General features: G+C 46.3%; 4 protein-coding genes, 2 non-coding genes and 1 pseudogene across 8 annotated transcripts; 6 read left to right on the forward strand and 1 right to left on the reverse strand.

The window, feature by feature from the left end:
• Positions 1-20003: 20003 nt before the first annotated feature.
• On the forward strand, positions 20004-29133 carry LOC144097940 (disintegrin and metalloproteinase domain-containing protein 10-like). Its single transcript, XM_077630535.1, has 4 exons — positions 20004-20050; positions 25476-25594; positions 26845-27068; positions 29101-29133. The coding sequence occupies exons 1-4, from the start codon at positions 20004-20006 to the stop codon at positions 29131-29133; spliced, it is 423 nt and encodes a 140-aa protein (XP_077486661.1).
• A 5549-nt stretch (positions 29134-34682) lies between these two features.
• Positions 34683-56803, forward strand: LOC144097342 (disintegrin and metalloproteinase domain-containing protein 10-like; annotated as a pseudogene). The gene is made up of 10 exons (XR_013306984.1): positions 34683-34888; positions 39801-39953; positions 42477-42668; positions 46146-46327; positions 46937-47114; positions 48907-49066; positions 50183-50281; positions 51608-51798; positions 55243-55448; positions 55976-56803. The product of XR_013306984.1 is annotated as a disintegrin and metalloproteinase domain-containing protein 10-like (transcript).
• Positions 56804-67439: 10636 nt separating this feature from the next.
• On the forward strand, positions 67440-67521 carry TRNAS-AGA (transfer RNA serine (anticodon AGA)). Its single transcript has one exon. It is a non-coding gene; the product is annotated as a tRNA-Ser (tRNA).
• Positions 67522-68589: 1068 nt separating this feature from the next.
• TRNAS-AGA (transfer RNA serine (anticodon AGA)) lies at positions 68590-68671 on the forward strand. Its single transcript has one exon. It is a non-coding gene; the product is annotated as a tRNA-Ser (tRNA).
• A 10374-nt stretch (positions 68672-79045) lies between these two features.
• Positions 79046-98952, reverse strand: LOC144097343 (uncharacterized). 2 transcript variants are annotated; one of them, XM_077630086.1, is made up of 9 exons: positions 98747-98874; positions 97820-97992; positions 96363-96466; positions 93757-93959; positions 92775-92943; positions 87187-87462; positions 86630-86774; positions 85643-85915; positions 79046-79400 (listed from the first exon to the last, which is right to left on the reverse strand). In XM_077630086.1, the coding sequence occupies exons 2-9, from the start codon at positions 97974-97976 to the stop codon at positions 79273-79275; spliced, it is 1455 nt and encodes a 484-aa protein (XP_077486212.1). In that variant the 5' UTR covers positions 97977-97992; positions 98747-98874; the 3' UTR covers positions 79046-79272. The 2 variants fall into 2 exon arrangements, with proteins under 2 accessions (XP_077486212.1, XP_077486211.1); XM_077630085.1 differs by having other exon boundaries at positions 79047-79400; positions 97820-98021; positions 98747-98952.
• A 6278-nt stretch (positions 98953-105230) lies between these two features.
• On the forward strand, positions 105231-114807 carry LOC144097941 (uncharacterized). The gene is made up of 4 exons (XM_077630536.1): positions 105231-105261; positions 110161-110354; positions 113799-113905; positions 114468-114807. Exons 1-4 carry the CDS (start codon positions 105231-105233, stop codon positions 114742-114744), a joined length of 609 nt encoding a protein of 202 aa, XP_077486662.1. The 3' UTR covers positions 114745-114807.
• A 441-nt stretch (positions 114808-115248) lies between these two features.
• Positions 115249-121136, forward strand: LOC144097942 (serpin B3-like). The gene is made up of 4 exons (XM_077630537.1): positions 115249-115269; positions 117185-117370; positions 118610-118828; positions 120931-121136. Exons 1-4 carry the CDS (start codon positions 115249-115251, stop codon positions 121117-121119), a joined length of 615 nt encoding a protein of 204 aa, XP_077486663.1. The 3' UTR covers positions 121120-121136.
• The last annotated feature ends 1467 nt before the right edge of the window (positions 121137-122603 follow it).

The raw sequence follows: 122603 nt of genomic DNA on the forward strand, positions 1-122603 counted from the left end.
GCCTTTGCCCAACAAATATCTGTGTCACAAACAGGAGACCACTGTAGCACCACTTCTGCGATTTAAAAACAGTTAAGAAAATACAGGCGCAGTAAGGCGAAAAGATCTTTTTTTTTTTTTCAAGGCTCAGACACCAACGTTACCGGTTAAGAAGTTTTTAGAGGGGCGGAGTTATTTGCTACCACAGGGATCGTGTAGTTTATTTGTAAGAAGCCCGAAACTATAGATTGTTTTTTCTGTATTTTTTGAAGAGAGTATATTTTCGAATCTATTACAACGAACAATAAAAAAATACTTCCCATTTGAATCACGCGGCCTTCGCTACATATGACCAGACAGGGAAGATGGTGTACCATTTGATTTAATTATGCTGATGGGCTTCCAATGTTAATGGCGCTCCAGGATAGCAGGTTACGACTCACATCGCGATTCGAGGTCTGCTCGAAATTTATTTCGTGTAAGGATTCATTCGTTAGTCGCAATGAAAAGAAATCCGCCGGAAACATCCCAGTGGCCCTGAAGATTAAAACCCTTGTTAGGTCTGCACGAATTTGAATAAGACGGAGACAACCGGTGTCTGGCTCATAACAAAGTGTTCAGATGTAGTAAGTGTATATATACATTGTGATCTGCGTGCTCTTCTGGTTTCTCTTACATGTTATGTAGTCCTTGTTGTTTTGTGTAACCTCCTGCTCAGCCGAAGCCTGGTATTGAAGAAAAAAAAAGCTCGTCTTGGCTATCAGGTTCCGCACTTGCTTCTCACGAAAAACTCCTGGCTTCGAAACCAACGCGCAGAACATTTTTGCCTGTTTGATTTTCTTTTACGCACAAGGTCCACGCAAACATAGCTATACTCGCTCGCCGCGGCCGGTAATGCTAGCGCGATAAAAACTAGCGCAGACCGAGCGCTCCTGAGGCGACTGTGTGCGGCTCGTTGTCTTCGCGGCTATGTGTGCAGGTTGCGCGGAACTTTATATGTTCTAATAAAGGTTAGGTCAAGTTGCAACCTTGTAGTTACCAGATTTTCGCTCGTATTAGATAGCTCTGTCTGAATTGAATTGTGCTACCATGATGCACAGATCTCGTTCCTGAGAAACAGATTGAGAGGCTGCACGAAGAGATTGTCACAAAATAAAGGAAGCACGCTAAAATGTTCTCTCCGTGGCCTTCCAGGATTGTGTTATTTGCTGTGCACTGACTGTTACCACGTCTTCGATAAAAATGCCCGTAGACGCTGGTATCGGCAGCGGAGGCATTTTCGCGTCGTTTTCAAACTAAAAAAAAATGAAATCGTGAAACTTTATCAGCGTAAAAAAGCTGATATATAATTCTCTTTTTTACTCTCACCTCTCTTACTGCTTTTTGGTATGGGGATCTACCACAGTAACAAACTTAACAAAGGTGTACGTCCTACAAAAAAAGATAATTAGGCTTATTTTTGATGTCCCCTACAATTCTCATACACATGCTCTGTTCATTAAAGCAGATATAATGCCTGTCTGGAAATTGTTTAGCTATAGACTAATTGTTGCCTTTAAGTACGAATTAAAAGAAAATCGAAATTTCTTTCGCAACCTAGCCAAGCTAGAAATAAAGCCTACATCCTACACTATACGTCAGTCTGAATACTGGAAGGTGGTCACTCCCCGCGCTAACTATTCTATGGGTACACTATCGTACATTTTGCCTAAACTTCTTAATGATCTGAATAAATGTGGAATTGATTTAGGTTGCACTACAGTTCGTGAACTGCGCCACGTGATATGTGATGTTTTTTGAAAAATTCTAATATTGATTTCCTTGTGACACATTAAATCGAATCAATTTTGCGTTTTTGCATGTTTGTATTCCTGTATGTTTCATGTATGCTCCTGTACTGCCTTGTAGAGGGGACCGTGGGCTCTAGTCAAGCTGTTCAACAGCTTTTACCCACGGCCCCTCCATCGTTTTGATGGAAATAAAGCTATTATTATTATTATTATTATTATTATTATTATATTAGAAAGGTCGGCCAGTTTTACGAATTCCGGTTTTTGGCTCAGTAATTCCACAATTATAAAGCTTGTAGAAACTATTTCCCTGTCCCCATTTTGGACACCAGTGTCTTAAGCACCGCAAAAGACGACAGAGTAAGCAGCTGATATGATGATGATGGAATTTTATGGCGCAAGGGCATCTATGGCCAAAAAGCGCCATAGCACAAGGTATTTTCAAATTCTCAAGGTGGGGTCTAAGACCCATTTCCCAAGCATTTCACCCTAAATAAGCCGAGCACCCGACCAGGGGAACGCTTGTACCCATTGTATCACCGGTGGGTACTCGGCGGCACTGGGCACTGAACCCCGCACCTCCCCATGCGAGGCGGATGGTCAACCACTTGGCCACCGCTGCGGTGAAGCAGCTAATATACTTGTGCACAAAGTTGATTTTGAAAGCATATTTCCACAGCTGGCTGCGTTAACAGCCTGACAATCGCAAGGAACATAATCGGGAGTGAATACCTTCTCTGACTGGCCTGCCAAAAACGTTGTACACACAACGTTGTTCCACACGAGATAAGCAATCATGAAGGTTTCAGGCAACTCCACTTAAAAGACTAACGAACTTGACCGTGTTCTCACCGCTGCCGTGGCATAAGTGGTTTGGTCGTCCGCTTCGGCTGCGGGAGGTGGGACGTTCGAAACACACCGACGGATACCCACGGGATGGGTACAGGCGCTCCCCGACCTGGCGACCGGTTTGTCCAGGGGATGCTGTCCTGGGGGAGGCTCCGTAGACTCTGCTACTCTGTTGAGCGGCATGCTCTGTTTCGAACACCCCCTTGAAAAGGCGGCACGATATATGTTTTTGTGTTGCCCTCGTGTTTGTCCCAGCGCCGTTTTAAGTGGTATACGTTTACCGATATCAAGGGCGATGCCCATGCCAGAAATGGAGGGCAGAACAGAATGGGTCTTGGTTAATGAGGAGCTGGACGATCCGTCAGCCTAGCGGAGCCGGTTTTTGTTGTCATTTTTTATCTAAAGCTTTAAAGAAACAGTGCGGAACGCTGGATTTACTTTTTGTGTACAGCTAAAATCCATTACGTGCCTCTTTTTGGTTACGCTCCGAACATAGCATCCACAAATTTTTGCGCAACGGCTCCACTTTACGACATTTGCCCAGAAAATGACAGCATCGTAGCCCTTGTGAAATAAAGAGCGTTGTAGCCTTACGTCGGGATACGAGCAAACAAACCAGTAGCGGAAAACCGCAGTTTGCTTGCAAAATCACCCGATGGTGGCGTCACATGCGGTGCAAATTTTACCCTTTTCAGGTTGATGTGGAACCTAGCAAGATATTTATTTGTGAGAATAAAGCAACGCACTGATCCCTTGGTGACGAAATTCTGCTGCGCTGATGGGGCACTATATCGCCTCAGCGCATCGACTGTGTTTGCGTCCTCCTGATGTGCACTGTTTCCGTCTGCCACCGCCGATTCCTCGGAGCAGAGGGCACGCACAGATGTCCGATGGGTGGCTTGTGCGCAGATGATGTTCCTGAATGGGCAGTTTTAGGCTTGACTAATTCACGTCAATGCTGCTAAAAGCACCTTGCTTGTGCCGTTGGCATTGCCAATATAGCTTATTCGCTTTCAGACATATGATGCCAGTAGAAACTGCGGGCAGATGACAGAAATCGTATAATGCCGTCAAAATATCGGCACCGCAAGATAAGGCGAAAAAAGAGTGATTGTAAAGCAATAGGAATGATCTATAACCTGTAGCTACAGTATACAGAGAGCGCGCAGATACCTCCTTTATTATGTGCACGTAGTCGGCTAGCGCCATGAAGGTTTGCAACGAGTACAACTGTGCAGACAAAGTGGCAGGTACCACCCGACATATAAATTAGCTCTGTCTCCTACACACGCTTTAGATGTTCGCAGCTTCAGATTACAGCCATCGTACTTTGTAGAGCCCGTTGCGGCCGTGCTACAGCTAAACACAATTGATGCAGACGAATGCTTAGTTCTGGTAGTGGTTTTTAAGTATAACGCACCAATATTAGGCGCAGAGAGTTATCCCGGAACCCTCAAATGCGGCTTACCCAAAAGGATTTTTGGGCGCCTGATGTGGTAAATACGCTAACTACGTTATCTATGAGGGTATGACACGAGCGTCTGACAGACACACAATAGGTAGCAGCGGCATCGCTTTACTAAGTTGCTGTGCAATTCTTGCGGCTGTGGAGCAAGATTCCAATTTCAAGCTTCTGAGATTGTTTAAAGCGAATCAACATCAAGCGAAAGACGTTTCAAGGAAATCTGCACATTTGAAGCAGCAGAGCTGCTGCTGTGAAATGGTCTGAACTGAAACAATAAAAGTGGCAGTTTGGATTCACGCCTCCAAACAGACTGCGCTCAAAATGGGAGTGGGTCACACTCTGCGCCTTGTACTCTCGTTATCAACCAAAACAAATTAAAACTTATGCCGTCAACGTGATCATGTGATCGCCACTTCGCGAAGGATGATGTTGATAATTTTGGATTTTTATGCCGCAAGGGCATCTGAGGCCAAAGAGCGCCATGGCACAAAGTTTTTTCCGATTACTCAAGGTGGTATCAATGACCCATTTTAGCAAGCATTTCACCCTTTATAAGCCGAGCACCAGGCCAGGGGAGAAGCTTGTACCCATTGTATCACCGGTGGGTATACGGCGGCACTGGGGATGGAACCCCGCACCCCCCGTTGCGAGGCGGATGCTCAACCTGTTGGCCACCACTAAAGATACTTTTCTAATGAAACAGTTTTTTATCATTTGATCTTACCCCCACTTCTCTCTGCGCATGCGCGTCGTTGTTATAGCTATAGCTACAACGGAGAAACAACTAGGCGTGTCGTCCGCTTCGGCCAGTGCCTCGGCCCAAAGCTGTTTGTCGTGCTAGCGCCCGCTGAAAGTACTAGTCACGCGCTTCAGCAATTGCGCCGAATCTGCGGGCTCCTATAGGTGTGTAGCGGTGCATGTTTTCACCGTTGCCAACCGTTCGACCAACCGTGGTTGGCGACATGTGAACTGCATCTCGAGAAGAAATGACTTCATGGAAGTGTTCAATATTAACAAGAAAGGCAACCTGTAGGCATATATGCACCATCTCGCTCGGCGTATGTGAACTTTGAACGGCTACTTACCTCCATTAACATCATCTCCTAAAATGACCAATGGAATAGTGTAAAAGCTTCATCCTTGCGAATTATCACAGATGCATACATCTTGGCGTTGTGCTTGCGCCATCAAGTCTTCGCTGTCCCTTCCCAGTGGTTGAAACTTTGGACGCACTCGATGTGGTCCAAAGTGGTGCGTATCGTGCGACAAGTCCCCATGTATGGCCTTGGGAATCCAGGGAATCTGCAGGGTCAAGTAGAAGCCAACAAGAGAGAGGACGCAGTCTATTCTGATCGGGGTGTGCGAAGCCGTGCCTGTTCCTTCTCGAGGGAGCAGTCGAAGTTTCGGTGATAACACTCAGGGTCTCCGCCTAACGCGATGAAGAGGGGTGCTGAAGAGAGGTTTTTCAACCTGACTTGTGCTAGGCCTGTCTGAAGGATTATGGAGCTTTGGCCGATAATTCCCAAACGACCTCCACCAATCGTCAAGGACTCAAAGGAGAGCAGACTCAGCGTAGAAGGGGACCACAGTACGGCCAAGTTTAATTATAAAAAAAATGAGAGGTCATGCTCTGAAAGATCGATGTTATAATGCGCTAACAAGCAGTTGACCACGCTTAGAACTGCTTGGCTATTTTTAAAACTGCCGCAATAACTTTTTGTTGGCCACTGCAAACACCTCCTTTCATTAATTCTTACGTTTTGTTGAACCAATGCCACCACGGTCGCTTACCTCTTGGTCCCACCGCATAATTGTTCTTGATGTGCTGCTTTTATTCCCAACAGTGGCGCGTTTAGACAGTCATAAAGACACGCCAAGGCATTACCCATTTTGCTTCATTCATTTTGAGCGCGGAGCCGATGCGGCTAGGCTACGCGCTGAGGTTTTGTATGCGAACGCATGGCAGCTTTCCAAGATGTCAATTGAGGCGGAGATTCTATTCGTTATCCACCTTCTGTTCACTTGCCCCAGCTAGGAGGACAACATGGAAAGTTCCTCCGCCACAACTACTGCGTTACCGCGCGCACTATGTTCACCACTATATATCAAGTAACATGGTAGTCGTCGTGTCCAGGAACGAAGCAGGAAATAGGAAAAGAGCCCACCTCTCAATGTTGGCAGAGCTACGTCTTCTAAAGTGTTTTTTTTTTGTCAGTAAACTTTGGTATGCGATAAGCATTGTGTAGTTCACGTGTAAACGCTCAAAGACTACATAGGATTTTAGCTGTGCGTATGTGTGCTTCTAAATGAGACGAGATTGCGATGGACCGATTTGTTGAAGCGCGTAAAAGACATAGGTAAGTGACAAGGGCAACACTTTTTTTTACGGCAATTGGTTGCTTGGTTTTTGGTCGCAAATTTTCTTCCAAGTGATGACTCGGCCATGTGCTACCAGATTTTGTTGTGTCCACCAATAATGTTTCAGTTTGCATCTATGGCTATCACAAAGTATTAATATGTAGGCTCTTGCTTTATGGGCAGATCTCCAACGACTGTTTGTGTCAAGTGTAGAGGAAAGAACTGTACCAAGATTTCTGGGATGATCTTTTTCTGGAACCCTTGTACACTGCCTGGTACAGTGGAAGCCAAGCCTGTTGCGTTTTAAAAAGAGTCAAGTAAACATAGGGGCCGCCAGGAGCAAGGAAATTTTTTTTTCACGCTATACACATGAACGTTTTCAGAGGGAAGGGGTTTGTTTCTACTACAGGGTTCGCATAGTTTAATTTGTAAGTACTCAGAAATTATTGACAATATTTTTTTTGAATATTTTTATTAAGGGTATATTTTTGGGTTTATCAGAACGAACATAAAAAAAGGAATTCCCATTGACTCACGCGGAATTCGCTACTTCTGCCCAAACAGTGAAGATGGCATACCATTTTATTTAATTATGCTCATGTGCTTCCATTGTACATGGCGCACCAGTATAGCAGGTTGCGACTTATATCCGGATTAGAGGCCTGTTTAAAATTTATTTTGTGAAACTACGCATTGGTCTGTAGCAATGCTAAAACAAGCGGCGGAATCATTCCAGTGGCCTGAAGAGTGAAGCCCTCGTTACGTCTACACGAATTTTAATAAGAGGAAGGCAACCTGTGTCTGAGTCATCAAAAAGTGGGCAGATAAAGTTAGTGGACATATACAATGTGTTCTTCGTGCGGTTCTGGTTTTCTTTGTTGTTACGTAGTCTATGTTCGTGTTGCGAAATATCGTGATGTGCCGAATTCCGGCAGTGAACAAAAAACAGCAGCTCGTCCTGGTTATCAGGTTCCTCACTCGCTTCTCACGAAAACCTCCTGGCTTCGAAACCCACCCACACAACTTTTTCTCTCTTCTCATATTTGTTACACGGAAGGTCCACACAAAGATGGCTAAACTCGCTCCAAGCGACAGGTAATCCAAGGGCCGAAATAACTAGCCAAGCCCGAGTGCACCTGATGTGGCTGTCTCCGATTCGTTGTCTTCGCGGCTCAGTGTGCAGGTTGCGCGGGTCAAGCTCGGGGCATTGCATTTACATGTTCTCGGACCCGGCCCCACACCGGTGGCACCGATGCCGCTAATCAAGTCCCAACAGTTGTCCAGCGGTTAAGCAGTGCCGGTTAAGCAGTGCGACACTGCTCTGCGATGGCAGCTGCTGCTACATGCGGGGCTTGTGGAACCCAATTTACTCTTCCCGATCAACCTCTCACGGCTAATCATTAACTGAACTGCCACCTGCCACGGTGAGCATTTCGCTCAAAATCCGTAGGGTAGGCTAAATTGAGGTCAAAAAGTCACGTAACCAGGTGAGCCACGAGCAACCAAAACGGGTAGAATCCAACCAAACAGCCTTTGAAGATCGAAGAGAAACCGGAAAAAACTGACAAATCGGAAATTATGGGTGCTTGTGCTAGCACAGTAAAATCCGCAGAGAAGGTGGCCGATACGCTATCTTGGTCACGTCACCTTGTGACGTAATCACAACCTGTCCACCTAGAGGGACCGCACAGGCAAAGGTTAAGCGGCTGAGTGGAAGGTCTAGTGCTAACGCACAAAACAAACATTGACTCACGCAGCTAAAATAGATTTCACAGGAAGCATGGCCTTTTATTCTGCCATAATTTTTTAGAACCGGTGCGTAGGTGATTTTCTCAGAAATTATGATTTGCGACTAATACTCTACAAGCTCCTATGCGTCCTATATGATCCTATCTAGGGACATACCATTGCAGTTGTGCAACCGACCGATAGGAATCTGTTTTCTCCATATTGTCGTCTGACATGACTTAATAAAGTTGTTTGCTCAGTGGGCTTATATTTATTGTGATAGTGATTAAGAATGTTTACATGATTGCTCGTGCGTAAAGTAATCAAATTATTCTCATTTCCTATCCTCCCGCTAAAACTCGCAGCTGAGATCATAGTCGCGCCAGTAGCGGAGAGCATGCACCTCGAGCTTCACGCCGGCAGTAGGACAGCCAGAGTCAAAGCACTCCTGCGCCGATAAGGCTCTACAAAAAACGTCCTATATGTCGACGCGGCAAGATACCCGTCTAACTGAGAGGCTATGGGACTAGCAGGTACAAACACCACTGGCTCAGTAGAGATTACGGGTTCCGTTCGGGGCCTAAACTCGAGCACGACGGCTGCGAAGACCTCCAAAACTGTACCACTTACTTCCCTATATCCCATGGCGACACGTGACGAACATCACGCCATGCCGACAGAGACAATATTTACAGAATATTCAGAGCCTGTCCACCTTCGCGAAGAGCACTTTATCTTTGCAGCCTGCAATCAACCCCGATATCTTCTCCACCATTCATATCATTTGGACCTCTGGCCACGCCTCTCTTCTCGGCAACGAGAGCGCGCTCGCCCGAGCGCCAACCTTCCGGGCGCTGTCGACGGAAGAGGAGGAGTAAGCAGACGCTGAGGGCGCCATCGTTGTTCCGCACACTTACACCTACATCAGAGAATATTACCTTAGACAAAGGAGATATACGCCTCCACCGAACCGAACTCTGACCAAGGCCAAAGTTGTCTGTGGCATGGCGGCAACTCTAGACCCACACGTATCCTAACCTGTATCACAAACACATGTTCTTCCCCACCCTCTACCCGGACAAATGCCGGAGCTGCCAAGAGCACCGACCTACACTCTACCACTCCGTTGGCCCTGCATAAAATCACCCGGCGGCGTCTCACCCGTTGCCTTCCCCACCCCTTCCCCTTGGAAAGATGCCCTGTCAATCACGGAGCCGACCGACCAGCGCGGCTGATCGAGCGTGCCGTTAAGATAAGGGTGGCCAACGGGACCACTGACTGAGAGCCCTTCTTGAGAACTCTCTGGACGGCGGCAAGCCGCAAGACAAGCGGCAGCTGCTGTAGGTGGCCTGCAGGATCGCGGTGGCATATGGCGCCCTGGACTGAGGGCGCCAATCAGGAAGACAAGCACACTATGCTGTTGTGGTTACCCTCACACCATGGCACATGCCCACATAGGGGGATTGGCCTAGAAATGGGGGGCACAGAGAGTTTTTCAGATAATACTTATCTTGGATGAAAGTAAAATGATTGCTGAGGAAGGAAGAACTACACCAAAAGGAATAGTGAAATGAAACGGGAAATGCATAACGCCCGCAGGAGCTCGGCAATGAGGCTTTGAGCTGAGTGGGTAATTGATAATGATAATTGTAAGAATAAAAATAATATTTAAAAAAATGTTACCAATTAGTCGATTTGATTCTATTAAAAAAATTTGGTCGGTGGTAAAAACAGACTTCTGGCTGTACCCAAGCATGGCGGCTCCAAACGACAATATGACTGGGCTGATCAAACAAAGGACAAGCTGTTGTAATGGCTTCTCTAAAAGCCGCCTAAGATCAAGGCCTACTATATTGTTGTTGTTGTTGTTGTTGACCTCATACAATGGCACATACCCACAAGGGGGATTGGCCATAGCCAGGCGGTGACTATTTAAATGACCAGTTGCATGTGGCAAGCATGGGATGACCTACCAAAATTTGGATCGCACAGTTTCCGTAGCCGAGGTGGTTGCAGGAGGTTAGGGGGGTCCTACAAACTAAAATTTAGGCAAAGAAGGGGTAGGGATTACTATAAGTGGTTGTAAAAACCGAAATACAGAAGCTAATAATGGGATGGGCCGGACGAAAGTTCATGATGGTAGACGTTTTGATTCTAGGAGATAATTTTGAACGGCAGAGCAAACATTCCCATTGGTATGGCCAAGCATAGACGCGCCAAGAGACAGAACAACCGCAGAAGACAGGCGCAAACTGAGATTCTGTTTTGGAACTTCTAATAGTCGCCTCCTAATCGATGAGTAGCGACGGCAAAAAAGAAGAAAGTGCTCTATTGTTTCCGGCTCCGCACAATACGGACACAATGGGGAGATCGCCAGACCAGGCCTGTATAGGTAAAAATTTTGTTGCGGCACCCGGCAACGAAGCCTCGTGAAGGAAACTTCAAGATTGCGCGATCGCCAGACTGAGCTTCTCCATGGGAACAGTAAGTGCTGGAAGTCGTCCAAGGAAGTAAACGCTGATGCGCCCAATTCGTTCATTACAGTGCACCATCGAAAGCGTGCCGCCGTGATGTACGCAGTTGTTGGAAGCGGGTCAACAATCGGTCCACTCAGGGCTGCCTTCGCTAAAGCATCAGCTGATTCATTTAATAGAAGACCCCTGTGCCCAGGAATCCAAAGAAGTCGAATTGATGTGATGTGTGGAGGGATCAGGAATTTTAGTATCCGAAAGAGCTGCAATTCAGTGGACGCCGAGAGGGAAGTGCATAAAGATAACGATTCCGTAATTATTATTACTGCTGATAAAGAAATTGGTACCTTGCGCAGAGCGAGAACCACTGCTAGAAACTCAGCCAGGTAGATAGGAGTGAAATCTTGGAGACGGAGAGAAAACGACCAGTCAAAGGACTGGGAGTAAATACCTACACCTGCCTTTTCTGCACACACCGAGCCATCAGTCGCAATTGCAACATGTGAGCTGAAGGTCGACAAATAATCCTGCAACATACCATTTAACTATGAGAGAGGCAGTAATTTTGCATTACATGGATAAATGTCATCGTAGATGATAGACACATTTGCAGGGATGGACCGCACCGGAACAATTTCAGGTATTCGCACGTTGAGTGGGCCCAGCAAAGATTCAACGAAACAGATTTGGGGAGTTTGAAGGCGATACCATCCGACACCCAAGAACTATACCTAAATCTTCTTCTTCTTCTTCTCCTCAAGTAATATGGCACATACCCACGTGGGGGGATTGGCCAAGGTATAGGGTAGAATGCCAATGAAGCATTTGCGCGGGGAAGGAAACGTCAGAAGACTGAATCAAGATAAAAAAAAAATTGTGAAAAATAAAATGAATTCAAGAGGTATGAGTCATCCGGAATAGAATCAATCTAGCCTTTTTTGGACATGCGAAAGAATCATCCCCTGGAACCGTGATCTTGTATACTTACACCTCAACATCTTTTTCCACTTTCGTTTGCTCGCAACCCTGCACAACGTTTTTGTGCGACTAGTAATCTGCTTTAAAGACCACCTAATAAACTGCGTGATACAACCGATTTCCTTGTTAACTTGTTGTTGTTGTTGCCTGGAAACTGTGTGGTTTTGATGATGATGATGATGTCCTCAGGTGGTTAACGTGTTGTTAACCTCAAGGACTTCTTTTTTTCTTCTTGGGCCTTGATCTTTATCGTCGTTTACACTACATTTTTACATTGTTTTCCAACTGATTGTAAACTATGCCGAAACTTCAACTTTTACAATCAAGCCCGTAAGCTTCACGCAAGAAAGCTCTGGTGATCAAAATATGATGAACAAAATGACGGGCGCCTTCAGCAACTACGTTATGCAAGCGTTGCCAAGAAATTGTAGCGCGTGGTCGAAAATCTGTCTTTGTAATCAAGCACGTGCTGCCAAGCAGAATGGCAGAAGAAGACGTGAATCTTTCCAGAGGTTAGGGTCGTACGATGAAACTGCTGCTTAGGCGGAAACCAAAAAACCGAGCTGCCTCCCTTGTCGCCATCGTGGTTTTTCTCAGCCAAGAGATACGGGCGGGTAAGTGCCGAAAGCCACATATTGGGAGGATACGCTTGAACTCGGATGACTGTAACGGAGAACGCATCGATCCACAGCGGCTTTTACAGGATAAGCATGTCTGCGGCGTCGTGTCTTCTGCACGCATGCAAACAGAAAAAAAAACACCTCCGCTTCAATAAACATAGCCTATGTTTCCTGCTCTGAGAACGGGGAAACCTAAGGTCTGAAGGTTCCGTTTGCTATTAAGGAAGCACGTTATGAAAGCGCGCTCAGTTACCAGAAACGATAGGATTAATAACTGAGACCTGAGATGGCAGCTTCTCCAAGCAATAAACCAATTTAATATTGCTGTTTCTGGCAAACAAGAGGGTTGAAAACCCTGAAAACTTTCACAATGTGCACTTTTTTATGGCCTTCATATTTTTTCTTTCGGTGTTAATTTCAAATCATAATTTTGTTATAAGAGTTTTGATTGCTAATGATATGAATCGAGGACTTAGGCAGTTATTTAGTAAAAAAACAAGGCTCTTGTCAATGCTACAGATCGCTTACCTAACGTTATGGAAGCTAGGCACAAAGCGCGAACTCGGGTTGGTGTTTTAGTATTTCAGGCAACCTTGCTTGTAATTATTCACTCGTTACTGCGTGAGCGATGCGTGCAATGTCTTAACAAGGACAACTAGTTTGCGACGACATTATGAAATGCCTGAGTTTAGTGCTAGAAGCTGCGATGTGACAGTAGCTGTGTGGATAGTCGCTGCCTTTTGATATTTTGAGCAGCTGTGCTCTTAAGTGACAGCTGCACAGACCCTCCCCGCCCTCCGTATCCTCGGTGGGCTGGAACGGTATCGTATTTTTCAGTGCTTAAAGCACAATGACACATGAAGGCGGAGTTAAGGGCGTTTCCAAATTATCCTTTCATTGTCACTGAGGAGCTCTTGTTTACCGATGGCGTTGCGCAGCGCGTGTGCTGAACCGGTTCGTGCGCCACTACGAGCCGCTGTCGTACGAACCCGTGTCTACGCACATTCCTGGACGCTGGAGGCGCTCGGCCACCATGGACCGCCACCACAGCAGCGCACCAGGCACCGTCCAGGTCGCCTTCAGGTCTCACGGAAGGCGAGTGCGCTCTTTTGTTTTCTTGCATCCCTTAGGACCATCACGAATTCTCAAATGTCGGATGAGTTGGCATCGCAGATCATGACGCGATAGCGCTAATACGACCTTTCAGTGGTCTGGAGTGCTCTTTGCATATCACTACGCAGATACGGACGCTGTCGGACAAGACACACAAGGCCTCCCTTTAACCAAGTCTAACGAACGTTCTTCGGTGGCCTGGCTGTAGCGTGTCAGACTCGGGATCGGAGGGCGTGGTTACGATTCCCATCTAACCCAATTTTCTTCTAAGTGCAATTGATTTGCTTCACATACATATCATAATGGCGTTTGACTCATGTAGATACCGTATATTCACAACTTATACGATGCCTCATTCAATTTACAAACCCATCACGCCGCGTGTGACGTCACTACCTTTTCAACCAATACGCATTTTCTCGTACGGGTGACGGACGGCGCTGGTGGGTTTTCGGCTGAACGAGTCTTAAGGCAATAAATTAAAAAAAATGATAGTGTAACTCGTGGTGGACTGCACTGGTAAGCATGAAAGGCATTGCACGAATGCTGTAGCGCGTTCTAAGGCGGCTTATAGATGACGGCATCCACTCGGATACACGTCACGACTTTTTGCTGCTCAACGTGCCCCCCCCCCCCCCCCCCCCTCCTTCCCTCGTTTTCCCTCCTTTTTTCTTCGAGCTGGGCATGGCCCATAGTCCTCTTGGCTGCTGTGAAGGCTAGAAAGCGCTTTTTGCTTCCTTCGCAGCCTTTCGTACTTTATCTGCGACACCTTTAAGCCGCTTCTCTTTCTAGTGATGGGCAGCGCGTTCAAGGTCTCCCGTTGCTTTCGCTATCTAAAGCCCCACAGAGCTGTCCAGTCTTTCAGCCACCTAGGCATATACTGACGGTGCATAACGAACGCATGAACATTAGCTGACACAGCGAATTCCACCCCGTAGAGTTATAGAGGCAACCAGTCAAGAAAAGCGCCCGGGAGCTGCCGCAGCGGCCGTGTGATCTAATACTTCGAGAAACGAAGCTGCCTTGTTTGCGCCGCCAATATGGAACTCTGCTAAAAACTTTCTGGGAAATCTCGGATATTTGGGCTATATGAATACAAATTTAGAAACCCGAAGCACTGATGTAATGGAAATATCGCAGTTCACCCCGAAATGTAAACTGCAATCATTGGCTCAGTATTAGGTGCTCGCCTCTTCGGTTTAATCCAAAGAACATCGATAAATGTACGCCGAATTCATTTTTTGACATCTTGTTTTAAGTAAAAAAGGTCAGTATTTGTGGCATGTATGTCACATCGAACTAGCGATTAAGTGCAAGTTACAGTGGGCTTTTACTAGGCAAATTACACCGCAAGTTAGACTAGGCAAGTTACACCGACTTGGGGCCATCACTTCTTTCAAGTACGCTTTTCCGCCGCATGTTACGAGATTGAAAACTTTTGCAGCCGTAACAAGCAACCAACAATCCGAAACTATGCATGAAGGTGTCGTGTTCTGGCTTCCGCATGCCTCAGTCAGCGGAGCACAGGGTCTCCGGCCCTCTCGTTTAGCCCCCAATGCAACAAGAATGTGACAATAAAATTTTTGAAACTAATCTTCCACTTACGTTTTTGTCTTTTGCGACATTCCTTGCTTTTTGTTACGGCTGTGACTTTTTTTTGCGAAGACAACTTTTAAGACAGCCATTTATGCGGTATATATTACTGCATGTGCGGCTAGTTTAAAAACAAAACGGTAAATGTAAACTATAGGTCACTTCTGACCGCACAGGGACATCATATGTTTCACCAATAAAAAAATGGATAATTCCTGTATAAAAAATAATATTCGCCGCAAAAAACCAAAAGCGGCTTTTTGTGCACCGAAAAAGTCCGCCTAATTTTCGAAAAATCAAATTCGAAAATTCGAACCCTTACTCAAAATCTACCATGTATACTAAAAAAAATAAAAGCACCATGCCGTTTTTAGTCCAAAGGAGCTGAGGACTCATTAGGCGGAAATGAAACCTGTGCTCACTGTCTTACAAATGTATCCGTACTACGGTAATTCGCTTTGTTATGTGGATTTGTTATATCGCGTTGCATAATGAAGATTATGCTAAGAATGAAACTTATAAGGGTTGCTCTCTTTTTTCTGTAAATTTTATAGTGGGAATTTTTATACTCTGTCCCCACTGTCTATGCGTTGTTTCGTTCTCTTCACTGTAGTGAAGAACCGATTGTATTTTGTCGCTGTTGTGTTTTTAGTGCAATGAAGAAACGACAACTTTTTTTTTCACTTTTCTGTGTGAAGAAGCGAGGGTAATCCATCTTTTTTGTTGGGTTTGTGTGAAGGTTTTAACATAATTTCTTAATATCTACTACTTTCATGTTATGGATCCTTGGGCCTTTGTCAAGCTGTGTGCCCAGCTTTTAGCACAGAGGGACCGCCTAGGTTTCCCTGGTGAATAGAAAAAGTGATTTATTGAGTGTATGCAAGATGTGCGCCGCTTATCTTGACAAAGACAGAAAAGACAACCTGAACGGTTAAGCGATTGATTCATTGATTGATTGACTAACTGACTGATTGACTGGTTGATTGATTGATTGATTTTCTACTGCACACAGCTCGGACCGAAACTTTTCCAATGATATCGGAAAGTTCGGCTTCATGTTCGGCTCAATGTCCACCTTCAGGTTCGCCGCGGATTTGGTTCTTAATTTCCCGTGAAAGATTTTCATGCTTAATTTGACACAATGTATGCAACACGCATGCTTGAAACGACCGCATTCGCGGATTCGTTGTGATATATTGGTAAACACATTTACTTATTAGGGCACAGCAGTTGTATAAAAATTATGTACGCAATGCAAAACGTATTTCAAAGAGACTCCTACTATGGCACCCACCGATTGTGATGACAGAGCTGTCGCAGACTTTTCACACGTGGCTTAGTTATGGCTAGCAAGCTCAAAAAAATTGTTTATTCGAGAAAATTGCAGGCGTTTTCTCATTATTCTCGTTGCATAAATACTGCTAGTAAACAATAGACCACTGTACTGGCTCAATCTTATTTATAACCCCAGGCCCGGCCCACCCCGTAGGCTCGATTGGGTAGAAGATTCTGGTGTTACATCGTGCCTTTGCCTAGCCTCGGCTTTTAACTGTGTGGCTTACGCTCGGCTTCGGCTTCAAGCCTCTGGCAATGCAAGCGACAGGCTCGGGCATACACGGGTCTGTGTCGGGCTCTGGATCGCTCAATGTCGGTTCAAGAGCCCGACACGGGCCATTGTATTCACGGGCCTGAGGCCTGCGTTGCCAGCTGCTTGAAGAAGAAGCCGAGCGCAATCCACATACCTACAACTCTATAATCCGACCAGAGTGAAACAGGGCCAATCGTCGCAGCGAACAACTAGGTAGCCAGTGTGTTTTTTTTTTAATTTGGTTTATGCTACTTGTCTTGCTCCATCGTGGAAAAAAAAACACCGTAGTCTATGGCTTTCCTGGCATGCCCCCAAAAAATTTCTGGGAAATACTCTCGGCGTCAACACTAGTGAAGAAGTTTCTTCAACAAAGCTTAACTAGGGGGAGCTTTGAGTCGATATATTTAAACTCACTTCAGATTTAGTTACGTGCCGAGAATATAGTTTTAAACAGCGTGGATTGCACGCACTTACCCTCTTGCCTCAATGAACGGAAGCTATTAACTTCCGCTTTCTGGTGGTTTAAAAGCGGAAGCGAAAAACCACGTTCGGAAACACTGAGCACAGATCCAAGCTGTTCGTCTAACACTGCTAAAAGTATGGGCGAATTGCACTGCAGAAAAAAGTTTTAGGATACTATTTAGGACTTCTTGAAGCCCCGCCTGGAAAGTAAGTCGTCGCATGCTTCCCCTGCCGCAGCATGTTTCATATAACATTTCCGTGCCGTCGGCGGCCTTTGCCTTCATATACTTTGGTTAATGCTGTCAAAAACTGTAATTCGCCTGTCATGCATGGCGTGATATTCGCACGCTTCCATCAGGTTTGTCAATAGTTCCATCTAAAGTGCTTGCCTTACAGCTGGCATAGCGCATACGCAAGCTGGTATAAGATTGTACGCGTGGTGCGCAAAGCCAAAGGGTGCGGGATCGAGTGCTGAGTTTTGATACAGGCGAGGTGCACAGGTGCATGTGTGCTGCGCGATGTCATTGCACTTCATAGAACCCCATGTAGTCGAAATTAATACATAGCTGCCGTCCACTCCGGCGTCAATAATAGCCCAATTTGCATATTTGGCAGGTTAACAAGAGTACTTGTGGCATTTGAGGAGTACATTAACAAAAACAAAAATGAGCGTATGAATCAAAGCAAGAACAAGCCTTTAGTGCTGCTTCACTCAAATATACATGATGCGCCAGAAATCCTTCGAAACCACGGCGCGTTGCTCGTGAATGAGAATTGCCGCCAGGAAGCTTAATTGCTGCTGGTCAGTTTTTAATGCGACATTTGAAGCATCATCGTGAAGAAAATCAGTGCTCAGAAGCAAAATTTCTTTTCTGGCTGGAAGGAAGTGACGTCACCGAAGATGGCCATTCGCATTGGCTAGACGGGAGTGACATCACCAAAAAAGAGCATTTTCATTGGCTGGAGTGAATTGACGTCTCGAAACTAGGAGGTACATCACCAGATCTGAAGTGGCGTCTTTTCCGGCAAAGGAATCGACAGCATTCAATACTATCGCATTGGCAGCACATAACGGAACTAGATGTCACTGTGAATTTTTTTCCTTTCTGGCCCGTCGAAGATCGCGCAGGCTGTTCGCTTTAGAGCGTCATTTTTTCGTCGCAGTGTATTGAAAAATAGGCTTAGAATGTTTGCAGTCATGCCTGCAATATACGTTCTCCTGCAAAACTGCAGCAACCCTTGCCTTAATATCACGCATATCTGAGATGCGTCGCAAAGTTCGCTCGTTTCTCATTTACCAGATTTCGCGGAAAGAGAAAGCTTCTCAGTGCTACTCTCGCAGTTTCGCTGAAGTTCCTCACGCTGGAAACCTCCCACCTAAAACGACATGACGTCGTTTTTAAGCCTTTTTGGCGTGCGATGTGCTTGATAACCGCCGCCATATGTTTTCCTTGTGCACTATGCGGATGCAGGCAAAATATCTTGAAAAACACTTTTTATTTCGTAAGGCACCTTCTTGGTCATGAACAACCGCAGAGTGTATGCTAGTACAGAATACGAAAATATGGAACTTCGTTTATCAGTAGACGTATTTGAAAACACCAAGCCATGTATACGGTCAGACAAATGTTCCCAGGCCACAGGGTCTGCTTTCGAGCAGTATAGGCTGGCTCTTACGACACCAGCGACGCTAAAAAATATCTGCAGACGGCAACAGAGGTATTGTTATAACCTTTTACAAAATTGATAGCTTTATCGGAATTTGAAGTTCCAGGATATAACAAAGAAAATCAGAGCGCTGGGCGTGGGAACTTTTGAAAAACCTTGTACGTATCTTTAACGTTTAGACGCAGACGTCAAGAAACGTTTTCAAAAAGCTTTTGTCGTTTTACAGAGCACATAAGAAGGCGGTGGTTTATTACCAGCTCGTTTGTACTTTTAGGAATAGCACGGAAAAGTTCGCAACATCAATTCGAAGCTGACATATTTTTAAAACTGCACGATAAACGCCTCTTGTGATTCCGAACATGCCCCAACCAACACCTAAGTGCTCATGCAGCTTGGAGTTTCTCTGAACTGAACAATTTCTTTTGTAGTCCAATGTCCTGCCACGTGCACTACCTTTCCTCGGAGATAGATTCATGGAACTTATAGACCGCCTATACAAGTCTGCATAGCATGCATTTCTCACACAGCATGAAAAGCGAACCACTCACCTTATAGACGACGGCTCCACCGATACCAAGGCCAGCCTCCGGCGTCCGCGAGCGCTCTTTATGTTCGCAAACACGGCTCGTCGATATGCATACGCAACAACCAACAACCAATCAACAACCAATCGTGCCCACTTTTTTCGCACACACCAGAACAGCTGTCAGGTATTAGGATGCGCAGCGTCGCTTAATATTAGTACGGGGTTAGTTCAGCAGCAGGGACGATAGGCCGCACGCAGAAGACGCACCGAAAACCAGGTAACTCAAGCACTAGCTGATGCGTCCTCCTTGCCGCGAACTTCCCAGCGACAGAACAACGTCCTCTGTGATTGGCGATTGTGTATCGTAAATCTGCCCCCCCCCCCCTCCCCACCGCGGTGGAAGGCACAGTCCCTGGGCGGCCTATGGGGTGGTTGCGAGGGGTAGCGTTTAAGACGGGCGACATGCACAAGCTGGGTGGAGGGGGACACGGAAGGAGAGTTGGGGAGCAGTGGCGTGAGTTCTTAGGTCGCATTGCTCAGTTGCATCAAGACGCGGTAAGGACCAACGCAACGAGGAAATGGCTTCTCACACTTCCCACACAGCGTGCAGGAAGCCAGAGGAGCACAAGGGAGCCGGGAGGGTAGTGGACGTGACGATGATAAAGGTCGTAACGACCTTTCTGAGCGGTCTGAGAAGCGTGGAGGCGATTCCTAGCGATTTGACGGGCGCAGTGAGCGCGGGAAGTAGCGTCAATAGTGTAACTGCTTGTAGAAGGGTCAGAAGGCAGTAAGCGGTCAAAGGGTATCAACGGGTCATGGCCAAAGAGCAGGTAGAAGGGAGAGTACCTGGTGGTATCATGGCGTGAGGAATTGTAGGGGAGCGTTACGAAGTGTAAACTGACGTCCCAGTCACGATGGCGGTCGGAGACATACATGGACAGCTTGTCCGTCAGGGTGTGGTTAAGGCGCTCAGTAAGGTCATTTTCTGGGGGGAAGGTAGGCCGTCCTGAACTTGTGATGGTTGGAGCAGGAGTGGAGAAGGTTGTGGACCACTTTAGAAAGAAATCAGTGGCCTAAATTTGTAAGCAGATGACGAGGAGCGCCATGAAGCAGGACGACGTAACCGAGGATAAAGTCGGCGACATCGGAGGCACAGCTGGTCGGGATAGAGCGCGTTATAGCGTACCGGGTAGTGTAATCGTTCGCAACGGCAATCGACTTGTTCCCGGAGGTTGATGTGGGAAAAGGGCCGAGCAGTCCGAGACCAACACAGAAAAATGGGTTAGTCGGAATGTCGATGGGCTGAAGCTGGCCACTAGGCCGGAGCAGGGGCGTTTTCCGGCGTTGACATGGATCGCAGGCAGCAACGTAACCGCGGACAGAGCGGTAAAGACCAGGCCAGAAGAACCGCCGGCGACCGCTGTCGTACGTGCGGGACACGCCGAGGTTCCCTGCAATAAGAGGGTCATGAAGCTGGGCAAGAACTGTGGAGCGTAGATGCGTCGGGACACCGAGCAAGAGGTTGGCGCCATTAGCGTGCATATTGCGACGCTACAGAGTATCGTGATGCAGCACGAACAGGCTCAGAGCAGGATCGGAAGCGGTTGATTATGGGGCGCCGAGATGGATCACTGCGCTGCTCGTCGCCAATGTGTAAAAAGTCCGAGACGGACCAAACCCAATCGTGGTTATTATGGTTGTGGGAATCAGGAGGGTCGGTAGCATGGCAGGACAAAAAATTAGCGTCTTGGTGATACTGGCGGGACTTGTAGAAAAAAAAACAAATGTGTATTCCTGCAAGCGCACGTCCCATCGACCCAGTCGGCCTGTGTGGTCTTTAGGCGAGGAGATCCAAGACAGGGCATGGTGGTCCGTAACTTGAGTAGATGAAGCGGACAAAAGACAGCACACAGACAAAGAATAACACGAGACAGTGGTCACTAACTACGCAGAAATGCCCCCACACAAATGAAGGCAGAAATTTTGTTAACGCCCCAAAAAGTGCAAAGCACTCCCGGTCAGTAATGGAATATTACGTTCAAAGGGAGATAGCAGGCGGCTGGCTTAGGCAATTACACGATAGTGGTCGTGCTGGCGCTGCGCAAGGTTGTCGCCAATACCATGACCACTGGCGTTAGTGCGAAGTATCGTAGGCGCAGAGGGGTTGAAATGGGCCAGGAAAGGTGGAGCAGTGAGGGCAGCAACAAGTGCGGTGAAGGCGCGAGGCTGGTCAAGGCCCTAGGTGAAAGGCACATCTCCTTCAGGAGGGAGGTAAGGGGACAGGCCGTGTCGGCGAAGTTCGGGATAAACCGGCGGAAATACGAGCAGAGCCCGAGGAAACTGTACACATCGCTTGAGAAACGGGGAGTGGGGAACTCGAGAACGGCACGAACTTTGTCAGGGTCAGGCTTGACACCAGAAGCATCGACCAAGTGGCCGAAGACCTTAATTTGGCGCTGATCGAAGCTGCTCTTCTTGAACTTGGAGACCGGCGTGGCGGAAAACGGCAAGGGTAGTAGAGAGACAGTGTAGGTGGCTTTCGAAAGTTGGGAAGAAAACGACAACGACATCTACGAAGCACAAGTACGCCGTCCATTTGAACCAGGAACGAGTCCATCATACTCTCGAAGGTGGCAGGAGAGTTGCAGAGGCCGAATGGCATGACTTTGGATTGGCACAGGCTATCGGGGGTTAAAAAAGCCAGTCTTCTCACGATCCCGTTCGTCAACAGCAATTTGCCAGTAGCCTGAACAGACATCAATAAAATTAAAAAAAATATGTGGCATCGTGTAGGCAGTCGAGAACGTCATTAATTCTCTGAAGCGGATAGACGTCTTTCACTGTTACTTCATTAAGATGGCGATAGTCGACTCAGAAGCGCCAACCGCCATCTCTCTTTTTGACCAACACCACAGGGGACACCCACGGGTTGCTCGAAGGCTGGATAATGTTATTCGCCAGCATCTTGTCCACCTCCGTCTGGATAAAATGGCTCTCAGGAAGGGAGACGCGATGGGGCCTTCAGTGTATGGGGCTGGCATCGCTTACATTTATGCGATCGGTCAGGACAGTAGTTTAGCCGCTAGGTCGATTTCAATAATCAAAGACGTCACTGTAGGAAACTAACAGGATGGAGAGCGCGCTGGCGTGGTCAGGTGCGAAATCAGCCGTGATCACTGCAGAAATGAGGTCTGGACGTGAAGCGGACGAGCTGGGTTCATGGAGACCAGAATGAGGCTCAACTGTGAGAGCAGAAAAAATGCATTCGGCCAAACAAAATAGTTCAGCGAGTGCGATTCCACAGGGTAAAACTTGAGTAGAGAGGATGTAGTTTAGAACCAGAAAGCAGGTGCGGTTACCGGTGACGGTGAGGCCGCTGTGGGGAAGGATGGCGTTTCGCTAAAGAATAACGTCCTTGATTGGGTAGGTGACGTAGGCACCATCAGGAACGGGGGGAACCTGGGATATCGGTACATAGACTGCAGCATCGCGCGGCAGGCGAGTAAATTCAGCGGCACGTAAGCGGGGCGGCTTGGAATCGGCGCATTCAGAGCAGAGCGGGAGGTCCAAACGAAGAAGGCCAGTGGAGCAATCAATTAGCGCCGCGTAGGTTGTTAAAAAGCCGATGCCCAGGATCACATCGTGGGGGCAGTGGTCGAGCACAGTGAACAGGACGGCAATAGTACGGCCGGCGATGCAAACACGCGCAGTACACATTCAAACGACGGCAGCAGCACTGCAGTCAGGGACACGAACAGCTGAGGAAGCGGCGGGTGTCACGACCTTCTTCAGACGATGGCGAAGAAGGAGCTCAAGACAGAATTTTGAGCGCCACAATCAATCAGAGCGGTGACTGGTGCACCTTCCACGCAGACATCGAGAAGGTTGCACAGAACCCCGCACCTCCATCAAATATTACGGGGTTAGTTCAGCACCAGGAACGAAAGGCCGCACACAGAAGACTCACCGAAAACCAGGTCACTCAAGCACTAGCTGCAGCGTCCTCGTTGTCGTCATGCAACTACTCAGCGACAGAGCAACGTCTTCTGCGCTTCGCGACTGTGTACCGTAACAATATGAGGTTTGTTGTGAAGTCGACAACCAACACAGACGAAAAATCTAGTGAAAATGGCGAACTTGGTGATCTAAGTTGGCTTGCATGGAAGAACAATAGCGGTCACAGGCGGAGTCGAAGAAACTAAACACCAGCACCAAATGAAAAATGAATTCAATAACAGGAATACAGGCATAGTCTAAAAAAGCAGATTAAACTTAGCTGGGGAAAACAAAAAAATGACAAGACCTATTCATGCCTATGTGAAACACCTGGACATGTCCTTACACATATCGTAATGTAAGGAAGTCTGTGCATGATTGCGCAAAAGGCAATAAAGCAAAGTTCAGAACTTGCAGCACGCCTTAGCCATATATCGCGTCAGCAGATCACGGGGACTAAAAATTACTGCCGCGATGGTAAAATTTCGAAGCCTCCTTACAATGCAAGGACAAGAATTATATTCACGAGTGTTCCGTGCAGACATGAGCACCACATTTTGCCGTGTTTTACCCACCGCTCCACATAACCCGGAATTCTAATTTTGACTCCCTCGATAGAAAAAGGAATCCGGTAATGAAAGACTGCTGCGCAGTTTTGCCCCTGCGCAAACGGTGATAGTCGTGTTACCAAAAGTACTTATATCCAGATGAAAGATGCAGTGCTCGAGTCAAGAATTGATGGTTCTCACTGTTGTCTTCCGAGACTTCGTCACCGCTGCCAGCGATGTGATCTTTTGATTCAACCAAGCTGTTGCTCTTCGGCACTTGCTGAAGCTTTTTCTCCAAAAGCACCGTATCTCCTGCGATTGCCTACAAGGCATTGATCATCCATTGTCAACACACTGCTATGCACACCATCCTGTCACTGTGAGAACGGGATGTCTGTCAACCATGATCTGATACCAAGTAACTCTGGGTAAAAGCATTTTTTTTAGGGGTAACCATTTATTAACCTGTTTTTTTTCATGTAATGAAAGACTTCAATATAACAAACAACCTGTCTGCAGATCACCCATTGGTCTTAGATGCTAGTCTTAACTCTTCTATGCGACCGACAGAAACACATTAAAAGAAAGATTTTTCTACATATCAGAAGAGTGGATCCTTACCTTATAAATGACCATAAAAGTATCTCACAATTTTTTATTTCGAAATTTTTGTCCGAAATTGCTAGACATTGCATGTTGGCTCCACATGTGCCGATGACAGTAATTGGGGACCCTGTATTCAACGCTGCACATTTCCATAAAGCCGCTCTCCCCCTCCGCTTCCCCCCCCCCCCCCCCCTACCGAAATCCGCATGATACATGCACCTCCACATTCTGATCGCGTTTTTCAGTTTTGTGTATGGGTAATATACGAAAAAATACAGTACGACTCGTCGCTTCTATTGTCTTGATTTTATGATTTCTCTGCGCTTTTTCGGTAATTAAGAGCGGAATGTTTGTTCAAGCAAGACTTTTGTTTGAGCGAGTTGGCTGTATCGAGACATGATATGCATAAAAGTTAACTGGCACAAGATAATGACAACTCATACAAAACGGTTTCGGAGAACGACACTCTTTAACCACACAAGCAAATGGAGTGAGGGGCGACTGGAGGATAAGATACACCTGCCAAAGAAACCACGCAAGCAGAGATTAAACTATGTCGCCGCGGTGGTTAGGCTGCTAACCCGAAAGACCCGGGTTCCATTCCGCGGCGGTCGCATTTCGACGGTGGCGAAATGCTAGAGGTCTGTGTACTGTGCGCTGTCCGGGCATGTTGAAGAACTTCTTGTCGTCTAAATTATCTGCAGCCCTCATAGTGTTAGCCGTTTTGGGACATTAAACTCCTTAAACTAAAACCAAGCAAAGCCAAACCAAACCATAGAACAAAATGTGGACATCGACCTCTTCTGAAACCTAATCTCGTCTTCTAACATGTTAAGAAGTGCCGTTTTCCCACACAGTAAACTCAGTCGGTAGTGGGCTGCTGTATTGCCTTTGTTTTTTCGCGCCAGTTCACTTATGCACATTATGCCTAGCATGTTTGCGTTCTTTCCAAATCATTTCTGAAATAGCTCTTGTTGAGTACTGCTTTCGTCCAGTCCGCGTGCGTTATTCTTTCTCAAGAAACGTTGCTGACGACTTTTTTTTACACCATGCAGCAGAGCTCGCCTAGAATTCGTGATTTTGTGCCTCATTCTTTTTTTTTAACTTTTATGGCAACTTCCTCATTGCGGCGCCCAGGGAATTCCGGCTGCAGTTGGTGCAGGACCGATCCGCTTTCTCCGAGGATTTCTCCATGGTGACGAGCCGAGGGCGCGTCCAGGCCACCCTCGACCACATCTACTCGGGCCACGTGGCAGGTGTGTTCTACAGGCATCGAGATTTAGATAGTGCGCATTGCAGCAGGGATGCAGCAACCATTTCTAAGCAGCCCTTACTAGACCCGGAGTCCAATCATGAGTGGAAATTTTGTAAGTCTTCATCCAATTAGGCAAGGAAATTTCTTGCAAACTGTGCATTGCTCTCCTCTAAGCGTGAAAATGGGAAATGAGAAATGACTAGCAATGATAACACCTCAGATACCGATGATACAAAAGCAACATAGCCTATGAGACGTCACGAAACAGAAAGGAAACAATGTATATTACAGAGCACTAGCGAAATGAAACTGCTGCGCATAAATGACAGAGAAAATTGCCAACTGCTGGTCAGTTCATGCGCAAAAAGTACAACTGATGTTATGTTAGAACAACTACGGGTACTAAATGAAAGACAACATTGCCGGAGGAGAGCGCCTGAGAGCAGCACATGTTCATGGGCTTAATATTTTTGAAGCGAAAACGTCGTTCCGTGGGGGGCAGGGCTGGAATAATTGTAGCTAATTACGAGAGAAGAAAATTGATTCGACCTAATCCGCCGATATAGACATGTTTCTACCGCTCTTATCAGGCACGCCAAGCACGTGCTATGTTAGGTACTGTAGAACTAACTGCCGCAGTTGCTTCGTTGTAGCAGTGCGCGCAGTTCGACTTTGCTCGAATCTTGGAGCATTGGTCAAAGTTAAAGGCGGTAAATTAGGTAAAGTAGAAAATAAGTTGCAAAACTGTATGAATGCATTTCGCATAACGTATCTTCAGTAGCCTTTATTCTCGCTTCAAACATATGGCAAACCACTGGCTGTGTATATTATGCATGTTTTGGGCAGCATAAGCATAGGAAATACTATGAGGGACTATGACAGGCGGAAAGATTTTTTTCCACATTTGTTTTGCAGATAAATATGTTGTAAGCAAACAGCAGGTCATGTGAGCTGGTCTTCCATGAAGAGGGCAGTGCGCGACCGCAGCAGTTGCTCTAATACTTGAGGCTACTTTACCAATTCACGGAAAGAAGTTGGGTGGTGCACAGCGCAAGGAAATATAAACATCTCGTGGCAGCCTGATCCAAGCATATGTTCCAGAATTTCCTTTTATTCAGAGAGTATGACAGATGGTAATATTCTGGAGGCAGTGCTTTTAGTAGTATACCAATGTACTTGTATAATAGCTTACTTTTATACACACTTTGCCTATTTGGGCCGGCAGTGTGAAGGCCACCGTCGTCCATGCAGGATCTCCGGGCAGCCGCGTGGTGGGTGCCGTGCTGGACGGCGTGTTCACCGGCCGCATTTCGCTGTCCCCTGACGGCGATCGAGACTTTTACGTGGAGCGCGCCGCCAGCTACCTGTTGGCGCCCTTCCACTCGGTCATCTACGCAGCGCAAGACGTGAGCTTCGACGGCGCTGGATGCGGCCTCGAACAGATGCGCCGACGACGCGTGCGGACACCGGACACAGTATGGTCTACCCTTCCCTTCCGCATTGCTCTCGGTTACCGTGGTGAACACTCGTTATTTGTGCGACTCTCGTGTACCCCCAAATCGAGAAGAGACGCTTTTGGAGGATGCATAGAAGAACAGCTACCTTCTATAGGCAGAAATACGGCTACAGCTGACGCCTTCTTTTAACTGACTGTGTCCATTCACCGCACTTCCAGATAAAAATCCCTCGCAAATGGCGCGCAACTGTGAGGGAACTCACGTACGCGAGAAATTTTTGTATTTTGCTTTATATACGAGCATCGAGCGCATGTGGTCATTGTACATAGGTGTAAATCGACTACCCGGTACCTCGTCTTGCCCTTCCTCCTGTCTTTTCTCTCTTTCCTACCTCTAAACATTCGCCTTTTTGTGTCCGCCGGCCACCTGTTAACTCTCTGAAGCTGTCTGTCATTTTATATTTATTTTTAATATTTGATTTAAAATCAGTACGAATACTAATTCGCAACGAAGGAAACATATGAGCTTGATTTAGCGACACAAATTTTGGGGCCGCTGTTGCTGTTGCTCGCCTAGCAATCTCTGGACGTGCAAGAAAACCGGCTTGCTGGCTAGAAACAAAAGAATTCGTGACAAATTACTTCTCGCATTATCTCCATCCATCCTTCGCGCTGTACTTTGCCGCCATAAGCGACAACCCGTCATGCAGCGATAATGTCATGAGTGGCTGCCGCCCCTATTCAGCTTGAAACTCAATCCCAAGTCACTGCCCGTAGACTTTGCCGTACGCCGGTACATGACGCTAAATGCGCGTACCAACATGTGCTTTTGAGTGCTGGCTACTAAACTAACTCATTCTCACCCACGCAAACTGCTGAATTTAGACAAGCATAACACTTCGTATCCTTCCATTCACTAGGATGGATTTTGTTCTGAAACAGAAATACTTGATGAAACATCAAGGGATCGGCTCCAAATAGTACAAAGTTGGAGGTTTCACTTCTGTAGCACAGTGCCTTCTTGACATAACCACTTCGGCCACTATTGCTGGATATGCCGATAATTTGATTGATAATTTAAACGTCGCACTATAATTAAGCGCAACAGATAAAATAGAGACTATCTTCATTTTCGGGTGAACGATGAAACGATGAATTGTGCTTAGTAGGCATATGAACTTGGTCGTATTGCCGTAGTCACCACTAAAAGAAACAGTGACAGATTTTGCCTGGGCGCAAAGGTTTCAGTTCCACCCCAGAATACAGCTCAGCTTTAACTTGTGACTAGAAACCAAGACATTCCTTGTTCTTGAACCTTCCTTGGCGGAGTTCTTTGTTCATCTAGTTTAACACTTTTGGATATCTTGTTAACGGTTATAATCCTTTTCAACATTGTATTTTTATAAACTGTGTCGGCAGCAGAATCGGTATTCTGTTCGTCAGCCGTCTTTCCTGCTGCGAGGCCTCAGCTGTCTAGTAAACAACTGCATAAAAAGTACCGGCAGGACATATGGCTTGTCAGATCGTGTCCATGCCCCTGGACGATCTGCTCTGGAGGCGGAAAAGCTCGATATGAAAGAATGTTTTGTTTGCAAGAACAGCGTTTTCTGTTGCGGAATACGTTAGGGATGAGAGGAATAAACACTTTGGTCTCTCTCGAGGTTATTGGATTTAAATCTGTGTAGGTTAAGGCGTTCTCTGTCAAGGATATGATACAGGTGACCGGAAAAAAAGTGGTTCGATAGTTCTTTTGTCTCCATCATTCCATACACATTGCCTTAGAGTCATTGGTTGATTTATGGTCTCATTTAAGCAGTTAATATTCCGGCTGACTGCATTCCACGGCGATGTGTGAAAATCGGTACTCCTACTAAAGGTGGAAGAGTCTTGTGGGTGGCGTTTCGAATATTTATAGCTAGAATTTCATTCTGCACCGTATAGGGCGAGGCACAAACTGCTTTGAACAGCCTTTCATAGGAGTGGGTGGGGCGGTGGACGCGTTCTTCTTTGGAATCTCCAGTATTTGAGAATGTTAGTGGCTTTGCCGGTAGTGCGTCGTGGAGGTGTCACCGCCCGTCGCCTGATGGCTGGCCTGTAAGTTCTCAGACGAGCGCTTGTGTACGCTCGGTGTAAGGAAAATACGGGTGGCCTGGAGCCCAGGCAATGCGTACCATGGGGAGTTAACTGGGATCACAGAGATTCTGCAGTGTATGATGTGCATGGGGATTGGGCAGTCAGGACGCTTAAGCCCGGCAGGAGGTCATTGACTCGGCGACGACGTGTATTGTGCTCGCATCATCTTGTGGGCATGATGCGGCTTTTAGTATGGAAAGGGCGATGGCTTCCTCTTCCGCCGACCGGCTCGACGTCAAGCGATGGATGCGGCTGCTTGTGTGTGACCAACCGTGTTCGTCACCATCGTGCACATGGCCGGTTTTTCGGAGTATCTGGCAAGCATCAGTACACTTGTAAAGCTTGGGCGGGTCGCTTCCGAGGGAGCGCGTCAGCGCTTGCACTCTGGCCCATCTTCTGCCTCCCTGATGATCGGGGTGCATGTTGCCTGGAATTGTTGCCACCTGTATCTTCGCATGGACCGTGGCTGTCACAGGCACTCGGTCGGGTGGCGGAGGGTAGTGGAATGCAGGACAGACAAGGCGGTTGAGGAGGGCTCCGCCTCTGTGCGTTTTTCGCAGGCAGACAAGCTGGCCGGCGCGCTATGCTTTGTTTAGTTATTCGACTGAATTGTGAATGGCTAGCTGGAGTGGGCGCAGCATTTAGACATGTGCGCTAACTCATGTCGCCGTTTTGGTCAGCTTTTCGAAGAGAGCGTTTAAGCGTTGCATTTCATTACGGCTGAATGGGTTGAAGTTGAAGTTTATTTGTGACCCGAAAAGGACCGTGGTGGTGGCCTAGTGGTTGAGCATCCGCCTCGCACACTGGAGGTGCGGCGCTCGATCCCCAGTGCCGCCGGGTGCCCACCAGCGATACAATGGGTACAAGCTTCCCCTGACCTGGTGCTCGGCTTCATCAGGGTGACATGCTTGGGAAGTGGGTGTTTACCCCACCTTGAGCAAACGAAAATACCTTGTGCCATGGCCCACATTGGCGGCGGATTGCCTTGCGCTATAAAAAATTCACTATAATCATCGTGATTCCAAAAGAAGCTACCAGAATATAATTGGCGTGTGGTACGTGTGGCGATGTTTCAGCTTGCAGGAGGGTTTCTGGCTTGTAAGGTGTTTTGCCAGGCTTCGTCGCTCCTCCCAGAGGTGGAGCAGGTGCTTGCCTATGTGTGGTGCTTTTGCCGTTGCTAAAACGGTGCCGGACGTCTCCTTGTAGCTTATAGAACCATTCTGACAGACAGAGCCCACCACACTAGAGTTATGCTTGGCTCCGGATAAATTTTGACCAAGGACGGTTCCTTAACTTGTGCAAAACAGGAGAACTTACTTATTTGTGTCATAGGCAGTTAGCCGTACTACTGTCGGCCTTCCTTTTGACGTCGGCTGATGTGGAAGCGGCGGGTTGACTGTCGCCTTGCTCCCGGTCCCGTCTGCGGCAGAATAAGTCCCAGTTTATGAGCCAGATCTTTTGTTCGGGCGATCTGGCCCCGTCAAGCTTGAGATCGAAAGCGCAAGTGTAAAGCCCGCGAGAGCCCGTAGTTTCGCATTGCCCATGCGGCTAGTGTGCGAGGGCATGCTTCAGAAGCTGAGTACGCTATTAGGTGCCAAGTCGACGCCAAACTCTGGGCTATGCGAGAGACGGACGCAAGAGCGTACAGTCGGACGCTATTGTCACGCACATTCTCAGTTTTTTTCCACATGCAGTTTTATGTGCCCTAATAGATTCGAAGATTTTTGTTTAGATATAGCGGTGCTGTCAGGGTTGTTGGCTTACAGCGGGCAACTCGTGGTCGAAATTAATCCTGAGCCCTCCACTGCAGCAGAGATTCTAGCCCTTGTGCAGTCTTCAGATGTTAAACCCAGAAGAGTATGGTTCGGGCTAGTGGGTAGGTAGTGCAGGGGGATCGAAATGTTTGTTTTTACACTGAAAAACTCATAACTCTTCATGTGGTGCCCTCTGGCACTTGGTTTGTACTTTTTTAAATAATGGGAGCAAAAATAAAGCCTTTGGTGAGGGTTTAGCGGTTGTCTCTTCTTCCTTATTTTCGCGTTATGAAACCGCACGGTAAACCTTAAGTACGATGTCTTACCGCACCGTACCGCCACCACCGCTACACAAACACCACAATTCGCGGTATCACGCGGAGGCCGCAGAAACCGTACGTAAGCTGCATGCGCACCGTTGCTTGGACTGATGCATTGAAGGACGCAGCGGACCCTCTCCCAAGCAGCACGCCGATAATGGCCCGGAACTTGTAGAATACCGGGGAAAATTGGCTCAGTTAAACTCAGAAACAGAATGGAAGATTCTGTCCTGCGGATGGCGGTTCGGCCGCCGTCGACACCGGTGACGCAAAACTGAGGGTCTTAGGAACGAAGAGTGCACGCTCTAAAGAAGTTCCTAATCAAGGACCCGAGTACATACGCATAACGCGACCGGTTAGCACACACTTGCCAAACCACTCGGCCGCGCTCGGCGCTCGCACTGCGCATATGGCTCTCACCGCTATATCGACCAAACTCAAAGGTGCATTTTCTGCTCTTTTCTTTCTTTTTGGGCACTGCGGCCTGAGCAAAATCTAGTTTGCACGGATTATGAAGTAGAGTATTACAACACTTGGCTCTGGCGACATCACACGTAGAGGCCAAGTAGTGCCATGATCGAAATCGACGAGCCATCAATTGCATGGTGGAAGAATATTAGCCAAGGTATACGGGGATGTATGCACTTTCGGCGGCCAGTCGCAACAGACAGGACAATGTTGAACAACATACGCCTGTATACACACATTTCTTATAAGCGATCGTTACTGGTGGGACAATATTGACCAACGAATCCCACGATGTGTGCTGCACTTGCTACACATCGCAACCGGCAGGGCAATATTGGGAAGCGAAGCCCAAATTTGTATACATAATTGATTCTGGATTATGGATTTTTATGAACGACTCATCAGGCAGGCCTACAAGGCAGCCCTAGGTCTACCAGTCAACACTTCCACTGAGAAGTTACTGCAACTCGGCCTACACAACACGCTAGACGAATTGACTGAGGCCCATCGTAGAATGCAAGAGCTCAGGCTCACTAGAACCAATGCGGGCAGAGCAATCCTAGAAAGGCTCAGAATAAACGCGGAACCGCTCAACGCGGATACTCGAAAAATCTCGTCCAACCTCCGAAGAACAATCATGGTAAAACCATTACCGAAAAATATGCACCCCGTCCATCACGAAGGAAGACGCAAGGCCAGAGCAAAAGCCCTAGCTAAGAAACTTGAGGGCCGACAGAACGTAGTCTACGTAGACGCGGCAGCTTACCCAACACCCGAGAAAGCATTCACGATAGCCGCGGTGACCGAGGAAGGCCAACTCATAGCAAACGCGACAGTACGCACCAACTCTTCAGAAAAAGCCGAAGATGCGGCAATCGCGCTGGCGTTTACAAATCCGCGAGCAGAAGTGATTGTCAGCGATTCAAAAGCAGCCATTGGCAATTTCGCCAAGGGCAAAATATCTCCCATCTTCTTGGGAATTCTCAGGAATTACCCGAAAGACAGGACAGACGTAGAATTGGTTTAGGTACCGGCTCACTCGTCAAACCCGTGGAACGAGCCGGCCCACGATAAAGCTGGAGGATCTATCGGCCGAGCTGTGGACGCTAACTCGGACGTCGAAATGACGAGAGACGGCCTTAATACCTGCCATGAGATTACTCAGCATTGCAGGCTAGAAAGGCTATCCTTCCCTGCTCCGCATAAAAGCCTAAACAGAGAACAGGAGGTACTGTTGAGAGAACTTCAAACAAAAACTCTCCCAAATCCAGCTGTTCTAAGCAATGTGTACCCGGATAGGTTTAAGCCGGAGTGCAGCAAATGCGGCGGCAAAGCCACCGTAGACCACATCTTCTGGGACTGTCCGAGAGATCCCCCGCCAATATCGCTCAAGAGGCTCGTGCTCCCGGGCCCGTGGGAGACCTTGTTGCTCAACTCCGACCTGGAAACCCAAGTACAGGTGGTGACGAGAGCCGAAGAGGTCGCCGCCAGTCTCCACGGACGGCCACCTAACAAGATCTATAAACCGATTTATAACTCAAGCCGATAATAAACGTTTTCTAATCCAAAATGGCACAAGAGCATCTATGGCCGTAGAGCGCCATGGCACTAGGCATTTTTCGATTACTTAAGGGGAGGCCAAAGACCCATTTCCCAAGCATTTCACCTTAAATTAGCCGAGCACCAGACCACGGGAAATCTTGTACCCATTGTATCACCGGTGAGCACCCGGCGGCACTGGGAATCGAACCCCGCACATCCCGCATGCAAGGTGGATGCCAAGACCACTCGGCCGCCACTGCGGTACGTATACATAGTTGAGAAGCCATCCCAACTTCCTGGGCAATATTGAACAACTCATACCAAGATATGTGTGATGTTCACTGGCCATAAAAATAGGCATGACAACATCAACCAACTTATGCCGTTATGTATGCCACTCTGTCTAGCCATCGCAGCTGTTCGGACAACATACGCCATGCAGCGCCAAGTTGTACGCGATGTTGGCAGACCGTTGCTTCTGGTTGGCCGTCGTTGATCGTTGTTCACCAGGGTATGCCATTGTTGGCGAATAAAGAGAATAGCCGGGCCATTAATGCATAAGTTCTCGAAACGTATCGCCATTATTGGTCACGCATTGGCAAGAAGGGGCCACCGTATGACCACGGATCACCAACGCGTTTACAATATTGGGCCGATCTGCCTGGGCTTCATGAAAGAACTGCTGCTGCAGGAGCATTGGTCGATCTTATAAAAATCCCAGCCACTGACCTTCATGATGAATACATCGCCAATGAGAATCTTGGGGAATTATGTCCTTGCGTTACACTTTCTTACACTGTCGGACTCCAGGAGCACGAGTGCCAGCATGGCACGAATGCAGCTGCCACTGTCCAGCTTTGCGTGTATGTGTGTCTCGCGTGTCGCCGCTAAAGCAAAAAGGCATTTCAAAAAATAGCATTATCACTCTTTATTTCCAAATATTATCCTTAAACTCTGTGTGCCTCCGTAGCCCAGAGCCGCTTTGCTGGTCACGTGGAGTGTTGTCGCTCTTAATGCAGGTGTCTGTCTCGAAGCGGTTCTGCAAAGTTCCGTGACCACACGGCTGCAGCTGTTAGCGTCTTGGAAGGTTTTGTACCGATTTTCAGTAAGAATACAATAGGCTCGGGCTCCATGCGTGTTTGTGCGCAATTTGATTCCCTTTCTCCATCTCTTTCGGTTACAAAGGGTGGCAACGCTTGCCAATTGGTGGAAGTTCAGGTCTGGAAATAAACAGTGGGTAATTTAACTCCAAGTTTCTGAACCTCCGGAGAGAAGGCCTCGGACAAACTCCACTGTCGTGGGCTCCGGTTAAATTTCGTCTGAGCGGTATTATTTAAAGTGTCACAAAGAAAATAAGTTACTTATTTGCGCTTAAGCATCCCCTACCGAAACTCATCCAGCCCTGGAAGCGCACGCGCCAGCGGCGCTCCCTGATGGATGCCGAGGCGCTGGAGGCAGGCATTACCAACGCGAGCGACGCTGCGCATTGGAGTGCGTCACCCTCTCCCGGCGAGCTGCCACATCGTCGTGCCGGTGCCGGAGACCCAGGAGAAGATGTGCAGCCGAAGAACGTGCAGCGAGTGTGCAATATGGAAATCGATATCGACCACACTTTCTACGAGGTGAGGGATTCCAAAATGCCGCTCAGGTCTTGTTATACAAAGCTGTTGGAAAGAATGTCCAAGGCAAAATAAGGTTAAAACATAATCGACCCAGTAAAACTAGCATTGATTGGCTAACGGTTAATTGTCATAAAGCACTATGACTGTCACGCGTTGCAGAAGTAGAGGCGAGATGGTAAAGTCATTGTATGATCAAAGTAACAACCAATTTTCTCAAAAAAGGTACATTTTGCGGTTATTTCTTTACTAAAGATAAGTCACTCTTGGATCTGATACGATAAGAGGAAAACTATATAAAAACAATACGATGGATGCCTGTCACGAACATAATGGAGAAAAAACTTGACTGCTCAAAAATCTTTCAGCGCGCAGTCTCTTATTTCGCCATGTAATTCGCCCGCTACATCTGCGGCCACTTGCATCCTGCGCATCTTTTTTACCCCAAGCTCTCTTTTTCCATGTCTATACACTAGCTGGCTACCAAAAAGCTAGTTTGTTTTTTTCGCGAAGAACGCATGACAGTTCCATCATCGAACTACGACAAAAAGTACCAGCCTGGACACGTGATCAGCTACAAACACAGTGTCAGCATCACTGTGCCAGGATGTGTTTGTCCTTGTCTTTAATTCGGAACAGGCATTGCTGGCTGCCTTCTCACCTTGAAACGGTTCGGTATCGTCTCTATGATTCAGCGTAGTGCGACTATCTGAACGAAAGGTATAATGCCGTTTGACGAAGGGCACCACGAACTTGGTGTGTTCAAAAAGGGATTACCGGGGACAAAACAGAGGGCGCTATGGGCTTCCACTGCATTGTGCGAGCGAGAAACTGCAATTCTCTCTGCACTGTGCGTCGCGAGTATAATTTTAACGCGATATCATTAAGGAGCCCATGTCGAAGAAAAGCCGGTGTGGCTTCATCGCAACCTGCGAACCGGATTCTGAGCAAACTGGGCATTTTGGAAGGTGGCGGTTAAATTAATTATTGCTCGCGCTATTCTCATAAGGCCCACCGCTAGCAGCACCAGGGATGAGCCACGGCCGTGGCGCATCCCATAACCGCAGCACCACTGCGCCAGGAGTGGTATTAGGGCTTCAAGTGATCTGCGAATGTTAAGCAGAGAAAGACCCGTTCTGCATACTGTCAATAACCCATTAGCTCTCACGTCATACCATTAAAGCGAAGCTTAAGTGTCCCCTCCAATTTTTTTTCGGTAAGTTTCTTAGCTATTACTGCCGCCTGCCAGCTGAAGCCCGCGGGAATCAGCGACTAGAGAAAAGGTTAAAACAAACTCGTAATGAAATATGAAACAAATTGCTGCCCCCAGTTGCTGTCTTTTCAGCTTCTGTATTTTCACGGCTGGGTCCTGAAGGAATAACTACCCGCCTTGACTATACATCTTAAAATTTTTCGTTCATCCTTGCTTTTGTGCTGAGCACGAAATTTAGTGGACATATTGATATCATTGGTGTCAAAAAAATACCTGCTACTAAACATGAAGAAGCTAAGTTGAACCAATGAAGCTGTTTTATAAAAAAAATTTAAGCTGCCTTTGACACTATCGCGAATGGGCTCTAAATATGAGTCGTAGGAGGCACCACCCAAGATAATACCAGGTGTTTCGGAGAATACGTCAAGGTTTTTTTTCAGAAATAGGCTTTTTATGGAGAAAATATGGCTATTGAGGCATAGTTTTACCAGTGCTGACGGACAGTAGAAAACCGGTCGATCGTTTTATATAGTAAGCTGGTTAACTAATTTTTAATAAGCAACTTTTTAACTATTAGGTTTGGGCGCCTAGTTGCAATGAGACATTTGTGGCCGGCCGTTAGTTATAGCTATATCAGTTTTTATAATTGAGAAAAAGCGATTATCCTTGGCTCTGCAGCTCGACAAAATATGCCTTTTTTGACTAGTTACGTGCACTCGAGAGGTTGCTTTGGCTGCATGCTTTTCAAAAGCACATGTATTTTACCACGATGTAGCCATATTTTGTCCAGCCACTGCATCCAGTATAATCGCGTTTCGAAATTCTAAAAGCTGATATGGCTATTACTAGAGATCGGCTGCAAAGACCCGATTCCAACTAGGCGCCTAAATCTAGTAGTTAAAAAGTTAGTTATAAAAAAATAAGGTAACCAGTTTACTAAAATGACTCACTCGTTTTCTCGTGTCCACCAATACTGGTAATGCTTGGCCGCAAAAGCCATGTTTTACCCCAAATTAAATGCCTATTTTTGAAAACATTTTCCTGAAAAAGCTGGTAATTTATGAGGCGCTGTCAGAACGGACTGCATACATTATTGGACACGTCCGCTGTATTCGCACCGCGCAAAAGTGGAGGCGAACAGATGCATGATCCAAATTGTAGGCGAAAATACAATACAAAGCTCTGCACGCCTCCTGCTAAGCCTGTTCCGCGCTTACAAAGGGCGCTTGTGCAGTCATCAACGTTTGTGCGCTGAACGCTGCTGCAACGCGCCGCGAAGAACGATTCCGAGACTAAAGTTCATATGAACGTCGCTGCCTTCAAGCTAGAGCGCAGCTTAAGTACAATAATGTCAAAATACTGCCACAAACTGAGTCGGCTCTTTGCCGCCCGCAATCTGGTATCAGCGCAATTGCGCATCGCTTGCGTGCAGTTGTCTCGCCCGGTCGTTCTGAGTGATCCACGCTTGAGGCAGACGCCCCAGAAGAACGAGCCGTATATACCAGGTGCTTTAGAGGAACGTGCCACCAATTTTGTTTTTCTAAATAGGGTTTATCAGGTAAGGAACGTCTTTCAGCGGTAAAGTAATACCGGTGTTGGCTGATGTCAAAAACAGGTGACTTATTTTATAATAATAATAATAATAATAATAATTGATTTTTGAGGAAAGGAAATGGCGCAGTATCTGTCTCATATGTCGTTGGACACCTGAACCGCGCCGTAAGGGAAGAGATAAGGGAGGGAGTGAAAGAAGAAAGGAATAAGGAGGTGCCGTAGTGGAGGGCTCCGGAATAATTTCGACCACCTGGGGATCTTTAACGTGCACTGACATCGCACAGCACACGGGCGCCTTAGCGTTTTTCCTCCATAAAAACGCAGCCGCCGCGGTCGGGTTCGAACCCGGGAACTCCGGATCAGTAGTCGGAGTTCCCGGGTTCGAACCCGACCGCGGCGGCTGCGTTTTTATGGAGGAAAAACGCTAAGGCGCCCGTGTGCTGTGCGATGACTTATTTTAAGTATTACCGATAGGCGCCTGACTGCGATGAGCGACCTGTTCTTGCCCATTAGTAATAGCCATAAGAGTTCTCTGAATTTTGAAAACGCGATCACCCTCGGCGCTGTGACCCAGCTAATTTGGGCTATTTCTCGCACCATTCGAACGGCGCGCCTGCAGGAGGGCGCATTGTGATGTCAGTGAAGCGCGTTTCTCCAAGACGCACGTCCCACGCGACGATCTCTGCCACACGCTTGCTTTGGTGCCCTCCTCTCATCGCCACATCGCTGCTCCAGACTCGTAGGGGCGGAGAATGTCACGTGGAGCTTGGGTCAAGGAGCGTCGCGATTTGATGGATGTCTTTTTGTGCTTCGAGCCAGCTCACGGTTTTCGAGTGGTGGGAGAAATGGCTCGAATTAATCGAGCCAAAGCGGCGAGAGTAATCGCGTATTCGAACATTTAAAAACTCATATGGCTAATACTAACACCCGTTTACAAGTCGCTAATTGCACTCAGGTGCCTATCAGTCAAATACCGTCTAAAAACAGGCGAATAATGTTAACTACTGAAGCGTTTCACTAAATTTTGTTTTTTGACGTCCGCCAACAATGGTATTAGTATGCCCCAGAAAGCTGCTTCGTACTTGACAAGCCCTTTAAAACTTAGGGGCCTGCTTCTCATAAACACCTGGTGTATAAAAATCTCTGGGTATCAACCAGCTGAACGCGTAGCACCTGTTCTGAGCGCTCGAAAGTGGCCAGTCGAAGACGCCAGTCGTGATTCGTCATATAAGGTGCAATAACTGCGATCTTGCACATAGTGACCCGTTCCGCTAAGCGCTATGTGGCGAATGCTGGTTGGCTGAAGTTTCGTTCCTATATAAAGACTTTTTATAGTTCGTATATTAGCGACTTTCTGAGGTTTTGCTTGTACCCAAGAAGAAGGTGAGATAGTTTCTCGGTTTGTGTGTGTGAGGGTATGAACATCCAGATCTATAATTTGTTTCGAGACCACTGTTCTCCATCCCGAAGTGAGGTGTACCGAGTAGGGTCCACTTGCTGCGGCACCCTTGTAAGTAGCGGGCAAGTTGCCAGATTTCTTTCACGCAGGGAAGTAATTATATGGCGCCCCAACTTTGTCGCCCCCTACCTTCGCCAACATGGCATCTCACGTCGGAGCTGTTTCGCGGCCATGCTAACCAAACAAGTAAAGGAACTTTCTTCTATGCTCTCTTTGAACTCGTGTTTAGACAAAAAAAATTCACACGCGGCAAAACATCGTCCCAAATTTTGCGTTTCAAGCCAACGTTTCCGAATAGACATCGGCTAAAGTCTTTCTTGCACGCCAGTAATGGCTTCTGAACCGACGACAGCGTCTGTATGTTCGGACGCCCTGTTTGTTTTGAGATGTGAATGCTGTGCTCACCAAGTTTACTTCAACAGTGCGCCCTGTGCGAAAGTAATTTTATGCAAGAGTTTACTTGCTTTCTTAAGCGGCAGGAGTAAGGGAGGGAGCTTTGTTACGGCGGGGCGAATAAAATAAGCACGGCAAAGAAAAGGAAGCCAAAAAGACGACATTGCGATATAGTGGAAAATATTAACTCGAAATGTGAGGATTATTTGGATAAAATTATTGCAGTAGAGACGCAAACAGCTGGGCGAAACATATAATCGTGTCCATCGCGAACATTACTGTCTACGCCACTGCAGATGGTGGCGTCAGACATGGGCGGCGAGATGACGAAAGTGCAGGCGGCCATCACGAGCATGGTGGCCACACATGTCGCCTCCGTCTCGGACATCTTCGGTGGCACAAACTTCAACGGCATCACTGACATCTCGTTCATCGTGCAGCGTCTTCAGGTACAGACGCAGAAACTGACGCAGCTTGAGAAACCAAGGGCCTTGAGTATGCAGCAACTACTATAAAACATTGGATCCTTTAGTGCCTCGCAATTTCGGCTATGCTGAATAAAATAGTTTAAATAGCGTACGCGTTATGCCCTCTTCTTGATGGTGCACACATATCTTCTGCCAAACAAGATAAATTGTTTGTGAGGTGCGCTGTAGGCGAAGGCCGGTTTTAAATGGCCAATAGTGGCTTTTTTAGCGCGATAACGTTAAGGAGCTCGTGTCGCAGAATTCCAGGTGTCGCCTTCGGTGTCTTTTGCGTCGGTGTCGTAGACCGCAAGAAAAATATCCACGAAAAAATTGCCTGTGGTTTAGCTCTGGTTAAACCTGGATTGACGCGATAGCAACAGCTGTCCGAGCGGAACTCGCTCAGTCGAATTGCAAAGTCAGTCTTTCGCCGCTCCGTGGATGATGATGATGATGATAAGGTGCTCAGGCTGAATGGCCGCTCCGTTTCGCTGGGCGTTCCTGCATCTTCCTCCCTGGACGGGGATTCACTATCTCCCCTCTCCCCTTTCCATTCCCCCCACTCGATTTCGCCGGCGCGCCGCGCCGCCGGCAGCTGCTCCGCACCACGTGACCAGCCACGTGAGAAGCCACAGGCTCGAAATGCTAGCCTAATGTAGGCGTGCGGTGCGCACACCAGCCTCGTGTTCAGACGTCACTCCGCGCATGGTCACAACTGACGAGGCGGGCGGCGTCTGCTCCGCCGTCGGCGCAGTGGCCAGGCGCGCGGAGCGCGCATCAGCTGTGGGCTATGACGTCACTTCGCCCATGCGCACAGCTGGCGGAGCGGTGGTGCCACAGCTCAGCTCGCAGCCACGCTGACATCGCGAAGTGGCTGGCGCAGTGTAGCTCTCGCTACAAAATCCCCAGAGAAGCAACCTAGGAGCCCGGTGTGCCACCTAGGTCACGTACCCTTGTGGCTTCATCAGAACTTGCCAACCGGATAATGAGGAAACTGCACACCGCGGAAGGTGGCGGGGGTTACTCGGGAAGAGCAGCCTGGGTCACACAAGTGCCACTGGTGGCAGCACCTGTCATCACCTGCAGTACCTGCTGTGAATGCAGGGATCTATGAATGCTAAGTAGGCAATGACCAATTCTGCATATATGGGCATTAACCCCTTAAGGCTATCGCCCAATACTCTTAAGACAGACCTTAATTGTCTCCTCGAATTTTTTCGATAGGCATTACCTTGTTTCACCACGGCCTCGCAGCAGTTCTCAGACGCATCACCCTAGAAGCTCGACACAGTTTTTCTTCCCGTGCGGTTCTTTTTTTTTGCTCGTGCTTGAACGTTCTTCATTGCGATTCTAGTGGCATTTCTGAATAATCGTGTGGCACTGTCAAAAGCGGAAATGGAAATTAGCGGCGCGTGTCCCACAGGGCCACATTTCACGGGAACGAGAAAACCAATAGCAATAACTCTATGAAAGAAGCCGCAAACTGAAATTGTCTATGTCCGTGCTGCGAAAGTAATTGTGCACAATATAAATAAATAGAAAAATATGATAGAGCTAACGACAGAGTTCCTAACACGAGTAGGTTTCTTGACTAAAAAGAAAAATGATTTTTGTTCACATTTTTGGTCGCTGAAAGGAACTGGCAATTTTTCCGCCGCTTTTTTTCGCAATTTAAATCCGACAGCTTGGTCCTCCTTCACTTTGATGAAGATTTTCATCCGCGAAAGCTGGTTTCCTTGCAGACCGGCAAAATTAAATTAAATACTTAGTGTGAGCATAATTTTTCTCGGCACTGAAATCAAAACTCATTGCGTTAATGGTGACGCGGAGTGGCGTGTATTTGCTTCTTGCCATTTCCCTAGCTTGTTTTTTTACTGTTATCGCATTAAAAGCATCATCTGGAACAATATGCGTCGTCGGAAGATTAATTCTCTAATTAGCTACAGTGAAGTGACATCACCAGATTGAAACATTCGCACTAGCTGATTGGAGGCAGAGAAGTGACGTCACCACACACGACATGGCGTCACTGGACAGGAAGTGACGCCACTTAAGGGTAAGGCATCAACAGGCGCTAATACTGTCGTACTGCCGACACATAATAAGATTTTCTGTCCTTGTAAATTTTCGATTTTGCCTTCCTGGTGGTAAGAAAGTGCCTTGTGGAGAGGTATACCAAGTCACCCTGACATTCGGGCACACAATGGCTGCTAATGTTTTATATGCAACCCCAGATGTCCCTTGACGCCATTATAGCGTAATCGCTTAAAAAGTCAGCGGTGGCAATCCCTGGTTTCTATTTTTATATCCATTAATCTGCCCATATACGCCGGCTTCTTCAATATCTTTTTTTTTAATTTCAACCTTTCACTTGCCAGAGCCGGTCAAAGAATGGTAGGAGTGCAATGATGCGAAAGATCTTTTGAACCGTTTTGTACCGCCACACATGTTTTCACCAAAGCGTGGCGTGGCCGCATGCACTGATGTCCCTCGCGCTCCTCTTGACAGATCAACGACTCGAGCTCGTGCGAGGGGGCGAAGCGCCATTCGAACCCATACTGCAGCGACACGCTGGATGCTTCACACACGCTAGTCGAGCACTCCAAGCGCAACCATGACAACTTCTGCGTCTCGTACTTGTGGACGAATCGGCTTTTCCCGGTGGCATACTGGGCCTTGCGTACGTCGCCGAGCTCAATGGTACGTGACGTCACCACACGAGCGGCTTATGACTGTAGAAGACGAGAGGGATGAAAGTTTCAAAGTTTGAAAGTTTGAAAGTTTATTCGGCCATATTACAATATGACCCCGGAAAGAGGCAAAATGAGGCAGACAGAGCGTGCCTCCTGACGAGGCCTACACCCCGGCTTACACATCTGGACACTGGTGACTAGACGGCAAATCATGTTTACAAAAAAACAATCATTTTCAAGAAAAGAACAGCACACCTAAGGGTATCAAACCTGATCACGAGACAAGAGAGAAAAACATTACTATAATGTTAAAAAAACAAAAACATGACATCGTTACGCCCGAACTGTCTAATCATAAATGCAACACAGATAATAACTAAAAAAACGAAAATAATTAGAAAATTTGATAACAGGCGCTGGAGTATAAATATACAGACAACAAAAAAAGAATCAGTACCAACAAGACTCAAGTAATCGCAAAATTACAAAACAGGAAAGAGCAACTTCAATTTTTTTCTTAAAGGCAATAGAGCTCGTAGCTTCTTGAGCCATTGTCACTAAAGGTGGGAGCGCATTACATAAGGCTGCAATTTGGTTAGTTTCACTTTGTGTTCCATAATTCGTTCTGGATCTTGTAGCAGATAGGGAAACCACGCGCAATTCATATTTAATGTTTCTAGAAAAGTACATATTCTGGAAAGAAGTGAAATCCTCCTTAATTTTATAAAACATGTGAATCGCTAAGCTAAAGTTGTAACAGTCAAGGAAACTGCGTGCATGAAAAGTTTTGAAGAGGTTTGTTTCATTCGTTGGATTTATACATAAGACACGTAAGGCTCTTTTCTGGAGGGCAAATAATTTATGTGAATCAGTTTTATTGCAGGTACCCCATACTAGATTGCAATCTACTAGATGAGAGTGCACCAAAGCAAAATATATTTGTTTTCTAACCTGCATTGGTAAAAGGTGTCTTAATCGGTAAATCACACATAACGATCTCGCCATTTTCAATCGCTTATAAGTGGCAGCTGTGCCTCGTGTAACCTCATGAGCACGCACTTAGTATAAATGTATAAGAATTCAGTGCCTGCTTAACTGCGTGCCTCGCGATAAAGCACATTTCCAGGATCTGACTATACGTATGCAGGTTAGTGTGACATTAAACATGTACTAAAAGGAAGCGAATGATGGTGTGCCCAATAATCGCGGGGTCACGTTTTCTTTCTACCATTTGTGGCCTGAATGATGGAACCTTATATTTCATGTTCAAGCACGGCGCAGGTATGCAGGTAATTTTCTTATAGACTTAAGACAAATTTTTCCTCATATTTTGTTGACTAAAGTAGACGTTTAGTTCAGGTGTACATTGACAACGAATCTACAAAATGTGTTCAAGAGCACTAAATTTGTGCTGTAAAATTACGGTTGCACTATTCAGTGTATCACAATTTGGTACCACTGATGTGAAAACAACATTCATATCTGTGTATTTGTAATAGAGAGAGAGAAAGGATGAGAAGGAAGGGTAGGGGGGGGGGGGCTTTTAACAAGGAGGAGGTGTCAGTCTTATTCGAAAAGTATACATTCGTCTAGAATATTGCGTTCCTTGCAGTCGAGTGCTCATGCGTGCTGTCATGAAATCTGCACGATTAATCATGTTCCTTCCGTAGATAAACCGGTCTTTCGCTCTCTTCGCCTGTTACACAACAGTCACAAGCTTATATCCACGCTTCTAAAATTGACTAACCTGTCTGATTTTAGAGTGCAGAGCACGTGGAAACCCTACTGTCGCTTCGTTTGTTGGCGGCAGGAGAGCATTACGCGCGATAAGTGAGGGGCATATATATATATATATATATATATATATATATATATATATATATATATATATATATATATATATATATATATATATATATATATATATATATATATATATTCTTAATCAGCCAAATCCACCTAAAGAGCAACCCCATTGCTCAGGAGCAGGTTATGCTTTTCATGTAAGTTACAGCAACTCATCACCGCCGTGTACTGAAAAACTATGCAAGTAATTTGAACAACTGCTGCAAACATTGGATTTAGATAGTTTTGTTGTCATTCTCTGGCGCTGGCTTAATTTTATTTGAAAACTTTCACTCTAGAGTATTCTTTCAAGTTCTGTTTCCGAAAATATGGCATAAAATAATTACACACATTTTAGCAGAAATAGACAATGAACATTCATTGTGTGCAATCGGAGGAACTGCGGTGCTTCATCAACACAGGCAAGCAAATGTGAACAGAAAGCAAATGTCACAAGCGCAGGGGTGACCGCATTTTTTTCTTACGTTCCCCGTTCAGCAACAGAAAAGCCAACTGGTTATAATGCATGAGGTATAAAATTCGATATACTCCTCTAAACTGTCCTCAATTTAATATTTTTAGCAAAATTGTACAAGGAGACAGGACACAAAACGACTCAATAATTACTACTCCAGTAATGTTCTGTCTGTGTTAAAATTGGGCGAGTAATATGGAATTTGAGAGGCGAATACCAAGGAGCTGAGCTATAAGGTTCAACGCTGCAGAGATGCATCCTTGCTTCCTCGACCACTTAGCTTATGATCCCTTCTTCACTGTCGTCTTCTGAGTTCGTATCTTTCGCTGATGTCTTCATACGCGACGCAGTGAATCATAATGTAGCTCTGAAAGGAAACAAATTAAACCACGCAGTAACAATTCTGAGCATTTAGGCTCAAGCTGATAAAAAAATGGTTCAGCTGTGGATATGTCGTTTTTATTTGTAAATATGTTTGTTCTGGGTCATTTTTTACTTGAAATTGGATTTACGTGTAGGCTCTCAAAGCGTTGCGGGCCCGCGTGCGTTATTAGTGTTTTTTCCGAAGGAAATATTTTTGTGTTTGCTTGCTATTACATTTTAATTCGACTTACTTTATGGTTCTGGATTTGGCTCATTAAAAAAAAAAAACTCCTCAGGTAAAGATATGTTATGGTTTTCGTGTTATGCACGCATCAACAAGAAATATAAGTCTGCTGCACAAAATTTTTGCTGGTAGCATTTTGACTTCGAGCACCGAGTACTACGCTCGAAAAGAGTACCTAACTGCCTTATCCGTAATAGCGGCAATAAGGAATTCTGGGTATATCAACTCTGTATGCGATAAGAAGAAAATGAAAATTCATATGCCCTTCGTGTATTTTTTTATTGGTTTCCATATTCTTTCCACCCAGATTTCACATGATGTCCATACGATCTGAAATTAATCACAGAGTGTCCGGTCGGAATTATTTTGGATGCATTGCCAGCGCAGTCCATAGATACTCCGTATGGTCTGTATGTGTTCTGTATCGGCCATAGAGAAAACATGCAGTTATGGGAATAGTCACCGAAACGTTTCGGAAGCGCAGGCAACAGGGCTGCGCCGTTTGGCGCTCGACGCACATTTAGCACCCCCCCCCCCCCCCCCCTTTTCGGTTCCAGGCCACGCGGGCGGAATCTGCGAGAAGTTTCAGTCGGACGTGGGCCTTCAGGTGTCCGAGTACGCGGGCCCTGTCAGCCTCAACACTGGAGTCGTCACCTTCAATAACAAGAACTCGCGCGTGCCCCTACCCGTATCCGAGGTGACCTTTGCCCACGAGCTGGGACACAACTTTGGGTCCCAGGTACGTAGCCGCAGTGTAACTCTCTGATTATGCTTGTAGTGTCGTGTGTTAACATTTTTTCTTGTTACGTGGTGGTTTGGGTGATTCAAATTGTGCACACTCTCTCTCGACCACACTAACTCTTATAATTCAACAAATAGCGGTAGCACTGATGCTAACACTTCATGTCACCGTGAAATATAACTTACCGTTACCTTTATGGTGGCACCGGTTTAAATGTTGATATTGTGAACTGCGTTTTACTATCTGTGGTGGCTCAGAGCTGCGGCGTTCTGCGGTTAAGCCCAAGGTCGCGAGATCGAATCCAGGCCATGTCGGCAGCATTTACATTTAGGCAAAATGCAAAAACAGCCGAGTGCTGTGCCACGTCCGTGCACGTTAAGGGACTCCAGGTAGGCGAAATATTACAGAGCGCTCCAGAACGGCATCTCCCAAAGCCCACGTACAGCTAAGGGATGTTAAATCTTGCACACCATGTGCCAGTTAGCTAAAAAAAGCTTTCACATTGTTGTTCATACTTACTACTAAACTAACTGTTAAATGCGACGCACTCTAATTTTGGTGCTACATTTCTGTTTTCTTGACGTCATTATCTTCTCCCTCTCCCAGCACGACCCTCCCGAGTGCGTGCCGGCTGACAGCGCAGGCAACTTCTTAATGTTCGCCAGCGCTTCGCACGGCACGATGCCCAACAACCGCCGTTTTTCCATCTGCAGCGTCCGCGCAATTTCAGCCATCCTAGCGCAAATGTTTACCAACCAGGGAAGCCGCGTCAACTGCTTGCAGGGTGAGCTCTCCGTTTCATAATCCGTCGGTCGGCGTAAGCCTTACCACGTAGCAAACAAGCTTGTGATAACGTCGGGAACCTACTAACCGTAAAAGGAAACAAAAGATCAAGATTACCCGCGGTACAATAGTGCAGTGGGGAGTCCTTCCTTCGGACTCACCTACTTTATGTGTAATGAGAGAATTGAGCAAATAGGTGTACAATGCTGAATATTTTTGTTCCTTCATTATTATTTGTATTCTTCTCTAGTACAGCCTGCATCATGTCACTGTGCTGTCGCTCGTGACGCCGCAGAGTTCGGATAACGCAGGGTGGCGCCTGCCAGTGACATCATACGCCACGTCAGCGCACTCTGACTACTCAGCTTAGCAATGTCCGCCTGCTTCTGTTATCGTACCCTATGCTCCAAGCCATCTTTCGTGTTGCAACAGCGCCGTCCACATCTTGTGAAGCGTGCCGTTCACTTCACCTGCATTATGTTTCTTATATCCTTCGTTTTTCTCACTGCGGCTTGCGAGCTCTCCTTGAGCGGCGGGTACCGCAAGTGCGTTGTACAAGACGCTGTAAACAAACTTGTGAATGACGTGTTTATTTCGAGATGACTGCATCTGGTGAAATCCTCGGGAACAAGTACTCCACTCCACTTCTAGGCAGCGTTTGGCTAAGGACACACACGGTGGTGCAAATAAATCCGGACTATGCAATTACTACCTGCCTCAAAGCCCATCGCACATTGCTGCCTCGCCAGACAAAAATCCGTGGATCAAATACAGGGTATTAAAGAAAGATTTAGGTGGTCTGCTCTTTTGCAAAGTTTGTTATTTTTTTTATCAAAAAAGAAAAGCTGCAGTTCCAGGAGCAGCCTCGAAATCACCCGCAGAAACAGTTTTGAGCGTGCTCCCCCCGCCCCCAAAATTTTAGCCAGTTGCTCGAGGACTCCGCGCATTTTCTAGTCGCACACATCTGCCACCGCCACTCGGGCTTCGATGCCCTGCTTCGGTGTGCCATTTGTTGCCAAGGCCGGATATTGTGTCCCTGCTTCTATCGTATTCGGCTCTTCGGAACAGGAGTGAGCAAATACACCAGCTTTGCTGTCTGCAAGTGACTTCGTTGGTAAATAGAAACCGCTCTAGTTCATGCACCGACACTACCGTTCGATGAGCCCCGATCTCTCTCATACACTGAGGCAAGCGGAGAGCCCAATTTTTTCCTAAATAGAGTTATATAGCTTCTATAAATTGCTTGCGCAGCAACTACAGATACCGAAGTTAGTACAGAATTCAGAAGCCACAATAGCAGGGATTAAAGGTGGCTCGCGCGCTGTCAAGCTCCAATATAGGCAGGTTTTTTCTCCAGTCACCTCTTGTCGCTCTTACGGTGAAGTCCTGGAAATAAACATCGAATTATTATTATTGTCAGAGTATACATTCCTTTCAGTCTCTCTCTCTTGCTCATCACCAGTTGATTAAGAAAATAAGAATGTCAAGGTATTTCATCAACAATTCTGATCCTGTGTCATTTAGACTGCTGCACCACTAAATGCATGCTCACACTCCCGCATTGCGAACGAGGTGATGCAAAGCCCTTTAAGGAATACTGTTCAAGGCACTAGACAGCAGTAGACCACTTGGCAAAAACTCACCATTAGTTATATGAATTTCCTTGTCGGTGTCATGCGCAATGCTTCTTCAAATTAGGCAGTCAAGATTGCTGATGTGATAAGGACGTGATACTCGCCTGGGTTCCTGCGCGAGTTTCTGGAACCGTTGCGCATCACTCCGTGTCTGTGCAGAGATGCGCGGTCCCTTCTGCGGCAACTCGATCCGAGAGGAGAACGAGGAATGCGACTGCGGCTACGACTGGCACGAGTGCCGCGACACCTGCTGCTATCCACGTGAACACGGCAAGCTCAACCGCAAAGGGTGCACTCTGCGACCGAACGCCAAGTGCAGGTGCATCCACACGAAGAAAGCTTGAGGCCACCACGGGGCTACCACGTGCAAACTGTTTCTTAATGCATATATGGGTCTAGGACTGGTGCACCAGATATTCGCGATCCTAATTGTCCGTCGCCTATCCCACTTCATGCAATACTTTCTCCATCATTCTTGATGATTATATGAAAATCTTAAAATCGCAAGTTTAACAAACGCAAATGCCGCGCGAGGCCGCGCATCCTTTCTATAGTGTTTTCACTGCGCAGTAGGAATTTCATCAGTTCTTATGCTGTTGCGCTATGCGTGACCAATATTTAGTGGTGCCTCAGTAACTGACATCTTTGTTGTGAGGCGCTCCGGAGTGTTCTGTGTGGCGTCATGAAAGGATAGGCACATGATACAAATAGTATCCGTAGGATTCAACCAGTGTAGGCTCGGGAAATCACAGTTCCTTGATGACGGGATCACCACCACTGTAAGAAGTAATGGCAAATGTGATTGAATACATGATTGTAGATCACGCGGAAGATATATTACCTTATAAATATTCCTTTTTCTGCAATTAAACCTATTACACCGGGTTTGAAGCGCGCCGCGAGTATTGTTGCCCATGTGGTATAGATGAAGATTATGGGTTTTTATGGCGCAAGGGCACCTATGGCCAAAGAGCGCCATGTCAAAGGTATTTTAGACTTCTCAAGGTGGGGTCAAAGACCCATTTCCCAAGCATTTCACCATAAATTGGCCGAGCACCAGACCAGGGGAAAGCTTGTACCCATTGTATCACCGGTGGGTACCCGGCGGCACTGGGGATCAAGCCACGCACCTCCCGCATGCGAAGCGGATGCTCAACCACTTGGCCACCGCTGCGGTCCCATGTGGTATATCTAGGATTTCTGTAAACATTTATGGGTGCATAACTGTGGCAGATAAAGGGCAAAGCGGCAGCGTTAGGATTACTGGAAAACCTTGTTCGGTCCCATAAACTCACTCAAGACGTACTGTTGTGAACAGAACACGCTCATTACTCGCGTTTTGTCAGCCCTGGAGCTCTTCTTTTGCGTTTGTAGCAATATTTGCTGCTGAGAATTGGCGCGTTTTCCATTTTGACGGTTTCGCGCTGTTTCACAGCCCTTCCAACAGCGCCTGTTGCACCGAGACCTGCCAGTTCCACAATACATCCCGGATCTGCCGGCCGGACGACGACTGCCGGTTTGAAGCGTATTGCACGTATCCTTGCAACAGCGAAACTGTGTACTACTTCTGTCTAACTTTTCGGTCTGTAATGGAGGGACAACGGGGGAAAACTAATGCCACAAGATAAGTTTACACCCTCTCTAATGAGCTGATAACTTTAGCTGCCGACACAAGGATGACGGAAAGCGGACAAACAATGCTTCCACGCTCTTCGGAGCTATAAAGTTGAGTGTTTCGGCTAGGCGCAGTCACTTAAGCCTACTTGTACGTCACATAAAGAACATGAGCTTTTCTCGGGCCCCAGCTTCTTCCGGGTTTGAACGTTCCCACGAACTACAGCTGTGGAGTCCTGTTGGCCGTTGTGTGTCACCGTCATGACAGTATAAACTAGGAACACGCTGTTCATTGCGCGTTGCAAGTCGAAGCTGCGCGCTGTAAGCGGCTTCGGAATACGTTCGATGTACTTCTCAACGCGCCGCGTCTGAGCTGACTAGTGGCTCCTTGTGACTTGTGACTCGTTTAAAGCTGCTCAAGCGCCGATCACTTTTTTTCCTGGGCTCACGTGTCCAAGATCGAGCGTGCCATTACCCGTGCGCCCCTCAGTACGGAACACCTTGTTGTTAAGAATTGTAAAGCCTAAAAGGGTAGCTGAGGGAAAAGATGAGGCATGCATGATGAACTTTAACACACTTGTGCCCCTTAGTACGAAGTGGAAACATGCTGCTGTGTACGCGATAGAGGACAGATAGAGTTTTTGAATGCTTGGATTTGGGTTATTTTGTATGGCAGAGTGGCAACAATGAAGAATTATCAGAAAATCTTTATAGGTGTTTGCAAAGAACTTAATACAGTGTTCGTTACCGTTTCATTTTCTTGTAAACTATTCTCGCCCTTCTTTTTCAAGTGATTAGAAAACGTTTTGTTTTCATAACTGCTGGAATCAGCTGTGGCGTGGCTCTAGGTCTGCTAATAGTGCCTCGCCATTCGCAAAAAGCGCTGCTCTTTCATTCAATCATTTGAGACCGTTCACAAGGAAATGGAGGCTGCCGAGACCACAGCCGCTATTCCGCAGCTTCAGTGAACCCCGGCTCCCTTTACGTACTGCCGGAACGATGGAATGCGAACCTTTTCAGAAACATCAATACGTTGTTACCCTATACAAGGCGGATTTAAATATTATTTCTCACAGGAGACACCAGCTCCGATGGTGTCAAGGTTTCAAATATTAATTTCAGTATTTAAACGGTGTTTAAGACCTCGATATCTTCTTCACTGTAAAACTAGGGAAATACGTTGGGCGGGTTCTTGCGCGACTCGTGTGCTTGTCCTTGACGTGATGGCCGTGGCGCCGCCGTTAAGCGGACTGAACGGCGTGTGCCCCGCGTCGGCCGTAAAGCAGGACGGCGTGCTCTGCAACCGCGGCAGCCAGGCGTGCGAGGCCGGGGAGTGCGTGCTCTCGGTTTGCCGCCTGTACGACCTCGTCGAGTGCCACCTCACGGGGACTTACCGCACGGCCGACGAGATGTGCCTCATCGCCTGCAAGGAAGACGGTGCGCCACTCTCCTCTCCTCTGCTCTCTCTACTGCAGCTCTGGCACAAAAGCAGTCCACATCGAAGTGGCGGGTATAGCAAAGACGGTGCGATGTCAGCTGAAACGTAGGATATAATTTGGAGGGAATATCACCGCTCGTTAACTATATTTGCCAAGGGGCACTGGCGCCGTAATACTTAGGGCGAGGAAGATGAGATAACACGACGGACCGTTTGTCGGTCGTCTTGGCTCCTGAAGCTGCACTTCACCATCGCCAGTACGAAGTCCGCATTGTATGCGGCGATGGTGGACTGGAAAATTACTTTTTGTTGCGTGACGCATAACTGCAGCGCAAGAACCATGTTTATAATGGGAAAACGCACATTATCTTAATAAAGCTTTAGTCACAACTCGTTTCCTCCAGGAAGGTATGCGGACTATAATTCCTGCGTTGTGCAGAGAAGCCAGACACAAATGGACACGTAATATGGCCAAACTAAGCACACCGTAAAGCACCTTCATTTGTGAGGGACAAATCTTTATTTCGATTTATACGCTGCAATACAAGCGTCGCTGAGGCAGTTCTTGCTGTTTTTTTAGAAGACACGGAATGTGCCTTGGCACGCACACTAACCCTTGATGTCTTCTGCGGGCCTCATGTGTCTCTCGGATATTACTTTTTCTTCCGCTATCGTGCATACCACTCGTACTGCGTATTTCTGCCCTTCTCCGAACTTAAGTAACCTATTTGATAAGTTCAGTTGTGCTACTTTTTGTTTGGTAGAACGGCTAAGGATACTGCGAGATTGAAGAAGAACTTCGTAATGAGATTAGAAGATTACGAAATAATTTGAAAGAGAACTGAAGACGCTACTTTAATTTAGCGAACGCAGATTGGGGTATGAAATCTGGCAGGTAAAAAGGAGATAACGGAGATGACAAAGAACATTGAGTATGCATACAAAGACATGGGGGAATTAAATACAAAATCCTGAGTTTAAAATAACAGAACACTCAAAGCTAACAAGCGCAGAAAAGGATCACAGTTCCAGATGTACTGCTTTGGAACAAAGATCTCAGGACCTTGAGATGCGACTTGTTCAAACTCAGCAACATCCTCAAAACATGAATATTGAAATTCAAGGTGGTCCAGAAAACCAGGAAGAAAATGTCACTCCTACCCTGTCAAAACTTGGGGATGCATCTAAGGAATCCTTCGCGTTCCTCAGATCCCTGACTGGAGGGTAAAGGTCGGAGAACGATGTCCAATCAAGTGAGTAGTTCTAGACACTGGTGGTACCTCCCTCGCCAGGAGGCGGTGCTGATGCTCTGTCGCAGCTTGGTCAATGGAATGGGGAAAGACAGTCCTCCAACACTGTCGCGTCGAAGTCACCACTGCGGTGAGGTACGCGCCTTCGTGAGAAAAGAATGGCACTAAGATTCCCAGCCGGTGGGAAGGAGAAAAGCCAGACCGAACATTGTCGTGTCGACTTCACCATTCTGACGGGTTCGGTGCCACTCTGGAAAAGGAATGTAGAGCCGTCTCCCAGCAGGTGAATGAACGACCTTGTCTCCCCCGCCTGTTGTCCGAAGCGTGGAACCTCTGTCGAGGTTGCAGCCATCTTTCAATTAACATCCCCCGCGTGACCTGTCAATAGCACCACTCAGTCCGGCAACTCGATAGCAGATTCGACCATTTCACGATTCCGCTGTCACCACCGCTTCTGCCGCGAACGCCAGTCCTCGCCGCAGCGTTTCATCCCGATGACTCATCCGCCTTCACGGTGGTCTTCTAGGAATTCTTCCCAGGCCCGAATTCAGCGATCTCAACATTGTTCTTATAAATGTTTAAACTACCACTCCTCTCCCCGCTAATGACCGCGCTGCAAGGGTCTATATCACTTTGGACTAGCAGGACATCTTTCATAATAATGCCTATTCTTTCAATAAAAAGCCACTTGTTTAGGGGCTATTCATTTCAACTGCGTAATTCAGGAAGCTCGTCCTGAACACGACAACATATCAAATTATTTTTCAGACTCCTGGTGCATTTTTGTTCTTATTTAGATGACAGAAGCTCTCTGAAACTTTTCGCAAATGTTTCCCTGTTTAGCCCTACTCGGCAAACCCCGCGTACATTAGAAAACGTTTTTTTGCGACATTTTAAAGAAACGAATTATATCTTCGGCCTAAGTGCAATTAGAGATAAGGGTGTGCTCACTGTACTCCTACTTAGCTTCTCAAGTTCTCTGTAACAATGAGGGCGCTCATAGGTACCTTCTATTTGGGTTGATTTGTCTGAACGAGATTTCTTCTCCCAACGGCCACGTCACGCTCAAGTTTCTCGCGCTTTACGATTTCATTATTTGCAGTACTTGTTATTACAATACAATGCATTGTATTGCAATTGTGGGAGCAATAGGAGCAGATTTCTGCTCCTATCGCCCAAATACCACTCAAGTTCCTTCTGCTTTACCGTGAGAATATTTGCGATATTTGTAATTACAACACAGTACAATACATTGTTTTTATGAGAGCGATGGGAGCGGATTTCTGCTCCCACCAGCCACATACTGCTCAAGTTTGTCATGTTTAGCAAAAACTTACTTGCAATATTTGTGATTTGGATCCAAATAAGCGTTATGTCGTGTATGTATTTCATTCCTTACGAGTCATGAAATGTTGCTGCACATTTCTGCGCTTCTAGAGGCCCGATGCAGAGAGCAGGGAGAAAAGCCCTGAAGGAAGAACTATTACGCCAACAGGGGCAAGTGCCTTTTGTGCATTTCTGCCAACGCTGAGCCGTGAGAAGTGGTTTTGGAATCACGCTCACAATCCATACTTTGGTTCAGGTCTGAGAAGAATATCTAACGCGTTAAACGTTTCAAATGTTTACAAGCAAAAACCCAGTATATTCCTGATCAGAAAACAGGCATATTGTCTACGTCTTCAGAGAATGAGGGAAGTACCAGCAGGCCCGGCACACAGAAAAATTTCGCACTTCAATCTAAGAGTTGCTTTATTATATGTTCGAGTAAAACAGTTCAGAACCCAGCGAAAGAAGACTTCACCATCGGCCCCCATGACTGTCCAGAATTACCCGCGCAATATCAAAAATCTGTGTTCAAAGGGGCTATACTATGTTAAAAGCTAAGTTAAGGGCTATGTTAAAAGGGCTCCATCAGATAACATAATTAAAACGCACGCGAACATCTGAGAAAAGCATAATTATTTTTATCGCAACGAAGAATATTCCGTAGAACTGATGAAAGGCGTGTTGCACTGATGGCTGCACTGAATGCAGAAAACTTAATTTAAACTATAAAAACAGTGGAAGGCATGCACAAGTCTTTTCTACTGTACAGACCAATCAGTTGAATCCATGGCTAGAGTTCCTCGCGCTTTATTGCTGTCTGTGCGTTGTGCCATGTAGGCCACAAACTTTGTGTTTCTCGGTGTGCAGCTCCGGGCAGCCAGTGCATGGAAGCCTGCCACTTCGAGCGCATGAAGGACTTCTGCAACAAGAAGATGGAGCCCGGGGCGCCGTGCGACGACATGCGTGGATACTGCGACGCTTTCCAGCGCTGCCGCCTGGTCGATGCCGAGGGACCGCTGGCCCGCCTACACTGGCTCGTCTTCGGCGGAAGGGGACTGCGAAACGCGCTCGTGGTGAGCATCGCCTTAACTGTAGTTGAGCGGTCGGTGTGCGCACGCGGTACTTAAGATCTGCCATTGTACGGCCACCTTCTTCACTAGCCCTTCATTACCAATATAATATTTGCTAAAAACACTGTAGCCATGATGTTCCATATTAACAGTCTCTATAGGATCCAACCTTTAAAAAGTGTTGTGTGGTGCTCTGAAAGCATAATAAGAGTTCTCGCTCTGGTTATGTGTATACTTAATCGCTCTTTTTACTTCCTCGTCAATTTTTTTTTACTGTTCCTTAGGTCTGGGTACCAAAGTGCAGTCCTCATTTGCATGAGGTTCCCACCATCGGCCTTTTTATTATCGCTAATTACAATGCATCTGTGGTGTAGAGGGCACAGAAAATCTCACTGACGTTAAGAGCCGCATAACCATGCTTTTGCTGTGTAGTAGATGGAGGAGGAGTTTATGATGTTCATGGTAGGCCCCCAGTGTAGTCGGAGGCGGGCAAAGCCGGGCACCTAACTATATGCATTCGCAATGTGCAGCGCTACTGGTACGTGACCCTGACTGCGGTGGCCGCGTGGAGCGCTGTGACGGCGCTATTCATCCGCCTGTGCGCCGTCCACACGCCCAGCAGCAACCCTCACATGCGGCCGCCGCACAGGATCGCCGACACCGTCTGCTCGTCCAGGCGGCTGCTGCGCATATGACGCCGCCGCGCACCTGCCAACTCTGCACTGGACCCCGGTTGTGGCACACAGAAGTCCGGTTAAAGCTGCAGGGTGTAACGCAAGGACAGCGTAGAGGAGCCAGTGGGATTTTCAGACTTGGTGTAGAATGCACCAACACAATCAATATTCCCTCCGTTTTTTACCAAGAAACAATATATTTAATGCGTAAAGTAAATCTGTAAAAGGTATTTTAGATACAAAATAGCTAGAGTGGGGGCTAACTGGGGCTCATACACTCAGCCTAATCATACATTAGTATAACTGCTGAAAGTACCTGTCGATATTAGTTATGTAGGGGTAGTATAGTTAAAATGCTTGATAGTTTTTCGGGCGGAACAACTTCCATGATTTAAAGGCGCAACTCTCTCTTGCGTACCAGCCGCTGATTTTCAGCCATGACTGTTCCCGCTTCACTGCACGTGGTTCAACGCTTGCTCAAGCCAGTAACGGAAATTTGCAGTGCACGCTGCCTACCTTCAGCCTTGTCTGGATCCTTCATTACATATGAAACTGATTTGACAGCTAAACACCACCCCTTTCATACTACTATCTGTACCGCTATGGGTTGTTCATCAACCCGTCATTTGCGCAGTAAAGCCGTCTATTCCTTCCTAGAAATGCATGAAGACATCTCATTTCAATCCATACTGGGAACTCGCGTCCGGCATTGCTCGACGTTCTTCAGGATTCAAGCACGCTCTAGTAAGGACAGACTGTTAGAGAAGAAAATCAAATAAGTAGAGAAAAAATTTGGCAAGCATAAAGAAACATATCCTATTTTTCCCTCCGCGTAAATAAAGAGATGCGATAAACCAAAAAGATCTATCGTCCATAATACTAGTCCTAAATGTGTGTGCTTACACAGGAGAAAAAAGTAATGTCGACAGCTGTGATTCCTACGAATATCAATGCGTTGGCATTGGAAGGTTCTGCGCAGGCGGAAATGTCGGCCGCAGAAACACGCCACGCATGACTCTGCTTGAACCTAGTTAAACGTCACCCCAACCTGCCCAGCTTGGGAAGTGGCTGTTAAATTAAAAATTGGTGGCGAAGGGTTTCTAGCGAACAGCGACCTGGGTCTGTAAAGCAACCTGGCGGGTAAAGAATGCATCGCGTAACCGCTGCACCATTGCACCAGGAGTGGTATGAGGACTCCCCCCGAGATCTTTGTACTTAAAGATGGGATTGAACAGTTTCGCCGATATGGACATTAAGCGATGAACGCTATCGCGTCATACCTGAACACGGAGTTACAACTGAATCAACAGTAAAAGGAAATGCATTCAAACAATATCCGCAGAGGATCGCGGAAGACATTTTTCCTGTGGATTTTGAACATGAACCTTTTAGGGGAGCTCAGAGGACAAAATATTCGTGCCACAATAACGGAACTCCACATCGCTAAGAAAACATCACGCAAGGGGCATAACTGTTATGCGAAATTGGAGAAATAATAAAACATGAGGCAAGCCTGCGTAATAACAGTTACCACGTATATCCTGCATTCGCAAGGAATAATAACAATGTATTATGCAACTAATTAGAAAAGTGGAGTCATTGAATCCTAATCTCTGTATTTTTTGGCAAAATTGCTGCTAGCCTTAGTTCAAGGTGATTAAGTACATCGTTTGTGAATATATAACCTGGGCCCTTGTCTCTATTATTGGTTCGAATGGTATTCAGTTTCTCGAAAACTGATGTCGCGTTGGTGAACTGTTCTTTGAATTTCATTGTTGATAAAATGTTTTGCGCTTCTGTCTCCTGTGGTTTGCAGATGTATACATTTTTTAAACTTTAGATTCGTGCTGTTATCATTCACCAGTTCTGGTATTTGTTTTGTGCGCTGCTTCCATGCAATGTAGTCGTTTTCTGGGCGCTCGTCAAGCTCTTTGAATAGCGTTCACCTCAGATGACAGTCCAGTCACTGGAAAATAAAATTTCAATTTATTTGGTATGAAGTTAGGCGCCACATTCAAATGTTTTCATTAGGATTTATGGGCATCAATAATGTTAACATAATGGCCAATGACATGTCTCTTGTAGTTTTGCAGGAACAAGGAAATTATAACCTCTGGAATTGGTTCTTCGTATTCTCCTCCATCGTTAAATGCGTTTTCAAGTTCACCTGACACGCGGTAGTCATGTGAAAATTTCGAATATGTTTAGATTCTCGTACATTGTCATTTATGTTTCTGGGACTGCCTAAATAAAATCAGATGCAATGGAAACAATTTAAAACTGAATTTGATTAGAATTCTCGCCGCGAGATCACGAAAGTGTCTATGGTAATGCTTGCTCTTTAGATTGGAAGGGTTCTTGAACCCTGTAGAAAATGATAGTAAGCGCTCCCTTGGCGCCGCCAACTTGCTCATTGCTCTTTTGGGCGCATCTTGCGCAAACACAATGAAAGCAGGACCATGAGCTCTCTGCACTTGTTCCCAGGAGTGCGAGGAGCAGGTGATTTGAATGCGCGCGTAACCAAAGGAAGGGTCCGAGCCACTCTATGGAGTTTCCCGCTGGAGCTCGCTGAAAAGGCATGGAACACCTTTTCTCTCTCTCTGGTTCTTATCCCCACATGACACTCGGTTCTGCGACGTCGTACATTGAAGAGAGGGTGCGTGGGAGCTTCGTACCTGATCCATTTGCAGTTCTGTGAGCAGGTGCAGTCAGTTGTTTTCCGCAGCGCTATATCTAACATGGCGCAGCCCTTCAAACTCTCTTTGCAAGCTACCGTATATCAAGTTCAAAAGAACCGACTGTGTGGCGAGTTGGTGCATGACTCGAAGACACAAGGCGCATGAGTAGCAGTGTTCGTTTTTTATTCGTTCTGTCTACTCTTGGGCCTTGTATATTCGAGTCTACCGTATATCAAAGCCAGAAATGACTAACTGTCGCAGGGGATACTTCATTCGGGAGTAAATACCTTTCGGCTACCATGTCCTCACAAAGAGTACAAATTACTTCCTTACCGATTAAATGCAAATGGAAGGAGGACAGTTAGTCATACCACATAACGCCTCTTCGTGGTTACTAAGAAACACTATCCTACTGATGGCAAAATATATAAGGAATAGCATTCCACTCGAAGAGCTTCCTATAGGATTTCAGTGCTGATTTGCAAAAAAAAAGCGATATTTAACAATTTCTGTAAATTCTTTTCGAAGAACGAGCGTAAATTCTAGCTCTTTAGGTCCTGAATTCTTTAAAACAATCCTAGATTTTTTTTTTGGAGGGTGGGGGTTTTGATTACTCAGCTTATTTGCCACGCGTGCAACAGTAAAAGCACAAAGAAAGCTGGCGGGCAACATAAAAGGTCCATGCATTCATATGAAGACACCGGGCCCAGTTGTTTTAGGAGGCATGGGTTCAGTAGATCTTTTTTTTAATCCATGCCTCTCGGCTCACATACATCATTGCGAAATAAAACCGACACCTTTATGAATCGGAGCATAACTTCAGCTTAGGGGAGCAATACGTGCGTATGAAAAAGTTGAAGCATTTTTTTTTCCATTCGAGGAAGAATTTGTACATCCTTGATTCCGAATGATCTTCTTGTTCTGGTGTAGCCCTGTAAGTTGTAACGTTAATGATTCTTTGCCGCTAATAGCCAGGAGCCGATTTGCTCGCACCGCAAACTCTCTTCCGTTGACGGCTGAGGAAAAATTAATCATCTAGTTTTCAAATCTAAATGTTTCAATGAGTAAAAATTACCTCCTTTTAAGAGCTCGATCTTTTCTGTGGCTCCAGCAGAAAACATGGTCTTTTGCCAATAAATCTATGATCAAAGGCTAATTTATTTCTAGTGAAGAAGCGCGTTGAACTCGCGATATTTCCTATCTTAGCTATTCCTACTAGTAAATCTGCACGTCCTGCAAATTCTACTTCCAAACCTCCGCACTAGGAGAGTGCTTTTTGTAACCGAACAAGTCCGAAGTCCAATTTGCCGTTTTAGATAATCAACTTGAAAATATCATGAATAGGTATTTGGTAGGTTTACTTACCGTCCTCTTGATTTTAATCCACAGCGTAATGCGCGAAAGATCGAAGCGATAATCCGGTGATAATATTTGAACCTCTTAGCATACCTATTTGACTTGGGACCTTCGGGACTCTCATCAATAAAAGGCTTTAAAATATTGTTAGCTTTTCGTGATATGGAACTCTAGGGCTAAAACGACGAATAGTATTTAGTGCTCCTAGGCAAGGTATACGTACTATGTCATATATTTTCCAGCTTTTTCCCGCCCAAACTACAATCAGTAAACATGTAATGAGTACCTCGCTCGATTAGGAAAGAGCAGCCCTGATCCGGTTCTGGCGAATGTATTATGCAGCAGGCAACGGCGTCCGCCGATTCTTCTTGATAAAATTTCATGTACCAAAATTGTCGCTCCTTTTTTTGCATAACTGGCATCCTCTCAATAATGCACTGGACACAATCTGCGTGAGTAGTTTCTGTGTATTTTTCCTTTAATTCACTATGGTGAAATTCATGCATGAAATTTCAGAGCGCTTATTACATTTATAGAACATTAAATAAGTGACTGATGGCACCTTGTACGAGCCACGATTTTTGATTACGCAGTCCTATTCTCATCTCATTGAGGCCGGCCACCATCAGTAATATGCGTAACGATATAACAAGCCGCGTGCCGAATCTCATTATTTTATGCGTTGTGGATTGCCGCATGCGATATAAATTATGAATTATGTATCTGGGAAGAGGTTTATGGAATCAAGCTCACAAGAAGCTGATGATGCTGTCCCTCCGTCTGAACACGGCAAGCTTCGATGTTCAATAATAGGCCCACTGCTGCAAGATACTGCAAAGCAAGCCGAAGCACAATGTTCATGGACGCTTTTACATCACAGGAAAGCATGATGGGCACGCAGGGCGAATAAACAAGCCTCGGAGGTGACGCCAGCAGCCGGTGATTGCTGCGCCCTCCCAAGCGCAAGCTCTTCTGCACAAGGGTAAGGCCACAGTCTTGGTTTACATTGCATAAAAAGACTCATTCCGAAACCATTATAAGTCCTACTTTCGAGAAAAGTCGGCATCATACGTCCGTGTCACGAAAAAAGCAGGCACACCTGCGAGGTGATAGGTTCAACCGAAGCTGGTGCTTACAACGCCACAGTGGAACTGTTTACCAGCATTGATTGCCGAATCGGTGGATGGGAAAATCTGCGGAATCGTTACTGCAGTACATGTAACGCTCTCCTGCTCGGGGAGCGCTGCGGCGTGCGGTATTTTAAAATAAATAAATATACCTGCCCTCCATGGCAGGTGGCAATAAAATCAGCTGAAATAAATTCAAATGGAGCTACAAACCTACCCATCGTGTCATTGCATATCAAGTCAGTGGCCGATAGACAGCGTTCCGAAGAACTATCTGTGCAAAAATGAGCTTCACAGAAGCTGGTGAAGAGGAACCGGAGCCACACAAGTCCCACGGGAAGATGTGTCTGAAACAGACATCTGCTGGGGAAGTGGCGCATTACTTAACCACTGCTTCATTGCACCAGTAGCAGTATGAGGACTCCCTCAGTCTATGAATGTATAAAACACAAGCTGTACTCGCACCGGATACTACAAGGCTAAAATCTCTACTGTTCATTAAATCCCGTTTCGTTGCTATTGGCCATCGTCCCTTTCGATGACGGTTAACCTAGCATTAGAGATCCCTCCGGTGCGAGTAATGCTTGTGTTTCATACATTCATTGCACCAGTAGCGCGGTATGAGGACTCGCGCAATCTATGAGTGTATGAAACACAAGCAGTTCTCGCACCGGAGAGATCTCTAATGCTAGGTTAACCGTCATCGAAAGGGGCGATGGCCAATAGCAACGGAACGGGATTTAATGAAAAGTGGAGATTTTGGCCTTGTAGTATGCTCGGGGGGCCAATCCAGGTGAAAGCAAAAAAGATGAAACAAGCACAGGCATGTTTACTGAGGTAAACAACAACAGCACATAAATCTCTTGCCCGTTCATGCACAGACAGGATTTTCACAGGCTTAGCAGAAAATCCTACTTAGATATTTAAGGAAAAATTCAGTCCATTTTTCGTAACAGTCAAGCTGCGTCATACTGATGCCCAAGTAGTTCACCAGGCCGCAGGTACTGCGGAACTTCTTATGTCCCGTGTTTTTTTATATGTAAAGGTATTTCCTGTGACCCCTTACGAAAGATTTCATTGACGAAAGTTAGGCGGAAAAGGCAGTACAATCCACATAATCAGAGAACGCTGCTCGTTGTCGAACGAGCCTGGTAATGTCACTGAGCGATGCATTTCGTCGCCAGTTGAAACACTAAACATTCTGTACGGCACCACACTCCTTGATCTTAAAGATAATTTTCATCACAGTGCTTCCCGGTGCGTTGTAGGTTTTCTACGCCTGAACACACTGTCCAGAGCTATCCACTTGCATGTCATAGCACAGAATGCACGCTGCCAATGATCGCATCTAGGGAAGTTAATGTGAAATTAAAATGCTGCTAAAGCTATAGTAAAGCTAATGTCTGAGAGAGAGTAAAGCCCGAGCGTTCCATGCATGCACAAAGTGTAATTGGGCAACCTAAACCGCAGCGTTGCCGTCAGCTTGCACCACTTATTTAGGTACTATCAGCAACAAGAAAAACACGAACAAGGCAACTGAACCAGGAAGAGCAAAATGGGAATCGCAGAGCGGGGAAACCTTAATGCTGACCGAGGGTATAATTTCACTTCGAAGGTGCAAAGATTCTCGGTCACAAGTAGGAATAAACATTACTTGTATTTGCTCCTCACGCGCTAGTTTGTTGATGGTCGTGGGTGAACACTTCAGTTCAATTCTTCACGCCTTATTTGATTCTCATGGTAGACATGACGAACCAGTCATTCATACGTTATGTAGCACAACCGATAACTATCCCTGTTTTTTAGTCCTGCTCCAGACAAGTCCGGCACCGCTTCCTGCAAAAGCAGAGCGGACCATTGCTTGTCTGCTTCCGTACTTTAGATCATACGCTGTGAAAAGCTACATGTGCGATTTCCGACCAAATTTAGTCAGCAACGGCGGCTTCAGTTTTTTTGCGGTCGATACTCACGCAGAGCTAGGAGGCACTGGAATGCCATCACTGAGCAGCGACAATTCTAAAGCAGAGCCTGGCAAAGTCAACAAGACGGGGAAATATCAGTTGCCTTTTGGAAAGTTTCACTCACGTTTATTAGGCTTCCAATGCTTCCTAGGCTTCCTAGCGATGTGGGTATTATCGTTCCAAAGCCTCATATGAACTCTGAAAGACGCCGGGCTGGGGAGCTCCAGTATAATTTTGACCACCTGGAGTTTCTGACACGTAAGCACATTGCACAGCACACCGGTTTTTGAGGCATTGCTGTTACTCCCATTTGGGGAAAAACAAATCACGAAGCAGTTTAGCAGCGCCCAAAAGGTACGACAGAATAGTGTCAATTGGTCCCTACTGCGGCCCAGGGTGCTCTAAAGTTGCATGTCACTCGCAAACATGAAGACACTTCTCTCTTTCCTTTTGGTTTATTTTGTTTATTTATTTCTGAAGTTATTTTTATTGGCGCAAGAAACACAGGGCCTCCCTTTAACCGAATGGAACGAACGTTTCTCAGTGGTCGAGAAGTACTGCGCCCGATTCGCGACCCAAGGGCCAGCGGTCCGATTTCAGGCTGGGCCCCATTTTTCATTTCAGCGCAACTGCTTTTCGTTCTGCAGATCTGGCACTACTTAATCTTGGAGTACTGACGTCAAGGCATTGTAGGCCAACCTGGAATTGCCTAGAGATGTCATCCCTCGTGTAAAGTGGGATCGTTGTTGTGCGTTTGAACTACCAGCGCGAAGTCAAGTGGTTCGGACGTCACTACGTTTTCGACCAGTGCTGATTTTCTCGACGCACCAACGCCATCTACGAAGGCGAGTTCTACGCTGAAAGGAAACCTTAACGCTTTCGCTTTAATAATACCAACGCATTTCATAGCAAAGGCGAATCTGAAGGCAAACGTGAGACTGATAATAAACGGAACATCAAGTACATTTGATAACAAAAACAAACATTTCGAACGACCTAATGGTATCCTACAGAACACAAAAACATTGTAACCCTGAGGAGGACTCGAGCATCGGTAGTACAAACAAAGCAGTTTCGTTTTTTTTTGTACATAAGACCACTCGACAATCTCTCTTCTCTTTATTGCGACCTGGGCCATCGTTCCGTGGTTTACCTCCTGGAACCACCGTAAACCGTGTAACCACCGAGTGATTTACTTTTCCCCACTTGCAGTCAGCCGCTTTTTGAGTTGGCAATCGTATTCAACGTTATTTATTTCTAAATACTGCTAACCCTTACGGGCTGTTACAGGGTGGGAATGGTACAATCAATCAATCAATAGAACACAATACAAGCACTTTTACAAAGGTTTCAAGTGAACATGTTTTGTCGAATACGTGTCGGTCAACGTTATTTAATTCTAAAATTGTTTTAGGCAGAAACGAAAACTTCTAGACATCAACTCTCGGCATGTATGACATAACTGCAAAAGAATGGTTAGTATGCCATGACAGGCTTCCGATTGGCCGCATGTACAAGCTGGAATCCAGACTGAACACACTGTGATAAAGCTCATAAAAAACTTTAGTGCAGCGAGTTTTCTGCGAATAACCAATGTTGGTAACTGTGCCCGTAAAAGTAGTTCTGATACGGTCTTAGTTCTTTAGTAGGACGAAATTAAAAACTTACTGCCAATCTTTGAACACAGCAAGATATCTTTCATCCCTTCTTGGCCGGCATGAATGTTTGCTGAGGCAGCTGAAGAGCTGTCGAACACTGTGGTGTGTGAAGCAGTGAAAGCAGCGAGGGAAGCGGAAAGCGCTCCCTGGCGTGGAAAACAGCGACGGAACGCTGTGGCCCGTACAGCCCCGAAATAGACGAAAGAAGCGGACCGTGCGGCCCAGTTCAGGAAACGGGTTACGTGGCAGGGAGTTCTGAAGGCACAGGAAAACACAAGAAGACCATGCGCGCTGTCCAACTCTAAGAACGGACGCGGGTGACCAAGGGGGCGTGTTCACTAGCCACAGGAGTTCACCTGCACACACCTATGAGCAATCCTGGGATGCACTGCGCCTTCCCCACCCGAAAAAATTGAAAAGTGATTTTTGAGGACAGGAAATGACACAGTAACTATCTCAATTATCCCGGTGGGCACTCAAACCGTGCCGTAAGGGAAAAGATAAAGGAGTTAGTAAATTAGGAATGGAAGAAAGAGGTGCCGCAATATAGGTCTCCGGAATAATTTCGACCACGTGGGGATCTTTAACCTACACTGACATCTCACAGCCCAAACTCTGGAGCTGCTTTGCCATCAAAGCGCTGTTTTGTCGAAAGTGTTCATGTTTGCTTTATGCTATACTTTAAATGTACCAATCTACGTGGACAGAGTTGAAGCGAAATACTGCAGTGAAACTTCTCATAGAAGTTTTAGTCTATTTTGCAGAACGCAACCATTTTCAAATAAAAATAACAGTATCCGGCTACAGTGAAAAAACGATAGAATATCGCTGCAAAAGAGGGGGCACCACGATAATAGTTGAATAAAAAGCCAACATTCATCCATCCGTTATCACTTTTATTAGGAAAAATAATATAAGATTTTGTAGAGTAGAATTAATTCAAAAGCCAATCCACGCAATAGTCAATGTAAAAAAAAACAGGTTTTTTATTATGAAAAAGAAAACTGTTTTTTATTTGTTGTATGCACTATACTTACAAAATAGCTTTACCACTGCCGCCACCAAAAAATGCCCATTCTGAGATCCACCTGATCAGCATAAGCACCATTGTCACATCCCGAAATGCGAGTACTTTTCTTCTGTGGCCCATGCCAAACTGGATATTTTTTCCTAACGCTCTACAGCGCGGTACACAAGGGTAGGCATGACGAACAACAAAAACAACAGATATGCAAACGACGATATTCACCTCAATTAGGATGAAAAGGACAGATATGCTGGTTCATTTCTGAATGCAGTAGATACCAAATGAAATTACAAAGCCTTGAAATAACGTAGTGCGCCAGCGGACTCGCAATTCCACTTTTGTGAAGGAAACATAATACGAAGTTAACACATTTTTATTTTAGCCTAGATACCTCTATTGCTTTCGCAGTTTACCTCGCTATCTGGTCAGGTTGCTTGTTGACTACAAAACAGCGGGTGCAATACGGAGCATAAGATTATGAGTCGCACTATTTTAGACTGAAATTCAGTTGGAAATCGGCGCTTGCGTGCCATGTCTTCTCTATAAAATCCAGCTTAACACCTACACGCGGTCCCCTCTGCCTGCTGGCGGTACTGACTATAGTTCAGGCTTTTTTTGTTTGTGTCCAGCGACTCTGCAGGGGTTAGAATCCCCCAGGAGAGTTGTGAGCGTACTCTACGCAATATGTAGCGTGTTGGAGCCCACACTGTCTCTTTCCCGATGCGAATCAGGTCTGAATAGCCCGGGATAGGCACGGGCAATGCGGGGTTGAAAAGCTGGCAAAAATGCATACGTCTAAACCCTCTAAGCCGCAATAACATTGTTTCTGATTTCGGGGCATTGCGGCTGGGCGGAACAAGCCTTGGTCTTTGGGTAGTATAGTTTGGCTTTAATCGGCGAAAACGAGTATAACAATTTGCCGCCTGAATGACGAGCAGTTGAAAGAACTTGGGAGCACCCAGCGGTTAAACTGAGTAATGGGTAGCAGCCCCTGCTTCATTCCATCCTATATCAATCTCGAATGTAGTTCCGGGTACCCCAAAACTTAGTGGGTGGATTGACGACAGGGAGCGATAGAAAAGAATGACGAGTGTGGCTAACAATCTGTGACATCAATGCAAGTTCATCATATTGACGACTACAGTACGGTCGCAACACGAAAATAGAAAATGCAACAATAGTAGCAATATTCACTTTTTGGTCGTTCCTAGCCGGCATTTATAAGAAACCCTTTCAACTTAGATTTAGTATTTGAGCAGCGAACAACCTTTTTTCGGGTAAAATAAACGGCAATATGAGTATGAAACTCATAATAACCGAACTAGAAACGAAACGCAGAAAACTAGTTTGACTTGCTCGCCGATGCCTCCGCGGCTGGCCGGTGACGGCATTTTAAATAGGAGCCGCTCCGACATGTTTCGGTCGACCTTGGGCAAGCGCTGCCTCACCGGGAAGCGTCCATATATAGCAGCACGAGCCGACAGTCGCCCGTTCGCCGCCGTATCTGCATCGAGCAGTCGTGGCCGAGTGGTTAAGGCGATGGACTAGAAACCCATTGGGGTCTCCCCGCACAGGTTCGAATCCTGTCGACTGCGCAGATTATTTTTGTTATTTAGCTGAAATAATTTTAGCATATACAGGCCTGTGCGGCGGCGTGATCTCTGTGACCAGAGCCGACAACGCGCTCCCTCACCAGAACATGATTTGGCCACCCTGGTGTAGTACTTGGCCACATCCTTCTAAAGTTAAGAGACCGAAATCGGGTAGAGTGGGTGAGAGAACAAAGGCGGGATAATGACGTACTAGTCGAAATCAAGAGGAAGAAGTGGGCTTGGGCAGGGCATGTAATGCGAAGGCAAAGATAACCGCTGGTCCTTAAGGGTAACAGAGTGGACTCTAAGAGAAGGCAAACGTAGCAGGGGTTGGCAGAAAGTTAGGTGGGCAGATCAGATTACAAAATCTGCGGGCATGCGGGGGGCACAGGTGGCAAAGAACATAATCTGTTGGAGAGACATGAGAGAGGTCTTTGCCCTGCAGTGGGCGTAGTCAGGCTGATTATTATGATGAAATTACTTCGGCCAAATTAAAGTTTTACCTGCCATCTTGTTCTTTCGGCTGATTAGAAGGTTGAAGAGGCTTATATCAATGTTTCAACTGCACATTATTTGAGTAGTGGCGAAAAAAATGCTTCAGATTATTAATATAAAGTGGGAACAAAAATAACCGAAGCCGTCCAGAAGAAGACGTTTATTCTTTTTCATGATGCTCCATCCAGACCAGACGGGATTCCGTCAAACTCTTGACATCAAATTCTAAAGTAAGCAAGAAAAATAGGAAAGAAAAAATGCAACAATTGAAGCAGTAGCTACTTTAGACCCTTTGGGGTCTTCGTTGCAAGATGGCTTTAACTTGGTTATGGTATCGACGCATTGAGCCAGACTTTTTCGTGCTAAATGTGCAGGCAATAGGAGTTTAATATCCCTCCCCACCGCACTAGAAACACGGACATAGAGAGCTCATTTGACCTCATCGCCCACGGGGCGGCGACGTAGACAGAAGCAGCTTGTTTCTGTCGACCTTCGGCGAGCGCTGCCTCTGCGGGAAACGTTTATAAATAGCAGTACGAGACGACAGCCGCCCGTTCGCCGCCGCCGCCGTGTCGAGCAGTCGTGGCCGAGTGGTTAAGGCGATGGACTAGAAATCCATTGGGGTCTCCCCGCACAGGTTCGAATCCTGTCGACTGCGCAGATTGTTTTTGGATATTTGGAGGACATCTTGTATTCCCGCATTATTCTTGTTCATTCACGCCACGTTACGTGATAGGCGCCCTTTCGCATTTTCTTTTTGTGAGAGCAAAGAGGCAAGAAACAATTACAGTGGGTTCATCTCTCATAATGCACACAATTCAATGCGCATGGGAGCTTTTCTGTAAGCACAGCGGTGCATGATTTCAGACCGCTTGTGCTGAAAGGACAGGCGATAATTTCGGCATACTTTTAGCCTGAGGACAAATTGATTCCCAGGCTCTTCTTTGCTATGCTGCAGCAAAAGTACACATTATTTAGAGAGTAAATTCTACCTAATAACTTTCACATTGGTGTATTGAAACTTTTCCTTGAGGTACCTAAAATGATTCTGTTATTACCGCTGTGGAAGTAAATAGCGGTACTGCGTAGCCTCGATTCGAGCCAAAAACTCTCGTGACGCAACAAAAAAAAAATCAATTTTCAAAGTTAGGAAAGGTCTTCCCACCCCTGGCGTTCATGAAAATGAAAATTTTCTTTTTTAACGACTCGCCGCGGTGACTCAGTAGTTAGGGCGCTCGGCTACTAATCCGGAGTTCCTGGGTTCGAACCCGACCACGGCAGCTGCGTTTTTATGGAGGCAAAACGCTAAGCGCCCGTGTGCTGTGCGATGTCAGTGCACGTAAAAGATCCCCAGGTGGTCGAAATTATTCCGGAGCCCTCCACTACGGCACCTCTTTCTTTCTTTCTTTCTTTCTTTCTTTCTTTCTTTCTTTCTTTCTTTCTTTCTTTCTTTCTTTCTTTCTTTCTTTCTTTCTTTCTTTCTTTCTTTCTTTCTTTCTTTCTTTCTTTCTTTCTTTCACTCCCTCTTTTATTCCTTCCCTTACGGCACGGTTCATGTGTCGGCTGATATATGAGACAGATACTGCGCCATTTCCTCCCCCCCCCCCCCGAAAAAACAAAAAATTTTCATCTCAAGCGACGACGCTGGTTTCAGCAACAGATTTCGCAGGTGCAGATGAAATCCCAGCCATGTCATCATTGGTTGGCGTCAATGTGCTGGCAGTGTTCCCAAATACATTCATCAAAATGTTTAGCAACCGTTCGTCATATAGCATTCTGGGTGGTGGGACATTTCTATTTGCATATAGCTTATATGTTTCAGTGCAGTTGGAGACTTATTGGCGAGGGGTTCGGACTAATGGCATGCATCTTCAACTGCATCCTGAGACTTGCGACCGAGTTTCGACCGATGACAGAAGCACCTTTAGTTGCATCGTTTAAACCACGGTTGAGGTGTCCACCGAGATGTCGAGATCTGAGAGCTACTGAGTCCTTTCCTTTCCTGAAAACATATGCTTTCTCAATCTCTCACGCAAGCAGACTTAAGCGGCCTCAGAGTTTTTCATAATAGCCTTTCGTGTTTTATGCACTATTAATACTAACCAAAATCCTCCTCCGATATAAGCCGCTATTGTTCGCATACACAACAGGCTAGTCTTAGGTCCGATTAAAGGACGCCTGACCCAAGCCGCACGATTGTAGAGATAACGCTTTTGTGCATAATTGCAGTCACGCATAAACATACAAGGTAAGAATACGCAATGACACTACGCCGAACAAAACAGGTGTTACTTTTATAAGGTGCGAGCTCCTCTAAAGCTGAAGCCCGAACCTCAGGCGCAGTAATGTTCAGGAATTGCGCACGTATCCAAGTGAGTGCCCAAGGAGGCTCGAGCCACAGAAGCCAGGCTCACTCCTAGATGAGCATGCATATCCTGGCTTTCCCCACATTTTTTTTTTGTGTTCGACAGCAAACCTTAGTACTTTGGGTTCCTCCCGGCAATACTTCCTGGCACTGTACCAGGCAGTGATCAATAGGAGAGCTAAACAAAAATACGAGACATGTTTCTGACTAGATTTTCGGGCGCGAGCGATGTCAGCGCGGTAATAAAGTATCCGCATTCATTTTGTTTTAGCCTCAACTTTCGCTAACACGGAATTCCTTTCCGCTGCGGTTTTCGTCACATGATTCAGCTCCTCCTTGACATACAGCACACGATGTGTTAGTGCGGCACGCTCTCTGCCACTTGACCAGAATCGCACAGCTCTCGTTTCCTGCCTGCCCAGAGCCAAGGGCAGTTTTCACCATGTGCTACGTCTCCGTTGCGTTGCTTACCGCGTTAAACGGTCGAATGTAGTGTCACGCTGCATAATAACGCTGGAATGTAGACAACTGTAATGTAGTTTTCTAGCTGTCTTCAATAAGTGAGGCATTGCGTAACTGGAGGAAAAGATGAAAAGGTTCTGTCTTTTTGCTCAGTATGCTCTACACGTCACTCACCACGAGTCCACGTTCGCTGCGGGTATTAATTAGTGCGCTGTTGCGGGAAGCCACGGCGAACTTAGCGGTGACGTGTCTGATAGGAACCAAGATGCACTCTTTTTGCCTAAGTATCGGTTTATTCCGTACAATGAATTCCGTTTGTGTTGAATAGGACTTCGAAATGGGTAGTAATGCAGTAACTCGTCACCTCAATGCGATTTTTAACATCTTTACTGGTACATGATTAGTGAGCCCAGTAAATTCCTATCTAGGACAAAAGCATTTCGAGTCGGTCTCCGATTAACCTTGTCATGCACCAGCTGCGACCTCCACATCGCCAGAAATGTCTTGCTCTACTGTCCCCCAGCTAGCCATGTCCCGTCCCCTGCTGCGATTTACCTGTTTTGAAAGTTCCTCAATGACCACAGTGGACAATTAATTGATAATGTTTTCGCCGGTTTACATGCCCTACTCATGCACAGTTAATCTTGTTCATTTCATCTAAATGGCAATCACTGCGTTTTTGTTGCCTAAGCCACGTTGCTCGCTTCCTCTCTATTAACATCACGTTTCAGAGATTTGCATTAAACAAAGCAAGGGTGACGTAAATTTGGAATACATGATCGCTGCAGTAGCATAACGCGTATCCCATTCTGCTCAGGGAACGTGGCGAATGCTGCTGCCAAAAGCAGACGGAAGCGGCCGCTTTTGGCAGAGGCTAAAGTAAAATAATTTTTAGAAGCCGAAGCCGAAGTGCCTGATTCATCATCATCATCATCATGAGCCTGACTACGCCCGCTGCAGGGCAGATGCATCTGCCATGTTTCTCCAAATTAACCCCGTCCTGTGTCAGCTGCGTCCACCATGTCCCCACAACCTTCTTAATCTAAGCCGCCTAGCTAACTTTCTTCTGCTTCTGCTACGCTTGTCTTCACATGGAATCCAATCCGTTACCCTTAACGACCCGCGGTTATCTTGCCTTGGCATTACATGCTCTGCACAGACCCATTTTTTCCTCCTGGTTTCGAGTAGGATGCCATTAACTTGCGTTTGTTCCTTCACTCAATCCCGCCGCTTCCGGTCTCCTAACATTACACCTATCATTTTTCTCTCCAAGCCTCGCTGCGTTGTCCTTAACATAAGCTGAAGCCTTTTTGTTAGCCTCCAAGTTTCTTCACCCTAGGTGAGCACAAGATACAGCTGCGGTACACGTTTCTCTAGAGGGATATTGGTAAAGTGCCATTCATGCGCTGGGCGAACCTTGTTGATATGTTTCGTTATTTTTGGTGCACCACGCTTGGCATAGGCCTGCTGACTCGTGACTCTTCGCCCAACGGTGGACAACAGACGCTCGTCCTTTGATTTATTAATGTGACAGCATTATATCGCTCACCGGCAACGAAACCCAGCGTTGCCGTCGCTGACAGCAGAAGTGGTCGCGAAAAATCCCAGAAGATGTCACCGTGGCACCAAAACAAAAAAATAAAATTCTTTCCAAAGGAGCGGGGAATTGTACTCCCCCCCTTCCTATCAGATTGCGAGGCGATCGCGCTTCCTAGACGGCACGAAACGGCGCTGTTTCTTGAAAAACAAAGATGAACACACTATATGTGCTGCCTTACGACATAACTAAACAATATGTGTGTCATTATAAAAGAATATAAAATAAAAAAGAAAAATACAAATATTTCGCAATAAAACTGAATATGACCCAAGGGCTCTCCGTAATTTTAATCGAAAAGTCCTCACGGTTTGACGAACTTCACGTTAGCAAAAGGTAAAACGCTCACAGGGGCAGCCAAAACCCGCTCACTTCTCTCGGTGGGCGCCTCTCTCCGTTACACCTTACGTAAGGCCTGTTGTCCAAGACGCCCCACGGCCGTCCCTTTAGGGACACGTACAGTAGCTGGTGGCTTCGCGCAAAAGCAGCTTGCACATTTTTAGAATACATTTCTGTGCTTGATAGGCTACCTAATGGCGGTGTTATCGATCTGCAAAGTTTCTAGCTGGAGGTGGAGTGGTTTGTGACAGCAAGAAAGGACGAGTTGTGAACTGTGGGGCATAACGTCTCGAAGCAACGCATGAGTTCTGAGGAGCTCTGTAGTGGAGAGTTCCCAGTTAGTTTATGCCCCCTTGGGATGTTTATCTTGCACTGACTATCAATAATTTACTATAATCTGACTTTACCGCCGCGGACATCGCACAGTAGCGTGGGGGGGGGGGGAGGGATGGCTCTTAATTAATTAACGATCATCAGGCGTTTTTAAACGTAGCTGACATCGCACAACAGCGAGCGTTTTAAATTTTCGCATCGATGAAAAAGCGGCCGCTGTAGGCAAAGATAAGATTCCGCTACCTTGGGACCAGCAGCAGAAAACAAAACCCACTGGCCCACCGTGCCTCTTTAAAAACTTTCATTACCACGTTAACCTACGTTCGGAAGATAATAAGCAAAGCCCGCCATTACTTTCAACTATATAGCCTCCTTGCATTGTTTCTCTCACAAATAGCCACTTCATGTATTCCATCTCAGCTTCAAACAAGCACTCCCTCCTCTTAAATTCAATCATTTCCGGGCACCTGTTTTATATAATGTTGTTTTCTAGCATTAATCAATTGTCTTTACACATTTATCTTTAGGACATCACTTCCAATTTTTGAAAGAACTAGCTTGGCGAAAAAGCTCGATGTCGCTATGTTGAACTGAATTGCAATAGGGCAAACAGCTGCGCTATACGACGGGCGTTGCTTACTTGGAAGTGAGTTTTAAGGCACACTAAGAAAAAAAATTGGCTGTGGTTTAGCTCGGGTCAACCCTAGTCGAATTGCGAAAGCTTCGTTTCCTCGTCGTCTGGGTAGCCTTTCCTTCAGACGCTCTCGAGAACTGAAACCGGTCTCTTCCGCAGTTGAAGAGTCACTCCGGGACGTGTCACGACTTCTTCTAGCCGCATCTTCGTTACGACGCTTATCGAGTCGTGCGGCGCGTTCCTCTTGCGTATCTTGAGCGCGTTGCCTCTTCCTCGCTTCGTTCTGTCGTATTTGCGTCCCTTTCGTGCTCTCCATAACGACTACAATACACTGAGGCGAAGCGCATATTTATATATACCCCCACGAGTGACACTGCATCTCCCTATACCCCAGAGGAACACATCTGGTGGAGCGAGCGGCGACGGCAGCGGCGTCGACGGCGGCGCCATCTGTTGGAGCGCGGCTGTGGTGTTGCTAGGCAACGGCCGCTCAAGGTCGTTCGTCGGCCATGGCACACGGCATACGGCTGAAGTGCGCGACGAGCCGAAGTGGCTCGCTGGCTGGCGTAGTAAAGCTTTTGCTTTAAAATAAAAAACTAAACGATATGCATAGATTATTCCTCAGGAGTGCAAGCTATGTTTTTCTCGGCGGAAATGGGCTTGCGTTGAAGAAGAAATTGCAAATGAAAGTCCGACATCCTACCACATTCAAAGGGCACTAAAAAAAAAGAGCTCACTGACGTCATTTCTTTTATGTATTTGCGATGGAGTTCTCTTAGTAACAAGAGGCGCCACTTCGACAGACCGGAAACGCAGCTAGTGAGCGGTACTAGCGACCCGGTAGCTCCCGCCATCACGCGGCAATGTGGAAGTGCAAGCCGCCTCATACCCTCTATTTTAACCCACTCCTGCCGAAAGGATGATGACCTCCTGTCTGTCGGGTCCTTCAGCATCTCATTTCAAACCACGTGTAGGATGCATTCATGAAGATTTATTTAAAGCACATAAAGTAGCGAGGAAAGTGAATCAGGCGGCTGGGAGCGCTAGAGTTCAGCTGCCTACGCGGCACAGGCCACAACAGCCTCTTGAGCGGCATTGCTGGAGCTGCCCATCCATGCGTAAAACTGCTACGTTTTATTTATATTACTGCGTTGGTTCGAGATTTGTGGACATCCCCACACAATGTCGGTCACGTTTGATTCTTCGCAGGAAAGCTTATACGCATTTGGGTAGCGGTCCGGTAGATGTGGGCGTACAGAGAGCTGTGCTGGTGTGTGGGCGCAAGGCATGCTCCTGGGCCTGAGAAAGAGCCTTGTGTCCCGCTGGGTGCATGCAGTGGGCCAGCCGGTTGGCTTGCGTTATTTCACGGTACTTATTATCCGTGCGCTCGCACGTGCCCTCGGCATGCCTTCCTGCCTCTGCCAGGTTTGACAAGTTTGAAGTTTAACAAAATTCTTTGATGATTAATTAACAAATGAAACTCGTGATGAGAAAAAGGAAACATGCTCCACTCATGCTGCGTTGGATGAACGCAATGCAAAAGTATCAAGACATACGACACGGAAAACTTCAGACCGATTGTTTGGCAATTTCTTGATCAGAGTTTTGATGAAATAGCTTCTCATCCATCACACTAGTACATACCAAGCATACAGGTGCTGCATATAATGCACGTGCAGTACCGAGAGCCTCGAAATGATGGTAGCCAGTTTTGTTCGCATGAGATTGAACGCACGCACTTACCAAAATTTGTAAGCCATAGCAGTGAAAGCACTGTACTCTGATGCTTCCTTCAGGTGTGCGATGCTAAACACTGTCGCGTGCATATTTTTAAGTCTAAGGGCGTATTTGTAACGTCATAATACTATTTTGCGATAAATGCGCAACTCATAACAACGCAACTCATTTTCTGTTTTTTCGCATGCACCGTTTTCACAAAAAAAGGAGCGCTGAATGTAGTTATGTTAGGCTATACAATACCAAATTGTAGCGCTCAGAAATAAGTAAGTTAGTTGCTGCTAGTCTTTGTTTTTTGCCCACGCATTTTTCCTTTTCAGAAAAAAAAACAGCAAATAGGGTCTTCTTAATTTGTGTCTGTTTGCTACAGGGTGATAAGGGCATTGTGCTTGCACATAAGGCATGGTAAATGTCACGATCATAGTCTCCAAGTACGAGTCTCGCATTGCAAGCGAAGGCAAGTTGCAGTCACCGCCAAAAGCTTTTACATATGGCATGCTTGTGAAATGTGTCCAAAGCACTGTATTTGTTTGCACACAAAAATCCTTCAAGGGGAGCACTGTGGTCGGTCGGCAGACAATGCAATGAAAATTGGCGAATTTTGGTGCATTATCGAAAGCTGTGGTTGTCGTCCAAACCTAACAATTCCGGAGTTAAGCGCTGCGAAGCACATTTGAAAAAATTGCACAGATTTATGTTAGAGAATAAGTCCTCATTAATTCGTCTGCGTGTTTACAATTCTTCCCAAAATACATTTCTCATGCAGACGTGTGTATTGGCTTCTGTTGCTTATGTATTTTCTTAATATTCGAGGAGAATGGCTGAAGTAGTGAAAATATGAAGGCTTTTGAAGCGTCTGCTTGCATAATGCCTCAATTTACTCCAGAATAGCCGAGCCAGGTTGCCTAACCTTTAACGAATGTTTTATAGCAAGGCAAGCATTGTCCAGCAAAATTGTCTTGGATAAAAGTGTTTGCTTAAACAAAACCATGTCGGTCTCAAGTTTATTCAAAATCATTCTCAAGTTTCGCTCATTATAATGAGAAATACTTACATCTGTTGAACACAATTGATTGTCTGGAGGACAACATTTTTCTGCAATTCTTTCGTCCAGCATCTGCGATATAGGAAACATGGTCTAAGGGAGAGACGCATGTGGCGCTGACACCTGTTGCATTTGGCGATTCTTCTCTGGCCTCGCATTGCTCTTTCATCCACCCCGACTCCATGATTGCAGACCGTCAAGGCACTGCTAACAGCTAACAGCCCAAAGAGCACACAATAGGGGGCCCTAGTGAGCGCCACAGGGGTAAGTAGGGCTGCAGCAACCGTTAGGGCACCTGCTTTGGCCCCCTATGGAGAATAAGCCAGCCCAAATAAGTTTTGCCCTTGTTCACTCTACACAGGTCCCATATCGGTGTAGATTGGGCTACCGTATGCCACATTCCTACATCTAGCCCACATCTGGCCCCTGCCGGGTACTGCAGGGCAGATGAAACATCAATGTGGTCGCTATGCTCTAAATACTACTGGTAGCCCAAATGTGACTGCCCACGCGAAACCACCGTATGTCGATCATAGGCGCTGGCGGGGCTGGGAAACGGGCGTGCCCAACTGCTGCCCTTATCAGTCCCTTGCAGGCTATACGAGGGCAGAGCGAACGTCCACGAGATGGTGGTGATGGTGAAAAGCCTTTATTTCATGAAAGAGGTGAGGCTCTTTAAAGAGCCCCGCAATGGGTGGAGTCGTTATTCCGGGACCCCATGGGTCGAAGCCGCCAGCTTAGCCCTCTTGAACAAAGTCTCGAAGCTCTATGTTGAAAAACCGCTGCTAGCCCATATGGGACTGCCCGCAAAACACCGCCGTTGTCACACATAGCCCGTGATGGGGCTGGAAAAAGGGCGCGCCCACATGCTCCCCATAATCATCCCTCGTAGGGTACTTGAGGGCAGGTGGAACATAGATGTGGCATATCTGTGGGAAAAACCTCGTTAAGCCTAATTGGGTCTGCACACACAAAACGTCTAAATCTCACATCAGCCGTGTCGGGGCTCGAAAGCGGGCGTGCTCACAAGCTGCCCACATCAATCCTTCGTCGGGGTCATTTGGGTGAATGTGGGCACTATGAGAGAAAAAAAGCGGAAAACCTAATTGGGACAGCTGATTCAGTGCCGCAGGCGGTACAGCATTGGCTCCAGCGGGGCTCAACCCACCGACGTGGCTTCATCCTGTTATTCATGCATTTCTGCAACTCATCAATTTGTATTATGCGCAGCTTTTTGTTTATTTTTAGTAATTTCTAAATTATGTTTATATTTTTCTCTTTCTGTTTTTTTTTCAATACGTATATGCTGCTTATTAACTGCTGCTTAATCAACTTCTGCATTCTATTTCATTTACCATGAAACTTGCTATTGAGCGTTCGAGCGGACAACCTGCGTCCACAAACTTCCGTCTACAACTTCTGTCCACGCCACGCATGAGCCAAGAAAGGCTTACGCCTTAGAACCTAAAGTTCGACCTCAGGGGCTACCAACACCTAACAAAAATAGGAGCAATGGGAGAGCTCGGACGCTACTGACATTAAGAAATGCAGGACGAATGCGGGAACCCTCACAAGGGCTACCTGCATCGGTCCTAAGTGGGACCTACTCAGGCGTATCTGGGCAGCCCATGGTGGGCTGACTGGGACCTGTGTTGCAAGCCCCACAATCGCCCAATTGGGGATCACCTTGGCTACCCACATTAGACATACAGGGGGACTCACTTCATAACCATCTTTGAGCTACATGGGTACAAGCAAGCTTTAAAAAGAAGCTGGCCTTTCGATATTTCTGGCCGACTTATATAGACACATCGCACGCAGGAGGCGAGGAAAATTAAGGGGAATCTCGGATGGAGCGGTCGCCATTTCAGCGAAATGAAATGTTCAAGGCTGTGCATAAATGTGATGTGTGGCATGCGAAATTTTGTATTTTTGCCAGCTGAAATGCGGCTACCACAATTGGGTTTCAATTTCGCAACCTTATGCTAACAGAAAGCCACTGCACTTCCGAGGCGGATGCTATGCCAGTAGATACACGATTGGCCCCCATTAACAAATGTAATCGTAAGACGATGCTGCAAACTTTTGAATTTCAAACTAGTTTGAAGTGCGCTTCGGTGCAGACGAACAAACAGCCACTCTATGATGGGTGTCGTCCTGTCCGGGGCTTGGCACCTGACCAAGAGCGCAGCTCACTTGTGGGGTTATCAACGGATGCTTCTGATAGCCTGAATAATTCTAGAGCATCGTTGTGGTGGACGCCGGCATCCCCAGAAGTAGCGCAATGGTATTGCACAACACGAACATTCGCACAAATTACCTTACCTCAAATAAGAGAAGGCTGCAGGCCATATGACATTGGTGTTTGGTGGGAACACGCAAGAATTCACAACTAACCGATAGTGTTTGAAAACACGCAATGCTCTACCCACCCCCACCGCTTCTAACGGTAACAACCCAGGGCTGTAAGGAAGTAATTAGAGAATCTGCAGAGCATTCGTGAAGTCTGGTTGGTGCCCTCCGAGAGTGAACATTTTTATTGTTTTCAGGGAAACCAATGCTAGATTCTAAAACTTCTTTTCTGACACTTAGAGAAGAGCTCTTTAACGTAGAAGCTTAGGACAATGAGAAAGATTATATTAACAGTAGAACTGAACGATATCTCTTAACAATTGACAATTTCCAAATGTCGAACAGCAAATCATAGGAAAAATTGTAGTGCGTCAGGTTTGTTGGAAGAGTTTATTTCAGTAAGCACTTCTCCCAGCGCATGCTTGCACCACTGCGGAACGGCTGAGTTTTCCAGACTCTGTCTTTGGTAGTGAGTCAAAGTAGAAGACGCCTCCGTGTAGGTTTTTGTGCATGGCTAGGTTATCTGTCAGAAAGGAAAATGACAAACTTATCACATACTTTGTACAAATAAAAAGCTTTTTGTCGTCAGACAACTTTTTCATCCACTTTTAAAGAAACTGCCTTCGGGAATACTGGTCACACATCTGAGCATAGATAGCATTCTTCTCGATATACTTGTTTTTATCAGTTGTGTGAGGCCAGTGAATAAATGTCCTGAAAATGATACATAAGGGTGGAAAAACAAGTATGTTAGGCTCCAAAAAGTGCACAGGCGAATATACGATGTGTTGCGACAAATATGCTTTGGCTGTATTGATTTGCATTTCACTTTCTATCTCATCGGCTTTTCATAGGTTGTTTGGGTACGAAATTGCCGTCGCGCTTTAATTCCACTGCTGCGTGGAAATGTGGTGGGTGGAAATGGGTGCAGTGTTAGTTGGGCGGTGACCTTCTCGTGGATCAATATATGTGGGTGGGAAGCAAGCGGCGGCCCGTAGCTCGCTGATGCATTTTTACACCAGGTGGACCCATCGAAAGGTGCCCCGGAGGAGTCTGGCGACCAAGCATACTTCATGCACACGCGCTCACGCACAACACACGCACGCACCCAAAGGCACGCGCACCTAATATCAAAGACGGGCACCAACCTCCGCTTTTAGCCCAAAAGCACTATACTGCTCATGCAGCAACGTGGTATCGGCCTAATTAACTGTTCTGTTCAACGTAACAAAACACTCCAGATACACATGGGGTCTGAAGCTAAACTGAATGAAGAGAAAGAAAACTTCGGCGGGACATTTAAAGTGCGCCTTAAGCTTATTACACGATAACGTTAATGGCTCCCTTCAGTAGTCTGAGGTCCTCCTTGCAAATCACTTTACAGACATGCACACTGCCGCAAAAGACTCACCATGCCTCTCTGCAACCAAGTCGAGCAAACGTGCCTCGATAGGATAGGGTTAGCTTGTGTGACTCAAGATAATTGGGGGGGAGTTCTGTTCCCATCTCACTTCATTGTTGTTTTCAGCGCGGGTAACTTATTTTACTTTCTTACATGTCATAATGACGTTTTACCTTAAATTCACAATTCGAATTATTGTTTTAATCACTTTTCAACCCGCCGCTCCACGTGTTAGACCAGTGCCGGTTCGACCAATCCGCATGTTCTCGCACGCTGCAGGCGCCAGCATCATGAGTCTGATTACGCGCACTGGAGGACAAAGGCCTCCACCGTGTATCCCTAATTAACCCTGTTCTTTGCCAGCTGCGGTTTCCGCATCCCTGCAACCTTCTTATTCTCCTCAGCTCATCAAACTCTCCGCCGCCTCTTCCTACGCTTGCCTTCTCTTGGAATATACACCGGTACCCTTAAAGACCAGCGGTTATCTTGCCTTTGCGCTGCATGCTCTACCCAAGCACATTCCTTCCTGTTAATTTCGACTGGGATGTCCCTCACCCACAGAGCCCAATTTCGGTCTCTTAACATTATACCTATCATTTTTCTTTCAATAGCTCGCTGCGTTGTCCTTAACATATGCTTAACCCTTTTCGTTGGGCTCCATATTTCTGCCCCGTAGGTGAGAACCGGAAAGATACAAGTGTTGTATACTTTGTCTTGAGGGACACCGGTAATTTACCATTCAGGATCTAAGAGAACCTGCTCCACTTCATTCTTATTCTTCTAGTTATTTTCCTTTCATGCTCCGGTTCAGCGGTCACGACCTGCCCTAGGTAGACACATTCTTTCACTACTTTCAGCACTTCGGTATAAATTGCGAACATCTTTGTTCTTGTGAGACGGTTGAACATTACTTTGGTTTTGTGGATGTTAAATTTAAGACTCATCACTCTGCTCTTACTATCTAACTCATTTATCATGCCTTGCAGCTTATTTCCTGATTGATGTAGCGAGGCAGTATCATCAGTGAATAGCAATTTATTTAGGTATTCTTCAGTAACCCTTGTCCCCAACTGTTCCCAATCCAGGCCTCGGAACACCTCCGGTAAACAGGTGATGAATAACAATGGCGAGATCGTGTCTCCATGCGTGACACAATTCTTTAGTGGAATTTTATTCCTGATTCTATGAAGTACTACGCTAGCTGTGCGGTCGTTATAAATATATCCCAATATTTTCGCGTAAGCCTTTTCTGCATTCTGATTACGCAATGCCTGCATAAATCCTGAGGTTTCCACTGAATCAAACTTTTTCACGCAATCGATGAAATGCTACATACACGGGTTGCCTATATTCTGCGCATTTTTCTACCAGCTGACTTATGGTGTGAATATGGTCTATTGTGGTTTATCCTTTACAAAAGCCTGCGTGATAACCTGGTTGATTGAAGTTAAAGGTTGTTTTGATTCTATTTTCGATCACCTTAGTGAATACCTTGTAGAAAACAAACAGTAGGCTAATCGGTCTGATTTTTCGAGTCATTGACGTCTCTTTTCTTATGACTTCAGATAATTTTACCGTTCTTCCAAGCTTCTGGTACGCTCCACGCCATAAGGCATTGCGCATACAGAGTGGATAGTTTTTCTAGCACAATCTCCCCTTCATTCTTCAACAGACCTGCTGTTACCTGATCCTCACCAGCTGCTTTCCCCCTTTGCATTGCTCCTAAAGCTTTTTTTTTTAATTCCTGTTTTGTTACTGTTTTGCAGTGCTCTACTGCCTCTCCTAGTAAGGTCCTGTGCAGAACTCTTCGGCTACTTTAACTTCCATATGTATATATATTTCTCATGGCGTTTCAGTCTTTGTCTTTTAGCGCATACACCTGGTTTTTACCGGTGCCTAGTATTCTCTTCACTGCTTTTAGGGTACCTCCGTTTTAGAGCGTGCTCGTTTTTCTCTATATTAAACTTCCTTATGCTGCCTAGCTTGAGCTTATTAACTTGATAGCTCTACCTGTCCTATTCTGTCCTTAGGGTTAGATGCTTTTTGCTTTGGTGTTTCTTCATCAGAATTTTCGTCTCCTGAGATAGCTTGTTGGTATCCTACCGCCTGCTTCTGCTGCGCACTCCGTAATGATAGCTGTAAGATTCTCTTTTCATTGCTTGGACATTAAGATTCCCTTGCAGATTTAGAGCTGAATATCTGTTCTACAGTTATGTCCTGAATTTATCTACTTTCCCTCTTACTGGTTAAAGGACTTCCACTTCACTTGCTTCTTCCGTTCCCTCTTCAAGTCAAAGCTAATTCGAGACTTCACCATTCTGTGGTCGCCATAATGAACCTTTCCGAGGACCTCCACGTCTTGAGCTATATCAGGGTGAGCGCATAATATGAAGACTATTTCTTTTTAGTCTCACTATTGGGGCTTCACTCCCTGTCCACTCCTTTTAGGAAGAAGATATTCATCATGCGTAAATTATTTCGCTCGGCAAACTCTGCTAATAACTCACACCTGCTATTTCTGAAGCCTACGCCATAGTCGCCTACCGCCTGGTCTTCAGCCTGTTTCTTGCCTATCTTGGCATTGATGTAACTCATTAGTACAGTATACTGTGATCATACTTTGTTCATTGCCGGTTTCACGTCTTCTTAGAAGGTTTCAACGATCTGGTTTTAATGGCTTCATGTAGGTGCGTAGGCCTGCCCCACCGTCAGCTTGCACCTCTTATTAAGCCTAATTACGATAGCTGCCACCCTCTCGTTTATACTATAAAACTCCTTTAAGGCGCCTGCTATATCCTGATTGGTGAGGAATCCCACACCGAGTTCTCGTCTTTCCGCAAATTCACGATAGCCCCGTACATGCCTGCCCCTTTATACTCTATACGCCTCACCTGTCCTCATAACCTCAGTAAGTGCTATGACATCCCTTTAGTTCCCCGCTAGTTCCTACGAGCCTTAACGCTACCGCTAGAATAATGACCCAGTCATTATAAAAGTAACTATAAACAAGTCGCGCAGTTCGCATCAGTAACTTGAGGTGTTAAAATGAATTAACCGTTCTTGCGATTCCTTGTGCTTCTCACCATCGGTGGCTTTCGCTCTCTTTAACACTAACATAACTACTATCTTTTGCGAACAACGGGGTGTTCAAACATTTTTTTTCGTTTTCGTGATTCCCAGGCACTAAACACTCCACACCAGAGTGAACTGCTACCGGTATCAACTTCTAAAGGCGGAAAATTATTTCCAAAACCGTTAGCCATTGTTGTCTGTAAATACCATTTGCAAATTAGGCGGCGAACCACCTTATGTGGGTTTTGTTCCCGAACAGAGCGCACCCTGCTCTCCAAGGGCGGCTGCTTTCGATGCTCAGATCCTGATTTCTTCATAGGGTGCTCGAAAGAGATGCGTTCAAACAGTTATTCACCTAATCCGCCTGTCCAACATCCGCTTCTTTGTTTTTGTGTTTTTAGGTTTTTTATCACGAACTCTCTTCTCCTCGAAACGCCAGGATCCCTCAGAATCGCACAACAGCCTTCCAGATCTGTTTACCATCAGCACTGAGCTTTTCTTTCCACACGAAAACCCTGTCAGCTTGCGAGTGATAACGATGCTTAGTTTAGTTTTAGCTCAATCTGTGGAACCCGGCAGTCGTTGGAAGTATTAAAAAAAAATAGATATGGACGGCACACTTTGTTTCCGCCTGAACACGAGACGGCGCTAACAGCTTAATACCCGTATTGCGGAATTGGCCATTCACGACTTGATATCTGTCGATTCTTGGAAGTCCTCGTGCTGCTCAAGGTGCAGTTGTGCAGCGGTTAAACGACGCGTAACTTCCCTGCGATGGCAGGCGCTGCCGACGCTGGGCTTTGCGAGACCGAGATTGCTTTTCTCGCGCAATGTCTCGTGACCAATCATTGACTGAACTGCCACCAGCCACGATGGGTGGTTTTCTCAAAGTCAGGTGGGCAGGCGGTGATGACGCCACAAGGTCACGTGACCTAGGCGACCCACTTGCCACCTAGGCTTCTTGTATGCTGATATTTCGTAAATTTTTCTTTCTCGCAGTGAACGAACGCCGATGACGACGCTGGCTTTACTTCGACCCAGGCTCTTTAATGCTCGCACGTTAATATTCGCTCAGGCAAAGCTTTCAATACTGGGTTTTGTTTTTATCTGTTGACTATTTCCCATTAAAAACATAAGTTAGGAGGTCAGGAAAAGCGCCGTAACTGTACCCCTCTCAGTGGCATCCTCATCCATACCGCGGGAAAAGGATGACGCAAGGAATGAAGAAGCAAGAAGAAAGAAGGGTAGTAATAGATGCGCTTGGATTAAGTTTTGCTGCCTGGGGTTTTATACCTGTACAACCACCGCAGGACAGACGGTGGTCTTTCGCGCGACACCTCTATCGTAAGACTGCCGCCTCTGCCTTCATCAATGTCGCGCCTTCAGCTGTGGCAGGCGAAGGCAATCAACATGTTTAAAATGCCTGATAAGGAACTAATATGCGAATTCGGTCTATGTAGTGCCGAAGGACACAAGCTGTGCAGTGCTGAGTACCAATTCGATCCTTGCCCTTTTACAAAAAACAAGACTTTTGGGCAGATGCCATAGCAATCGACGGCCCTCAAAGCCGTCAAAGCTTTGTTTCGATAGCTGAAAGCATCGCGTTTCCGTGACGTATTGTGACTAGCCAGAAAGCGCTTCCTTAACCCTTATTTTTGCTCACGGGTGGAAAGCTGGGTGAGTCGGTATCCATCAATGGTAGCCTTCGTGCTGTGTGTTCTGTCTTCGTCCGTCGTCTTGTTCTCGCTCTCCTTTTCTCATGGTTATTTTTGCTCCTCACCCCTTTTCTGCTTTCCTTTTACATTCCCTCATCTCTTTGTTTCAGCGGAGGGAAGCCACTCATCAGCTCTGTGGTTAACCTGCATGCCCTCCAGTTTGCTCCTCCTCTCTACCTATAGACAACTGAAGACTCGAAAGATGAATCTGCGACAACCTTTCGAAGGGCTACTAAAGCAGAAGGACTCTTTGTGTGCTTCACTCTTTCACCTGCGTGACACTTCAGACTCGATCACGCCTCATTTAAATTCTCGCCGCCTTTTGTCATTGGTTGATATACCCCCACACTCTTCTCACAGTGATGGTCACTCGGTAGCGCCCATGATAAGAATGAAACACATGGCAGCGAAGATATCGCTAGCTTACTCTCATCCTAGACTAATGTGGTTAACGGCTTGTTCAATGTCTAAAATTTCCATAACATAAATAATGTGTCTCTTTAATGAGGTGTAACGTCGTAAGAATCGTCAAGTTCGCAACGGCGCACACAAACCGAAGCGCCCCTGCGCACCAACCTGCAATGGTGGCCTTGATCCTTTTGGCGAGATTTGCAGGGTCGTATTTGTTGCCGCTGTGATCCCTGAGCACCACGGCAGCTGCCGGACTCTGTCCGTACATCGGATGCGGCAGGCCCACCACGGCCACTTCGGATATTTGCTCCCAGTGCTCCTGGAGGATCAGCTCTTCAATCTCCGCGGGGTTAACCTGATTGTCTATGCACTTGATCATTTCCTTTAGCCGCTGGACGATGAAGAGGCGACCATCTTCGTCGTAGTATCCAGCGTCACCTGCGTTAAATCAATGCATAAGCTCTAGAAACGGGATCGCCACTTTCTAGCACTTCGCCGCTACGAGGTCATTTACTCGCATGAAAATTTTCTAGATTCACATTTGTTATTTATTGTTTAGTATAATTAAAGTAAACAGTCCTCGCAGAAGCGCCACATTGTGGATCGCGATGAAACCTGACAGCAGTTAAATATATTTCGATATATGAAATCATTCGGTATATATTTGGGCTTATGTGGCTGCACTTTCTCGCTGAAAAATTTAATGACTCTCTGCTCTGCAGCTCGTTTTTATTTAAAACAGCTATGTAAGGTCAGTTGGGCCCACAGTTTATAGCTGTCATCGCCATCTTCTCCCAAACAATGTGGTGGGCCTTTTTCTATTCGAGCCGCTGGGGTGGCTCAGTGGTTATTGCGCTTGGCTGCTAACCCGAAAGACGCTGGTTCGATCCAGACCGCAGCGGTCGAATTTTGATGGAAGCTAAATTCTAGTGGGCCGTGTGCTGTGTTAAGTAAGTGCATGTTTAAGAACCCCAGGTGATCCAAAATACCGAAGTCCTTCACAACGGCGTCCCTGATAGCCTCAGTAGCTTTGGGGCGTTAAACCCCCATAGACCATAAACCTTTTCTATTTGAAAAATTTTCCGGAGCGCTAAACCTGGTATCCAACCATCCGCGATGCCGAACATCGTCTTAAGAAAATTTATAACGCACCTGTCTTGCACCAGCCTTCGTTGTCAAAGATCTCGGCAGTCTCCTTTGGTCTTTTGTAGTACTCCTTCAGCACGGTGGGTGCACGAAAGCATATTTCACCCGTGTGGTTGGGTCCTAGGTTCTGCCTCGTCACCACGTCAACGACCTGTGACACGTTTTCGTTAGTATTAAGTTCAAGATAATTCTGCTAAAAATATTCATTCGGACGCTTTCATTGCAATGTAGCAAAATGCTTCAGAAAGAAAGCCTCTGAAAGACGTCAGAAAAGATTTGTCTTGTTCCATGTACCTACAGTACAATATCCTCTCTTACCAAGAATTTAACTCTTCTTCCCAGGAAGAATTAATCTGATCCCAATTTTTACTTGAATTATCTGTAATTGTTGCTGGTCTGGTTGGTGCATGTATTTGATTATTAACAAATACATCGTCGCATCCAGTCGGTCTTATGTTCGCGAAATTCGCTGTTATTCTTACATTGGTTGTATTGTTTTTGGTTCGTTATAATTACAATTCGCCAAGGGTAGATTGCAAATAAATAACGTTATATCCGTCCACCTTGATCTGCGAACACGCAGCGGGGAAGCCGACGTCCGTCCCTGCGGCTGCATGGACTGAGGTCGAACAGAGGACGGCCATGGACTCGGTCATGGCGTACATGTCTACTATCCACTCAAGGTCCCTGAACATGGCTTGCACGGTCTTGCGGGCGGCCTGCGGGAACGCGCTGCCACAGAGGTTGATGCGGCGGACTCCAGGGAGACGGTGGCCTGTCCTGTGCATTTCGTCCACGAGCAAGCCAAAGTGTCCAGATAAAATCGACAAAGTGGTCACCTGCAATGAAATGAAAATATCTTATTATTGATTGTACCAGGTACTGATCAACTACCGCTAATGTAGCATTACGCTCCCCACACACTGATGACTGACATATTTGATGGGGTCCTTTTTTTTTCAGAGTTCTTTGTAGAAGCCTGCCGCTAAATAATTGTTTGGGTCAGTTCCATGAGCGAACAGAAGAGTTCATGATGCCACTGCGGAAGCACTAATGATTTTAAACATGCGGAGTCAAGAAAATATTTAAAGAATAATAAAAGTGGCATTCCACAATTATCTGCTCTGGTTGTGTTAGATGCGAGCGAAAATAAAACGAGCGATATGGAGGTCAATATACAGAACTTTGCATAGAAAGGCGTTCGGTGGGAAGGATCATTTTCTCACGCCTTCATAACGAGTTCTCAAATCTCATTATCGAAAGTGTGGAAGTCATACAATCACCCAATTATGTGCTTGATTTTTAAATTACTTTCCTCGTAATTTATCTAGCAGCAGGCAGAACATTGCTGCGAAATATAACGGCTACTTTTCGCGTTAATATGAATAGAAATTCAGACGTAGGTTTGCATACGCATCGACGAAGTATTAGGGAATCAGCATATCTGCATTAAATTTTTCAGCGGGAACTAATATTTGTTGTTTTCAGTTTACAATGCAATATTTCTCATGATTTTGAACACACTCTCTATTAATGACTTTCGCGGAACATTCTGCTATACTCACAATGTTTCTCTCGCAATGCGAAATTCATAATTTTCAATTGGACATATTCATGTAAAATTGAAAACAGCGATACATATACGTCTTCGTAAATGTAGTGTATTTAATAACATTGAAAGTTATCCTTCAAAAGCAGCTCTACCGTATGGAGCTAAAATACTAGAGAAGCGTGTTATGTTAACGGTGGCAATTTTTCTTGATAACCGCTGCATATTTTTTCGCCTCGTCAGTGCAGTTTCCGCCCGTGTTAAGGAACTCGAACCCTGCTGAGAGATTTCGCGGATAGCCTCATTTTTATTCTTCCCTATAACTTGATTGGTCTTGCCGTGTTTTTTTATTGTAGCAAGGATTTCAATAGCGTACAACAGGGTCTGTTCAATAAGTTTTTCTTTTCAGGATTTTGGTGTGCCTTCTACTCTTTATGAGCAAATTTACTGGCACATGGGCGTCCGCTTGTCCCAGCTGCGCAACTTTGTTGATCTTTCTCTGTTATTTGCGCTCTAGGAAATCAAGTTTTTGTAATCTGTTCACTTGTACGCAGTACTTAAGTAAAAGACTGCCAGAGCACGATACCGGCTTCACTATATCAATATGTCTATAATGCGGTGATCTCCAATGTTTTCTGCCGCTCCGTGCTGCGGTTGCCTATTCTTGGAATCCACTGAGTTACCCTTAAGGACCAGCGGTTATCTTGCCTTCGCATTACATGCTCTGCCCAAGCCAGTTCCATCCTCTTGATTTCGACTAGATGTCATTAACCCGCGTTCGTTCCCTCAACCGCTCTGCAGCGCTTGCAGTCTCTTAACGTTACACCTATCATTCTTCTTTCCATAGCTCGCTGCGTTATCCCTAACTTAATCTGGCAATTTTGGTTAGCCTAAATGTTTCTGCCTCATATGACGGCACCGGTAATATACAGATTTCGGGCATTTATCTCTTTAGGGATATTGGTAAACTGCCGTTCATGATCTGAGACAACCTGCTATATGTGCTCCACCCGATTCTCATTCTTCAGGTTATTCCCCTCTCACGGCCCGGATCAGCGGTCAGTAGCTGCCTTAAGTAGGCGCATATCGTAACCACTTTCAGCAGTTCACTACCATTTGTGAACTGCTGTTCTCTTGTCAGACTGTTTAATACTAGTTTGTTGTTGTGCATTTTACTTTTTTGACCCACCTTTCTGTTCTGACTGTCTAACTAATTTATCATGTTTTGCAGTTCATCTCCTGAGAGAATAAACACTTAATTGTAAAAAGATCGGAGTGGATTGTGGGTGGGGTCTTCAGTCCAAGACTCCAGTGGCTTCCACCGATGCTTTGCCGATGGCAACTATCTCCTTGTGATCTTCCAGAGTGCCGCTGGCCAGCGTCACCTCCCACTGCTCCAGCGCCACGTTGTGCGGCTTTAAGTGGTTCGGTTTATCTGAGCATGTCCACGTAATGAGCGCGAATGCGTGAATTTCGCGATACCGAGGACAGCATCTGCGTATAATGTTGGCTGAATGCTGTGTAGGAGATGGAGATTGGGGAATTAAAGAAAGTGTTTGGATGCGTCTTGGGTGGTAGGAGTCGTCCGGGGAAAGTTTCGTATGTGGCGGCGGATAGAGACGCCTATTTAGGTGTTCATCTCCTGAGTGACTTAGCAAGGCAATGTCACCAGCGAATCGCAGATTACAGAGGTATTTTCCATTAACTATTATCCCCAACTGTTCAAATAAAAGCTTCTGAACACCTGCTGTAAACAGGCGTTGAATAGACAAGGCGAAATTGTGTCTCCCTGAGTGACACCCTCCTTGTTGCAATTTTATTGCTGACTTTATGAATGATTGTGGTACCTGTGAAGTCCCTATAAATATCTTTCAGTGGTTTAATGTGTTTATTTCACACTAATAAGAAAGGGCACATCAAGACCAGAAAAGTCTTATGTGGTCTTTCTAGTAATGTAAAATGGGCATATTCATGCTGTTTGTGCACAAATGTGTCGACGGAAATTTGACGCCTCTTTATGCGAAGGTGATACAGCAAGCACCAATTTCTTTCTTTCATAAGAATTCGGCGGCCATGACATCCTGATGGATTCCTTTTTTATGAGCCTTACAAAAGCAATGCAAAAAGAATTTCTCAAAACAATGGCCTCGGGGCACGCCTTCCGACATAAATTGTGGTCAGGCTCTGCCCTCTGTAATCACAATTTTTTTCCGCTCTTCTGGCGTCATGTGCAACTCATTAATCAACAATATGCATTTTCTCAGCCAACGAGCCCTCACTTGACAAGTCCGTTTGTTTCGATGCCACAATTTTGCACCAATGCAACACTTTAGATGAAATTGTGTACAAGTCCCTAAAGCAATTGCCGTCGGTCTTTAACGTGTTCTAAGCTGGACTGGTTTTTATTGCTGTGGTCGCCTACCTAAGTTATATGGACATAAAAATAATGTTTCTTAGAGCAATGGCGAACGCCGCCTCAAAAGGTTAAACACGTATGCAAATCACATCATGCCGAATACACAGCATCTTTTCAAAACCAAGATGGCAAAAGAGGTTTCAAGAAATGTGTATGTTGTATGCTGAAATATATGCTTTGGTATTAAATTTCGCTTCAAATACAGTTTGATACCGGAAAGCTGTAGTGAGGCCGCACATAAGGCTTTCACCTAGGGCGTGAAGCAAAATCGCTTTCCAAGGTCATTTAGCAGGCACAAAAGGTACCTTCATTCATTTTTATTCTTGAGAAAATTCAGTTTCATGGGTTGTTGCTCACAATGCAGATGATTGTACAGCTGCAAAGCACAAATTACTGCAGAAAAAAAATACGCTTATGACGTTTTCGGCCCTTGATTCAGATCAGTGGCTTCATAACCGAAAAGTACTGCTCGATAACCGTTTTGAATGAAATAGTTTTGTTGTCTACCAGGAAAACACGTGTTGACACACCGTAGTTCGCTTCCGGAAAAGGCATTTAGCGGCGATACCTGAATATTATTCATTAAAGGGAAGGCGAAATGGTTTTTTGAGAATTTGAGTTCCTTCAAGAAATCGAATCTATGAACCTTCAATCTAAAGCATGCCATGTATCTTTTCGCCAGCGTAAAAATAGGGACCTAATTACCGATTCAAACGGAAGAGATAGTCAGGCTTCAGCTTACTACGTTAGAGAAGTACGGAGCAACTCGTTATCACGTCATAGTTGCCGAAATTTCAGATGTCCGCTACCTTCGCTGACGAGCTGCAGGGAGCCTTCCAATACCGCCAAACAATGCTTAGTGGGCTTCACCGTCGGCGGCGTTGGTTTACTTCCGTCAAACAACCGCTTATCAGCGTGTAACCCAGCGCCGCCCCATCTGACGACATCGTTGCGGCATCGTCTCCGTTCTGCTGTTTATGTGGTGTGTGCGGGGATATCGAACATTATATTATGTACTGCCCAGAGTACAACGCGGAAAGGCATGTGATGTTCGCTTCCTTCAAGAAGACAGGAACCCGTCACAGCACAGTGCAGGACATTGTCTACCCGAGTGGAAACCAGACATGCAGAAGGGAGGCTGCACGCCTTCTTTTAACATTTCTGCAGAACACGGATCTTGTTTTTAAATGGTGACAGCAGGAACGGACTATGGCCTACTGCGATTGAATGTGTGCGTAGATGGTGTATTCCGGAGTGGACTACTTTATACTGTGAGTGAATGTGTGTATGGAGTGTGGCACTAACAATGGCCTATGTTCTACTGTGACTGAATATGGGCATAGATGGTGACTTCAGGAGTGGACTGTGATGTGAACTGTGTGGATTGATTGTGTGCATAGATGGTGACTGCGGGAGAGAATGTGTGCTATTATAAGAGACCGTGCGCTTAGCGGGGTAGATGCCGCATTGTTAATATCGAAGGGACGCTGCGGTGGAGCAATTGCCGGCAGAAAAAGCAAGGCTAACCCCACCTGTAGCATTCAACACCTCAACCTCAACCTTCCGGCCTCTGCCCATCGCTGCGCATTGCAGAGAAGCCTGACCACCAATGCGGGTTTATTCTACGATTACGTCACCATTTCAAATGCACAAAAATAATTCGCATGCGTTATCTTCAAGTTTTACACATTCTATACCTTTAAACTCGTCGAATTCTAAAACCTCGTCACCTGCCCTTCAAGCTTTTCTCCCTTATTGAAGCGCCAATTTCAATGTATGTATAGTCGTTGTCACTGGACCACAGTAATCTGTCAATACAGGTCAATTTAAATTCGTCAAATTGTTCCTTTAGATTTCACCTGTCATCACTAAACAAATCAATCACAGCAGCCTTTAGTTCTAATCTTGCAAGCCATCAGTAAGGCACGTAAAGCCCCGCAGCGCATCCCACCTCGCATCTGCAATCCCTCCTTTATTTGAAAGAGCTTTCGAACTCAAATAATTCAATTTCAATGCCATTCTCTGCATATTACAACAATCACGTCAAAAATACCTCTGAAACCATCACCCTCTTCTAGATCTATTTGTATTGAAATTTCTGACACATGAGACAATTTATAACTTTAGTAATAACGCATACACACGCAGTCAAAGCAAGTGCTTAAAACTGGACAAAGCGTTCACACCTTATACTTGCTGACCAACTGTCTGACTCGTTCGAATTTGACGCCGGCGGGTGCCATGACGACTGCAGCGCCCAGGAGGATGCCCGTGGTGACAAAGAGGAAGCCCGAGGCGTGCGAGAGAGAGGATGCTACGAGTACCACGTCACTTTCTTCCCAGCACAAGCAGGGCCTGCGAAACCAGAAGAAATAATGATTTGGTGGGGATGCTTCGTAGGGGTATACTTTTTTCTCGTAGAGGGTGAACGGCGCAAAGTATATTGCACCAAAGGTGACCACCCAGCTTTCATTCTAATTGCCCGAGGGAAACTTCAAATCAAATATAACGGTCACCACTTGCAAACTGGAGGTAGCTGTGGCCCCACAGCAGGTGGCAATATACTCGTTTAGGTCGAGCGCTTAAAGCGCCAGAATCATTGGAGAAGGGCAGACCAGAAAATATTTATTGCTGCACTGTACTTAATAGAGAATGCGAGGTGGAGATTTTTGTTGTGCTGGGTGGCAGCCCCATTTCCGCGACGCCATTGGCCGCCACTGCTGCCCGTGCTCTCTAACCCAGGGCCTACTGGGCTTCCAGGTCCGAGCTACACAGGGCTGCCTCCCAGCCCTCCCAAGTAGGCTGACTCATAACGTCTATATGGGTATTTTACTGGCCGGCCCACACCATGTGGTGTAGGTCAGCATACTGCCCTCAGAGTTTGCACCTGCCCGTGAATGGGTTTCGGCATACTAAAACACGTAGATCATTAGAGAAATTTTGTGTTGTTGTTGCAGGCTATGCAATTCTATGCCACTTTTAATTGCTCACCCGCTCGTTTCCCAGTTTTTCTGTTCTCTTGCACCAGGAATTTGATGTAGGCAGCCATATACCGCTAAGACTGCAGATGGTTCTGCAGCTTCACCGTGGAGTTTTTATCAACACCATTCGTTCCGACCTGCATTGCTTTAATGTCCCTAAAACATCCAAAAGTGGCCACAAGCGCACCTTGCAGTGGCCAAGTTTGCCAGGAAGCTGTAGTGGGTGATAACGGCACCCTTGGGAAGGCCTGTTGTGCCCGATGTGTAGCAGGTGCAGAGCACGCAATTCCGAGGGTCCTGAATGGGAACCTCTCGGAAGGCGGCTTCATCCAGGTCCTGAAACGCAGCCGTTGACACAAATCCTTCGACGGGTCCGGTCGCAAAGAATGCCTGCGCAAGGGATAATAGAGAATCTGCCGCTCTAAGTAAAATTCGCGGAAGCAAGTTATCTTCCACATCTAAGTTCAATTCTAGCTCTTGCGCTGGGTTCCTAATATTAAGAGATCAACTATAAAATCTATAAAACATGGTTTCTTATACTTTGTGATAATTAAACATTGTGATCCTATGATAAAAAAATTATGTTCCGAAAAGATGCTCAGAGCTATACTGGTACTTAACAAATACTCCGCTTGCAGTGACTCACTTAACAGCGCGAAGACGACACAAGAGTGATAACAACATTATACGAGGTGAACTACAAGCCTAAATATCATGCTTTTTCATAGCCTCACATGTAACTTGTATTTATTCTTTTTTTATATGTTATTTATTAAACCTGGCTTCCAACCACGTACGTCCCATTGAAAGCGTAGATGCCGCTAGTCACCTTCAATACATTCCAACTCAGCGCAAAAATTCGAAGGAGGCATACGCCAGAAAATTGATAAAAGTGAATTAGTGGGTCGGAATATTATAATCCCATGGGATAATATGAGATAGAATGTTCAAGTAAATGGTACTTGAATATTCTAGAATGTGATGACTCATGCGTAACTACAAGGATAATGAAACCGGTTCCAACGGGAGTTTTTGCCGGAAAGTGACAAGAAGACCATTGACGCTCATTGTAGGCACCACAGTATTGTAGACATTACCTGAATGCTCATGCATTTCCTTTTCTTTATTAATGTCGTAAAGAAGCGCCAAAGTTTTTTTTTTTTTATTACACACCGTTGGGTCGGATGTTGGATTCTTCTCCGCGCATTTAACGAAACGATTAAGTTCATACAAAGCAATGACGAGCGGCTATGTGTTTCATAGGAGGCGTAATGGTAGTTGATACTAAGCCATTCGAGCTCATATGTGATCAAGCATGTCCCGTACCAGTTGAGGTGCGAAGAAAGGAGTTCGTACTAGACACCTGTGTGACAGAAATACATACAGGAACATATGTGACACAAAAGAATGAAAACAACAATGATTACAGACTTTCATAATACAATCTGAACAGGTCTTTCATTATCTCTTCTATTTCGCTCAAATCATAAACCACGGTATGTGAAGAGCAGTCAGTTGGTCACTGGCTGCTTAACCTCCATTAATTTCCTTTCTTTACTCCTTAAGTCGCTCTTAGTCTACATCAAGAGCACTCTACAGCCTGTTCTTTTCAGCATGAATATGCAGTAGACGGCACCAGAGGCAGTCGGTTAAAATCTGCGAAGCAAATTTCGATGAGCTTCCACTATGTGTTGATTTAAGTGCTCTTAACGGAAATTGGAATGTTCAGACTTCTTCAAAAAAATGATACTGAAAGTATATTTAACTCGCAAACACCATCGACTGGACATAATGGTCAATGGAAACTATCTACATTGAATTTGTTACACGCTCAGTTCATGCATAGAAAACAAGAATGATAGCACCAATAAATACTGACAAACTTAATTTATCACCGGTGACAGCATTGAAAATGAACTAAATCCGATCTCGGCTTCAAAGAAATTTTTGATTGATCGTAATAATCTGTTAAAATATGATTTTGTAATGTTTTCTACGATTAATACCGTTTCATATTGGTCGTTATTGAATAAAAAATTGATATTGGAATAGAATAGAGAGCACCCTTCGTAAGATCAGGGAACCCGAAATATAAGTGCACCACTAATATGTTAAAATACACAGAGCTTAAGAAGATAATTTTTGAGTGAATGAAACTAGTCATCAATCAGGCAAGTGTTTATGCTGAGATGTCTACTATCTGCAGGCACAGCTGGCCCACAGAGTGACAGCTGCCGAAACAGTGAATTATTTTCACTATCTCAACTATTTCCGGTTTTCGCACCACGGCGGGTACAGATGCATGTTGTGACACGATACTTGCGCTCAGAGTACTTCATATGACCGTCGGCGCCGGTGCCGACGCTTCCGCATAAAATCGAGTACGCCGTGGCAAGTACTCACAACGGATCAGAAGTGGAGTTCGTGCGCACAACACCACGTGCAATTCTTGCGTCGTAGCTGGCACTCTCCACTTGGGTCACATCAGTTTAGAAGCTTCTACATGATCTTAATGGAAGCGCGATAACTCCGCGCATTCAGACACCAATTCATTACTTGAAGCCTAGCTTGCTATGTTACAGGCCCGCTACCTGTATAGCGGTTAAGAGAAAATTGTGCGGAAAATGCCTCGAACTTCGTTCTCGACACAGCAAAATCCTGAGCCCTTTAAAATATGAATTGACCGACGCAAAGCGGAAAGCCCTCACATTTGTGTAATGTATACAATTAGGCAAAAATGTTTGCATCATCATATGCACCGTAAGTAAAACACTTTAGATTGATTCAGCATACCTTCAGTTTCAGAGGCGCTGCTGCCTTAGTGGTGATATCAGCATAAGCTGGCTCCGTAAGGATGTGTGTGCTATCGGAGTCGTTGAGCCGATAGCGTAATTCGCCTGGAAACGCCAAGGAAACGCCATTATTTACCGACACTAAATAAGTTCTCATATAGCGCTTCGCTGCCCTACGACAACTTGCATGCAGGTTCTAACATCATTCTTTGTATAAAGTGCATTTAATACGGGTCTTTGCGTTTGAAGAAGTCGAAAACTTGCCTGCACATCTGTTAAATGCCGTAACTCTGCGGAAACCACATCGTAAATTAGTTAATTAGGAGAGCGAAGAATATGTCGCGTTAAAAAATGGAAATGAAGGCGTACCCCATCATAAGACCTAAACCTCTCACACATTTCTCTCTTATAATAATAATCTGTGCTGACCCCATGAAGCTAAACTGTTTAACCTTGTAAGTCGAAGGCCAAAGAATAAGTTTGCGCAGGCTTGACAAAGATACTGTAAAAAGCGCAATAACTAAAATTTTAACAACGAAACAGATTTATAAAAAAAAGCTTGAGGAATCATGCAACAAACTTTCTGTCCTAGTTCGCTTGTTACGCTAAAAACTCGAAAGGAGACAGTCTCATCACGTGAAACAGTATGAGCCTGCATGACTACGTCGAAGCATGAGCAGTCAAGCTCAAATTTTTGAGAAGCCTCGTCTGTCTTAACTACCAAACAAAAAAGACAGCGCAACTGCGAGAGTAGGAGCAATGAAGACCTGGAAAACAAATCCAAGCCGTGCAAGGCATAGTCCAATACTACATACACATGCATTACTGTGTGCTCACTGAATTAAAGCGCATTGAAGAACAGCTCGAACAGTACACATGAATATAGTGCCGAATTGTATAATTATGAATATGAGCTGACAAACGACAACAGTGGCAATAAATATTTGAAGTGCTGAACAAAATATAAAAGCGTCAAGGCTGATTAGTCGTAGTCGTAGAATACGCTACTGTATAAAATTAAGCACGGCATATGGAACAGGGCGATTTCTCGTTACGCTTCTTTCAACACAGTTCCAAACACGCCCTCTTGTGCACAGATCAGAGGTCCTCCGCTCTCCAGGAGAGTCAAGGCTGTGTTGGCGGTTTCGGCTAGAACGGAAACTCATGGCTACAGTGCAAGCTGTGTAAGGGGCAGTGGCCCGTACCAAGACGCAAAGCGTTTGCACGTGTTTGCTGCACAAAATTTGAGCACAGGTGCGGAGAGCGCAGGTATACGCTTGCGCTGGTTACGTCCTTCTATAGGCGTAGCTTAGACCATGATTATTTTTATTGTTTTTTGGTATTCCTTGCTCTCCGGACAACGAGATACCGTACAATAGTAAGTTAGCTTTCGCTTATAATGCATATATTGCGCAATAAAAACATCTGACAAATATGTTCTGGAGTCAGGCCACTTACGTTCGGTGTATGACATTGAGGCCAGCACGACGCTTGCTCCGGTGAAGACACAGCCCCACATGGCAGCGAAACTGTCCACGCTGTTGCCGATTGCGACGCAGACCCGGTCACCTGGCTTGACGCCATGCTTCTGGAAGCCCGCGGCGTAACGTTGCATTCGCACGAAGAGCTCCCTGCACGCCACCGCCACGGCACCATCCGTCTGCATTTCGTGTGTAGAGCTTGCGTTTAAATAAACAGATTCCTACGCAACGAACATCGAGCTAGGACATGCAACCAGCTCATTTGTGCGTTCGGTGTAACTTGAAAGATCACAAAGCACCGGCACTTTCACGAACGGTAAACTAAGGCAACATGACAAGGTGCGGATTGTTCACAGCCGCTCCTTTTCATGCGTTCAGGCTATCTCTTGGTTTCAGTTCATCAAGAACCATAGTGAAGGTTTAGAATCTCTTTCATATTTGCTTTCGGTACAACTGGCAAGGCTATTCAATTCGCTCGGTCGTTGATTTCTACATACCACCTCTGTACTCTGAGCTATGATGAACGATATATAAGGAGGCCTTCTTAATATATCCCAACGGGATCTAGAGGCGCCCACCAAAATCTGGGAAATAGCTGTGCCCTTTTGAGCAGAGGACATTTTTTGATACGGCAGTACAGGAAAACTGACAGATTGTAATGAACATACTAAAGGTTCATGGCACTGTAACAGTTTTCAAGACTCAATCCGGCCCGTTAATATACATAAGACTGCACAATGTTGAACTGATTTTCTGAGATACACGGCTCGTTGGCGCTTTGAGAAGAAGCAATAAGGCAACGAGTCACCAGGTTACGTGCTTAAAAGTGACACTGTGCTGCCTGGTGCCCTGCTTTATTCACACGTGTTTTCGCATTTAATAAAGCCACACATGGAGCACTTACCAGCGCCAGCTTATCAGGGTCTTTAAATAGCGCCTCCTTGGCAGCCTCGTAGAACGAGCAGCAAGGTATCTCGGCAGCAGGAAAAGGTGAGTAGACGACGCCGTCTTCGATCCTGGCTCTCATTTCAGCAGGAGAGCCTATGGAGTGCTGTAAGTCGTTGAGTCAGTGTTGGTTGTACACTTCGTATCCTCGCCAAATACTCTGAGGGGCTGTTAGAACGAAGACGGAATGTTGAAGTTCTTTCCAGAGTGTGGATATAAGGTCACCGATACACTAGTGGTTAACAGAAAGGCTCATTTCAGCTTCCGTTCTGGACTACTCGCTAGCTGTTATCTGTATAGAAATGTGTAAGTTTGTGATGTACGTACTTCACCTACATGTAGAAGCTTTGGCTAGTTGGTGTGACATTGTCTTCCAGCAGCGCAGGGGTCAAAGGAAGAGACAAGTGCGCAGACACAACGAGACAAGTGCACAGTCACGGCGCCGTGACTGTGCACTTGTCTCGTCCTTTGTCCCCTGAGCTGCTGGAAGACCATTTCACGTACATAATTTCGGCAAGCGGCCTTTGTAACAGATTCTGTATTTAGGTAGTTGATTTTCGGGACCCAGCTCAGGATCTATTACCTTGCTGGTTGCGAAAACTCAACCTAGGCTTATAAATCTGTCAGAGAGCTGCAGCGTAGCACGCCTTCTTTGGAAATCAATAGAGCGCACCGCTGCTCTTTTTATCCCTTATCCGTTTTCATCTTAAACTGTGTCAGTGTCCTCCATATCTTGCCTCGAAGGCAACGGTCATTTCTCAAAGACACCAAAACCTGCACTAGTTTTTTTCTGTGATTCTGGCCTTGACAACTGAACTTTCCTGTCACATCTTCAGTGGGAATTACTTCTGCTATCATCTCGTAATCGTGTTAAACTTCGTTCTTAGCGGTCAAATTGCAAGAAAGAAGCATGCTATATTTAGGTTAATGAAATCTAAAGTCTGACGAAAACTCGTCTGGTCGGGTAGAAGATTTATATATGAAGAAAAAGAAACGCCGACCAAAAGGCTGTTGTTTAAAACGAAGACGTTTCGGCTCCCATACGGAAGCCTTGATCACTGGGCGGAAAGCCCAAAGCACAAAGCTTAAGTGCGTCGCAGTAATCGCCCCAAGCATCTTGCGTACGTAGGCGGGAGATGGCCTGCGTTGTGGTTAAGGGTTTTGTCTGTTAGGATTATCAGGGATTTCAGATATCGACGTGACAGCCAATTCTTTTCTCTTGCGATGACTGATGCTTCTTCCCAAGCTATATTGTGCGTCGCGGATTCCATGTGTTCAGCAAGTGCATTAGATGCAATCTTTTTGTTCCTGACGTCATTCTTGTGGTCCCTCAATCGCCTTTCTAAATTCCCGCTCTCGCCGATATAGCAGTAGTCGCAGTCTGCGCAGTCTGCGCAGACTGGAGCGCGCAAGCTTGTCTCCCCAAGCCCAAAAGCAAGGTGATCGCTATTTAATGGCTGACGTGCCTATGCGCCTCCTCGAAAAGAGTACGTATAGGGAGGTATGATTGGGCCGACTCTTAGGAGGACGGCCCTCACAAACACTAGGTAAGGTCTATGCATGCCAGACACTAGTGAACAAGAACCATATTTCTAAGTACGTCGCAAAAATCACTTTCCGGCGATTAACCCCTAAGGTATGGCGCCCAGAAAATTATAGTTAAGCTGGAAGCGTGTATAAGCCGACGTGGCGATATGACAAGTGTGGTGCGAGTGATGCACGAATCCTCAGATGCACCATCGCGCCTTCACTATGTCGCCAACCGCCGGCGCGGGGTAGATGTTGAAATAATCACGTATAATTCATAAAACAGCTTTTTTTCTTACAGGACCCACAAAAAAATAGACATTGCGTAGCCCGCGGACAGTTGTAAACTTCCGCACTTACCTGGCAGCGAAGCGAGTTGGAAAATACCAATTAGCAAAAAAGAGGGGGCGTCTGCTAAGAGTAACAGCGAGACAGTATCGTTCTGAGGCAGTCAGAGCTTAGCGTCAGTCACGGCAGAACTGAGGCATCAGCATTACCGACACAGCCAGCGGATGGCCGTTTGGCTCCCTCTCAAGTTTGCACGCCGGAGCGCCGGCGATAAATTCTTATAGGACCATCTTATTCAACAAGATAAAGACGAGACACGTGGGAACGTGTATTCCACAGCCAAATTGTGCAAAACTGCAATCAGGAAGCGTGTGCTAACTGCGTCAATGAAATACGAACAGCGCAACGCGCTGCGAAAGGTCGCGTTTACAACGTGTGGCTGTCGCATCACAGATAGGCGCGCTCATCCGGCTTGCGATAGTGTAGTTTTTTTTTTTTACTTTCATTTTCCCTTTTTGCCGCAGAAGCGCCACCTTCCCGCTTTCCACCGATCGCAACTTCCTCGGGGCGGTTTCGCTGGCACCACGTGGCAGCACCGGCTCTGGCCCGCGTGGGGGCAGCAAGCGCTCTTGGCTCCCTGACCCACAGAGCTTTGCTTCCGCGTTCACCACCGTCCCGTTATCGGCGTCTGGTTGCGGTGGGAGCAGCGAACAATACCGATGGGGTTGAGGTCAGCGTCCGAAGCGACAGTTGCTTAATCGCTTGTTTCTGGTACCGAGCACAACGCGATATATCGTCACCCGAAAAGCTCAAATGCCCTGCAATCGACCGTTCACGCGGTAGCGTGAGGCATCAAAAGAGCGTGAATCCTTTCTCTTTGCCGTCACGGTATGCAGCAACGCGCCATTGCAAAGGAAACAGGCCGTCCACTGTCTGTAGTTACGAGAATTTTCAAGGCATTCTGTGGTAAATGGTGGCTCGGAAACTTGACCCGTGGGTGCAGACAGCGGGTTACCGGCAAAAGTTCCGACCTACTTATTGCGGCTGCTGCAGCACACACACCCAACATTGCGGCTAGTTAGGTAGAGGCCGCTTCTATGTTGTGGGTCACCACAACAAACATTACACGTCGCATCCACGAGGCTTTTATGGGAAGCCATGTACCAGTGCAGAACCCAGCGGTTTCAGAAGTAAATTGATAAGCAAGACGTGTGTTTGCACAAGACAATGCTTCATGTACTACGGAGCACTGGCGCTGGGTGATGTTCCCTAACGAGTCTATTCAATGGGACCAGCGTCAGAGAATATGGAGAGCCGACAGCATCAGGTGTGGCTTTCCTGCCATATGTATACACATGTCGACCTGCTATATTTGAGGTAGGATTACTATAATGGAATGACCGTGTTAGCCAGTACACAAGAGGCCTCCTTTGTTTTCTTAATTCACGGAACAGTTATACCTTTATTTGTTCACAGCGCAACCAGACGCAGACAAAATGCCCAGGATCGAAACAAGACAGGAGCCCTGGCAGCCAGGAAGCTAAGAGCGCTCATATCATCGAACAGGTCCACAGCAATGGCCGCCAACGATGTATAGTATACCGCGCTCCGCAAGATGCGATTGCTAGAAAGTGTGAAAGTGGCGCTGCAGTGGCAAAGAGAGAAAACCAACTTCACAGAAAGGAAGCAAAATTACCATAAACCGAAAGAGCTCGCCTATTTTTGATGAAGACAGGCAGACGGAGTAAAATGAACCCTTAGCAACGCGCTCCGCTGTTCGAATTTCATTTGTCGCGGATAGCACAGCTAGAAGCAATAAGAGAGGAAGCACGGGATCACGTGGCGGCCTCTGTTAGCAGCAGCCAGCGTTGGCAGCAGCAAAGGTGGCACAGGTGCATTCCAATTAAGCATGGCTGGCTGCACTTTCCGCGCTTGCCCCTGGTGCCGCCTATTAAGGTCATATGTCTCCGGCAACCGTTTACGAAGCGCGGAGGCCACGCGCTCCCGCGTTCCCTCTCCTATTGCTCCTGCAGTTACGTAGACCGACGTGATCCGAATGCGTCACAAATGGCCGTGGAGATATCTGATAAAGGGGCTACAGAATATTTTGTGCAGAACGAGTAATGCAAAAATAAAGAGTACTTTTTGTCTACATAAGCGTGTGCAAGGGCATTTAGAAAGCCGTCTATCCTATAACCCAACTGATAAGCTGGCGCCAAGGGCGAGGCGACGTAATCGGCGACTAACGGGCGGGAGATAATGCGTGTAGACATTTTTCCGGGAACGACGTGCAGGATGAGATCAACGTGGTAAAGTCATTTTGCAGAAGGATAGCTGCAACGAAACACCTCGTGGAAGAATAAATTAATAACACATGCTTGTTACGTTTCCCATCGCATCGACCATCGTCCTAAGGCTAGTATGGCTTCATTTCAAACCAAAAGTTTTTAGAATTAATTCATCTTCAGTAAATCAAGAAGTTGGTGTCAACTTCACGAATCTATTGCCAAAATTTCTGGTAACTGCGTTCAGATCTGCATTAACTTACCTACTACTGTCATGGGCCCAAGAAGGTAGCTTAATGGGCGATTTGGTGTATCACGAGTTGAAAGTTGGCGCATGTGGTGTCCTCTTCGTTTTGCCGTGTCTGATCAAGCTCTACTTTTTGTCATCACGCCCAAGAAATTGCAGCACTGCTGTTTTTATTTCTTTTTATAGCTACTTTACCGATCCAGCGATTCTTTTTAAAACAGTTGTTTTCTTTGTTCTGTAATTTGGTGTTATAGCTTTTTGAGCATCATATCCATCGTAGTTATTCTCTCTTTTTATATTTACAAAAGTGGTCGTTATGCCTTGTATGCTGTTCTGGTTTTTTTTATTTCTGTTTTTGTACTCCTGTTATGTGGTTAATGTTTTGCTGTTGAATTGCCTTTGTTTAGCTTATTGATCAGCCTCATATATTTTATATGTATATTTACTGCTGCATTTCTGCGTTCTACCTTCGTATAAAAGCCACTCCGCTCTGTAGTGTCCTCGAACCCTGAGGGTAATGAAATAAATGTCTTGTTACCTGTGATAACCAAAAGATCGAAAAAACGCTTCCAGGTACGAATGTAGCACGTCTTTCAGTGCAAGACAAAAATATGCACATGCGCAAAAACAATACGAGCTTTTGCCACAGAACTTATGAAATATTTTGTCCGAATCGCTAATTAAGGTGGAATAGTTTTAAACTTTTTTTTTTCATAGCGCAGTGAATACATGAAGATGACTGAAGAATTAAACAGGCGGAAAGCGAGCGCTTAACACAAGAGGTGTATAGTGGAATCTGCGCTGAAAAAAGACTGCACCTGAAATTTGAATGTAACCTCACCTGCTAACAGTTAGGTAAATAAGTATAGCAAAACTGTGCAACGAATTTGGAATTAAATATCCAAACAGAGGACAACTCTGATCTTACAAGGTAACTTTAGGCAACACTGTCTTCACATTTCAGCGTTCCTTGGAAGAACCCAAAATTGGTTTTCTTGTACTGGCACTAGTGAAATGATGTCTTTCAGTAGCGCATTTCACTAAGTAATGCACTCAAGGTTAATTTACGTCACCCTGCTAGAAACCGCTCGATCAGCGCTTTTTCCTGCATAAAAATCGACACATCGTCGAAGCTTCTACCCTTCAGCGACAAAGCTTACAAGGAAGTAGGGCTACGTAGACGTGGAAAGAAGGTGGGCTGAGCCACTTTATAAGGAAACCATGGGCTGCATTCTAGTTCCAGTTTTTATTGAGGGCCCGTGCGCACTGCCTGAGCGCTCTACAAAAGGGTGGCACAGACTGTAGTGCTGTGCAAAATTCAAGGTGGCACTGTGTTGTTTCGTTTCATTTGGAGGAAAAAATGCAGTTGAATGCTATGCCATGTTGCCTGTTAAGCTATGAGAAAGTGTAAGCTTTCGTTTTACATATGCACTACAAATAATGAGCATGCTAATGGGCGCGATGCGCAGAACATTCACAAATTCCTACCTAAAATCCATGGTAAAAGGCGCGGAAAAACACGAGGACGGAACAAACACGACGACACGAGCGCTGGCTTTCAACTGGTGATTTATTACGCACGTGTGTACATATACTATTCCCGCCAAACACTAAACAGAACAAAAAATATGCAAGAAACACTGCGTCATCACTGGACACACTGAATCTACCTTGCTGCAAATGCATGCTCCAAACAGGTGATTTCGAGGTTAGCCAGTGATAATGAGGGCTTGCTAATGCATGCTGCACCCCCTTTGTCAATGTGATATGCCTCTACTAGTTCCCTTACTATCTGATCTTTATGTTTGAAGATGACGGATGTCTGATGAAGCAATGGGGCGCACGTGTGCTTAGGTGGCCTGCAGTGCAGCGCCAGATTCGAACCGGCTGCGCTGTCCAAAGATTTGTGATGCTCCCTCAGCCGTTCGTTAAGACATCGCCCAGTATGGCCAACATACCACCCACCTCAAAAAAAGTCCGCAGATTTGTAGCACTCGCTTTAATTTCTTATCATATTCACTCACAGCGCTCGGCAATTTTGATGGAAAACTTACGGGTACTGGCGTTTTATTCAAGGGATACGAGACTGGCCGCACATGTCGGGAGACAAAGACGCACGTGCCATAGGTATACAGACGCAGGCGCCAGAGCAGGAGTTTTGTTTATGAGTGTTTAACGACTTAATGCGACTCAGGCGATGAGGTACGCCGTAGTGAAGGGCTCTGGAAATTTCTACTGCCTGGGATACTTTAACGTGCACTGACATAGCACAGCACACGGGCCTATAGAATTTCGCCTCCAACTTTCGGGTCGGCAGCCGCGTCTTTCGCAACCCGCGTCTTTCGGGTCAGCAACCCAGCGCCGTAACCACTGAGCCACCGCGGCGAATAGAGCAGGATTACGCGCCATTGGATTAAGGACTATGCAATGAGCAAGAAATATCACCGAGGACAATAGAGACAGACATGCCGTCAAGCACAAAAGGATTCATGCAATATTGAGAAGATTGGTTTGGTTTATGGGGGTTTAACGTCTCAAAGCGACTAAGGCTATGAGAGACGCCGTAGTGCAGGGCTCCGGGAATTTCGACCACCTGGGGTTCTTTAACGTGCACTGACATCGCACAGTACACGGGCCTCTAGAATTTCGCCTCCATCGAAATTTCACCGCCGCGGCCGGGATCGAACCCGCGTCTTTCGGGCCGGCAGCCGAGCGCCGTAACCACTCAGCCACCGCGGCGGCTGCAATATTCAGAAGAGTATCAGCTACAGTGCACACACCATAGCATAGAAGCGGACCTATACCACGTGGTACACTTGGTATGGACCTACAGAGGCGGCGTAGAGAAAGAAAGGATAAAAGAACCGACGATTGAGTAGCGCGAGGAAACGCTAGCGACGTTACACCTGAAAGTTCCGTAATGAGAGCTAACTGAAAGGGCAAGAGCGAATACAAGATCCGGCGGACTCTGGGAATAGGGCTACCGACCACCAATTTTTGATCAAATTCAAAATGATTTCATGATCAACAAGAACCCTGCTGATGCCTTGGTGCTGAAAACGGGTTGTTTTTACTTCAATGAAGACCGCAGCAAGGAGTGGATGGGCGCTTTTGTATTGCAGAGAAACACGGATGAAATGCAGAGCGCATAAATAAATAGATCAAAATTGAAGTCGCATGGCATTTATTGCTGGGTCCTCCTTTGAAGTGCGACCTCCCCTTCGCGAGTAAGGACGAAGGAAGACGGTTACCCCACGGGGGGGGGGGGGGGGGGCTATTATTCTTGTTCTTGACCTCTTTTGACAGTGCACCACGTTCACGATGTTCGCATCTTCGCGTTTTCCTGAACAGAAAGCGCACCCAGCGGTTTTTTCCGGGTCCGCGACCTACTGTCGAAAAAGAAGAAGGGCATCATGGTACTCTATACCTTAGCCAATCCCCCCCACGTGGGTATGTGCCATATTACTTGAGGAGAAGAAGAAGAAGAAGAAGGTGGACGTGAATCGTCTACTTCCCAATCGGTGTTCACAGGACAGACTGTCTGGACACCTTACTGAGCGGCGCAAACAGCACAGTCATCGCAGGAGATTTTAATTCGCACCACAGTGCCTGGGATAGTCGCTCTGACTCCTGCGGCCAGCTTCTGTGGTCCTGGATGTCAATGAATGCAGTGCGCTGCTGTAATTCCGGAGCAGTAACCTTTATGCGTGGAGGATCCCGTTCAATCATAGATTTAACATTAGCATCTCGTGGGGTTGGCGTATCTGCATGGTCAACTGAAGAATCAGGTACATCTAGTGACCACTTTCCAATAACCTTTTCTATTATATCCTCGCCTATCAGAAAAGGTGGTGCAACCATGAAATTTCTAAACCACATTATGTACAAAAAATTGATATCTGCCTCACTCCCCTCCATAGTTAGCTCAGGTCGAGCACAAAGAGCTCAGCGGACAATTACCTTTCTGCAAGATGCTGCTGAGAGTTCTGTATTCTCGGTGTGCACTACTGCTCCTGCCAGACAGCCGTCTCCTTGGTGGACGGAGGAGTGCGAGAAAGCTTATCGTCGTAGAAAAGCAGCCTGGAAAAGCCTTTCCTATAATCAGAGCCCAGCTAATTGGATAAATTATAAGTTCTTCTCTGCATGTTTCAAACGAACTGTTAAAAAGGCAAAGGAGGATTATAATCAAAATTTAAACACGTATCTCTCAAAACCCCAGAATAAGAAGGCTCTCTATAGATTCATGGCGCGGAATAACAGCTCTCCGGCCTCCAATCGCATAAGGTCAATGGTAATGTCTCCGCAGGAGGCTAAGCAAAACCTTGAACGCATCGCGCAGGGGCTGGCCTTACGTTTCCAGGTACAGAAAGCAGAACCTTTGCACACTCTCACCCCCAGCTCGGACTATCCTGAGGTCGACGTGTCGGAGCTCCTGCAAATTGTTTCCTCGATGCACTCTGCTGCTCTGGGATCTGACGGGATTACGGTGGGCATGTTAAAGATTTTAGCGCACGACTTTCCAACTCACCTTCTAGATATTGTAAATGCGTCATTGGAAACCTCTTGGATTCCTCACAGTTGGAAAATTGCGAAAATAATTTTACTTTTAAAAAATGCAGACAATGGATTTCAATTAGACAATATTCGGCCGATTGCTTTAACCTCAAATTTAGTAAAGCTAATAGAAAGAGTAGTACACAGTCGCCTCACAAAGCATGTTCATCATATTAACGGCCTCAGCCCCGCACAGATTGGCTTTCGTCGCGGTTGTTCCATATGGTCCGCGCATGTGGATCTCGAGAGCCGAATACGACTCTCAATGCGCCAGAGAGAAGTTTCGGCCTTGGTGACGCTTGACGTTGCGAAGGCCTATGACAGCGTGGAGCACACAGTCCTCATTAACAAGCTTGCTCAACTACAACCACCGCATTACCTCAACGCCTGGATTTGTGAATTTCTAAAAAATAGATTTTTCTTCTGTACAGACGGATCTTTTTGTTCTAATACCTATGGTCAATCAAGAGGTGTGCCGCAAGGCTCTGTTCTTTCTCCGCTGCTTTTCAACATATTAGTTCGGGACATCCCCATTCATCCTAACGTTACAGTTTATGTATACGCAGATGATATAGCTTTTTTCGCATCAGCAAATGATATTCATGTGCTCTACGGGTATTTGCAGGCATATCTGAATGCTCTTGAAGTCTGGTTGGACCAAATCAATTTATCACTTAATGTCAGCAAATGCGGCGTGCTGGTATTTCCACCCGACGCTCCTATGTACATCTCGCTAGCCTACCGCTCCACTCCAATTCCGCAGGTGGAGTCGGTTAAATACCTAGGTGTTACTTATGACCAAAATTTGGACTGGCGACACCATATTAAGAATAATGTTATTAAAGGGGAACGTGCACTGGGCCGTTTGACCCGAGTTGGCAATAAAAAGTTTGGCATGCGTCGTGACACGCTACTGTTGCTCTATAAGGCTTATATGAGACCGATTCTGGAATTTGGTTGCCCCTTGTTCTCTGGTAGCGCGAACTACAAGCTGCAGCCATTAGCCTTACTGGAAAGACGTGCCCTACGGCTATGCCTCGGGCTCCCAAAATCAGCGTCCAACGCTGTCCTTTATCTGGAAGCGCGTATCCCCAACCTCTATTCCCGCTTCCAACTTCTAACAGTGCGTACTTTCCTCAAGTCTTTTGACCCGGCCCCAGGCGTTAGTGTTCCAATTTTTGTATCCCAACCACACCTTTTTTTGACTAATCACTGGCCACGTTATCAGCTTCCGCAAGTTAGGTTCACGCAGAATCTGTTAGCTCCGCTTCAGGTTGATCTGATCTCCTTGCAACGAGTTGCTGACACGCAGGCTGATCCCGTCTTCTATTACGACTTTATTTTCCCGTCCCATGCGAAGCATATGCCCGCACATACCCTAAATGGTCTTCTTTCTGAACACCTACAGAATTTTCCACATCATACTGTTCTCTCCACTGATGCCTCCGGCAGCTGTGAGAAGGCGGCGATTGGCATATATTCGCAGGATCTAGATTGGAGCTACTCCGTTCGTATCCCTGATTATACTCCTATATTCTTCGCAGAGTTTTTGGCCATTGGTTTGGCTCTTCTCAAAATTCCCAGACATGTCGCACGGGTTCTTATTCTCACAGACTGCCTTTCAGTTATTGTCTCTCTCCAAAATTCGGAAAAATCTTTCTTGACTCGTTCACTTAGGTTTTTTGTTCCGAGCACAGTGCGCGAGATCCGTTTGGTCTGGGTACCTGGGCATTCAGGCGTCTATTTTAACGAGGTGGCTGATTTATTGGCAAGGTCAGCTCTCAGCGCACCTGTAATATATCCCGTCCCTCACCTCATTCTGTTAGCAGCTTCACGTTTCCAGCGGTTCCAACATATTTCAGCCACTTTGAGTGATCCGTTGCTGAATACCGTGGACTTTCAACACCTAAAGTACCCATGGAATATCCGGTGGTGTAAGTCAAGGCTTTGTGAAGTGTCCATGACGCTCCTGCGATGTAGAATCCCTCACTTAAACTTGTACTTATGCAGGTGCGGGTTCGCTGCGACAAACCTTTGTGTATCATGTGGGCAAGTTGAATCAATCGATCATTTTCTCCTCTCTTGCCGGCGGTTCGCGGTTCAGAGAAAGCAATATCTGGAGGTTCCTCTTTCGAGACTTGGACTGCCTCTGTCTCTTACAGTTCTTCTATCGTTCGGTGCGAGTGCCAAGGGATTCCCGTTAAGCAGTGTATGCGGCTACCTTCACGATTACATAAGTGCAACTAATCGATTATCCTGTTAGCTATACACAAAATTCTTTCGCATGTCCAAAAAGGCTAGATTGATTCTATTCCGGATGACTCATACCTCTTGAATTCATTTTATTTTTCCCAATTTTTTTTTTCTTGATTCAGTCTTCTGACGTTTCCTTCCCCGCGCAAATGCTTCATTGGCATTCTACCCTATACCTTGGCCAATCCCCCCACGTGGGTATGTGCCATATTACTTGAGGAGAAGAAGAAGAAGAAGAAGACGTGAATCGGGCTGTGCGGGTCTTGGGCTGCAACCTGCTCCGGGGCCTGTATTCCCGCTGCGGCGCAGGCGAGAACTTGGTGGTGTCTCCGTACGCCGCCACGGTGGCCCTGGCGCTGCTCACCGCCGGAGCCGAGGAGGACACTGAGCGGGAACTGCGCGAGGCACTCGAGGTACCCTTCTAGGCCAAATTTCTGCAAACTAATTCACTCTTAAGCTTTTGAGGAGGCGTTGAATTAATGGTAGCCCCTTTCAATGTGTGCACCCCTTGGAACGCATAGTCAGGGCTTATTCTGCAAGCATTCTTTCCCGGCTGATTTATTTGTACGTCTCTCTGCCCATTCTAAAACAGAGCAAACAATACAACGACGAAGGAAACGTACAACACGAGCGCTCGTGTTGTACTTCCACTTTGTACTTGTTTTTTCTGCGCTGTCGTAGAATGACTACCTACCAACTCGCCCAGGCTTCTACTTTGGTCCTTCTACCATTTGCATATTATCTCCATTCTACCAATTGTATTTTAGCTCGAAAAAAAGAACCGAGCGACAGCGAAGGTGTGTTCAATAACCAATAGATGTCCGTAGATTGTGTGCACCTTTCCTTGAACCTTTTTTGTGATCGCGTGTGCTCGTTGTGACTGAAATACCAGAAATTTTTCCATTTCGCCTTCATCAAAATGCAGCTGCTGCGGCCGGGATAGAATGCCTCGCACTTGCGCTCAGTAGCCGAACGCCGTAGCCACTAAACCAGGCTGGCGCGAGACCATGTAATCAACGACGCCATCGAGAATTTTTCAGCTGGCAAAGTCATCAGAAAGTGATTACTTGATGAAGCAATACAGCTAAGAAAATAGCCCGTGCTTCGACTAACCATGCCCATTCGAGCGACGAGAGCACAAGTGAAAAAACTGAAAGGCGGCGTCGTACACACAGGGGTATCCTAGTAAACTCCGAACAGCCAAATGAAATCGGAAAGCCAAGCCTTCCTATTATTCGGTTCTGCCACAGTTACCACTGCACCACATGGCAGCACGTGGATATGAGGCGAGATCTATAAAAACTCTATTTCAGGAAGTGAGTTATGGTATAGAGGCTTTCTTTTCTGTACTGAGGCAACAGCGAACGTTGTGCCGCCTGTCAGTGTACCTTCATGCTACGAAGAGCAAAACTTTCGCTTAATTGCCGAGTCAACGCATTGACCTGACATCGTTGTTTCTGAGGGACAAAGCCTAGTTGTGGGAGAATAAAATTCCAAGCAGGAGGATGGTTTGGACTGCTTCAATGCTACCTGCTGTGATCGTGCCTGCATAAGTCACTACAGTCAGAATACCAAAGTTCTAAGACATGGCTGCCGCGACGGACAGTCTAACCGTATATATATGGTTTGATTCTACTGTGAAACCTGTTGACAGCGGAAATAGGGAATTCTTTAACTGATATTTTAAATTGCTCATTCTAATACAACCTTTAGTTTCTGTGCTGATAGTTCCCGAAATCAAAGGGCTCGTTAAGGTTTGACCTAAGTCAGGCTAATCTAATGTTGACTAGAAGATTTCTGCAGTTGTGTACTTTACGGTTTTCCATAATGATGAAGCCATGAGCCCTACTTCTACACGGATTTCTGCTGTGATCAGGATATGATAAAAGTGGACCTCAACCAGCTTGATGCCGAAATGAAATCTTTGTCACAGGAAAGATTTTTTTCCTTTTGCGGCATATTCCCGCCACTTTCATTATCATCTGCACTGACAGCATCTGCACTGACTGACAGGAATTTTCTTTAAAAAATCACAGGTGCTGCCGCGATTTTCTTGTTGAGGGCTCTGCTTTTTATTGATTCAACTGGCGTGATGTTTCAGTGCGTATGTCTTTGGTTGTTAAGGAACCCTACGTGGTTGAAATTAATCCGTAGGCCTCCACTGCAGTTTCTCTTTCTCTCTGTCAATCATTTTATACCGCCATAGATCGCTTTCGTATCAATGCCACTCATGGTTCTCTTTCGAATGAAAACGTCATTACCATATTGTTTTCCAAAAAACAATTATTATTAAACTTGCTTTGCTTTTAGTCATTTTTTCTCTATCTGTTTCAGTGGCGCATAAATGGGAACTTCTCAGATGGGTCAGCCACTAGAATATTCTCATGGCGTTTACAGGTCGCTCGTGTGTTTGGTCATAACGTGCTCCCCTCTCCATCTAACTGTGCCTATGCTTATTTAAAACATCAGTGGGAATTGCACATTTTTGTGCAGTTAATCAGCGCATTTCCTATAAGCAATCTTTTCTATTCTCTCTATCTGAGGGGCACGCCATCGGGCCTGCTTTCAGTGCATAACCTCGCAATATTCTAACCAGGATTTTCCAATCCACCTGTGCAACGTAATCTGGACAGTGAGTTTTGAAAATCACAGTGGTGAATGCGACTGCGACTGCGACTGCGGCAGCGACGTCATCTCGGTGTGGCGGTCTGGGTATTTGCAGGTTGCATACCGTGGATCCCTTCACGAAACGAAACTCGCAGCTCGCAGATTACCAGAACCAAGGACCTATTTATTTTTGTCATCTTGTGAAAGTGTGACTTTCTTTTTGTGCTTCAGAATAATAATCTACAATTAGCCGCTTAAACGGCGTGATCTTTAACACAGAAGTGTTTCGTTTACATCAAATCATGTACCGTCATGAGAAATTGCCTGTTAAAAGAATAACTATCTGGCTGCTGCTTCAAAAGAAGTTGATCTGGCTGTCCTCGTGCATCCCCTGTTTATCGGAAGTAAACGTTCCTAGACTCCTCGCACTCTCCTCGAGCGCAAGCAAAAACGAACGTTTTGCGTCATCCCTTAGAGGCGGTCCGCTTGAAAAGAAAGCGTTCACCAAGTTACCACCAATAGTAATACATAGAAAGTGGAACCACGCTCTACAGCTCACATGAAAACGAAAATCGGTTTTGGGGAAAGAAAATGACGCAGTTACTGTGTCAGTTACCGCAGTGGGCGCCCGAACTGTGCCGTAAGGGAAGGAATAAAAGAGGGAGGGAAAGAAGGACGGAAGAAAGAGGTACCATAGTGGAGGGCTAAGGAATAATTTCTACCCCCTGGGGATCTCTAACGTGCACTGACATGGCACAGCACACTGCGCCTATTGCATTTCGCTTCCATCGAAACGTGGCCTCCATGGTCGGGTTCGACACCGGGTACTCTGGCTCAGTACCCAGGTTCGAACTCGACTGCGTTTAGATAGACGCGAAACGCAAACGGTGTCCATGTGCTGAGGACACATGCCTATTACGGATATCGTGTTTCAGATGGCCTTCAAACTCACGGCCTACGTGGGTACCACTCTACAATCACCACAGCTGTTCATTTACACATGCGACGACTACATCGCCAGCATTTTCCCAGCAAAAACTTCCACGCACACCGATCAGCTAATGACAAAATTCTTTCAGTTTCAACAACCATGGGCTTGCTAACGTTTCTGTTGTATGAAGGCCGATAAAGGCCGTACAGTTTATATATCCTCGGGCAGTAAGGAGCACTAGTTGGAGAAAATGAAATCTGCTCAGCAACTCGGATGGTACTTTCCGTTATAACGATCCTTTTTCGTGTCGTACGAGCAGGTACGCCTACCTCTGATCCACCCCGCCATGCGGCGAGTCATCATGTTCCCTGTGGAAGGGGCACCCACGCTGGAGGAGGAGCAGCCCTTCTTCTGCATGGCCAACAAGTGAGTCCTGCCGCTGCTCTGGTCTCCCTGAAGAGCACGTTTTCTTTTGTTGCAGAAACATCCCTCCCGCATATGCGTTCACACTTACGCATAGTGGCATGGGGTCAGGGATTTTACCACCTGTAGTTCACAGAAGCACCAAAAATAACCAATCCCTGATTATGAAAACAAATGTAGGGTTGAATTCACTTTGGAAGCACCGAATTATTTCACTCGCACAGATACGCGCATGCTTTCATTCGCACAAATCGATGGTATTTATGCACTGTAATTTTTCAGTAAATCGGTCCCGCCATTTCTTCACACGTATTTATTTTCTTTGACATGGCAGGTCTCTCTTCGTTCTCAGTGGTCAGTATTGTTAATAACATACCTCTCTTGTTTTTTAGAGTTCCGCATTTCCTTTCTTTACTTCATCCACGTGATGCCATGTTTGCAGCGAATTTAATTTCTCGTCTCTGCGAGCTGATCATTGTACCGCTTTTGTTTGGTGCACTTTAACTGGAAGTAAACGTTTGACTGGCGGTCCCTCCATGTCCATCACCTTAAACTTCGGATGCAGGGGGCTGGTGGGCTCGGCGCTCCCTCTGAACAGATCGTACTGCCAGATCGGCCAGCGCGTCTACCGCACGTCCGTCGACGCGGCAGATTTCGGCGAGGACGCCGAAGGAGAGCGGCGCAGCGCCAACCGGTACTGCCGCTTGGGCGCGGGCGTCACCGGTGACATCCTGCCCGAGCGCTGCGCCCTCTCGGCCGACACGGGCATCGTGCTCCTCAGCTCGGCCGCGGTGCGCACTGCTTCGTGGAAGCATCCAGTCACCGAAAAGGTGCGCGCTTAGCAAATTCCTTGCAATGCACGATGAGCAAACTAACCGCTTAGTAGAAAGGAAGTTGAGCTATATCACCGCCTCCTGCGTAACCCGCGTTCGTCAGCGCATCCGCTCTTAAATACAAGCAGCGTGGACGCCTCATTCGTTCTTTGGTCTTCCGCAGTGATGCCAGTTCCGGATTGATACCTTGTGAAGCCATTCGTGCTACCTCGCCTTGCGTAGCAGTGTATGCACAGAGAAGCAAGAGAGCGGGAAAGGGCAGGAGAGAGGGACAGAAAGGGCTGGATTGGCTATTTTGGATGTCCTCAGAGGTGGTGATAATAGAAAACGCGATGGTTATGGGACGATTATAGGATGCTAAAAGCGGAGCATGGGCTGCTGCAAGAGAAACTCTGTAGCGAAGAGTTCCGGGTGAGTTCAGAACCCTTTGGGTTCTTAAACGATCACAGGTGAGGCACAGTAATTGAGCGCTTTTGCATTTTCCTTCATCGAAATTAGGCCGATGCGGCCAAGATGCGATTCAGCTCCCTCAAGGTGAGAGCAGTTCAAAATAATCACTAATCGAAAACGACAGATGGGGCCCTTTGAGTAAGCTTCTGTTACCTGCATACTCTTTGAAAAGAGCAGCAGCGCCGTCTGCTCGCATCGACACAAACGGCATTCGCACGACGAATTTCCATGACCTATACTAGAAGGCGTCTTAGAAAGCTTGGGTTCGAATCCTAACCAAACGTATACCTTCCCGCATGTGTTTTATTTCCCCGACCTTCCTCACAGTGGCTTGTTGGGGTCCATGTCTTTCAAGCGCTGGTTTCTCATGGTGTGGATGGACAAAAACATGTGGACAAAAATGTGAAAGCTTAGTCGTTAAATGCATTTGTGCAGCAACCCATATATTACTGCACTTCGCGAAACTTAGAAATATATATCAATTTGCAATGCGGCACCATTAAGCGTGTCTGAAGTCTTTACCTGCCAGGTGGCATTCATGGCATTTGCTTCTCTCCACCTGCCACCTGTGAACTGCCCTCTCTCTCTCTCTCCCCTACCACCGGTGGGAGAGAAGAGGAAGACCTCGGATCAATAATGACTTGGCAAAAAAGAAAATGACTCAGACAACTGCAGGGCAACTTGTTAATTATACAACCTCCCGAAAACTTCACTGGTCCGCAACATACAAATATTGGATATTGGATTGCTTGTGAGCTCGCAGACCTGGAACTGACAAGTGACCGCGCATAAATATTGGTGTCTCCATCAAAAAAATCTGAAAGAACGCATAACGGAAATGTCGATTCTGTATCGGTAGCTAAATGATCGTCCCCGAAGCCACGGGATGTGCGCACAAAGTCGGCTTCTCTGGGAGAGGAGGCCGCCCTTCTTTCCAGTAGTGGATATATAACTAGCGCACAATAAAGCACTACGTTCGTTCCCCTGCACCTGTGCTGCATATTTTATCGGCTGGAGCAACCGATACATAGTGTCAGAAGTGGGATTCGAACCCACGCCCATATTCATGGTCTTAGGTCGCCCAATTCATAAACCCAATTCTTGAGCCAAGGTAGCCCAATGCTTAAACCACCATGACTGAAATTTATATTGTATTTACGGAGTGGGACGCGGGGCGGGGCGGGGGGGGGGGGGGGGGGGCGGATTAAGAGAATTTATAAATCAAGGAATCTTTGTTACTTTTTTAATTCCTCCAATCGTTCTATTTCGTCTTCTTTTTTCTCTTAAGATTCTTATATCTTATCATTGATCTACATCTTGCGTGACTTTGTCTCAAATGCAAAGATAGTTTTTTTGCAGTCGGGACACTTGGAGTCTATAAAGCCATTTTTTGTTCTTCCTCCTGTCATTCAATATTTTCATAATTACAAATCAGGCTGCTGCGTTCCGCAGAATATTCCAACATTTCTGCGCAGCTCTGCGTTACCCCACGTGGCTTTTTCAAACGGGCTCTCCGCCTATGAATATATGGTCTACTCTAGCATTCAATTTTAATTGCCGCTTGGAAGACGTACAAGATATCAGCTGCTTTCTTGGTGGCACATTAGAGCTTATGCTTCCACTACTTGTAAATCGCACCTACTTTTCACTTTTATTGCAATGGCCACAACCCTTTCTTGAATTTGGAGAATGAGATACTTGCACGGTGCCGTTTCAGGCATTTCTCAAAGAGAATGTGATTGCTTTTTAACACTGTACATGCCTCGCTGGTTCACCTATTGTCGCATAGTTTACGATGTCGCTTAAGGACCGAAATTTCTTGAAGCAATAAAACTTGGACAGACCTGCCTGCGAGTGTTCTAGCATTGAACGTTGGATGTTTGTTGTTCATAGTTAGGGTACACCCTTCTGTGCATCAGTTAAGTCAACAATCGTTCTCCTTTGGGACCACGTAGGCTGTGTTCCCAGTACAATCGCAGCCCTTTTGCGCGCGCCACAGATGAGCCCGTTTGGCGACGTAGAAGCGGCACGCATGCTCCGTAGCTGCGCCGTGTACGGATACGCGCGGTTGCAGTGGCCCACGCTCCAGGCCGTGGACGTGCCCCTCTCGTGCGATGCCTTCTCGGTCACCGTGCTGCTGCCTTCGGGGAGCCTCGACGAACTCTGCCACAACTTGACCGCAGAGGTGGGCGCCTTGTACCGCCATGCTTCACGCCGATCACCTGACGCTGTTTTACCATCGCAGAGCTATTCTTGGCTGAAAGTTTTCATCCAACAAAACCACAGCTTGTGTTAATTGTGAAAAATAAAAACGAGAAGCCTCTCTTTCCTCCCACAGACCGCACTGAGGAATGCGGCCTCCTGTTCTAGGGTAGCCATAGGGTACACCAGTGACACGTCCAACTGTGCTGTGGGTAGGTCGCTTCAAGGTGCACTCGCTGGGGGCTGAAAATAAGTAATTTTCATAGTGGCGGCTCTCAGGCCATATTTTACGAAGAGCGAAGAGAGTAAAAAAACAGCTGTGTCAAGCACTCCAGGTGAAAACCAAAAATACTTATACACGCTTTAGCGACACCAAGATGTACAATCGCGCTGAGAATAATGTCGACGATGCTTCCGCTTTCAATTTATTTTGTCGCTTTGCGTTTCCGTAAATATAAAGGTTCGTTCGCGCCATCTAAAAACAAAAAGCTAATATAATTTGCATACGCATCAAATATTTAATGTTTTTGCACCGTCTTCAGTCGACGTGTGGTCCATATTTATCTACCTGCGACGGTATATGTATCTACAGGAAAACGAAGGCAAAATGCTTAGTTAATTACGACCGAGAACGTAGCACTGGAATCCACGAGGAAAATTCTGCTGACTGAAGGAACGTTTGTTTGAAGCACTTTAGGTGACCTTTGGCATTATTAGGCTCTTGTACAAGGTTGCCATAAGCGTGACTCGAAACGCTGTACTCCGATGAAATTCCTCGATCTCTGAAGGTTCTAGCCATGAAAGCTTCAACGTACCGGATGCCTCAGGTGGCACCAAAAAATAGCAAGCTGCATCCCCATGCCTCTAAAGAGGTCAGCTCACTTCTCTAGAGCGCTCAAGTGGTGATGTGTGCCGGAATGAAAAATATTTTTAAGAGACAATACTGGCACTAGAGCGCAACCAAATATATTGACAACCAAATCAATACAGTTCATTCCATGTACTTTCCAGCACACCACTCGAGCACACAGACAAGCTTTCTCACTACTGTACTGATATGCGGAGCTCGTCGGAGGCCTATTTAGCTTAGCAATGATCAAAATGCGCCCCGGGGCCGCAAGTTGCGTTCTGACGTTGGCCTGACGTTGGTCAGACGTTGGCCCGACGTTGGCCCGACGTTGGTCCCACGTTGGCTCATGCGTGCCGACGGCCGCCTTCGCAGGTCCTGGAGCACGTGTTCTCGGACCTGCGCAGCTGTCGGCGCCGATTGGTCCTTGAGCTGCCGGTGGTCAGCACCGAGACCGGTTCGAACCTCGGGCCCGTGTTGCGCGAGATGGGCGTGCGGCAGGCTTTCGGGCGGGATGCCGCTTTCCAGCGGATTACCCCAACCTCGCATGCCCCGCTTTCGTGGGCCATGCATCGGGCGCGGCTGGATATTGTGGTGCGTGCGTGCAGTTAGAAAGACTTAATGCGAGCATGCAGAAAACGGGAGAGTAACACAAGATGCATGAGCGCTCTTTTCAACAAGGAACATGCTAGTAACCCGTGTAAGAAACTCTCGTATTTATAGGAGACATGATGCAACTTTTGGTTGATATTCGAACATGTCGAGGTGTAAGCTGCCGGCACTACCGTTCGTCTAGCCGGCACCTCAGATCTTTATCACGGCGCGTAACGGTGAAATCAGGAAGATTACGATAATAGACACAATGTTTGTGCCCTCCCTCCTCCCTCTCTCTCTTCCTCCCTCCACAGTGAAATTGTCGCCTGCCAGGCTTTTCCCATGAGCAGCGCACCGCTCCAGCTGCTGTCTTTCCCTTCCCCGCCGGTCAGTGTCAGCTGTGTGACAGGGGCAGAGGTTTAATCTTTAGTGGCATGTATTCTCAGTGCGTGGAAGATGACAACAGCCCTTCCGTTGTATACAGGTATGGCATTAGGTTCACTGGCGTTTCTTTCCTAGCTGCCTTAGAGCAAGAATGTTGCCTCCTGGTTTACCAGTAGAGAGAGCCATAACTTAAACAGGTAGTGTCAAGCGCACAGCAAATATAAAAAGTTAATCGCCGATTTCATTTGCTGTGCACATTTCGCTGTTTTCTGGTGCACGCGTGTAGCAGAACGACATTTTCCGTAAGAAACAGTGGAACGCAGCTTCGCGCGCCCTCAATATCTCAGTTCGGGCTGGAAGCCGCGCACCACGTTTACTCTGCTGGCGGCTTAGTCGTGCCAATGAAAAGAGCCTCGTAGATTACATTAACGCTAAGGCAAGGCATGATGAGCACGCCCTGATTCTCACTGATTCTGCCAATGCACTCACATGGCGGCTGGTCATTGGCCATGCACCATCTTTGAAGAATCGACCGCGTGCGCACGCGCTTGACTTTGACGTCGCCTTTTCGGTCACGGCTGGTGCGCTAAATACTTGTCTGCGTATATACGACGAGGTAGCAAGATATTTCGGATAGTAAACCACACAAAAGCGTATACGTGGCAGGTCTCAGTAATGTCATATCGCCAGGCGCAAGCATACTAACTCGAGGTTCGGCTAAATTATCAAATTACCTCTTAAAGCGACCATCATCTCCCTTTATCTTGAAAGGCATTCGCCATAACTATACGGAAATTGCCGCGAAGTCTGAAAATTTCCTGGCGGTTTAGCATTACTAAGCACGAAATATTTTACGAAAGCAACGTTTTCTGCGCGTGTACGCAACAGCTACGTACCTGAAAGCCCGATTGAGGTACCACTGACCCGAGGAGTCAGTTATGCGCTTTTCCAACTCTCTTGTCGTCGGTGCCAATTTCTCTAACGTACGCCGGTGGCCTATGTTCCAGCGCCGCTGTTCTGTAGAAATATTTTCACGCCAACACATATTGCTCTAGTACCGTGTTCTGATACAGCGTTGTCCCTGCCAAAGTGTGCAGCGCACATCTTTGTGTCACTAACGCCACATAGCTCAAAATGCGAATATTAGCTTGATAGTAGTATAAGATAATGAGAAAGACTATGTTTAATGCATACGGCGAGTTTGTGTTGCAGTTAAACACGAGACGTGATGGGCTGCGGTGATGGCATAGCCCTCTCGTGCAGTAATCAGTTGCCTTCAGTGTGAAGCATCGGGCAAGCCGGTGAGCCGGTTTGACCTCGTGAAGTAGTGCCTGCGCACTAAAAAGGAGAATCGCTCCATGCAATTACAGTGCATGCGGGAGGCTGTGATAGCGTGACGCTGTGTTTTGACGTCATCGCGGTCTTGGAAGAACCATGATTCCGTGATACGTTATCACGCCTCTCAGGCCTGTATATTCCTGCGTGCTGTTGAATAAACGTTCTTCGTTCGTCGTCGACGTCTGGCGTCAGCCATGTCACTAATGAAAGTGCGAGAAAGGAGCCTTTCGAAGGAGCCTACGACCTCGAATGCAGAACGAAATCGTATTTAGCTACCTGTCTAGCTTGCGCCTACAACCCAGATTCTTTTGTAGGAACGCAACTTCACCTCTGCTTCTGCTTTACGAGAATGATGTACCCTCTCTCTCTCCTACCCGCAGGCCAGAGATGCACGCTCGATCGTGTCGCGCGCTTATCGACACGTCGTGGACAACATCACCAGTACGTCCGGGGAAGCCTTGCCCGACGTGGTGCTCCTGGTCAATCAGCCATTCGTGCTATGCGTGCGCAAGTTGGACATCGTCGTTTTGCTTGCCTGCATCCAGAATGTCTGTTTAAGCAGCCCCTAGGGGTGGGAGGCAGTACATCATCATGCGCACCCACCTCTTCTTGGTGTCTCATCTACGACGTTTTATGTTTTGATTCTTGTCTCTATGATAATATACGCACTTTAATGCTAAATTACGTTAAAATCGCCATTTTTGTACGGTGCTCTTTCAGAAGACCGAGTTGTGTGCTTTTATATGTGATGATTATCGTTTATAGCGAGATGCCATCTGACAAAATAGCGGCTCGGCACAAAGGCTTTTCCTTCTACAGATAGTGGGGTCAGAGACCCATTTCTCTAGCATGTCCCGTTGGCAACCTATTACGTTCATAGCAGTTGGGGCCAGAATAACGGCGCATTAATCTCCACGATAACTCACGACCGAAACACGCAGGATCGAAGGGTGTTCGCATGGCATCGCCTTCAAACGCGGGCGAACAAAATCTGACCCGCTAGGAGCGGTGGACGGAGGTATCGACGTCCACCTGTTCTGCATGCGGCCGCGCTTGACGTTTTACTTGGCCTTCGTGCACTGCTGAAATGCTCTTGATATGAAAATCGGTTGCGCTAGTAGCCAACAATAATAACCGCAGCGCTAAGCCAAAGTACGAACAACCGAGAACATGTGTTATTTTTATTAATTTTTATTAACAGATATATCTTTCCCGTTACTTTCAGTGCACGTTAAAGAACCCCAGGTGGTCGAAATTTTTGGAGCCCTTCACTACGGCGTCCCTCATAGCCTGAGTCGCTTTGGGACGTTAAACTCTCACAAAACGAAAAAGACGTTACTTTCAATCTAGAGAGATTTCTCAAAATACACTTTCTACGTTACAGCATTCCGTACAATACAGAAATGTGTCGACGCTGCTTCAAAAGGCGCAGCTGCCATTTTCAGTAAACCATTCGTGCATCATTCACGCAATACACATGCGATCATTCGTGCATAATTTTCACGAAATACAGCAGGTTCATAGTATTCAAATAGAATTCACGCAATTTGATGCATGCACGCGATGTACCTTGCTATGGTCGATAATTGCAAAAAATTGTTTAGCATATATGTAAACACGTGGAACGAACCGATATCACTTAAAGGCTTCAACTATTCACGCCAATATACGCGGGAGCAATAGAATTCAGTTAACATTCAGTTGCATAACGAGTTCTCACGATGTGCCGACTCTTTTCCGGACCAAACAAGATGACTGCCTCATGAACAATGACTGAATGATAGTTCATGACCCACGGCGTCGAAATGAGCGGTGGCTCCCGAGAAACCTAGCGCAGGTTGTGGTTCCCGTCGTATCTGTGCGGGTTTCACTGCACTGTTGGCAATTTCGAAGGCCATTAGCACCACACCGAACACTAGCGTAGCCATCGCAGCACCAACATTACTAACGTATGAAGAAGCGGGCGCCAACGTGTCTCTGACCTGCGCCGCAAAGCAGGCGACAGCGCCCGAGACAACGCCACTGACGAGTTCGCAAAACACGCAACGAACGC

Source organism: Amblyomma americanum, chromosome 7 (assembly GCF_052857255.1).
Source record: "Amblyomma americanum isolate KBUSLIRL-KWMA chromosome 7, ASM5285725v1, whole genome shotgun sequence".
Taxonomy (NCBI): domain Eukaryota; kingdom Metazoa; phylum Arthropoda; class Arachnida; order Ixodida; family Ixodidae; genus Amblyomma; species Amblyomma americanum.

Excerpts from the sequence above, each read along its gene's own strand:
- LOC144097940 (XM_077630535.1), top strand. The coding sequence starts at position 20,004 with ATGGCCAAAGAGCAGGTAGAAGGGAGAGTACCTGGTGGTATCATGGC. Across the intron at positions 20,051-25,475 it reads GTACCTGGTGGTATCATGGC|GGAATTCCGGCTGCAGTTGG; the intron begins GTGAGGAATTGT and ends TGCGGCGCCCAG. Across the intron at positions 27,069-29,100 it reads GCGTGCGGACACCGGACACA|TGCGTCGTGGAGGTGTCACC; the intron begins GTATGGTCTACC and ends CTTTGCCGGTAG.
- LOC144097343 (XM_077630085.1), bottom strand. The coding sequence starts at position 98,869 with ATGAGAGCCAGGATCGAAGACGGCGTCGTCTACTCACCTTTTCCTGCT. Across the intron at positions 87,463-92,774 it reads AGTTGGTCAGCAAGTATAAG|GTGACCACTTTGTCGATTTT; the intron begins GTGTGAACGCTT and ends ATTTCATTGCAG. Across the intron at positions 86,775-87,186 it reads CTGCGTGTTCGCAGATCAAG|GTCGTTGACGTGGTGACGAG; the intron begins GTGGACGGATAT and ends AACGTGTCACAG.
- LOC144097941 (XM_077630536.1), top strand. The coding sequence starts at position 105,231 with ATGTCGGGAGACAAAGACGCACGTGCCATAG. Across the intron at positions 105,262-110,160 it reads CAAAGACGCACGTGCCATAG|GAGAAGAAGAAGAAGAAGAA; the intron begins GTATACAGACGC and ends ATATTACTTGAG. Across the intron at positions 113,906-114,467 it reads TTCTTCTGCATGGCCAACAA|GGGGCTGGTGGGCTCGGCGC; the intron begins GTGAGTCCTGCC and ends CTTCGGATGCAG.
- LOC144097942 (XM_077630537.1), top strand. The coding sequence starts at position 115,249 with ATGCGATTCAGCTCCCTCAAG. Across the intron at positions 117,371-118,609 it reads GCCACAACTTGACCGCAGAG|GTCCTGGAGCACGTGTTCTC; the intron begins GTGGGCGCCTTG and ends CCGCCTTCGCAG. Across the intron at positions 118,829-120,930 it reads GGGCGCGGCTGGATATTGTG|GCCAGAGATGCACGCTCGAT; the intron begins GTGCGTGCGTGC and ends TCCTACCCGCAG.